At 43.1% G+C, this 113,183-nt stretch overlaps 10 protein-coding genes across 10 annotated transcripts; 5 read left to right on the plus strand and 5 right to left on the minus strand.

The window, feature by feature from the left end:
- The first annotated feature begins 318 nt into the window (after positions 1 to 318).
- LOC139660016 (importin-13-like) lies at positions 319 to 25,120 on the plus strand. The gene is made up of 22 exons (XM_071538052.1): positions 319 to 402; positions 7,141 to 7,266; positions 7,371 to 7,727; positions 8,186 to 8,439; positions 12,619 to 12,759; positions 13,115 to 13,256; positions 13,899 to 14,065; positions 14,462 to 14,582; positions 15,240 to 15,387; positions 15,578 to 15,759; positions 16,036 to 16,062; positions 16,387 to 16,521; positions 18,437 to 18,589; positions 18,761 to 18,841; positions 18,953 to 19,090; positions 19,616 to 19,712; positions 21,747 to 21,799; positions 23,637 to 23,703; positions 23,900 to 23,958; positions 24,065 to 24,154; positions 24,325 to 24,506; positions 24,730 to 25,120. Exons 1-22 carry the CDS (start codon positions 334 to 336, stop codon positions 24,824 to 24,826), a joined length of 2,886 nt encoding a protein of 961 aa, XP_071394153.1. The 5' UTR covers positions 319 to 333; the 3' UTR covers positions 24,827 to 25,120.
- A 2,181-nt stretch (positions 25,121 to 27,301) lies between these two features.
- Positions 27,302 to 39,776, plus strand: pfas (phosphoribosylformylglycinamidine synthase). Its single transcript, XM_071538057.1, has 28 exons — positions 27,302 to 27,385; positions 28,776 to 28,898; positions 29,103 to 29,238; positions 30,099 to 30,204; positions 30,328 to 30,526; positions 32,342 to 32,447; positions 32,595 to 32,735; positions 32,824 to 32,948; positions 33,051 to 33,179; positions 33,301 to 33,438; positions 33,568 to 33,696; positions 33,808 to 33,881; positions 33,967 to 34,123; positions 34,212 to 34,273; positions 34,515 to 34,676; positions 34,849 to 35,085; positions 35,221 to 35,451; positions 35,710 to 35,890; positions 35,984 to 36,067; positions 36,395 to 36,550; positions 37,028 to 37,147; positions 37,264 to 37,409; positions 37,514 to 37,721; positions 37,823 to 37,914; positions 38,010 to 38,124; positions 38,228 to 38,377; positions 38,552 to 38,692; positions 39,029 to 39,776. The coding sequence occupies exons 2-28, from the start codon at positions 28,778 to 28,780 to the stop codon at positions 39,337 to 39,339; spliced, it is 3,957 nt and encodes a 1,318-aa protein (XP_071394158.1). The 5' UTR covers positions 27,302 to 27,385; positions 28,776 to 28,777; the 3' UTR covers positions 39,340 to 39,776.
- Positions 39,777 to 40,502: 726 nt separating this feature from the next.
- On the minus strand, positions 40,503 to 45,040 carry LOC139660010 (E3 ubiquitin-protein ligase RNF170). The gene is made up of 6 exons (XM_071538047.1): positions 45,012 to 45,040; positions 43,866 to 43,974; positions 43,049 to 43,157; positions 42,067 to 42,140; positions 41,853 to 41,963; positions 40,503 to 40,844 (listed from the first exon to the last, which is right to left on the minus strand). The coding sequence occupies exons 1-6, from the start codon at positions 45,038 to 45,040 to the stop codon at positions 40,503 to 40,505; spliced, it is 774 nt and encodes a 257-aa protein (XP_071394148.1).
- Positions 45,041 to 47,574: 2,534 nt separating this feature from the next.
- Positions 47,575 to 60,943, plus strand: hook1 (hook microtubule-tethering protein 1). Its single transcript, XM_071538054.1, has 22 exons — positions 47,575 to 47,681; positions 49,248 to 49,333; positions 50,502 to 50,574; positions 51,003 to 51,053; positions 51,658 to 51,790; positions 52,249 to 52,316; positions 52,634 to 52,696; positions 53,210 to 53,293; positions 54,905 to 55,068; positions 55,154 to 55,294; positions 55,429 to 55,630; positions 56,152 to 56,262; positions 56,386 to 56,473; positions 56,579 to 56,645; positions 56,742 to 56,882; positions 57,063 to 57,150; positions 57,515 to 57,546; positions 57,654 to 57,736; positions 57,863 to 57,963; positions 58,275 to 58,376; positions 58,518 to 58,586; positions 58,888 to 60,943. The coding sequence occupies exons 1-22, from the start codon at positions 47,637 to 47,639 to the stop codon at positions 59,044 to 59,046; spliced, it is 2,151 nt and encodes a 716-aa protein (XP_071394155.1). The 5' UTR covers positions 47,575 to 47,636; the 3' UTR covers positions 59,047 to 60,943.
- A 716-nt stretch (positions 60,944 to 61,659) lies between these two features.
- On the minus strand, positions 61,660 to 67,415 carry LOC139660019 (cytochrome P450 2J2-like). The gene is made up of 9 exons (XM_071538056.1): positions 67,144 to 67,415; positions 66,367 to 66,532; positions 66,066 to 66,218; positions 65,793 to 65,953; positions 64,935 to 65,108; positions 63,892 to 64,033; positions 62,855 to 63,042; positions 62,052 to 62,193; positions 61,660 to 61,835 (listed from the first exon to the last, which is right to left on the minus strand). Exons 1-9 carry the CDS (start codon positions 67,333 to 67,335, stop codon positions 61,660 to 61,662), a joined length of 1,494 nt encoding a protein of 497 aa, XP_071394157.1. The 5' UTR covers positions 67,336 to 67,415.
- Positions 67,416 to 69,145: 1,730 nt separating this feature from the next.
- Positions 69,146 to 73,794, minus strand: LOC139660018 (cytochrome P450 2J4-like). Its single transcript, XM_071538055.1, has 9 exons — positions 73,424 to 73,794; positions 72,670 to 72,835; positions 72,374 to 72,526; positions 71,938 to 72,098; positions 71,504 to 71,680; positions 71,256 to 71,397; positions 69,913 to 70,100; positions 69,631 to 69,772; positions 69,146 to 69,525 (listed from the first exon to the last, which is right to left on the minus strand). Exons 1-9 carry the CDS (start codon positions 73,748 to 73,750, stop codon positions 69,350 to 69,352), a joined length of 1,632 nt encoding a protein of 543 aa, XP_071394156.1. The 5' UTR covers positions 73,751 to 73,794; the 3' UTR covers positions 69,146 to 69,349.
- Positions 73,795 to 75,734: 1,940 nt separating this feature from the next.
- Positions 75,735 to 80,906, minus strand: LOC139660014 (cytochrome P450 2J4-like). The gene is made up of 9 exons (XM_071538050.1): positions 80,777 to 80,906; positions 79,683 to 79,848; positions 79,427 to 79,591; positions 79,194 to 79,354; positions 78,790 to 78,966; positions 78,552 to 78,693; positions 77,077 to 77,264; positions 76,813 to 76,954; positions 75,735 to 76,707 (listed from the first exon to the last, which is right to left on the minus strand). The coding sequence occupies exons 2-9, from the start codon at positions 79,795 to 79,797 to the stop codon at positions 76,532 to 76,534; spliced, it is 1,266 nt and encodes a 421-aa protein (XP_071394151.1). The 5' UTR covers positions 79,798 to 79,848; positions 80,777 to 80,906; the 3' UTR covers positions 75,735 to 76,531.
- A 1,192-nt stretch (positions 80,907 to 82,098) lies between these two features.
- Positions 82,099 to 87,409, minus strand: LOC139660012 (cytochrome P450 2J2-like). The gene is made up of 9 exons (XM_071538049.1): positions 87,133 to 87,409; positions 86,692 to 86,854; positions 86,222 to 86,371; positions 85,685 to 85,845; positions 85,403 to 85,579; positions 84,186 to 84,327; positions 83,835 to 84,022; positions 83,603 to 83,744; positions 82,099 to 83,404 (listed from the first exon to the last, which is right to left on the minus strand). The coding sequence occupies exons 1-9, from the start codon at positions 87,313 to 87,315 to the stop codon at positions 83,229 to 83,231; spliced, it is 1,482 nt and encodes a 493-aa protein (XP_071394150.1). The 5' UTR covers positions 87,316 to 87,409; the 3' UTR covers positions 82,099 to 83,228.
- A 601-nt stretch (positions 87,410 to 88,010) lies between these two features.
- LOC139660011 (cytochrome P450 2J4-like) lies at positions 88,011 to 97,329 on the plus strand. Its single transcript, XM_071538048.1, has 9 exons — positions 88,011 to 88,286; positions 89,346 to 89,508; positions 89,773 to 89,922; positions 91,417 to 91,577; positions 94,905 to 95,081; positions 95,258 to 95,396; positions 95,571 to 95,758; positions 96,117 to 96,258; positions 96,713 to 97,329. Exons 1-9 carry the CDS (start codon positions 88,086 to 88,088, stop codon positions 96,886 to 96,888), a joined length of 1,497 nt encoding a protein of 498 aa, XP_071394149.1. The 5' UTR covers positions 88,011 to 88,085; the 3' UTR covers positions 96,889 to 97,329.
- Positions 97,330 to 98,309: 980 nt separating this feature from the next.
- LOC139660015 (cytochrome P450 2J1-like) lies at positions 98,310 to 109,648 on the plus strand (the record flags this gene model as incomplete). The annotated part of the gene is made up of 4 exons (XM_071538051.1): positions 98,310 to 98,474; positions 101,566 to 101,728; positions 101,979 to 102,128; positions 109,488 to 109,648. Coding segments are annotated over exons 1-4 (639 nt in total), but the record flags the coding sequence as incomplete, so codon positions are not given.
- Between the last annotated feature and the right edge of the window lie 3,535 nt (positions 109,649 to 113,183).

Here is a 113,183-nt window from a genome sequence, read left to right on the forward strand (position 1 = left end):
TATTTGGCGCTAGGATAGCGTTACATGCATTGCTAGCTAGTTGGTGCTAGCATATTAGCGCTAGCTATTGCTAAGGTATTTTCCAATAGAGTAAGTTAGCGTCAGCTAACGTTAGCTAGCCTGCTCCTTAAGTAAGCGAGCTAGCGTTAGCTTGCCGGTTAGCTTGTTGTGTTATCATTAAGCCTAATTTGGGATGCGATCAAGCTCATAGATTCCGATTGCTACTCTGGAAATATTCTGGAAATGGCATAAACAAGAAAGCGAATTTAACGTTGTCTAGCTCCTGAATTTGTTCCTCCTCTCTGATCATTTGACAGCTCCGTCAGCGGAGATATGGAGACACCGGGGAGGATAGCAACCACACCGGACGCCCTGGACTTCACAGTGGAAAACGTGGAGAAGGTTAGTCTTTCGACCAGTCAACGTATACATTATCAGGGTTTTGTGATACAAAGCAGTGGCCATGCAGGAGATGTGAGAGACGGCTTGAGATGCATTAATTTGCTAGGTAGCCACAACATGCAATCATTTTCAGTACTACTTTGGTCTGGGGAGATAATGTTTTTATGTTGGCATATAGGGATCCAGTTCATCTCTCCCCGTAGCATCTGTACTCATGTCTTCAAATTACCCTTGACTGTATAACTGATCATCAAGAAAGGAAAGATCAGATGAGAACAAGAGAATAAGACCAAAACTCAAATAGGACAGACTGGCAGACTATTTAGGTCCTGCAGGTTGTAGCCCACCAGTGAACTCACTCCATCTCTGTCACTGTGAAATGCGTGTCTAGGTCTTGTTCTTCTGTGTGTGTGTGTGTGTGCGCGCGTGCGCGCGCGCGCACACGCTTGACTGTGGCTGCTAGGTTGCTGTGATGAATCTCCCTGTTGCTGGGTGGCCACTGACTTGGGCCAGAGGGGAGGGGTGGGGAGACAATAGGGAGGAGAGAGAGAGGTAAGGTGTTTCTGTAGAAGAGCAGAGTTGATGTGATGAGATGGATTGGGGGATGGAGGGAGAGGGGTGGTGGTGGGAGGGGGGGGGGGGGGGGGTGATGTCTGTGACAGTGCCAGTAGAGAAGAGAGGGGAGAGGGGGTTGGGGCGGGGGCGGGGGCGGGGGTGAGATGGGAGGGTGGTGATGCGACAGTCATGATTAGAAGCAGGCTGGGTGGGAGAGAAAGCAAATTCCTGTATAGGGTAAAATGGTTTGGTGGCTCTGATAGTTTCTGGTGTAATAAAGGAAGAAGAAGAAGAATGGTAAACAGTGAGAGAGGACCTGTCTCCCTGTAGATAATCTGTTTCTCATTGCTTTGTGTCTCATTTCTACAGGTGGAGGGAGTGGTGGTGGTGTGTGTGTGTGTGTGTGTGTGTGTGTGTGTGTGTGTGTGTGTGTGTGTGTGTGTGTGTGTGTGTGTGTGTACTGTATATCCACTAGTAGCAAAGATAGAAAGAAAAGGCAAAACAGTTTCTCTTGTATTGTTCATTGTTGACTAATCTGAGAGAAAATACTAGTCATATACCTTTTAAGAAAATATCTAATTCATTTTACATGGGAGGCTCTTCAATAGAGGTTCTATTATGGTGTGAGTGTGTCATTTGTTTTTTTTAAATAAGTGACACTAAGTCCTCACAGATTAGCCTCACATGTAATTTTCATCAAATCTGGTGATTTTTCTTGGGTTTTGGGAGTATTTAAGGTAGATTTTTCTTATCTTATATTTCTATCTATATTTCTATCACAGCGATAACAACATTTGGTTAAACTGCTACATCTGAACTCATGTTAAACAAGTCTGATTGTTTTTCATTTAATGTTAAAATATTAGGCGTAATTTTTCATATTATAATAAGTATTAGTACCTGCGTAATCTTAGTCTCCTCATAATACTCGTTATATCTTTAAATATCTATCAGGAAGTTCTTGCGCATAACCATGTCATTAACCACATATTTGATGTGTTTTATGATTTGTTGAGAATAAAAATCCAATTAAGTCTGAACAAAGCGTTTTCACCTTGAGTCAGAGTTGCTTAAAATTTATGCAGTGTCATTGTCAAAATGCTAAAGGATAATTGCTAGGTGAGTATTACCTCTTACCCTTCTTTGAGATCATTCAAATTATTTTCATATTTGGATGGGGAAATTTAAGTGATTTTTTTGCATTTAAATCATAGATCAAATATTAGGGCAGTGTTGAGACTTGGTGCCTTTCACCTTTAATAAAACCTGCGCTAGAGCAAAAAGTGGGAACATAGCAGGGACTAGTGTGAAAAACACCCAAATTCCCTTGAACTGCTAAGAAAAAAAAATCACTGCAGAGGAAACACTGATGTTCTCACTGATCTTCCCGTCCTCTTCGTGCGACATTGGATTACAGTACAATGAAGCCTATTGAGAAAATGTCATGACATTTTCTTCTAATTTTATTAGTTTTTTTTAAGTGGTTAAAAGTTGAAGGTACCTTTTCAGATCCTCTGAAAGCCTGTGTCAGCATTCAGTCTGTGCCAAGAGGGCTATTTTATTAAAAGTTTTAAGAAGATTGGAGTTAAAATACCATGTCATTTTTTCCTTTCCATATTATTTTACTTGCAGCACCCTCTTCCTGGTTAATTTAGCTAAGATGGCATCTTTGTGCTTAATTAGTAACAGAATCAGCAAGATGTTGGTGTTCATCCACCCTAATGGGAAGGAGACGATAAGCTGCCTCAGAATCTCTTGAGTGCAACCAGAGCTTCACATTAGCATCCGCGTCAGACCACCAGCTTAATGCTTTTTGAAAAGTCTGAGACGCAGCTGGTAATTTTATTATCTTCACTACCTGACAGTCACAGCAGCAGGTAACTGGAAACACACACACAAGCACACACACACACACACACACACCACCATCAAACATCTCTGCAGTGTGGAACCGGAAATCAATAGAAAGCCAAATTGTGCTTCCCATAAGTGGATAGGAACGACAGCCATTGCTAAAGGAGTGAACTCACAAAAAGACCAGCGGTGCAGAATTGTCACTAGCGCAGTGGGATGTGAAAGAGTGTGTGTGTGTTTGTATACTTGGTGGTGGAGATGATGGTTCCTGGCCCTGTACTTGTGTGTGTGTGTGTGTGGCCGATAGACAGCCTTTTGTTCGGTCTCGGGGTCAGTCGAACACAGTGCTGCATTGTCAGTATCTGTGTGTGTTGAACGGTTACGTATACTGCCTTACATTTCCGCTTGACTATAATTAGCCTCGTCGAGAATCGAAATCTATCCACCAAGCAAGAGGAATTCTGGGTAATTCAGGGCACTAGTGAGGTTTTTTGTTGTTTTGCATATCCCTCTGAGGCACAGGAGTACTGTACCGCCAGAGGGCTGCGCAGCTCAGGGTCGGCCAGTGTCAGAGTCTTGCTCAAGGGCACTTTGACAGCGGTTGGCCTCCTGATAACGGGACGGTCTGCGTAACCGCCAGGTCACCCTGCCGCCCACAGAGGATTTTATCTCGAGCCCATTCAGCATTACACAACTCGCAGACTCTCTCTCTTGGCTTGTGAGCCACTTCTTTTATATACGGCAGGATTGGAAACTTAATTCCAGTCAAGTTAGAGTAAGATGTACGCGATAGCAAGCGTAGCCTTTTATATTGAATTATTTTATGGACCTTAAAAGCGGAGGAGACGGATCCAGCCTGCCAGCTAAAGTATAATGTAGAACAGAGCCGGGCAGTGGAATTTGACACTGAGAAATGCTGCGTGCTGTATTGAGTAGTTTTGCAGTGGATGGAGAGGCTATTTCAGTGAGAGACGGAGAAAGATGGGATCATGAGCATTACCATCCACTTACTGACAGATTTAAACATAAGCACGGGTCTTGTAGGTTACATGAGATACAGTTGGGCTAATCTGACCCCAACTGTTTGTTTCCTCTATCGATTCTGGTTTCTTTTTTAGGAGGCAGACACAAGGTATCGTATCATGCCTATTGATTAAGTGACTAGCTAATCAGTCTGCTGAATTATGTGGAAAGGGAAATTTTCTATATAGCTGACGTTTGCATGTTAAGATACTTGGTGGAAGAGTTTCTTCGCTCTGTGTGTGTGTGTGGACACTTGTATCTTTCATGCGGTGCTGGGATTTTGTCGCTATTGGCAACATGGTATTCTTTTAATTTCTTTCTTGGCCGACTGCAGTCAACAGCCACCCGCGCACACCCTCACACACACTCGCACACAAACACAAACTATTCTTTACTGTTCTGCTCATTAGTCTTCATTCCTCTGCATATTCTTTGATTCTGACAGTTATTATTATGGATTCGATGGGTCAGCGGTGTGATGATGCCTTCATCAATACTGCAGCGTTAATTAGAAGTAGCGGCTGCCTTCTCATTACTAGGATGACTTTGAGCGTTACACTCTAGCGGACAGATGGCTCAAGAACACAGTGAACCTAGGGCAGCGAGATGCCGCCGCCTGCTGCGTGTCAGGGCAGTGTCCAAAGACATGTGTAAATGTACATGTGTGAGTGTGTGTGTGTGTGTGTGTGCTGTTTTGTGTACCTATGACGCATGAGCATGCAGGTGAAGAAAGATTCCTGTGAAATATACTCAAAGCTTAAAAATCCTCCTCCAACTCATCTGCTTCTCTTTATCTACATCTCCTCCTTTTGTGATCGGTAATGGATTTAATAAGGGAAATCAATAAGGGACAATGGTTTTTACCTAGATTCACCTCATCATGAAAAGAGTTAGTGTCCCTGATATTCTGTACATTCAATGTAGCTTTACATGTAGGCCTTGATTCCTCTCCTTGCCTCACTTTTTTAAATGGTCTCTATTTCTATTTCTATTTTCTCTCTTTAAGAAGCAACTGTAGGCCATGATGTTTTTTTCTCCCCACCCTCACCACACCAAACACATAGCCCTTCTACCTTCAAATAGCATATGTTCACACAGCTCAGGCTCTAGACTAGTTATTCTCCAGGGCTTGGGACTGAGTGCACAAGTGTATACCAGCCACATCCATGGTGAGAGCAGATGGTGAATCTGCCTAACAGAGAGATGCTTTTTTACCTGCATCCCTCCTCCCCTCCTCCTCTTGTTGTGAAAGGAGTGTAGAGGAGGCTGATGACCTTTGACAGCGTCTGCCAAGAGCAAGCCATCCTTAGGTGAAGCCAGGTGGTCTAGGCAGGTTGCCGCCATCTGTAGATTCAGTGGTTGCTACAATTATCAACTCTACTGTATCTACGGGTGTGTATACTTTTTTGCAATTTTTTATGATTGTTGCTCTTCATCTACACCAGGAAACCAATTACTAGTGGCCAATTACAAGCATTTGGCCTCATGAACTGCTACATGTCTCGCAAGATGTCTAGCAGGAGACAGCCAGCAGTTCTTTGTGAGAAGATTAAAGCAGCAAAATGAACAGACACTTTTGTGTCTTTTGCTTTGATATGAGCCTAGGAAGGACGGACACACACGCGCACAGACACGGCGCTGTTTGGGATTTGATAAGAAGAGGTCTGCAATCACAGTGGACTGCAGTAATGATCCACTGCTGCTTTGATCTCCGATATCACAGCCTCGTTTATAGAGGGAAGAGCAGAGCTCTGAATAAAGAAACCAGTCTGTTGCTTTTTGGTATGAAGGCATGATAATGATCCATACAGAGACCTTACCAAAATCACAATACAATACCAAATTCATATTTGATCATTATCATGACATTATCTGTCATTCAACCTCCTCATTAATCTCTCCTGTTTTAATGAAAAAATGGTACATTATTGAATCAGTGCAATGGGGTTCCTTCCAACCGCCCTGAAATTGTGAAGATTCATACTTACAGACAGCTAAACATCACCAATGGGAGAGCTCGATGTTTGTGGAGGAGAGACCTAACTGATAAGAGCTAATGTGAGTCACGCACATACACACCTGCTGCTTTTTGTGTGTGCATATCTCTCTCACACACACACACACACATATGCACCGACGCCACCTGACTCTCTGTGAACAATAGGCTCATTAACACCCAGCCAGCCGTGTTCAGAGTCTCGTACAGTAAGTGGAGACAGATAATTGCGTTGCAGGATTGTAGACGGGGAGAGAAAGCCACCTGAGACTCTCTGCTTCCAGTAGGCATTGATGTTGTATTGATGTTCCTCTCTACAGCGGCAGTTGCATCACCTTACTCTGTAACACATCATCGTTTCTTTACAGTGTTATTCATCCTCCCTAGTTAGACAGCCTGAGCAACTCTAATGGAGCAATGGGGGGAAAAAATGAAAGTGGAAGGGTGGATGTTAGAGGAAGACTGAAATGAGGATAGAGAGCGGAGGGATGGAGAGAAACTGGACTGTCAGTTGAGGCTGGAGTGAGGTGAATGGAGAGAGAGAGAAGAGAGAGGGGGAAAAAAAAAGGAGAGACCGGCTGGTGGTGGAGGAATTGATGTGAGCAGGCCGCGGGGGGTAAAGACAAGGATCAGAAGCTGAATGAGTGAATAGATTTTTTTTTTTTGTGTTGTTTGTCAGACACTTAGTGCTGGCAGCTAGCGGTTTTGGTTCATTGAGCGTGTACATGTGTGTGAAAGAGAGGGAGACGGAGAGAGGAGAAAGCATGTTTTTTAGCAGAGCGGTGCCTAAACCTCTAGTACTGCCAGGATTAGAGGTGTCTGCTTAATTAATGTTTCCTCTTTCCCCTCTTTTTTATTTCACTCTCCCACACTCCCCCTTTATCTCCTTTTTCTTTGGCTCGCTCCTTCTCGTCCTCCCTGCGCTCAAGCACTCATATTACTCAGAGCTGTACTTCAGAGAGTGCTGTTTTCAGGTCATTGCTTTCTCCATTGTTCAGGTTTTAAAGGCAAAATATCTGTGCATGCGTGTGCGTTTGCCTGTTTGTGAGTGAGAAAAGATGCACATTCCTCAAGGTAGCAAGCTCTTTCCACCGTACAAAGACTTAACAGACTGTCTTCTTTCAGTTGGTCTGTTATCCCCGACACCCGCTATTGTCATTTGTGTGTGGAGTGGAGTTGTAAACATTGCTCACATGGACTTTGTTAATACAAAGTTGTTAAACCCCCTCAAGGTTCAGTAGCCATATATTTTATGGATTCTTTGCACCTCTCACTCAGGTTTTTCTTCTGTCTCTCTTCTTTACTCCTAGGCTCTCCACCAGTTGTACTATGATCCCAATATAGAGAACAAGAATCTGGCCCAGAAATGGCTGATGCAGGCCCAGGTCTCTCCTCAGGCCTGGCAGTTCTGCTGGGCCCTGCTCAGCCCAGATAAGGTATGACGTACACACATACACACTCACAGGTACACACACACACACACACAAAGAGGAGAAACAACATTTTGCAGCATTTGTGTCCAACATATCTTCTCCCATAGGTTCCAGAGATCCAGTACTTTGGCGCCAGCGCGCTCCACACGAAGATCTCTCGCTACTGGTCGGACATCCCCACAGACCAGTATGAGTCTCTGAAGACCCAGCTGTTCTCCCAGATTGCCTGCTTCTCCTCCGGCTCCAAGATGGTGCTCACTCGGCTGTGCGTGGCCCTGGCCTCTCTGGCGCTCAACACCATGCCCGAGGCCTGGCCCGGCGCGGTGGCGGAGATGGTGCGGGTGTTCCAGGAGGAAGGGGGAGGGGTGGATGGGCGGGCACGCTGCCTGGCACTGCTGGAGCTGCTCACCGTCCTGCCTGAGGAGTTCCAGACCAGCCGCCTGCCGCAGTACAGGAAGGGACAGGTATGGGACGCTCCAGAGGAGGTGGAAGCTAATCTGTGTGGAGCTACAGCTCTAGATCAGAAATGCTGAGCTGTAGTTAAGCACAATATTCATGGGTTTTCTTTAGTCTTCAGATTAATTTGTTGGTCGGGCAGAGGAAACATTAAAGACCCCATCGAATGGCGTCTTTACTTCCTTGATTTGATGCATCTGGTGTTGAAACAGAATGTTGGGGTGGGACATAATGCAGTGAGGGATCATTCAAAAGTCTAAACCAATGGAGTATGAGTCAGCGAGAGAAAGGCAATTATATTTGATGGTTTTATTAGTTAAAAATGTATATTTAAGCCTACTGGTGCAGCATGAGGTCACCATTAAAGATACTCTGTTTTCCAGGAAATAAAAATAACAGGAGTTCATTTCATAGGGACTTTAACAATAGACCATCTAACCCTGGTTATCTCCCTCTCTCCCGGTAGGTGCGGGGGGCCCTGGGCCGTGAGTGGGGGTCAGTGTGTCCCTTGCTGCAGCAGCTGCTGCGAAGGGCGGACAGCCCCGGGGCAGTGAAAGCTCGCGTGCTGCGCTGCCTGTCATCCTGGGTGCTGCTGGATGTGCCCCTAAGTGAGAGCGAAGGCCTGGTGCAGGACTGCTTCACTGCCCTGCCCGACCCAGAGCTCTTCGACACCGCGGTAGAGGCGATAGTCAACGCCATCTCACAGCCCGACTCCCAAAGGTGTGTGCATTTGTGTCCGTGTGTGTGTGCGTGTGTGTGTGTGTGTGTGTGTGTGTGCGTGCGTGCGTGTGGACCCAAACAGTTGAAGAAAGCAATAAGGATAAGATGGCATGAAAGAGCTGCTTGTGAGGATGAGAAGACAATGGGCAACAAAGAGATGATGATGATGATACATAGAAAAATAACAATGAGGGGGGAGAGGGGGCGGTATAATGGGAGGTAGAGGGGGGAGAGAGAGAGGGAGGGAGAGAGAGATGCATAAGCCAAGGGCAGGGAACAGACAGAGTGGGCATTGGAAGGGCATCAGGGGAGGGAGGAGGGGAGGAAGGGAGAGAGGGAGGAAGGGAGGGATTGATACAGGGCAAGTTGACAGCCAGGGGGAGGAGAGCGGCATTTCTCGGTTGGCTGGCGTTGCCATGGTTACAGAGCCATGGAGAGATGTCATCATGCCCCGGTTGATTCAGACATGGCAGGCACCCATTACCCCTCCCCTAGAGAGAGAGAGAGAGAGAGAGAGAGAGAGGGACGGAGGGCGGGGGTGACAGGGCGATGCTAAGAGAAGATAGGGTTACAGAGAGGTGGGAGAGATGGGGTGCAAAGACGAAGAGGGCAGGGGAAGGTGTGAAAGTGTGTGAGAATAAGAGACTTCATCCTACATACCCCCGCACTGCTTCACAGGCACGTAGGATCTATGAAGTTGCTGCTGACAAGTCAGCTTAAACACACACACACACACACACACAGCAGATGGTGGGGAGGAGAATTAATGGCGTTGGAGTTACAGGTAGAACATCCTCAGCCTCAGTAGCTGTTGCTGTTTTCCTAGAGGACAGAGTAGTTTAGTCATGGATGAGATTCTTCTTATTTCTTGATTTCAGTTCTTTGGACACTTAATGCCCATTCATTGTTAATAAATGTATTTTTTTTTCCTGTTTTTTTTGTGTTTGCCGATCACATATCCCTGAGTCATGTCTGTGTGCGTGCCTCTGTGTGTTTGTCAAGTCCTCCCAAATGTCTTGACCCTCTCATTAGTACGGTCACTGAGCCACATGGGGCCTGTGTTTTTGACAGCATAACAGTGTGTGATTTATGGGGTTACATTAGTGGGGCTATACTGTCTTTGCTGTGCGTGTGCGTTTGTGCGTGTGTGCATGAGTGAGAGAAAAAGGAAAAGAAATGAATCTATCAGAAGACACGGTAGAAGGGTTTTCTCTGTATTCTTCCTCCTTAGAAAGTCTTTGCCCGCCTCTTCTTCCTCCTGTAGATTCTGCTCTCTTTGTCTATTCTATCTATTTTATCTTCTCTCTCGCTCTCTCTCTACCTCTCTGTTTCTCTCTGTTCTTCCCCTTCTCTTTCCCCTCTCTCCCCATCCCTGCTAAGCCCTCCTCCCTGTCTCTTGTTCTCTCTCTCTGTTTAAACACATTACAGTCAACTCATTTGGGAGGATGCTATTGGTCCAGCTGCATCCTGTTGCCAGGCAACCCATTTCCCCTGTCTCGGAGTGTTGCAGTAATTGCAGAGGGGATCAGAGGTGGGGAGAGGGGGAGGGGGGCAGGGAGTAGGGGGTGAGAGAGCGAGAGAGAGAGAGCAAGAGAGAGGAAGAGAGAGAGAGAGGGGGGGGGTGTGGGGGGATAAAGGCGGAGTCAAGTGGGAGGCAGAAAGTGTAATATGTAATAGAGGGGTAAGAGAGGGGAGAAAGGAGGACCATGAGTTGGAGAAGGGGAGACTGCAGCAGACAGTCTCCAAGGAATGCTCAGAATGTCATCTCTTATGAGAGGGAAACACACATACAAATCCATTCTGCGCTTTTAATCTCACCCCCCACACACACACACACACACACAATATCCCCCTCCCCAAGCTAAGAGTGCACGACCTGCATCTCCAAAGCGCCTCGTTAAAAATGAATGATCTTCTGAGTGCATGAGTGCAGTCTGCCCTCCATATATATACACACACAGTCACTCGCACACAGGGCTAAGCTAAGTGCAATCGGCTCTCATAGAGTTAGTCAGACAGTCAAACCCAGAGGATGTAGGCCAACCACACACAAACACAGGTACAGGCCGATTAGATAAACCCAGACCAGAGTTTCCGTTAACTGGTCTATTACAGTTTTTGGCTGGTAAAATGTACAGCTGTCTGACAGATAAATACGTTGTCAGCCAAAATGTGCAGCGGAAAATGTGACAACTAAATAAATCAATCAAAAGCGTAATCAAATGATGATTAACTGACCATAAAATTACTCCAAACAGCTCGTGCAGCATAATCCAAGTGTTCTAAAGCCAAACAATTGCACTGTGGGTATAAAAAGTCCAATATTTACCTCGTTATCTCCTAGATTTTCTACACTAACCCTAACTGTCACTACAGTAGCAAGCTGATGCTACCTTCAAATGCCGTTGGAAATATTGTAATTACGGGTAGAGTGCGCTCTAATAAAGTGTTAAAAATAAATTGGAAAGTTGAATTTTACATGATAGCCACAGTGCAATGATAGCCAATAAACACATTCAACTAGAATGATTTCAATTACAAAACTGATGTGAATATTTTCGTTTTTATTCTGCCATTGCAGCACAAACTGGCTCTGTACCACTTGGTTTCCAAAATAGTCACAAAAAAAGATACTTTTGTTTCAGGGTCCGTATTGTTATTTCTGACTAAAAAGTACTTGAATACACAATGTAGAAGTACGAGCTGACGAGGAGCGTGATGGCCGTTACACTCTTCCACCATATCACTGACAGCCAAAAGACCTGCAAGAAAAAAAAGTTTCCTTTCCGTTGACTCGACTGTTAATAAAATGCATTTGTTGGATCATTGCATTTGGTTTGAATTATTTATTGCTGTTAATGCTAGCCTATTTAAAACAGAATCCTGACATCTTACCAGCCATGTTGGCCGGCAAAAAAAAATGTCTAACAGAAACCCTGAGCCAGACTTGTACTCACAGCAGGGTGGAGCTCTCCAGAGATGGCTGAATCAGCGTGGGCTGCTGAGTAGGGGACTTGGCCTCATAACACAGGATCGCAGACATGGCTTCTCGGCTCATAAGAGGGCCCATGGGAAATTTGTATAATAAAAATGCTGTCGAGGGCCGCGGCAAGAGATGCATTTAACCTGCAAAACACAGGGTCCATATCAGTGTCCCTTTTTTTTTTAAAGGTTTCATCCATTTATTTGTTTGTTTGAACAATACAGCATTAAAGCCGCCTCTGAAAGAGATTTAGAGTCGAACCACAACATACAAGCGTAGAATGCATAATGGTCTAAAGTTTGCTCACAAGAAAAAAAAATGAGTCTCTACACCAGTATTCAGGTTGTCTCCTTATTTTCTTTTTAATCCTGGTGAAGTCACACAACCTTGCTCTGTCATTGATGAATATTCATTGACTTGCACCCGCGTCCTTATCGACATTCTCATGAAGGATGGAACGACACCTGCATACCATGCAACCCCCCCCCAGGGCTCACACACACATCATATGGTTTGCATTTATAGCATTCACACGTACACATAATGTTCTCAGCGACATTCAAGACACACATGCACGCACGTACGCCCTTCATCTCAAAATGTCACCCCTTCACTTGCTGTCATAAAGGATGACGGGAAGACTGCTCTCGAGTCTGATGTCACATGAGCAGATGTGTGTGTGTGTGTGTGTGTGTGTGTGTGTATGCCTGTGCATCCATGTGCGTATGTAAGTGTGTGTGTGTGCGCGCATGCATGTGTTTTAGCTGGAGTGAGGGAATTGTAAATGGCTGAGACAGCAGGAAGAAGACGGCATAATAACTGACAGCAGTGGGGTGCAGCTTTTAGTAGGAGCCTTGAATAGATTTTCCGGTTCCCTGGTAGATGTGTGGGTTTTTTGGGGTGGGTGTGCAGGATCAAAGTTTCGAGTGACTCGGACTGAGATTTGATTTGAAATAAACACTTGTCATGAGGAGAGGCAGTAAATACACAAACCCAGCTGTGAGCTGTGTGAGTCAGTTATGTATTCACTATCAGAGGCCCCCGGCTGGGCTTTGTGTTGTTGTTCTCCTCCCATGTACAGCACTGTATGAGTTGCTAACTCATGTTTTGTAAATGAACTAGGCTCCTAACTGTCATTTCTGGTGTTTGTGTGCTTGTGTGTGCGCACGTGTGTGTGTGTGTGTATTTGAGTATAGATATGTGAACACCCTGCTGAAGCTGGTTCCCCAAGTGCTGGCCCTCCAGGAGCAGCTCAGAGAGGCTGTGCAGAGCGGAGACATGGAGACCTGCCATGGGATCTGCCGCATCGCCGTCACACTGGGAGAGAACCACTCCAGGTTTGTGTGTGTGTGTGTGTGTTATTGGTCACTCTCCATATAAACTGTTGTCCCACCCCCATTTTAGCATCTGACAGGCCTTGTGTACCCATGTACTTACTGTACTGTACGACTGTCAAATCAGTCAAGAGATTCTGCTCTTTCCCATCTGTTTCACTCTTTTTGTTTTGTTTCTTTTCTCTCCTCTGCTGGGTAGAATACAGATGTCAGTTCAGTTTGGATGAATCTCTCTCTCTCTCTTTCTCTTTCTCTTTCTCTTTCTCTTTCTCTTTCTCTTTCTCTTTCTCTTTCTTTTTCTCTTTCTCTTTCTCTCACTCTCTCTTTCACTCTAACCCTCTCCCCCTCATCTCTGCAGGACTCTGTTGGAGCAGGTGGAGCACTGGCAGGGCTTCCTGGCTTTAGTCAACATGATCATGTTTTGTACGGGGATCCCTGGCCACTACCCAGTCAACGAGACCACCAGCTCCCTCACACTCACATTCTGGTACACACTACAAGTACGTACCCCGCTGCACATGGGCCACTTACGGGTACTTGCGACATATTGCTAACTGGTGATTGTTGCTACCAGTCTGTCTCTCACTGTAATAGTCTAAGTGTGGATAAAGGCCAGCTAATGTAGATGATCAGTGTTGAGAGTGGGTGTGGCTCTGGGATGCAAGAACTTACTGTTTAGCCTTCTGTAGGCGTTCTGGGTCCAGTTCAATGAAGCATGGTGGGAGGTGACTGCTTGATATCCCCAATGACGCACCCGCTCTCACCCACCTGCTTTACCACTAACATCCAAGCTAGGTTCCTACGTCCATGCTCAGCCAGACAGCAAGGGATAGTTAAATCAGATCCTGTGTAGGGGGAAATGTAGTTGACAAAGTGAACATCATGATAGCTTAGCAAAAAAATATTTGATATGGTTCACTGCCAATCTAAAAGTATGAATGGGAATCTATGAGCAGGGGAGTATTATGTATCCCACTGGCATGTTTTTCCTCTGGGTCTGTCTTTTATGTGATAATGTTGCACCACAGCCATTGACTATTCACTATAAGCCCTCGCTCTTAGTCTATGAAGTGCATAAATAATCTTTTATGTTCTGGACCCAAAACTATTTTGCCTCTCCTTCTCTGTTCCTCCGTCTTCAGGATGAAATCATGTCGTTTGAGTCGGACAGGCAGGCGGTGTATCTGCAGGTCTACAGGCCGGTATATTTCCAGCTGGTGGACGTTCTGCTGCACAAAGCCCAGTTCCCATCTGACCAGGAGTATGCATCCTGGTCCTCAGACGAGAAAGAGCAGTTCAGGATCTACAGGTATGTGTGTGTCTGCGTGTGTGTGTGTGTGTGTGTGTGTGTGTGTGACTGAGCGTCTTTCTGTGCATATGCCTATGTCTGCGGCGCACTATTGTGTGCCAGCGTCTCAGTGATGATCTAAGTGTTTCAGAAATTACTTGCTGACAGGTTGATTGGTCAGCAAATGAGTGTGTTTTTCTCTAATACACTCTCACTGATCTGGCAGCTGAGAGGGCAGAAACTACTGTCTGGCTGCGGACCAGATGATAGACAGAAAAGCATTTGTTTACGTGCGTGTTAAACGGAAAGGATTTAAGTCTGTCAGGTAGATTAACCAGATAAGGTTTTAAGATTGCCAGGTAGATTATCAGATATTCTCGCCTCTAAAATGTGTGTGTTTGCATGTCTGTCCTTCAGGGTGGATATCTCAGACACACTCATGTACGTGTACGAGATGCTGGGAGCAGAGCTGCTTAGTAACCTGTATGATAAACTAGGAAGACTGTTGACTAACACAGAACAGCCCACGTCATGGCAGGTAGGTGAGACATACACAGACACAGACACACATACACATGCCCACTCAAATAAAGAACATTGGAGATAACAAGCAAAGAGACAAATGTGAAGTATTTTCACTGTCTAAGAGCTGCTTGGAGCACCAGGACTGAAAAAGTATTGTAGCAGATTTTAGAAACTGTACCGTACTATAGAGCTTTAAGTTATGTTTAAGGACCGGTGCTTAAATGTAAAGTGTTTCACATCGTTATACTCTTGTCAACTTGCATAAAATTCACACTGTATGAATATAAAGAATTGTAAAAACATAGTATGTATACACAGATAAAATCTACTATATGTTTTTTACCAAACAATCATGCTCCAGGTGGCTTTATATAATCATATGCGTCACTCTGTTGTGCATCAGCAAAATATGTCTTGGTGGAAACACTTTTTTGTAGTATTTAAACAATTTTAAGTATTTTTTTTAGGTTACATTTATCTTATTTTGGTGTTTGAGTTTCATACATTTTGTTTCTGCCACAGTAACATTTTAGAATCAAAACCTTGATACTTTGCCTTGGTACAAGTACCAAAGTAAAATTTTCGGTATTGTTACAACACTACTCTCTTACTCACTCAACTCTCTCACACACAGACACACACACACACTGACTGTGTTCTCTCCCTCCAGCACACAGAAGCATTGCTGTACGGCTTCCAGTCCATAGCAGAGACAATAGATGTGAATTACTCGGACGTCATCCCAGGCCTGATAGGACTCATCCCCAGAATCAACATCAACAATGTCCAACTGGCGGACACCGTCATGTTCACTATAGGTGAGACACTTACACACAAGTCTCAAGTTTATTGGAGTTTCAATTGGAGTTCAGCACATTTCACAAAGGTTAACACAAAAGAAGTGTAGTTAAAAGAAAAAGACAGCACAGGACTGAGAACTGTTTCAGCTCAGTAAAGCACACTAATGGCTTCCCATTCAGCTTATGAACTGTTTTAATCCCCCACTAGGTGCTCTAGCAGAGTGGCTGGCAGATCACCCAGTGATGCTGAGTAGTGTCCTGCCCTTGGTGCTACAGGCCTTAGGGAACCCGGACCTTTCTGTTTCCTCTGTCTCCACTCTCAAGAAAATCTGCAGGGAGTGTAAATACGACCTGCCGCCCTACGCAACCAACATAGTAGCCGTCTCTCAGGTATGTGTGTGTATCAACCTTTTTAGACATACTACCATCCAGCTAGTCTAACATCAGAACCAATGATAATCAGTTTTAAGACAGTGTTATATTTAAGTTTTAAAAGGCTAAGGAGTTGCAGTCTTTTTTAATGTTGCTGCTTCTTAGAAATATTTACTCTCTGAAATCACTTCAGATGTATTATTTTGGAGTAAACTTTCATGGCTAAATTGAGAAAGTTTTGATGTGTCCTCAAAATACTAACCATCTCTCTCTGTCTTTTTCTCCTCTCTCAAGGAGGTGCTCATAAAGCAGATCCACAAGGTCAGTGCTTTGTCTCTCTCTCTCTTTGTCGCTCTCTCTCACTCTCTCTCTCTCTCTCTCTCTCTCTCTCTCTCTCTCTCTCTCTCTCTCTCTCTCTCTCTCTCTCTCTCTCTCTCTGTCTGTCTGGCACTCGGCTCAAAAGTGACAGTGCTATATCCATTAGAGTCAACGTTATGAAAGAATTATGTAATAAGTTTGTAGTCTAAGGATGGCACAGTGTGTGATGTAAGAAGTGTTTGTGGTTACCTGGACAGAACTTTATCGATGACTAAATAAATTTTTTTTTAAAAAGCCTCTAAAACCTCTGATCCTCTCTTCTTGCAGACCAGTCAGTGCATGTGGCTGATGCAGGCTCTCGGTTTCCTGCTCTCTGCTCTCCCAGTGGAGGACATCCTTAGAAACCTCCACTCTCCTCATCACCCCTACATCCAGCAACTGGAGAAGCTAGCAGACGAGACGGTGCGTAAGCAGAACAACATGTACACACACACACACACACACACACACACACACACACACACACACACACACACACACACAGCAGGCACAGTTTGGACTCCGGCCATAGGAGCAGGCCTTGTGTCTGTGTGGAGCCTCTGTAATGGAACATTTCTCTGCGGGACCAGATTGGATTTGACCCTGCACCATGGGCTAGTGATTCACAGGGCAGTACCAAAAAGACACACACCCTCTCTCTCTCTCTCACATGCACACACACCCACACACACCCAAGCCACCACACACACACACACGCCCCCACCAGAGGAAGAGAGAGAACACCCATGCTGAACGTGTATTCAGAAAATGAAGAGGTGCCTAGACAAACATAGGCTTGCATTCACACACACACACACACACACACACACGCAGTGATATGAAGAAAATTACTTACCCTGTTTAAATGTCAAGGTCTAATGAAGCCTGGGTGCACAGACTTTCACACTGGATGCTACAAATATGGAGCTGACATTATCTAAAAATAAGCGCTTGATATTATCTGTGCGGAACGAAGGAGACTTTCTCTCCTGATCCATTGTTCCACCGTCAGCAAAGACCTCTGCTGGGTGAATAGAGATGTCAGTTTAGATGAAGCTTTTCATCTCTCTGTCTCTCTCTCTCTCTCTCTCTCTCTCTCTCTCTCTCTCTCTCTCTCTCTCTCTCTCTCTCTCTCTCTCTCTCTCTCTCTCTCTCTCTCTCTCTCTCTCTCTCTCTCTCTCTCTCTCTCTCTCTCTCTCTCTCTGTCTGTCTCCCCCCCCCCCCTCTCTCTCTCTGTCTCTCTGTCTCTCCCTTCCTCCCTGACTTTGTCGCTTTCTTATTGTTTTCTGTCTAGCTTTTTGATATATGGCCATTACATCAGACTAGGAAATCAGGTGCTGTTCTGGAGCCTGACAAATAGTGGCACCTAGTGGGGAGACCTTCAAGGTTAATTTATACTGGGGATGAATGACCATCATGTTGGTGGGGGGCCAAGAAAATGGTCTAGACACCGTGATGAGGCTTGCAGTCAGTATGAGCGCACACTGCTCATTTTGAGAACTTTACATATCATTACATCAGTACAAATCATTACAAGCATTACATCAGTGCAATAAGCCTGTAATGAACAGAATAAAAGACCTTGAATTATGTTCAGCAAGTCATTCAGTTTTCCAGGTTATATGATTTATGAAAATGAAATTTTTAAAGCACATTATAAATCATGTATGACAATTTCATCTTTAAAACACCTTTAAACAGTGATATAGTACTACTAGTAGTAGTTTAAGTAGTAACATGTGACTAAAAGGTGCCTATCTGTGTTACAAGGCTTGTCCAGTTTTATTCAGGAATGTGTACAGCAAAACTATATGAACAATGTTTGAGAGGGAGATGGATGGGTAAAGGGAGTTGCTGTAGCTATTAGAGAGTGCGGCGGACATGTTTCTTTTCTTCATTTTCTTTTGTCACTGTTCACCATGGAGACGGAGCAGTGATTAAACTCTACTAATGAAGCCTTAATTACCGATGTTACCTGTGGGAGAAGTGTATATGTGCGCGCGTGTGTGTGTATGAGAAGGAGCCATCGCTTTCTTTCAATCACATGATTGAACTACTTCCCCATCCTGTGATTGACTTTCTTTTATTCTTCTAAAACCTATTCATGAATTGTTGACATGGTTAGAATAAAACTGTGGGAGTATGTCTAGCTTGGAAGGTAATGTATGTTCTTAAATAGTTTAGCAATTATGGAGATTTCAAAGGCGGGCGTTTTTCAAAGCAGGCACTAATGCGCTCAATGAGTCAAATGGAGACTGGGTTGTACAGTAGCAAATTATGCTTTCAATTGGAGTCATTGGTAAATAACATTTCCTTTATCTCTTTATTCTCCCTGCAGCCCAATCCCTCCAATAAACTAGCAATCATCCACATCTTGGGGCTGCTGTCCAATCTGTTCACTACTCTGGACATCAGCAAGCAGGACGATGAGTCAGGGGAGGGATCAGCACCACCTGTCAAAACAACCCCACCCCCACCTGGACCAAACCCGGTCAGTCACCACACCAACACCATCACTTGCTGTCTGTTATTGCTCATAGACAACCCATGTATAAATGCAATAGTTAGAGATATTCCTTTCCATGTTCAGAATGGTTTCTTTCCATTCTGTTTATAATGAAGTATATGTGTGTGTGTGTGTGTGTCCGCCCCCATGTTTCAGGTGGTGGTGGTTTTGCAGCAAGTGTTTGCTCTCATACAGACTGTGCTCAGCAAGTGGCTCAACGACTCGCAGGTTGTAGAGGTGAGTCTTCAGCATGTCTCGGCACAGATGACACCTGTGCTTTTCATAAAATCGTCCACTTAATCAGATACGAAGACACTTCAGTGTTACTGATCTGACGTTGTCCCTCAGGCGGTGTGCGCTATCTTTGAGAAGTCGGTGAAGACTCTGCTGCATGACTTTGCTCCCATGGTGTCTCAGCTGAGCGAGATGCTCGGGCAGATGTACAGTACAATACCCCAGGCCTCAGCCCTGGACCTCACACGACAGGTACACACACACACACACACACACACACACACACACACACACACACACACGTGCATACATGCAAGGAGATTTTACAGCCATCTTAAAAGCCTTGTCAGAAAGTGCCGTCTACCAGCTAATACACGATACACTGACTAGGACAGGAGGTAAAAAATGATACAGTATAATATAACAATTTCGCCCACAGTAATGTATTCATGAGTTGACTCTTGAGCATTTTTTTTTTTTTTTTTACATTTCAATGCCACATACGACCAAATAATAAATCAATGAACCCCTTGAATTGCACTCAGTAATTTATTATTAACGTCTTTTTAGTCACACATAAAATTGATTCTGACATTTTTTGGCTTAAGTGATATTTTGCAAACTACTAATCAAATACTAATCAAAGTCAAGAACAATGAATAATAAATTGCAATGTTGCATCATCTAATCACAATACAGACCCCTCACTGTCTTGGGATATAGGCAGTCGATGGATAGTGTACTGATAGTGTCTGATTAGCAGTCTTGATGTTTCAGATGGTGCATATCTTTGCCAGTGAGACAGACCACTTCCCACCCATCAAGGCTCTGTTTGAGCTTGTTACCTCGGTAACGCTCTCCATCTTCCAGCAAGGTAGGGGGTCCAGCAGGGAGGGGCTGTCAGTACTGTTGAAATGTGTCTGTTTGAGTTATTGGTAGATCTCTGGTTGTTATTGATTTGTTTAGTTTTAGTTCATATTTATTTTCAGAGGGTCCAGAATCCTATTTCTGTGTAGCCGAGGGAAAGAAGGGAATGTGAACAAATTCTAAAGAATTTGTTTCATATTTTCTGTATGTTATGATGCCATATACTCCCATTTCCTTTTGAGATTGCTTGGGTAGACTGTGAAATACTATTGCGTTTCTGGATTGCAAAGCAGCGATACTAAAATAGCTTAGCCCGGGGGCCACATTTGGAAAATGACAAAGGGTCAGAGGCCATCTGACACTGATTTCACAGTCAACCTTTAAATGTTTGCAGTCATTACTCAATGTGGGTGAAACCGCAAATTAGGCTGTTGGCTCGATGTGTTGAAGTAAGGATGTTTCAAATGATCGTCTGATCAATGCAGACTCGACTTCCCGCTACCACTGCACTGGTCATTGATTAAATCATTTTCAGACCATAATGCTTTGCTTCAAACTTGTGCAGTAAACAAGTTACAAAGTTTTCTGTATTGATCACTCTAGAAAGCTTATTCACAAAGTTGTTTTTTATGAAGTTGTGGATGAAATCACTGTTTCAACATTTTGGCCACAGAAAATGCATTTCATATTGTTAAGTGTCCAAGAGCCAATCAGAAATTTCCTCATGGGTCGCAGGTGGCCCCCGGGCCAGAGGGTTTGACTGTCACTCAGCATTAGCTGGACATCAACCAGTTCATGTTACATTCACCATAAGGATGCTTGTACCAGTTCTGTCTGCCTCTCCTCCCCCCTTTTCGTTGTCCCCTTCTTCCCTTCCTCCTTTCCTGCTTTGACTGGTTAAGTAATGGCTGCCTGTCCTCCTGCCTCTTAACTCTTTCTTTTCTGAGCAGGTGCCCTTTAATATACAGTAGCTCTGTGGCCACTAGCTTATTCAGTTGGCTGCCGGATAACATAGCAGGGGAAACCAACTCAGGATGGCTTCAGCCGCTGCTGGGCCATGAGGAGAGTTGGTCACTCCATTACAGCCCTCTGAATAAGCCCCGTTTTCTCTTGAGGGGTTGTGCGTGGATGAGGGCTGGAGGGGGGTATTGAGCAGGAAACTTGTTTGGAGTCTGGGAACGGCTAAAGCTGGGCGCGCACTACAGGAGTTTGTTCAGTTCTATTCCAATATTGCTGTTGGAGTCCTTCCAACATCGATCTTAACGCATCAGAGAAAATCAGGCATGTTTGAACTACATGAATCTCAAAGCGGATTCTTCACTGGCTAGAAAGGCCCAGTGGTTTCTCTAGGAATTGTGTGTTTAATTTTGCATTCCTGGCAATCTGTCATATTTAGAAAAAAAAAGTCTTGTAGTCTGTGTCCAGCATAAGGGAGGGTGTGATCTCATAACCTATACTGATCTTTGAGCGGGATTTCATACTGATGGCTATGGGTTGGCCTTTTAAGGGAAGGGGATCTTATGGACCAGTTCTGAATGGACCCTAACGGTAACCTCTTCCCCTGAGGCACTTATCACATCTGAGAGGACATGTGTGGGCTATCAGCTGATGTGGTGCCTTGGGGTAATGGGTAAGGGGGTTCATTCGGGTTTGGTGCCCCCTTTTTCTCCAAACTGTCACAGTAACAGAGGTGCCTCCTGGGTTCCCACTCCAAACCCACTTTTGTTTTTTTAGGTTTGTTCTTTTTCTCTCGTTACTTCTTTCTTTCTTTTTTTTCCTCTCCAAACGGACCCATGTCTTCGTCTTCTGCCTGTTTTTTGTTTTTTGTTTGTTTGTTCTCTGTTTTTCCGAGACTCTGCCAAAGCTTCATATGCCTCCCCCCTTTCTCCCCTTTGTTCCTTACTCACGTGTGAATTATTTCGATGAAATATTTTTGAGTTCTCTTTTATTTCCACATGACTGTTGAATCTATTCAGTTGCTGTTTGTATATTATTCTTATTCTCTTATGATTTCTTAAGTTTCATCTTTATTATATTTTAGGACCCAGGGATCATCCTGATATTGTTGATTCATTTATGCAACTCCAAGCTCAGGTGTGTTTTTGGTTTCTTATTTCATTCACTTTGGGTTTCTCTCTCTCTTTCTCTCTAATTTCTCTCTGTTTCTCTCTCTTTTTCTCCCTCTCTACCTCTTTCTGTTCTTTGTTACTGGGTCCTAGTGTGACCCATCACATAGGCAAGGCAGTGGAATGAAACATTAGGGGAATGTTTGAACGAGAGACTTGGGTCTCTCCTCAAATGCTCTTGATTCTAACAAAGTCACCTTGCCACGCACAAGCTGGGTGTTACTAGTCCATGACGATCATATTGATTTCATGTAGGGTTTTCATTTTACCTACAGACACTCACTTTATCCACTAGCAATATGCTCAGCGAGGGCTGGACTACGATAAGCATGAGAAATGATTTCGCTATCAATATATAACGATATCTGCCACTGTCGGGTAAAAACCTTATATCTACAAAATGTCAAATTTTTAGGAACTAAGAAAAACAGCCTTGTTTTTAGTTTGATGACAATGCATTTTTGATGTTATTCAATAGGTTTTGACAGGGTTTCAGAAACCCAAGAGGTCAGAGAATTCTCTCAAGCCACAGAGGACCGTGTAATCCTTCAACCGAAAATGAAAATCACCAAGATTGGAGTTGTGAGGTCTCCGCAGACAACAAAGATATGCAAAATCACATCTCTGAATCAAATTTCACTACATTTAACTGCATGGTAATATAAAGTATAATTAAACTGTAATTTTCAAATAATCCCTAATCTCATTTTGTAAGAGATTTTAATTAGTGTTTGCAGTTTCATAATTAATTTAGATAACAAACTAGTATCGCGATAACTCAATATCATCATTTCATGATTCGATTGTATTGAAAGACGATAAACGATAATATTGAATTATTGTCCAGCTCTACATGCAATTTAGAAAACTGAAAAATGAGTACATATGGCAAGTTGAGAATTAAATTATGGATGGGACATTTGTCACAGGTCATGCTCCTAAATTCCTCTAAATCTCCTCTCTGTGCTCTAAACTCAATATGAATTCACATTTGCTTCTTGTAAAAACATCAGCATATGTAGAGCCCAAGATGAAATGTTCTGGTCGGTGGGCGTTCTGGTCGGCCGGTCAGTGGCCCCAGGTGACGGTTTAGTCTCTGAGCCCAGTCCTCTTCTGAAGTCATTCCAGCCCAGAGCCAATCAAAGCCCCAATGAATTAATATTCAACTAATATTAATCAGTCCAGACAATTGGCTGATGGCTCTTATGTTTTATATTTTTGTCTCCCTTCTTCATTCTTCTTCCTTTGTTTTCTATCTTTGGATAGATCTGACCTTCATCTCTCTCCCTTTCCCTCTCTCCCTCTCTCCTCTCCATCCTGAATGAGTTCATTATTATGAGATGAGTTGTATTTCTCTTTATCTGCACATGTTAATTACTTACAGACTTCTGTTGCATATTCAATCCAGTCAACCAAAAACAAGGAAAAGTAATGTTTCAAATAAAATTGATTTCAAAAGAAACAAAGCCAAAACCACCATTGCCTTTAGTTTGACTTAAGTTTCCAATGATTTTGAATGTTTGATTTTTTGCAGTTTGTTTGTTATACCTGCTGAGTTCTGCATTGGAGGATCTCTGTATGAGTTTGGATATAGTTTCTCCTAGACAGACGGAGAGAGTAGTATAGCCTGGTAGGCAGATCTGTTGTCGGTCTTCTGTTGCTGTCAGATCCGGCTACCAGGCTGAGCGGGTATTTTGGAGAACAGTATTTTGAAAGAGCATATGAATTGGAATGTGGGGAAGCAGCTCCAGCTGGGTTAGGCCCACAAAAATATACTCTACTTCATGCCTTTATCTGCCTCCTAGGCCCTCAAACGGAAGCCCGATTTGTTCTTGTCTGAGAGTCTTGACGTGAAAGCAGTTTTCCACTGTGGTAAGTTGGCACATCATTTACATGCACACACACACACACACACATACCTACACACTGTATTCGGGTGTTTTTGTTTCCCTGCCTGTAAAACACGCGCTTGTCAATATCCAAAGTACAAAGTGTGAGTGTTTGACATTATCCTTCAATTGTTTATGTTTCCTGATCGCTGCCTCCTCCCTCTCTCTCCTTTCTCTAGGAGTTCTGTCACTCAAATTTCCCGAGGCTCCAACAGTCAAGTCCACGTGCTTGTTCTTTGTGAGCGCACACACACACACACACACTTAAAAACGCTGCAAAAATATACAGATTAATTATACCAGCAGGTTCCTTTGTGCTGATTGTCCCTCTGTGTCTGCCTTAGACGGAGTTGTTGCCCCGCTGCTCAGATGTGCCGCCAGTGGCCAGAGTGGTGCAGGAGGACGGCAAACTACTGGTGCAGGCCGTGCTGGAGGTGAGAAGCATTAGCAGGATTGCATCATAGAAAGGCCTTAATATTTCACTGATACTGTAGTTGGATAAGTTGTCACACATCAAACGCCCTTATGTACTTGTCCCAGTTCTTCCTCTCTTGTAATTATTATTTTGTCCCTAAAGTAAAATGCCCTTCTGCTCTCTCTCCAGGGGATCGGGGGCGGAGCGTCCCGGAGTCTGATGGACCAGTTTGCAGAAGTGCTTTTCTGTCTGAACAAGCACTGCTTCGCTCTGCTGTCCGTGTGGCTGAAGGAGGCACTGCAGCCTCCGGGTTTCCCCTCGTCACGGGTCACGGCCGATCAGAAAGACACCTTCTCACAGCAGATACTCAGGTAACACACAGTAGTAGTAACACACACATCCACACAGTATCGTTATAGTATCTTGCCCACATTTACATGCTGTGTACTTGTACATTTGTTTAGAGGGTTGTCTGCTAATGAGATCATTTCAGTCGGCCAACCACATGATTTTTGCCATAAGCTTGTTCATTATATGTATTTGCTCTCTCTTTTTTGTCCCCCTCTCCACTGCTCCCCCTCCTCCACCCTGCAGAGAGCGAGTGAACAAGCGGAGGGTGAAGGACATAGTGAAGGAGTTCACCCTGGTGTGCAGAGGGCTCCATGGTACAGAGTATGCAGCTGAATACTGAAACTCTACCCTTGAACTTTGACCTAACCGTGACCTCTGCCCTCAATGCAAAACGGCTGGATGCCCCTACACAACAATACAGTTCTCACAAACCCCAACACTGAAGATTTCATTAAATGATTGTAATGATACCCGCCCCGCTACAGGACAAGACATGGAACCATTCCAGTGCAAACCTGCCATCGGATTAACGGACGAACAGCACTATTACATCCACAGTGGCTTTAGGGAGGCTGCCTTCTCTGCTCTGATCTTTATTTTCTCTCTCTCTCTCTCTCTCTCTCTCTCTCTATATCTCTCTTCTCTCTCTCTCTTCTCCTCTCTCTCTCTCTCTCTCTCTCTCTCTCTCTCTCTCTCTCTCTCTTCTCTCTCTCTCTCTCTCTCTCTCTCTCTTCCCTCCCCCTCTCTCTCTCTCTCCCCCTCTCTATTTTTTTCCCCTGTATCGAAGAGCTTTGAGCAGCACTCCCAGCATGCTCTCTGTTCATGCCTCTTTCTTTTTTCTTTTTCTATTTTCTTCTGCCTTTCTAGATCTTCCGTGGCTCCTAGGTTGTTTCCTGGTGATTAGCATCCATATGAAATGGTAGTGGTATCGTACGTAGCTAGTTGACGTTATTTTTCGAATGAAATCAAATTAATTATATAAATGTATATGTATACATGTATAGAAAGACGGGGTTGTCAGTCCTGCTGCTGCTAATGGGAAGAGAGAAGGACCAATGTCAGGAGGGGATTCTGCAGGCAAAAAGACATTTATACAATACTCTATACACACTCATGCCCTGTGCTCTCTGCATTTGCCAAATTATCGTGGAACGTTTTGTGAACTATTTTGTTTTTCCCTTATATCTGCCTTTGTGGGGCATGAGTGGTGAAAGAAAACTGAAGACCACATACTGGACTAAAATCAGTCTGCTCTCTTGCCCAGCCCTTTATCTATAGGGCTGTACCTCATGTACATACAGCTCCACCCAGTCATACTGTAGTCTCCCCTGGATGTAGAGTGTGGTTTTTATGTAGTGGTCCCTTAGGGAAAGCAGGACTGCTTAGGGAGATGCTGGAGTGAACAGGAGTGACAGTAGTTGGCAGGGAGAAAGGGGCACAACATGGAAACGGAGAAGGGAACCGATCGTTTGGAGGGATTAATAATCCTGAAGTTGGACTGCATAGTCACTGTAATCGTGCAAAATTATTAATCAAGTTGTGCATATTAACAGTTATTACTGAACACTTCTGTGTATTTGAGTGTATGCGTGTGTACATACCTGTATGTGTGAGAGGCTGTGTGTGCACAGATGTATCTTTTCCACTTGTTCAGTGCACTTATATTGGACCTACACGTGCATAACTTCCTCCTATCTTTAAACAGAGGCCCTATCCATTTCTCTACGCCACTCTCATTTAGACTGCTCTTTTCTTGAGGACTGACCAGGCATGCCTAGTACTTCACCTCCGCTGCTCACTGGCAATCACACCCATCTATTAACCTCCTGATCACCTGGAATGACCGACCAGTGACACTCATTGACTAGACTAATCTATCCATATATTACGATTCGTCAAACTGCACACCAGCTGCTCTTAACTGATGCTTGTGAACGAGCTACCTGAATCCTTTCGCCCATCTGGGTGACTGCCTTGGAAAGGACCAAGAAGGATTAGAGAGTCCTGCAACAAAACATGAGATCTCTGAGACAGTTAATCAGCATTTGGAACAAAAATTAACACGGGCATCCTACACCCATCCATTATATTATTGATAAAGTGATGTGACAGCTGCCGGTACACACCGAGGGCAGTAGCGGCATCTGAGATACGCTGTCTAGTGACTCAGCAGGACTAGTAGACATTCAGTAACACTCAGCATCAAAATGTACTTTGTGGTCTCGATAAACATTATCTCAGTCTAATCCTTCTGTCTTATCCGAGGTGCCTGCAGACATGTAGCATGTATGTGTTTTGTGGGGGTTTGGGGTTCAGGGGACAGATGAAATTCAGTGTGTCACTGTGAGACACTGTAGAAGGACTTGATTTAGAGTGAGACTCAAGGCAAGATACAGCGCTGGAATTGGCTGTCCTGTCCCCAAGTCTGGTTTTAACTGTGATGAATTGTACGTTTATAAAAATGATCCTAGGTCTGTACATGCTCTCATTCTGAGAGCACTGTGGGGAAAAAAAATGTTTGTCACTGTTGAGAAAAGAAAGAGGAGGAGGGGAGGGAGGTATGAAATGTACATTGTTTCTTTTTTGTACCTTGCTTTAATTTATTAAATATATCTAAGACTGCACCTCTTGTCTCTTCTGTGTGTGGGAAGTGTGTAATATTTATTCAACATCATCTATTCTGTTCATTCGACATAACTTCATCAGAGGATTTCTCGGTACAACACGTACAACAGGGCATGAACTACTAACACAAACGATGACACACAAAAGTCGCGCATGCGCACACATTTCGGCGGCTCACACGTGGGTCCCTGAAGTCCATCCTGTCAGTCTACAGACCACAGAGCCTAATCATTTCAGTCCATTCAAGAAAAGAGGGTTATCCTGGACGCGCAGGGTGAGTGGCATCTCAACTTCTGTTTTCATACGATACTTAGTGCCGAAATCCTCTGCTGACGTTGCAGGAAAGTTGCTAAATCGCTTCTTGCTAACTCTTCAGCTTGTAGCCGATTTAGCTTCCACACAGCAAACAGAGGAAGCAAAACAATGAGAGCAAGCCAACTTTGTAACTATTTACACAAAACTGCATCCTTTACCAGCTGCCATATTCTCCGCCTTACCTCCATATAAGAAACACATTTTGTTGCTGCAGACTGTAAAGGCAGATCGGTTAAAAACTGTGTAATCTGTCACATCAGCCTGTGGCCACTTAGTGTAATAAGATGGGGGGTCTGCACTAACAGAAAGCTGCTGACCGCTATAGACCCGTGCAGTGTGTGTGACTTGCAACATGCACACAATCAAGATAGATGACCCAAATTATGAGGCTCTGGCTGTGGGTTCAATGGGAGGAGTTACTTATATATATCACATATTTATGTATTTTTTTTTTTTTTGCAATGAATGAGCTACAGCATCAACAACGTTTAAATGTTAACCTATTGTATAGTGCTTTTCCAGTCCATGGACAGTTACTTGTGAGCACTGTTGAAATGATAAACGAAAAGCTGTATAAACAAATAATATCAAATCAAAATGTTTGATCATATGGTGAAGAACCACCAGTCCAGTGTTGGTATTAATTTGTTTTATGCTACTTTTATGTAACCTTTAACATCTATAATTTTTATCATAAAGGCCTTTATTAGCTTCAAGTATTTAACAAATTTCAAAAGTGGATAAACCGAGTTTAGGTTGGTTTACCCTTCACTACATCCCTTCTTGTGGTATGAAAATATCTCCTTAGGTGAACCATGCTCAGTTTAAACATCTATACATCAACACAACATGTTGCCTTGGTTGTTCATTGTGATCATTTTGGTCTGAAGGCCAGCTCAGACCATAGAGTGATCTCTTTGAATCAGGACCCCCCCCCACACACGCACACACACACACACACACACACACACACACGCACACGCACACACACACATACACTGTATGTTTCTGTGGTAACAGACTGAGCTTCGGCCCCAGGCTTTACACAGTATTGTCAGTGACTTGTTATCTGATTGGTCCCCTGTCTTGACCTGGATTGACCTGAAGACAAAGGTCAGCCTCAGTGAGTAATCGTGAGTTCGCTGCTCGGTCCTTACTGATTATCAATAATGTTCTGTGGCCATTGATTTACTGATTCATTACCTCATTATTTGCAGTTAGAAAGACGGGGTAAATCGATCCTATCAGCAGATTCCACCTATAATTTATCATGTTTGATATGCTATGATGGACTTTATAAATGGAGGTACTCTGACCGCAAACTAAATTATTTTTTCTGTGTCCATCAGTCATGGCTGTGGTGAGGTTCTACAGTAGCGAGGCTGTGAGGGGGCGGGCCTTACAGAGGGCCGCCCAGCTCTACCCCCAGCTGTCAATCACTAGTGAGCTGTGCTACAACGTGGAGCTGACAGGTGAGGACGAAACACTCTGACAGTTTCTAGTGAAGATGCTAATAATGTGGAGGATTTAGACAGATAAAACAATTGTCAAAAAATCCCGGGAAGATTAATTTTCCATGTGCAGCCTTGAGACTTTCTATCAGTCTTCCACACACTCCTCTCTTTCCTTTTCCCACCTCTGCTAATTCCTTGTCCCCCTCCTCCTCTCCCGTACAGGCTGTGAAAGTCTTAGTGCAGAGCAGAGGGAGGTTCTGCTGTGGCTGTTCCGTCCTCCTCTGCAGGCAGAGCCGCTGTCTGAGAAACCCAACCTGACAGAGGGCAAGGGGGAGAGACTGGTGGAGATCGGACCCAGGTACAGGTTCAGTTAAAATCCCCGTCTGGCATCAGAGTCATACATCCTGTGGCTCCACTTCTGCCCCACTCTGAAGACATTTTAAAACTGTCAAACTGATGAACTGATTAATAAAGGCCCGCCACATATTAACTTCAGTTTTCAATATAACTAGACACTTTTTGAAACTAGAAATTGGTTGTTTATTGTTATATATCGGTAAACACTGGAACAAACTGAAGATGAATTTTGGGTTAGAGTGGAATTGAACCAGCAGTACAATATGGTAAAGGCATAAGGCATATATGGTAAATAAAGATATGGTAAAGGTGCATAAGTATTGCTTTTGTACAGAGTAGATCAGTACTGATCCCACTTGCTATTGGTAATTGATCAAAAATGAGAATTTACAGATATATAAAATGCAGTAAACAAAATGTCATATTTCCATTTGGCAAAATGTGTACAACCATTTTTACAAAATGCAATTGTCCTGGCTCATTGTGCAGGACAGTAGCAATAAGCATTAAACAATATGACAGCAGCAACATTCAACCATAAACTGAACGGATAAATAATAGATGGAAAAAAACTCAGCAGATGTTCACTGTGTCTGTTGGAAAAAAATATGGAACTATTTAATGGTAATTTTAGTATGAAAGTGTGATTTGCATTCTTATGAATTCCATTACGAAAAAATAATTAATAACCACAGGGTATCATTTCAGATACTTTACAACTGTGGGAAATTTGTTGGGGTTTTTTTAATGGGTGGCTTATGAGAAACAAAACAGCAGTAATGCAGTTATCAGAGTCTAATAACAGAATACAGGCTTCATCTTAGATATGATTCATGATTCATTGGCTGTTTTGCCCTGCAGGTTGAACTTCTCCACTGCCTGGTCCACTAACGCTGTGTCCATCTGCCAGAGCGCCGGCCTCAGCAATGTCACACGAGTCGAGCTGTCTCGCAGGCTTCTAATCAAGGTTTCAACACACACACACACACACACACACAAATAATCAGCTTTTAGAGCGTTGATTCAGGATTGCTCTTGTCACTTTGTGTCCCTGCATCCCATGTGCTCCGTCCTTCTCTCCCCCCTCCAGCCCAAGAACGGACAGAGTGTGAACGAGCTCAGCGGAGATATACAGGAGCTGATTGAGTGTGTGTATGACAGTATGACAGAATGCATTTATCCGCATCCCATCACCTCGTTCACCGTGGAAACCAAGCCGCAGGAGGTCTTTGAGGTGGACATCCTGGGGAAGGGCCGAGCTGCCTTGGAGACGGCAAATGATGATCTGGGTAAGACGCTCTTTATACACGCTGAGATCTGATACAGCCTACTCTAAATTTCCAAATTTGTAGTATTTCTATCTTACCACTGTCCTGCCTCAGTCTTTCTCCATTTCTGCCTATACCTCTGCTACTCGGACTATGTTTCTTATCAGTCTGTGGACTGTTGCTGTCTCCTAACTTTTCCTCATTCTCTCTTTCTTTATGCCCCTTTTCAGTCCTGCTGCTATCTGTGAGTATTTTATGTCCAGGGGAGGGGGGGGGGGGGGAGGGGGAAGGGGTGGCGGCTGTCACATGATGCATGACATTAGTACTAAGATGGTTAAGGTCACAGGACAGGGATGATGTTGCTGATTTGTGTGTGTGTGTGTGTGTGTGTGTGTGTGTGTGTGTGTTAGTCTGATGGGATTCAAAGGCAAGAGAAACCCAAAAATTAAGTGTGTCTGTTTCATTGAATGTCATAGTCAAATGGTGAATAAATGAATCTGGTATCTGATACGTTTTGGGTTTTTTTGGGTTGTTGCCAAGTCAGTTTATCTGTATCACTCAAGACCTTCAAATCCCATGATTCACTTTTCCTTTTTTTTAATTACGATTCCTAGTTATCAAACTAAATAAATGTTGAATTTGCTGCCTATTGTAGGATTCCATTGACTTATATAATTATCAAAGTAGATTTTGATACCTGCTGCAGGATCACATTGGTGTAAACTTCCAACCTAAACATGCTATGTAACCATTATAATAAATTTACTTTTTTATGAATTTATATGAATTGTGCAGCCTTGCAATAGTCGCAATGTCTCAATGCACCAACAGTTCAAGCAGACTTTTGAGAAAAGCTATGTATAGACAGGCAGACCTTGGTGATTCATGGACTGTTCTTCTCTGGTTTAAACTAATACTGCCCACTGCGACATAGCATGGTGTGCATTTATATTTATGGTCTGCTTACTCAGTTCTGCCCAACTTCATTAATATTCATGAGCTGCTCAAATAGATATTAATGATTTCAGCACTTGCTATCCACTTAAATCCCCAATGGATTGATTTCACTTTAACTATTTTGCATGCCCAGTTGAAAGTGTTTAGTAGAAGGGACACAAAACAGCATCTGTAAAACTATTTTTTACAGCTTTTGACATCAATTTAAAGCAGTGCGTACTTGGTTGTTTCTAGGACAACGGTTGTAGCCCCCTTAAGTAATCTTTTTATGTTTATCTGATTGTTTTTAATGCCAGCGTCTGTGCTATTTTATTTCTTTTTAAATTTTCTGATTTAAAAACGTACGTAAACCAGAAATGCAAGTGTTAATTTCTGGGGGGGTTCTGTTCCCTTGAAGTATGCAGAGTGTATGATATTTTTATACTGTATTAAAAAGATCTCATTTTGTGTGTGTGTGTGTGTGTGTGTGTGTGTCTGTCTGTCTGTCTGTCTGTCTGTCTGTTTGTGCATGCATAGTGATTTTGCAGCTTGCCAGGATTTACATGATTACCAACTGCTGTGTGGGTTGCTGTTTGCACTGCTGTTTGAAAAAAACTGTATAATAAAAAAAATGCTTTCACAGTTAAATAAGCACCCACTCCTGTACCAAGGTTAGATATCATTTCAAAACAGGATGAGCACAAGAATTGCTGCAGATTACTTGAGCTAATTAAGAGCAAAGTTGCTGTGCTAGCCAAATTTTTCAAAATCAAGGTGCTGCTGAATTAGTGTAGTAAAATTTAATTGCCATTTAATTGCATAGTTTCTGTTTATCCTGAGTGGTGTTTTTTGTTTTTGTACCAAGATTTGATGGGTTTGTGCTTGCTGTGCTTAATGCAGGCCTGGCCTTTGACCCCTGGGACCTGGACTTCTACACATCCATGTTCCAGAGAGTTAAAAGGAATCCCACCAGTGTGGAGTGTTTCGACTTGGCCCAGTCCAACAGGTGGGTTTGTGTGCAACAGGGAGATGAGCAGGATAGTTTTGTATTGCATATGCTTCTTGGCTTTATTCTGCAGTTTTACTTTACTACTTACTTTACTACCTGGATGTCTTTATTCTCTAATGCTGTCTTTGTCCCCCTGTTCCCCAGTGAGCACAGTCGCCATTGGTTCTTCCGGGGGCGAATGGTGATTGACGGACAGGAGCAGAAGGAGACTCTCTTCAGCCTCATCATGGACACCCAGCGGCACAGCAACCAAAACAACGTCATCAAGTTCTGTGACAACAGCAGGTAGGAGTGGAAACACAGATGCTGTTTGTGTCCATGTCTCTCTCTTTGCATTTCACACTGACTAACTTGAATGTGTGTGTGTGTACAGTGGCATCAAAGGAATGGAGTTGGAGTGTGTTTTTCCTAAAGAGCCATCCCAAGCCAGCGCTTATGAGACACGGCGCTCACTAAGACACGTCATCTTCACTGCGGAGACGCACAACTTCCCTACTGGTCAGCACACACAAAACCACCGTACTCACACAACATATATACTGTAAGTGTATTTTGTTTCCCAGATAATTATTTTCCTTCCCATTCCGACCCTACCACTAGGCGTAGCCCCATTCAGTGGCGCCACCACAGGGACAGGAGGTCGTATCCGGGATGTCCAGAGTGCCGGACAGGGAGGCCATGTCATCGCTGGCACTGCAGGCTACTGCTTTGGAAACCTGCACATACCAGGTCAGTTTAATGTACCTGAAAGACAGTATCCTTCACTTTCTGTGAGGTTTGGAAGACTGTGTTTCATAGAAATGAGTCTTTGAGCCAACAATATATATTTTCTTACTGTCTCCTCCTCCAGGTTACAGTCTTCCATGGGAAAGTGAGGGAGAGGGCTGGGAGTATCCCTCCAGCTTCGCCCCTCCGCTGCAAGTGGCCATCGAGGCCAGTGATGGAGCATCAGACTACGGCAACAAGTTTGGAGAACCCGTCCTGTCAGGTAGGGAAACTAATACGCACTGAAGCATGTCTAGATTCAGCCGACTAGGGAAATTATTTACCTGAACCATAGTAGAAGACAGAACTGAACAATGTACAGTATAAACTTCACTAACTGTCTCTCCTCTAGGTTTTGCCCGTTCCTGTGGCATGCGGCTGGCTAATGGGGAGAGGCGAGAGTGGATTAAACCAATCATGTTCAGCGGTGGGCTCGGCTCTATTGAAGACGCTCACGTAAAGAAGGAAGAGGCAGAGACGGGTAGCGATTTAGCTATGAGCGTGTCAAATGGGTTTAATCAATGCAAGAGTTATATTTATACATATCGATCGATGATTCACCATGTTCTTTTCTGCTGTACTTGTCGATTAGGAATGGAAGTGGTGAAGATCGGAGGGCCGGTGTACAGGATCGGCGTGGGAGGAGGAGCAGCCTCTTCTGTACAAGTATGGCCGTTAACTCACACTAACAGTGTCCAGACCTCACATGGTGCTGAATTCTCAATGTATTTGAATATGTTTTGGCCTGCAGGTCCAGGGGGACAACTCCAGTGCCAGGGATCTGGGTGCGGTGCAGAGGGGTGATGCCGAGATGGAGCAGAAGATGAATAGGGCTCTAAGGGCCTGCCTGGAAAGGAGCAGTGGAAACCCCATCTGTAGTATACACGATCAGGGAGCAGGAGGAAACGGTATAAAGCATGTGGCTTTTTTTGTTTTTTTGTGATGTTTACAGGATGAGACAAAAGTTAATATACTGAACCATGTTGTCATGTTCAGGTAATGTCCTTAAGGAGCTGAGTGAGCCAGCAGGAGCTGTCATCTACTCAAGTAGATTCAAGGTAATCAACACATACACACACATACACACACTTACACATGCACTTGGATAGCATTTCCTGCATGTTTACCCATTTACTCATGCGTTTCATGCGGACAAGGAGAATTGTTTGTTTCCTCTTGATTCCTCCAGCAACATCTTGTAAGATCGTGTTTATTGATTCTGCTCTCTCCCATCTGTTTCACTCGTTGTTTTACTCTTATCTCTCCCTCTCCCTCTCCCTCTCCCTCCCCCCTCTGTAGAAAGGTGACCCCACATTGAGTGTGTTGGAGCTGTGGGGGGCCGAGTATCAGGAGAGCAACGCCCTGCTGCTCCGCCCGTCAGACCGCTCCTTCCTGGAGAGGGTGTGTCAGAGGGAGAAGTGTCCCGTCGACTTTGTTGGAAACATCACTGGAGACGGCAAGGCATGTCTCAACCAGATCCACTGTTCTAATCAATCTGCTGTATTGATCGGTGATTATTGGTTAGGTCATATGGCTGGACAACAAGTACTGTGCTTAAATAGATTCCAGATCAGCGCAAATATCCTTAAATACTTTATACCTTGTGCTTATTTCAAAGTCATCTCTCCCATAGATTGTGCTGGTGGATGATGAGGGAGGCAGTGGAGATCAGTCCAGCAAGGGGCGCTGTCCTGTGGACCTGCAGCTGGAGTGGGTTCTGGGGAAGATGCCCCAGAAGGAGTTTGTGATGGAGCGCCAGGCCTCGTCCCTCCAACCTCTGACTCTTCCTGTTGGGCTGACAGTTAGAGATGCACTGGACAGAGTTTTACGATTGCCTGCTGTGGCATCCAAACGCTACCTGACGAACAAGGTCCATGTCTGATTGTTTTTTGTGTGTGTGTGTTTCTGTATTACACTGTATGTCTCTTTGGGGGTACAGCTATGATAATAAATAATTTTGTGGAGGTTTCTGACTCTCCAAGCCTTCTTTCTGTTCTTCCCTCAGGTGGACCGGTCTGTGACCGGTTTGGTTGCCCAGCAACAGTGTGTCGGTCCTCTTCACACCCCATTGGCCGATGTAGCTGTGGTTGCTCTGTCACCGTTCAGCCTAGAGGGGGCAGCGACTGCTATCGGAGAGCAGCCAATCAAAGGCCTGGTCTCCCCGGGGGCGGGGGCTCGCATGGCTGTCGGAGAAGCTCTGACCAATCTGGTGTTTGCCAAAGTCACGGCCCTGAGGGTAAGAGGATAATGAGGGGTGTGAGGAAATTCACAGCATCACTTTCAGCCAAAATGCAGCCATGGAGCGTTTTGTTCCAAAATTAGATATCCACCATTTGAAAAAGTGAAACCTAGTCTTACAAAATCAAATCAAATTATGGTACTTTTTCAAAGGACACTAGGTACTTTCCTCCCTGGTTATATAGTGAATGACAACTTTCAGGTAATGATTTTTTTTTTTCCCCAAAAATGTATATATAGCAATTTTGTGTTTCAGGATGTGAAGTGTAGTGGGAACTGGATGTGGGCTGCCAAGCTGCCTGGCGAGGGAGCGTGTCTCTGGGAGGCGTGCAGGGCCATGTGTGAGGTCATGGGTCAGCTGGGAGTGGCCATTGATGGGGGCAAGGACTCTCTAAGTATGGCCGCTAGAGTCGGGAAAGAGACTGTCAAAGCCCCAGGTACTCTCACTTTATGTGTGTATCAGTGTCTGTATGAGTGTGTGTCCCCGTGTGTGTGTTTTATCTCCACTCGTCTTTCCCTCTGTGTTGCAGGTGCTCTGGTCATCTCTGTGTACGCTGTGTGTCCTGACATCACTGCCACTGTCACTCCTGATCTCGAGGATCCAGATGGCAAAGGTCTTTTTACATTCAGACACACACACACACACACACACACACACACACACACTCATATCTGAGTGCAGAAAATCTGTACAAAGTTTTTGCGTTATTCACTTAATTCATAGTTTTGCTTTTTAATTAGATTTATCGTGGCAGAAGCAGAACTTGGAGAACTTGAAATTCCCTCATTATGTTAGTCCTCTTTTCCTCCCCTGTCTTCCAGATTCTGACTTGTGTTTCCCTACACACACGTAATGTGTCTCTCCTTTGCCGTCTCACACACACTCACACAAGCTCGATATCAGACAGACCTGCCTCTGACCCTTTGTCTCCCCTCCCCAGGTGTGTTGCTGTGGGTCACGCTGAGTCCGGGCCGGCATCGCTTAGGCGGCTCTGCCCTGGCTCAGTGCTACAGCCAGCTGGGAGAAACCTCCGCTGACCTGGACCAGCCAGAACTATTGACTGCCTGCTTCAATACCACTCAGACACTCGTACACGGTCAGTTTGCTCTAGCACTCAAAGCTCTACCTACCACTAATTTAAAGGGGAACACTGGCTATTTTAAAACTTCAGATATTACACAGAAGGTTTGTTTCAGAAAGATATGGCATTGTTTTACTGTGTTGTAAGCGTTAAATGTTGACAGAAAAGAGATTCAGACTGTGACCGATTGTTTATTTAGATTGCTGCAGTTCTATACTCCATTAATTCTCCCATTTAACGGCTGTGGCTTTATACCGTGATGACGCGGCCACCTAGTGGTTTTGCTGTGGATTCGCGATGAATGTTCAAACATGAGCGGGAGGCAGTATCTCTTCTCTTATGTGTTATTACCTTCTGAATAATATTTTTTAAAAATTGTATTGTTCCTGTCATATTCTGAATCAGCGTGGAAGTAAATCAGTAAGTAGTGTGAAGAGTGAGTAGTGTAAAGCACTTATAATTGAAAATATAGTTTTTGTTTTTTTTCCCCAGATCGTCTGCTGAGCGCAGGACATGACATCAGTGATGGGGGCCTCATTTCATGTGTGCTGGAGATGGCGTTTGCAGGAAATCGTGGAATTGATGTTGAGTTGTCGTCACAAGGAGTTGGAGGTTAGTTTAGTGCTGGAGTAACAGTTGACTGTTTTCCTTTGTAGCCTGTATTTTAGAAATGGTTCTACATTTTATACACATAAACACACACAATACTTGTTTTGTTTTCTGTGTAGCCTTAGAGCTGTTATTCAGTGAAGAGCTGGGTTTGGTTCTGGAGGTATCGCAGCCTGATGTGGAAACAGTGTGTCAGAGATACACCGATGCAGGCCTGCAGTGCCATCGCATCGGCAGAACCTGCGGCTTTGGACCAGAAGCGATGGTGAGATTTCCAAACATCTACCTCAACATGTGCCTCAAGCCTTTTCACTTAAACTGTGACGACCACCATCTTCCATTTCCCATTTCCCTCCCCTTGTCTTCCAGGTCAATGTTCGTGTGGATGGACAGGAAGTACTGAGCGAGCGGCTGCCTAACCTCAGAGCATTATGGGAAGACACCAGTTTCCAGCTGGAACGCCTCCAGACCAATGAGCTCTGTGTGAGACAGGAGGAGGAGGGGCTAGCCAGGAGGACGCAGCCCTACTTCAAACTGACCTTTGACCCCTCAGAGATGCCCAGCATGAGCCAGCTCGGTAAGACTGGACCACGTTGTTATTATAACTGATATAGTATAATTATTTGACTTTGTGTGTGCTTCGTGAGATGAATTTGTGTTTTTGTTGCATTTCTTTAGCTGCAGGGAAGACGCGTGTCGCTGTGGTCAGAGAAGAGGGCAGCAATGGAGACAGAGAGATGGCTGTGTCTCTGCATATGGCTGGCTTTGAGGTAAACAAACCCACATTCACTTGCATATATTTGTTGCTATGCCTATGCTATACTTCTTATGTGCATCCCTCCTCCCTATATTTGTCTGTGTGTAGGTGTGGGATGTGACCATGCAGGACCTGTGTTCTGGCTCCCTGACCCTGGAGCCTTTTAAAGCAGTGGTGTTTGTAGGTGGATTCAGCTATGCAGATGTCCTGGGATCAGCCAAAGGCAAACAGACACACACACACACACACACACACACACACACACACACACAGACACTTTGAGACACAGATGTTTTTCCTATAACACTATTTGTCTTTCATCAAAGGTTGGGCTGCTACTGTAGCATACAACCCCCAGGCCAAGGCAGAGTTTGAGCGCTTTCGCCGGCGGGACGACACGCTGAGTCTGGGTGTGTGCAACGGCTGCCAGCTGCTGGCCCTGCTGGGCTGGGTGGGAGAGGGGGAGGATGGAGGAGGTAAGAGGAGGAGGCAGAGGAAACCATGGAAATGTTGCCTAAAATAGACAAAGCAATATTAAAGTGGTTGAGCAGAGTGAAATATTACAGCATTCTGCATAGAAACATTTGCAGCAGTTAACTGAGTTTTTGGGTGATTCTGAATTGTGCTATTTGTGCCATTTGTTTCCCCAGAGTCTGAAGTGGTGCTGACCCATAATAAGTCTGGCAGGTTTGAGTCTCGGTTCGTCAGCGTGGGGATCCAGGCTTCCCCGTCCATCTGGCTCAGAGGCATGGAGGGCTCAGCGCTGGGAGTGTGGGTTGCACATGGAGAAGGTACAGTAATAACCACAGCTGTGTTCTACAGTAGATCATGTGGTAGCTCTTAGTCTGTCACTAATGTTATACATGCTCACAGCTCCAGTAGCCTCCTGGCAGCCATTTTGCTTGTAACCATTAAGTTCTGACAAATACCTGAGTGGCTGCTGAGAGAAGGGCAAGGAGGGAATGCAGAGTTGAATCATAATAAAGGTCACTCAGTGGAAATCACTTGAACTTACACAACTTTGACTCATTTTGCTGACTCGTTTGTACATGTCACAGGTCAGCGTGTTCAGTAATCGTCAGCTGTATTTGATATTGATTTTCCCCTGACTTCTCTCCTTCCCGCAGGTCTGATGCAGTTCCGCTCCTCCCAGGCAGAGGAGCAGATCATTTCTGGCGGGCTGGCCGCTCTCCGCTACCTGGACGACGGGGGTCAGCCCACAGAGGAGTACCCTCTGAACCCCAACGGCTCCCCCCGGGGCCTAGCGGGGCTCTGCTCCAGGGACGGGAGGCACCTGGCTGTGATGCCCCACCCGGAGCGCTGTACCCTGGGGTGGCAGTGGCCCTGGGCCCCGCGGGACCTCCGGCCCTCTCTCACACCTTCGCCCTGGCTACGCATGTTCAAGAACGCAGCGGCCTGGTGCAGCAATACGGAGTGATACTCTACTTATGTGCTTCTGGTCAAAACTGTCATGTTGTCTTTGTTGGGTTGGGTGTGTGTTGCACAAGAGATCACATATCTACTGACAAGTCGGTTTACATTGACAGTCTGGAAGTCACTGACATGTCTACTCTTCTAATACACTACTTTTTTCATGCTGTGGTACTTTTACTTAGCCTTGTGTTTCATTATTACTGGTACTGACCTGCTGTTACTTGGAAGTCTTCCATGACTTTAAGAGGACTGAGGTTTCTTGTTGACTTCACTTACATTCCATGCGTTTCATTCCGGCAATCACTGTGTATTTTCCAGTCAGTGCTGCCTGTAAAATTTCCATGTAAGGTTCTCTGTATGTCACTTGATAAACTGGAAAATTATTTGTATTTCAACTGCTGAGCCCTGCTGAAACTTTGGAAACCGAACTTAAAAATAAAATAAAACCTTTCTTAAAAAAAGGGAGATGCGTAATGTGTCTTAGGATAAGGAAAGCCACATATTAAAGACAATAAATATTATTTATCTTATATATATACATACACACATTAATTCATAGCATATCAAGTATTTACAGGGAAGTCAATATTACAGTACTGACGCAGCATTTCTTGAGCTTCTCGATACTCTGGGCAGCAAAATTCATTTGGTGCAGAGGAATATAAATTACATCTTGACCAGTATTTGGTCGATATTTGTGAGTAAGGTACCAAAAGAAAAAAGATTTTTAAAAAAATGAATTATACAAATCCAGGATGAAATTACATCTTGTATAGGGAAAATGTCCAGCAGGTTCAGTGGGCATTGAAGAAAGGATTCTTCTATTACTAACAAGAATACATGGATTAAGTGGCTGCTGACCTAGATAGACCAGCCACCTCAGGATTCATAATGATTTGTAACCATGGTTGTCATTTTACCAATACACTGAATGACACATTGTATTGTACACACCACGTCTCTAACACAAGCCTCTGTAAACACCTCACAAGTTTGGTCTGGAGTCTGGAGTCCACAATCTGGGAGGCACAGACTCCATCTAATATCTCGACAGATGCATGCTGTGTCGCTGTCAATATGCCTGCATCCACTAATCAGCCAGAAGGGAGGAATCCAATACAAGTCGATGTCAAACAACTTGTAGTGAAGCTCTCCAGCAGCATCTATTTACAGTGAGTTCCCCAGTACTCCATGTGTGGCTGTAGCGCGTGCTGAGTGTCCTCTCTCCGGCGCCATCTGCTGGTTGATGTTGATGACACAGATGAGCAGCAGGATGACCACTACCAGGTCATCCAGGACCCCCAGCAGCCCACAGAGGGAAGGGTGCAGACTGTCCACAGGCTCCACAGGGTCCATAGGGTCCAGAGGAGGGGAGGAGAACGAGACCATGGTCCCCACACAGCACAGGGCCACCCTGAAGAAAAACAGCCACACCAGCCCCCCCATGGTGCCCAGGCCCCGGGCCAGTAGCTGCAGGAGGAGGGGCGCATCGCATAGGTAGTCTGTTACCTGGAGGATTCAGTATACAGGAGAAAGGGCAGATCAGGATGGACATCAACATGTCAAACTGTTATAGATACAACTTACTTTATTTATTTATTTAACAGGGACGTTGCCCCAGAATTAAACAGAAAGCAAAATTTCATCTGCAGTTTGTCAGGCGATACAAAGACAAGCATGTTTACAAGATACTGTTAGTAAAAAAAAACTATGTTAAAGATTACAATTTACAGTATATTACATCATACAAGTCATTTAATATATAGAATGCATATGGACACACACATACATTTATGCCAAACTCCACACTCCAAAATTTAAATAGGAAAACTGAAGAATATTGAGAGATTTTGTAGAGTATGCACAGTGCACACAGACTGTCAATTAAGATTTATGATCAATTAGCTGTATGTCAGTTAATGAGTGTGGTTTCTATTATAAGCCCCATATTCAAGGGCCATGTGAGAGCATCTGTGTATTTGAAGGCTAGGTTAAATCAAAAGCACACTCTCTAGCGAACAGCCCCACCTAGAGTTCAAACGAAGCATTTTGATGTGAGGGTATTTGAAGGATTTTCAGTCATTAACCATAAAAACTTGAAAAATCAGTGAGCCCTATACGTGCATCAAAGGACATTTTCAGCTCCAAGGAAGGGCAGCTAGGTGTGCCAGCTTTGGGAGTGTTTAGGAGAGACGTCTATTGTCTCTATTGTCTGGCACAATAAAGCCTCTGTGTTGCATAAGCTGTATTCCCGTTACCAAACCCATTATCAGAGGGGATGGTGGAGGAATTCCTGTCTATTATCATGGAAATCCTATCTGATGCCACATTCAAAGCTGTAAAAGGAAATTGCACCACCGGATACTTTTACACAACCAGACAGTGAGTTACATGAGCTTGTATAGGTAAAAGCAGGGAAAATAGGGAAAATGAACTGTGGAAGAAAAGCTTGTTTGTGGGATGTGAGTGCTGTTGGGCTGCATTATGGTTTGTCTGAGGGTTCGATGTAATACTGACCCTTCGTGGGGCTCCAGAATAACGTTTGTTGTAGTCTGTGATTTCCCCGAGAACCTCCTCCGACTGTCTGTCCGATCGACTCTCACTGAACAGACGGCACAACACACTGACCTGAAAAGTCACAAGCTTTTTTTACTCAACGTGTGTGCTTGTTTTTAAATGACTCTCATTGTGTTTACATTTGATGTAGTGTAGTGAAGTCCGTCATGCATACCTTCTGTCTACAGAGAGGGCAGCTGATGGCATCCAGCCAGGAGCCATGTCTCCAGTAGGCCATCAGACAGGGAGCTGCAGAATGAAACGCAGCAATGAACCTTTCTATCAAGCATTCAGCAGTTTACACCATGATGTGTTTAAAATGCTGCTAGGAAGTTGTTGAATATTAGAAATATTTCCTATGAAACTCTGATGGGTTAGGGAGTATTGAAGCGGCTTAATGAAGGGTATGAAAGGTAAGACAAAGAAAGTGGGGCAGGTGCAGTGGTACGTGTGTTAGGTGACTATGCCAAGGTAAAGCTGAAAGGTAAGTGGGTGCTGGAATACAAACAACATCATAATCAGTGACTGATAATATCTGGGTCAAACAATATTACGCTTCCGCCATAAACATATGGGTGGCAGTGACATGGCTCTAATGTTTGGGTGTAAAGTGCAACTGAAATGTGTCTCCAAAACTGCCTCATTTCTCAAAAGAAACTTTGGGAATGCAATGAGATGATGATGTTAAAACAAGAGCAAACGTACTTGCCTGTGCATCTGAACATACATGTTTGAAGTGCACCTGTGCATATCTGCTAATAGAGTGTGTTCATTGTGGGTAATTAGCTCGACAACATCTTACATTACAGTCAGCCTATGAGAAGTATACACTGTGTAAGATGTCAGGTGAGAGCCAGAGTTGAGAAACCATGGCAACAGTTAATAATTGAAAGCCTAACAGACAGTCCTCAAGGCTCGAGTCACATGTCACCAGCACACTGATGCTTCACTGATCAGTGAATGAATGAAATAAATGAATGAGCAAATGATGTAACAGGTGAGTAGGTGTGCGAATGAAGAATGAATGAAAACAAGCTCACACATAAAGGCGTGAACAAAGAGAATGCGTGAATGAATGAACGAACCTGGTCTGTTCTGATGCTTTTTACACAACCAGTGGTCAGTGTGTGTGTGTGTGTGTGTGCGTTCTCTCTTACCACAGAACAGATGGCCACAGTTTGTCTGGACGGGGAAGCTGGCGGTCTGCAGGCACACCGGACAGTGCCAGTCTCTGTGGCCCGTGGATGAACAGAACTGTGAGGATTCCTGAAGAGATGAGAAGAGGGTGAAGAGAAAGAATGAAAAAAAACAGGAGATAAATATGAAAAGCAGACGGAGACAAAAGGAGGAAGAAGACAGAAGCAGGGGATAGTGGGATGAGTTGTGAGATGTCTTGTGGTCAAATAATCTATTCCTCAAAGTCGGTAAATTACTCTGCTATTTCAAAGAAAGTGAGAAATGCATCTTAAATTTAAAGATATGATAATCCCTCAAACACTAGATATACTGTATATATTATATTAGACCAAGAAGTAGGCAAGGTCCATGATCATAGATGTAAATAAATGTGCGCAGTGAAATCATTATCTTTTATTTGTCACTTTGACCCTAATCAAAGCCTTGTATCTCTAAATGTCAAATTTTCAGGAGCTAAGAAGAACGGCCTTGTTTTCATACTGACCACCGTGCATTTTTTAGTTTATCCAGTGAGGTTGTGAAAGGGTTTCATGAGCCCAAGGGGTTGTAAACTTCTCTCAATTCATAAAGGAAATGTAATCTTTCAGTTGAAGTTAAAACATGAAATCCACCAAAACTGGATTTACTGAGGTGTCCCGTGGTTTGACCCCACTGATATCAGGTAATAGATGATTATAGTTAAGGACTGCAGAACCTGCTTAACATTAGATCTGATCTCTAACCCTAAGCAGCCCTCCAGTAGTCAGCTGGGTGACTGTGTGTGAGTGACTTCCTCACCTTGTGGCAGCTCAGGTGCGTCGGCGCCGACTGTTCTGGTGTGCAGACCGAGGGTCTTGGTGACCCCAGGTGTCCCTGACCCACTGGACCTTCAGGGAGACGGTCCTGTCTGCAGCGTGACATGACACAGGTTACAACTGATGGAGCCCCCACAGCACGATAAACACAGCTTCAATAACACTTATCTGGTAGTTAGGAGATAGTGACACAAAACTAATAACCTGTGAGATAGGATGGATGGGAGTTAGACTTTTTCTGTCCTGCTGTATTTGTGGATTACAGATGTTGGTGTTTTGAGTACAGCAGCTTGACAGATTGACAGGATGACAGCTGACTGACATACTGCATCTACCAGGAATATTCAATTTAGCAAAGTGATTTCAAAGTTTCATTTAATTAATTCATTTGGACTGATTCGAGTGATCTTATGGATGGAAAGTAAGGTATATAATTAAAATAATAATAATAATAATAATTCTCATCAGGCAGCAATATTACAGTAAATTGCAGAGCAGATATCTAATAGGACATTAATATCACAATTTGGCTTTTATCATCAAATTACATATAGAGATTACAGTAATCATATTATGAAAATTGGAAATTCATTGCAGTTACTGAAACAGATAAACAGATTATAAATACTTGAGAAAAATTGGTTATGACTATATACAGTATATAGATATATGAAAATATATGACATATATTATACACATATTGAAATAATGGTTTATAATGGTTTGCACTGGAATAAATTACCTGTTAAATTTCATATTCTGTGGATGTCTGAGGCTAATTAAATTAGCAAATCTAATTAAACATGGTCAGATCACATTACTGAATTTGAATAATGTGATGGATTAGTTGACATTTTTAGGCAATAATTTAGTTTGTAACAGATAATCCAATCATGGGAGTCATGCCTTCTTGCTCAGTTTTGATATTTTTCTCATAACATAGTTTTGCCATTGCAACACACATAATGATACATTTTCACTATGTTCTCTCTCCAAAATATCCCCTAACTCAAATTCCTTCTAAACCCCACACCTAAATTACTTTTAGACCATCCACCTTGTCCACATCCCCCCTACTGCTTTAAAGAAACAGCCTTTATGTTGCCAGACTCAGGACAGTTAGACTCACCTGGGCTGAGAGCGGCGGTCGGGGTGCATAGTTGGGCTAGAAACTGGAGCTGACAGGTAGACACTGAACGTGCGTCTCCTAGAAGGAAGTGAAGTGCTGCCTGACAGCATCACTGTACAAAATAAATTGGACTGGCCAGTTAATGATCAACTAGACCTCCCAGTATCAGCCTGTCTCTGAGTCTTCCTGCCTGAAGGGAGCAGCAATGCAGTGAGATCAATATGCTTTGTACACAGAAGCAACATTCCAGATGAACGTGTAACATTCAACACAACATGACATACACAGTGATAACCTTTGTGTATAAATGTATCCATACTTTTACATCTCAAAAGCAGCAAATTTCCCCCCCTCTTTGGTCTGGTCTGAGGAGACTATTTTGGTCACATGACTTTCCACTCAAGATCAAAGCCGGGGAGAAGACCCCGCCCACGCTGCTTCTAAGTAGGTTAGAGCTGACCTTGCCAATCATTCACCCAGAGTTTACTCTGCTGACTGCCCTGCCCCACATACTCCACCTTCACCATAAAATATTGGTTGTGAAATGCATGTGGATGACACTGACTTAAACTCTGTAGCACACTATGGGGCTGTTGTGGGATGCCTCGGTTGTAGATTATCAACCCAGCAATAACAAGAGGCCTCTCACTGAGCCGTTATTTCAGACAGCAGCTTGCTTGTGATATTGGGGAAGACTCCTGTAATTAACTTTTGTCTTATTTCTCAACGATTATTCCCAAACTCGTCCATTCTTCGTCCAAAGTTTGTTGATTTAAAAACCCCTGTCTGGTTGTACAGCTATGAGTCAGGATGAATTGTCTGGCAGCAGGTGAAGATGTGGTGATCTTCACGTAGCTGCTTTTAGTGTCGGCCTCCTCCTCGCCAGCCAGAGCAACATGACAGTCGCTGCAGAAATATCCTGCCAAATATTTGCACAGCCCCTTCACCTCACAGATACAAGGCAAGCTACAGAAAGGGAGTCAGGGTGATTATAGGGGCATCTAAAAATAGCAGCCGTCGTTCAGTGAGGGTTGGGGCCTCGGAGTGGCAGAGATCAGGAGAGAAAACAGAGGTTTGATGGCCTACTGACAGTAAGAGAGGTCATTCCTACAGGCCATATGGGCAAAGTCCACTCTCAGGTTATGAACCCCCCATTCATACATTTACACACCTGAACCAAGTATGCTTATTGATTACTTTGTTGTATGCCCCACATTCCTACAAAGGCATTGTGGCTGAGCAGCAAGTCCAGGTTAGATATACAATAAGATTAGGCCACATATTTACATTATCTCAGCTTTGTCTGTTATAGAGCTCTGTCAATGCTTCTGTAGGGTTTGGTGGCTAATTTCTATATTGTGGCTCAAGAGTGAAGCAATGTGTGATTGATTCCTGCTCATGGGGCCGCACATGTGAGATTCCTTATCTTATCAGGGTGCACAAGTAATTTAAAAGAGTATTTGGACTCTGAATTACAATTACACACACCTTCACGTGAGTTATATTTATGGATAACGAGAGGAAGTTTACTGCCATGAGAGGAGAAAATTACCTTTAGAGAGTGGTTGGGATACTGTTAAAACAGGAAAAACATATGTATTTATTATCAATATAAGATTGGGCTAAAAAGGATGAATAATATTGCACTTCAATATATTCCATAGAAATACCTGTAAAACTGGCAATAACAATGCAGTTCAAACTGATTAGATTAGCCTAATTCTGTAATTTGGCTGTAATTTGGGGTTATGACGCCTTATATTGTATGTGGTCAAACATGTGAAATAGTTGTCCCACAAAGTTACTGCAGGTGGGGAGACAACAGTGGAGAGAAAGAAACTTACTAATCACAACACTCATCCTTACCCATTCTCTCATTGACCTACCTTCTACAAAATTAAATTATATTGAAATTATATCCTACTAGTCATCATTTTGCTGGGGACCCTGGAACTTCATCAGGGACCCTCTGGTAGCCCTCGGACCCCACTTTGGAAACCACTGCTCAGCAGATGGGGCACTGTTACCTACCAGGAAACAGTTTCCTTTTTCGTCTCCTTGGCATATTGGCAATCAAATACGATCAAATAAATGTCATATTTAACTGTTGATATGGCAAAAAAATCTGTTTCCTATTATTAAATCAACGTCCACCCTATTTATCCGTCAAATATGAGCGGCAGCCAAGGTTTAATTGTACAGGTCGGAAATGTTTTGATTTTTAACGGACTTGTGACCAGATCACGGGGGCGTGTACAAATCCCACATCGCGCTCTCTGATTGGCTCCTCAGAAGCTTAAGCGCCATCAATCTCCACAGATCTCCAAAGTGATTGGTCTCGCTGATTCATTGGCGTTTCTATCCCTTTATCCCGTTGCTACAGCTACAGCGCTACACTGCCCCCAACCAGAGTCAGCCAGCCGCAAACGTCAAACACCGAAGAAGCCGTCATTCGCGTAGATCTTACGTTGTTTTTACTGCGGAATGAGCGTCGTGCGTCCCTACGCTGCGTAACCGTCGTTAGAGATCTACCTCTCTTGCAGGTGAGGTCAAATGCAGAGGGAAGGAGCGGAAGAGCGCTGTTGACAGGTAGAGGAAACATTTGAGGATCCATAAGGGGAAGAAATGGGCGAGAACAAAACGGCTTTGGCTGACAGCCTTACAATATGGGTGAGTTTTGGTGTGTGTGTGTGTGTGTGTGTTGAGTCGTCCGATGTATGGTAGCCATGTACCTGTTTGTAGGTGTATATGTCAGCGAAAACACTCTTCCACAAGCAGTGAGCACTGATGAGGAAATATGAGAACTGTTGGGTATCGTAAATCAGTAGCAAACCATTTCCCCGTCGTTGTATCTCCTGTTTGTAGTTATATATGATTAATTCATCCCGGGCTGAGTCGCCTACACTATTAATCCACCAGTAAGAGCAAAAAAAAAAAAAACACACAACACCTCCTATAGCTCATTTTAACACATACAAAGTTGCCAGTTAGGAGACACAAAGACAATAATATCCCCCAATTTAGTTGATCCTCGTCGGATTTAGAGAGCTAATCCAATTAACCGGGAGATATTTGTGGAATGTCGCTCTTTCGATCTTTGTTTATGCAATCACATATTACCCTTGAGTAATGATTTCCATGCAGGCTTCAGTCTGCGCCTGTTTGTGCACAGTCCTTCATTTATACCGCAGCTCATATTGCACCTCTGCCTGTTCACTGAATGATTACACTATGCATCTTGGCTTGGAACCCAATTAAGTTATTTCTTAATTAGACCCAATGCCAAGTTTACAGTGTAGCCTACTGTATACCTCTTAGATGATTTTGCAAACCATTTATTTTCACGACTCTACGAAAGCCACATTAGTATTTTTATTTTTATTTTTTCACCTACTATACCCTGTCACTAAGAGAGTAAGGGTTTCATTCCAAAACACTGGCATACATCCTTCTTGGAAAAAAAAATGCTTCCTAAATTCAGGAGTCAATCAAGTCAATATTTCAAAATCACAGATGATTCTACCCTGAAGAACAACTGTTTTGTAAGTAAATGTTTCAAGATGACTCCTGACTCATAGTTACCCACAACAGATTTAACTTTAATACCAGTCATGATTTTGTCAGAGGATGTGTCACTGTTTTCAAATGTTGTATATACGGTATCTCATTTTGGAATGAAACTCTTCATACGGAGCCTGCTGTTGGTGGGACCGAACCTCAGACCGGGCAGAGCAAGTCGGCACCCTGAAATAGAATTGGTAATCACAGCGCTGCGGGATGTGCACATACCACAGCCAGACAGCTCTTGATTTATTATTTGGTAGAAGCCAGCCACGTTTGAGGAAAAAGATGTTGGCCCAGGAGTATTCTCCTACCACCGTGACGGCTGGTTGAATTATTTAGAGCTTCACTTTAGCAGACAAGCCTTTGTGTTTGTCTGTAGTTTTTATACCACTATGATCTGCACGTCCATCCATCCAATCATCCATCCATCCATCCATCCATCCACCAGTCCAGCTCTGTCCTCCATTCTCTCCTCTTTACTTCTCCTTCCCTCCTGAGTGTGTGTACTATCTAGGCACATCTGCAGTGATGTGGAGAAACCCCTCAGCGGAAACTCAGTTTATGAGGTGTGCTGCTGTATGCCGCCATCTATCTGAGACTGTGATATTCCCTCCCTGCGCTCTCCTTTTGCACCCAAATCTCACCCCTGTGTGCTCTCTGTCTGCCCCTCAGCTGCAGACCTTCAACACCCCCGCACCCTGCAGGACGGTGGAGGAGCTGACCACTGGAGCGGCAATGTCACAGGCATTGCATCAGATGTGAGAGAGCACGCACGCACACACACACGTACACACACACGCACATATTGCCTGTCCTGCCGCATTAATCATGATATGTGTGTACTCTGCAGGTACATTGTTCATTTACAGTCAGTCTTGCTTGGCTTCAGTATTTCACATCCCACACCGCAGCAGCCTGACACTTTAGTCCAGTCAGGGACACACAGGGGAAACTGATGGGACAGTTTGATGAGGTGTGACTTTTCTCAAGCACAAACTGACCCCTAGTATGTATGTATGTATGTACTTCTTTGCACAAAATTAGGGAGGTAAAATAGCATATTATGTATTTAACTCAGCTATCATAAAATACATACTTTTGTATTTGTACCAATCCACTTTTCAAGCGCCTTAAAGGAAATATCCACCCTAAAACACCTAAACACTGTTAAAACAGCCACTGGCAATGTACCTTGCATTTCTGGGACCATTTTGTTGTTTGGTGGTGTATTTTTCTTATCCCCGTGGATAACTGCCAAACGTTGATGATGTGACATCACTTCCAAATATTTTCAGTGCAGCTACAATGGAGCTTGAGGTCAAGATTTTTTTCAACTATCTAAAACATTAACGGTAAACGTCAGGTTTTGGTGTCAGTTTCTCCACCAACAGTAGCCTCAATAGACCAGAATGCAGTGCCAGCTACATGAGATGTTGTGTTTTGTGTGGGGCATGACTCCCACTCTATTGCTCTTACTATATTATTGCTATTGCTATTGGTCTCTCCCCCTATATGTATAACCCGCAGCTGAAAGCAACAAGTTCAAGCCCCTTCTCTGGGGGTTCTTGAAAGGCATTCTGGGAAATCACTAACTGAAGTAGAAGTAGAAGTAGACAAGGCAGGTTGAGGGAAAGTGGATACAACAAAAAAGTAAATTACAACACTTCATCACAAAATAACTCCTGGAATACTGAGCATCACAGATTGATGATGTGTAACAGTGTGGATTTTTCCTTTAATGGCGTGTTATTAATAAAGAATTTAGTCAGTGAGTTGATTTACTGTTGTTGACTCTCTCTCTCTCTCTCTCTCTCTCTCTCTCTCTCTCTCTCTCTCTCTCTCTCTCTCTCTCTCTCTCTCTCTCTCTCTCTCTCTCTCTCTCTCTCTCTCTCTCTCTCTCTCTCTCTCTCTCTCTCTCTGGTGCAGAGACCCAGCATGGTTCAGTGACGGATGGCTCAGTCGTATCAAACCAGATGTGGGGGACAACTGGAGACTGAAGGTACGGAGCGGTGCTGTGTCGCCCCGTCCTCCATCTGTCCTCTCTTCCTTTTCTCTTCCCACCCATACCTTGCTGACTCCCATGTTTGCTAAATCCCCCGTATGCTTCATCCCTGTCCAAGTGTCCTTGAGAATGACACTTCCCTCCTCCAAGTCTGTCATGTATATGTGATACTTGAAGTTACTACTTGCAGTGTGTATGCCATTTCATCTCTTCTTCTTTCTTTCCCTGACTGGTTGGCTGTTGCCTCTGCTGCTTCTGCTGCTCCCCTACTAAATGTTCACTTGTGTATCTGAGAAGTCTTTATTTTGTCATTGCATGAACTTAAATAGTCTTGGAAGGGACCGCTTTGTAATTCTGTGCTCTTAGTCCTTATTCTCACTTTAAAGGTGTATAACATTCCTTAAACCTGTGTGTGATCTCCTCAGATGAACAACCTGAAGAAGATCCTTCAGATGATGGTGGATTATTATAATGAGGTAAGTAGTGAGTTTGTACATAACGCCCTCTCTGTGTTTTCCATACTTATTAGACGGTTGGGAGCAGCACTTCTACAAGAGCCGGTCTCTGTGTGGTCATTCAGTTGCATGTTAGTGTGTAATGCTTTTTGCAATGCGCAGAGCTTATGGGAATTGCAGTTTGCACTGTTTTAGCGGCACAGAGCCCCAAGAGCCTTGTTTAAGGGAAATCCAGTGTACGAAATCCAGTGTACCAGTGCCTGTATGAGTGGACACTCGTACACCAGGCAGTACAGTAGAAGTCAATCAAGCAGCAACCATCTCGAGGTTGGTGTGTAATACATCCACATACCAGGAAGCAGCTCGCTGATTTTCTAACTGTAGTGGCTGAGTCAGCGCATTAAGTGAATTAAAGTGAATTAAATATTTTGTTCAGCGATCCTGTTAGTTAAAACAACACTGTGCTACCACAGCACTTTGGTGTGAACAGGTGGAGGTTTTAAAGTCAACATGGTTTCACTCACTCCAAGTTACGCATACCCTTACCCCACCCCTCCACCCGAGCACCTACAAAGCACTAGCGCACTTGTTACTGAGTGTGTTTGTTTTCTCTCTGGCCCATCAGGTCCTCTCCCACCAGATCTCAGACTTCCCCCTGCCTGATCTGGCCCTGGTGGCAGAGCATTCAGACCCCGTGCAGCTGGGCAGGCTGCTGCAGCTCATACTGGGCTGTGCTGTCAAATGTGAACGCAAACAAGGTACATGGCTGTTGACGAACGCACACACCCCCACACCCACACACTTAAATCCATATGTGTGCACTAATAAAACTAATTAAACACACAACCTAATTAAACACAGATATTCAACATCTATACATGCATTGCACAGTGTATAGCTAAGAAAGAGAAGTTTGGTAAACCCAGTTAGGCTACTTGAGTTTCTGAGTCCAACAATGTATTATTATTGTCCTGCCAAGCCACTGACAAAGGCAGAGCCAAGCGGGCACCCGGCTGGGAACTCAATGAGGGCAGTGTTACATATTTAGTCATTTGGAAGTGGGACACAGACACGCTGAAAAATACTGAAAATATCATTAGTGGCGACTCTTTCCTCTCATATATATTCAGTTGGTGTGTGTGTGTGTGTGTGTGTGTGTGTGTGTGTGTGTGTTTTAACACATGTGCATGATGAACCTGTCTCACTTCCTTGCCAGAATACATTCAGATCATCATGACCTTGGAGGAGTCGGTGCAGCATGTTGTCATGACAGCCATCCAGGAGGTCAGTCAGCTTTGGATCAAGTTTCTCTCTCACTCATAGTGGAGATATAAAAAAAAACAACTTTTATTTATCCAGGGAAGGTTTGCTGTTGTGCTTTTTTGAGTAAAGCCCTGCAGTCTTTGAACTTTGGCCACAGAGCAGCTTCACTGTAGCTGTGTGGAGGTGAAGTGCCTGTCTCAAAGGCACTTCAGTAGTAGTAGTAGTTGTTGTTAAGGGAGGGGAAAGCGTAACCTTGTATCAGTGTATAATAGCTCGAGGACTTTGCAGCTCTTTTATGTGTCTGTGTAATCAAATCCAGTGTCATTTTTTCTCTTCAGCTCATGAGTAAAGAGACCATGGCCCAGTTTGGAGCCGAGCCGTCAGGGGACTTGGAGCATCAGGTCAGTGTTAATAATACAGACATCCATCTGAATGGGAGAGCTTTACAGGTTCAGCTCAGTATTAGGGGTATATTGCCCCACCTAATTATTTCTGCCAACTTCTGTTTCAAAAGACTAATGCAAAAATATTATCCTGGTGAGGGGAAAAAAAAACACAATTTCTACATTTGTAAGCTGTCATGTTATTGTGTCAGTAATATTGGTACCACCTGATTAAAATCCACTAACCAGGTAAATTCAGAGGTACGTTCCTAATGGCCACTAGTCACCTAAGTAGGTGACTTTGAAAACAATCAACACCATATTTGTTGTGGGGTCCAGGGGTCGACTTTAACCACTGCAAATGTAACAAAATGGGCTATTTTTCTACCTTACATCTGTGGAAGCTGATGAAAGCCAACAACTCTCGTCCCAAAATTTCTGGCACAGCCATATGCATGGGACTCATGTGAATGCTGTATTTCTGTTTGTTTGTGTATGTTAGTTAATGCTGCTCTTCCTTCATGTGTCCAGCTGAAAAAGACACTGGAGGACCTTGCTGAGCTTTTAGCAGAGAAGGAGGAGTTGGCCCAACGGTGTCAAGAGCTGGATGTACAGGTGAATATACAGTTCATACATACACACACCCTCTCTGCAAACAGAGATGATCACCTCTGCTCCACGTTTTTATTTACTGCTTGAGGAAAAGAATATATATTGAACTCCCCTGTCTAACCCTGTGTAGCCTAAACGGTCTTGAGTGAGATTAGAGATTCAGCCCACCATATCTGTTAGACACACACATAAAAACACTCATGCATGCCTCTGGTACAGTATAAACCAGAGTTGTGTAATTCGCTGTAATGCTTGAGTCCATTGTCTGGAGCTGCTGTGGCAGAAGGACAGTGGGCTGACAGACTGGGCGAAACTCTGAGCCCGTCGCTTTGCTCGCTCCCACGCTGCTGGGATGACCAGCCCCAGTCTGCTGCTGCTGGGCTGCCTCAGCTCTGTTCAGACAAACTAAACACACAGGCACTGATGTTCTGTTCAACTGGACTCTCGACAGATTGAGTTGTTCTGTCCCCAGTCTCACTCATCTGTGGTCACAGTGAGGTAAGTCCAACATGGCTGACCGTTCGGCCAAACTAAACCCGTCTAAACCAGCTGCCCGCTCGCTTCCTAACCCGGCTAACGGATAGCTCAGTCAGGATTCTGCTCTACATTAGCTATGCTGTGTGTATTTAATATTCTGCTTAGTCGTTATTTGTATTGTTTCAGTTCACACAGGCACCTGTGTCGGCATGATAAAACCGTTTTGTGGTCATGTTTTGGTCAAAGCAGTATGATGTGGCCTCACATATTTTGAAATACACCTTGATTTATGGAAATAATGATTATGCTCCATAGGAGAGGAGCATGGAGAGGAAAGGCATTTATATGGTGTAAGTGTAGTTTGTAATGTTGTTTTTTAAGGCACTGTTCCGAGAGCTTGTTTACTCGACTGTTTTTGCCGAGTTGCTATACACACACTATACAAGACTATTTCTCAAAACAATGGCAAGTTCATCTCTGACAAACACTCCAGTAGCCAGTATTAAAAAATTACAAATCAGGGAAATGATGGACGAGAGGTGGAACTAACCAGCCATGTATTAACATTTGTTTGCTTAAACAGCAAATCAACACTAAGTCACACAGGGCAGAAAAATTGCACTGCTCTCTATGGGTGAAACCTTCCAGCATGTTGCACTTCTGGCCACACCTCAATCAGTGATGTTAAAAGAGGTGTTTTGCCTTTGACAGCTGATGCAAAACACCTGCTTGACATCACTGATTGAGGTGTGGCCAGAAGTGCAACAAGCTGGAAGGTTTCACCCATAGAGAGCAGTGCAACACCGATTTTCTGCCCTGTGTGATTTAGTGTTGTTTGCTCTGTAAGGTGCAGTTTTTCTGCATTCTGCTTCCAACATGGATTAACTGCATTGTTTGTTTTAACTGCTGGGGAGACGAAGAGAGTTATCTTTAATGAATGGGGTCTGTTTTTTCATGCTGAGATGAGATGTGCTGCTTTGCATGAAATAATTGGCCAAGGAAGGGATTTTAAATTCACAAAACGTTCTTGCTGACTTGACGCAAAGATTGTTGTTTGTGTAGGCATTAATTCACCATAACTTTAAATGTATGTATCACTGAAGAAAGTCTGTCTAATACCTTTCTGTACCTGGCCAGGTGACTGTCCTTCAAGAGGAACGGAACAGCCTATTGGCTGAGAATGACGTCCTAACAGACCGTGCCAATCAGCTGGACTCGTTTGACGACCCGAGCACGCCTTCAGGAAGGAAACACAGCCAGTTACAGCAGCAGCTAGAGGCACTGCAGGAGGAGAACTTCAGGTGTGTGTTTGTGTATGTATTTACATGTGTTTGAACAGCCAATCATTCTGCCTGCAGGAGAATCATGTGCATGTGCATCTTTTAGGTTGGAGGCTGCGAAGGATGACTACCGTATCCACTGTGAAGAGTTGGAGAAGCAGCTGATTGAGGTTCAGCACCGCAACGACGAGCTCACCAGCCTGGCAGAAGAATCTCGAGCGCTCAAAGACGAACTGGACATTTTGAGGTGTGTGTGTTTGCATTTGTATGTGTCCATCATTTCCTTTTCTCTTTTATTCACACTGTATATGTATGTTTTGAGCAGTCTGGAACATGTGACTTGCTGCTGAATGCTGTATTTCTGTTTGTGCACGCGTATAGGAGCTGCTCAGATCGTGCGGTGAAGCTGGAGGCTTCGGTGGAAACGTACAAGCGTAAGCTGGAGGACCTGGGCGACCTGAGGAGGCAGGTGAAGCTGCTGGAAGAGAAGAACATGACCTACATGCACAACACTGTCAGCCTGGAGGAGGAGCTGCGCAAGGCCAACGCTGCCCGTGCGCAGCTGGAGACGTACAAGAGACAGGTAAATTACATGCAAACACAGGGATGGAAATGAAGCACACCCACTCAGGTGATTTTGGGAATAAGCGAGTCCAGAAATAGAACTCGCCAGGTTTGCAAGTGAGATTGTCAGACCATAAACCACGTAGAAGTTCCATAAATCAACATTTATTTATGGTGTTTATAGAAATGTCACAGTCATCTGCATGCTATTTGAGGAGTTCCACCTTAAAAATCAAGATAATGCCACTATTTCTGTCAGCCAATTGGATGTTCTGTAGCTTCAGCTGAGGTAAATTAAAGTGAGCAAAACTTCTGCGAGTAAATGCTCTTTGACAGAACTGCAAAGCAAATGCATCCATTTTGGTCCAATATTTATGTTCCACCCCTACACACACACATACAGAAACACGTCACATATTTTGTATGCCAAGAAAAGACCCAAATTGCATATTAAATGCCACATACTAGTAGAGAGTGGGTTTAGTTTGAGCTCTGTTTTTTTGTTAGTTTGTGTATGTGTTCATGCATGCTTGCTGTCAGGTCCAGGAGCTGCACAGGAAGCTGTCTGAGGAGACGAGGCGGGCGGACAACCTGGCCTTTGAGATGAAGAAGTTTGAGGAGAAGCACGAAGCCATGATGAAGGAGAGAGAGGTACAACAGCTTTTAAATGTGACAAGAAGAAATGAACAGGGATTTTATCCCTGGCTGTGGAATCGCCCTTTTCTAACCTCAGCACTGTTTAACATCTCTCTCCCTCCCTGATGCCACCACTAGAGGATCATCATTGAAAGAGACTCTCTGAAGGAGACCAATGAGGAGCTGCGATGCACACAGGCTCAGCAGAGCCAGCTCTTCCAAGCAGGTATCTCACTGGATAGTCAGATCTGACACTGTAATGGTGCTGCTTAGAGGCTCGTTTGAAGCAGTCACTTTGCTATTCTAAAGTGCATGTACTCTTCTCTCCTAGGGATGATTCCTGCTGGCAGCCCCAGCCATGAGAACCTGGCAGCTGAGATACTACCCATTGAGTACAGGTAATGGAAACTGCTTCTGACAACATGCGTTTGTTTTCTGTATCTACAACAAAGTTTCTGTGAATACTGACCTTATACGATTCTGATTGTTCACAGAGAAAAGTTCATCAGGCTACAGCATGAGAATAAGATGCTGCGAGTGCAGCAGGAGGATTGTGAGAGAGAGAAGATCGCTGACCTACAGGTCCAGCTTGAGGAGGCACACAGGACACACAGTGAACTGGACACTGAGAACAGGTGGCTAGTTAAGGGCTTTTGTGGGTCAGCCAGTCATGCAAAAGATAGCTCTTAGGTTCTTTCATCAAATAGTGCTGGTGCTTTGCAGGTCCTACTGTTTCTGTTATATATATTGTGCGTGCTGATACATACTGTGTACTTTTTTTTAAAAATTCTGTTTTTCCTGTTTTTTATCTGCAGATTGAGCCGAGAGCGGATTAGTGAGCTGCAGCAGCAGGTGGAAGACCTCCAGAAGGCTCTGCAGAGTCAGGCAGCCAAGCCTGATGATGTGAGTGTGCCAACATGCACTGGCACAAATACAGAGAGAATGTCCTGCAGAGTTCATCTTATCAGGCCATGTGGTCTTTGAGCTGGCATGGCATTACTGCAGACCACAAACATGCAAATAACTTTACATTTATGTTGTCAATCAAATGGATTTAGGTTCTGGTAAAAAAAAAAACACCCACAAAGCATTGTTGTTGATTTTTTTATTTTACAGTGTAAGCTGTGCTATTTATTGCTTTGAGCAAATGGTAACCTCTGTGTGTGTGTGTGTGTGTGTGTGTGTGTGTGTGTGTATATATATATATATATATATATATATATATATATATATAAATGTTTTGACATTCATGCGTTTTTATTTTCAGTCGAATTTGAAGCGGAAACTTGATGCCCACATGTAAGTATAACTCTCATTGTCAGTGCTTTGTGGTTGAGAGATGTAAAATGCATTTCCATGTTTTCCAGTAGAGGGAGGTAAAGGAACAGCCCTCTGTGTTTTCCCAGGGTGCAGCTGAACGAGGCTCAGGATGAAATCATGAAGAAGAAAGAGCTGCTGGAGGACCTGCAGCCGGACAACACACAGACCTGTAAGTCTGATGTCACCATCATCACAACACCACTGCAACACTTAGAATGGGAAACACACAATCTGGTCTCCAATCTTACAATATTATTGAAATGACGCCTCTCATAATTTCTTGTATATCCCTAAGCACTGAGGCTGGACGAGCTGATGGCTGCTCTGAAGAAGAAGGATGATGACATGAGGGCCATGGAGGAAAGGTACAAAATGTACCTGGAGAAGGCTCGCAACGTGAGTGAACACAACAACCGGATTTAACATCACTTGTCCTTTTGTGTTTTATTCTTATGTCCCTGTTTTCAATTCACCTGTAGCATTTTTGGTTATTATTGGTTCTTATTGTATTGTTGTTTGTAAAGCACTTTGTGACAGTGGTTTGAGAGTTGTTATACAAAGATTTTCATTATTTTATCATTGATTGATATTTTTACCTGCTCCCTTTCCATGGGCTGGAATACATCAGAGAGAGAAATACTGGAGATTTGATTCCAGTAGTTTGATCTGACTGATCTACAGTATTGTCCTTTCTTTCCTGCTTTCAGGTGATCCGAGCCTTGGACCCTAAACTGAATCCAGCCACCGCTGAGATCCAGGCCCTGAAGAACCAGCTGTCGGACCGGGACAAGCGGATTCTCAGCCTGGAAGTAAATCCACATACATTTGACCTTTTCATGCCCACAGTCTTTGCTGTCTGAGTGTTTGTTAAACCAACATACAGGATATTGATTTAGAGGACCTGTTTTCAAACGTAACTGATGCTGGTGGTTTCATTTTGTGTCATTTAGCGTGAATGTGAGCAGGCCAAGCTAAGAGAGTATGAGGAGAAGCTGATTGTCACAGCGTGGTACAACAAGGTAAGATGGGATCAGAACAAAGATGAACTGATTTTTATTCTGTTTCATAAAATAGTTCAAGAAACTGCATCTTTACTTCCTTGATTTGATGTATTTCCTGTTGAAACAGGATGTTGGGGTGGGACATAATGCAGTGAGGGATCATTCAAAAGTGTAAACCAATGGAATATCAGTTTATATCACTTTAACATTTACTGCATACAAGATTAAAACAAAGTATGAAATGGGCAAACGGGAGTAACAGTAAATGGACGATTTCTTGTCTAATGAAGTGGAAAACGCTGCCTTTCTCCCTCCTCAGAGTCTGAGCTTTCAGAAGTTGGCCATCGAGTCGCGTCTTGGGGGCCGCGCCTCCTCCCTGGTGCCCCCCGGCCAGTCCTTCTTGTCCCAGCAACGGCAAGTCACAAACGCCACACGCCGGGCGCTTTCCATCAGCGTGCCTGCCACCACCTCCAAGTAGACCCCCACCCCCCCCACACACCCGACTCCACAGATCACAGAGCCGAATGTCTCACATTATTCAATAGGGGAAAATTGTGAGATCGAGCCCGAGTTGAGCCTCTAAGACTCCGCCCTTGACCCCCTTGTTCCCTCCCACAAGTGAGCACTCAAGTGACCTTAAATGCATCAGCTCTCTGCCCTTGGGGAGGGATCAAGGATGAGCTGACTCGGATCAATGAGCACTTACTTATCAGACACAAACCCATAGGTCATCCTCTGGAGTTTGTAGCGTACTATCCCACTGTACACTGGCTGTAACCTTACATAGAACATTAACCCACAACCTTTGTTCACCTCACTAGCGACAGCAGTGCACACTGTCCTGACAATCAACATACAGCGTATTTTCCTCAACCCCCCTGTTAGCTTAGTCAACAGCAGACTCAGTTGAATACTTACTTTTTATAATCAATTAGCCTTGGTTCTCTTGTTTCCTGTCATGCTGTATATTTGATCAGGAATGAGGGAAATGTACATGAATGCTTAACAATGTTCAAAATTGGAGCCTAAAATATGAATGTGGTCTTTGAAAAGTGTGACTTGAACGCTAATGCCAGCTAAATGTAACTTCAGATGATTTTTAATGTAAGTACAATCGCACCGCCATACTATGCAGCGAAGGGGGTACTAACATTGTCATCCAGCAGACTAATGAAAGACAAATGAGCTTTACACATTTTTGAGAAAACGCTATGGGATAGCTATATTTGGTGCTGGCCACCAACAGCTCTTTAACAGCAAATATGAGTGCATTACATTTTTCTTTTACTAAAATGGAGCAAGCCCATCCTACTAAGCTGTGAATATGCTGAAAAAGTCATATTAACTGACGAACCTCTGAGGTGCTGCAACAACAGATCTTTAATCAAATAAGAAATCCAGGACCAGTGTGTGTATCATTTATTTTCTACACTTCAAACTGTGATTTGACTTGTCTACTGGCAGCACGCTCAAAATAAAACTGTTAGGCCTTTGTGTTCTCTGAACATCTTGAACCTAACTTGGTAGTGAGTAATCAACAGGATAATCTAAGAAGTTGTACAGCTCTACTGTAAACATGATTTTAACACCAGCTGATCTAAATTTTAGAACCAGGTTAAGCGTATATACAGTACCTGCAAATTGTAACTTCATCATTTAAATTACTTGATATTAGATACCATCATGGACATGTTTGTGTATTTTTTGGGCTATGGTAGGTCTTTATGGTAGATCTTTGCTTTTAAAGTCGCAGTTTGACATGCATATCCATGGTGCTGAATATAATCAATATAGTTTCTCAACCCATATTGTCTTTTGGGGCATGAACCAGTTAAGGGTCCCATCTTGTGGTCCCGTGGAAGAGCGCTGTAGAAAAGCAGTTGTTCTCTTTGATATTGTAGGTGAATGGCTATCCAACCTAATGGTGAGTTTTAAGTTAAAGTACTGTAGTTGTAAAACATGAAATGGCTGCTGATTGCCTTGTCATTTTGTATGTTTGCAAGAACACTGGAAAGGCATTCTGTTGTGACAGTTTTGCCGTTTTGTGATCTACAGATCTATGTTAAAGCTTTTATTTTCCTTTGAAGTGGATGATTCTTGTAGATTTGCTGATTTATAAGCAACGGCATTTATATAAAAGTAAGAACTACGATCAAACATAGCACTGCTCAGAAACTACATGTTTGTGTTTGTGTATAAATGAAGAAAAGTGAGTAATGAATTATGAAATTTTATGAATTTAAGGAGTTGGAATTTTAAAGCCTTTGGTTTTCTTGTGGAAAAAAAATAAATAAATGCATTTCTTTTTCAAAGGTGTGTTTTGCAGTCATTAGCATCGCCCTCAGTTTGGGTCCAAAGAGGATTGAGAGAAAGCTGATGTTGTGAAGTAATTTGTTGACAGAAGAAAAGCATGGCACTGGCAGGGAAGATCACAAATTCCCGGCCTTGTGTCACCTGTACAAACACTGATGTATTGCATCATGTCTGGCCTTGGCATAACTGAGCCAGCTGGCCTTTATGTAATTATATTTGTTTTGATTTACAGTGGGCAATAGTCCAACTGATGCCTTCATATACAATGACAAACAGGTATGGATACACATGATCGACAAGCTGTTCATTGAACTCTTGTTATGATAACATTTGAACTCTGAAAGGAGGGAGAGCTTTTGCTGCCCCTCCTGTCTGTCCTGGTTACATATAGTAGTAACTCAGCTGTGTTCAATGTCAGCGTTGGAAAAAGTATTCATCACTCAGTTATAATACATTAAACACTCTGGGAATACAACATGCTGTAGTTACACTTAAATTGCTATTGTAATTATCTCAACTTGCCATCTCTTCCATCATTACACACATACTGTAAACATTGTGCTTAATAGTGAACGCAGTCTCTACTGGAGTGGGTCAGATGAAGCTGAATGGGGCTTGATGGAAATTCTAGGCTCTATTAAGTTTTGGTTTTGACTGTTTGAGGAAAGCTAGCCACACTTGCACCTTCGTACATTAGATGCCATCTAATGTGTTTAACTTGATCTAACTCGTTAGCATTACTGTAGCGTACAGTCCATAGGGAATATGCTGCAGGGGTTCAGCGGGCCTTGGCGTAGATCTTGAAGGGGTGCGGTGAGCGTGTGGCTCCGATGATCCCTTCTGTCCTCAGCTCTGCTCCCTCCAGAGTGGAGAAAGAGAACTTCTGGAATAAACTGACGAAAAACAAGAACAGCTCCATTCTTGCCAAGCCCTCTCCCAGACATGCACGCTTTCCTGGGGAAAACAAACAAAATGCAAAAGCAGGCTAGGGTCATGAAAATGTGTCTTACCCTCTCAGCATACTCTCACTATGCATCCACAGACACACATCTACTACATCTTTTCTATAACCTGCATCACTTTATTCCTCATGGTCAGTTTCTACAGAGTGGTTGGGGTTAGTTCAGTATCAAATCAAGGTCTAAGTATTCAGTTTAATGTCAAAGTTACCTGCAGAGAAAGGCAAGAAAGCGTCCCTCCTCACAAACTTGCCATCGGCATCCAGGAAGTGTCCAGGGTTGAAAGTGTCTGGAGTCTCCCATTCATGCTTGTCAAACAGCACAGAGGTCAGGTTGGGCATCAAAGAGGTTCCCTACACACCACACAAGAAAACACTCAACCTCGTGTACTGACTCAAGTGTGCAAATGGCTGGTTTGTATTTACAGCAAGGAAGCACAGATTTGATGGTAATCCTCTATGGGAGCAACTTTTATGTAGAATGTTTTTTTTTCTTACAAAATTCTACAGGGAGAGGAAACCAGTTCAGCTGTTTGAGTGCAGTCATACATTGGTGACTGGGTCAAGTCAACAAGCTGGTGTTAACACAGTAAAGAGATGGCTTATAGTCACAGGGTCACTGCTGAAAGGATGACACAGGCAGTATTGTGTTTGTCAGGTTATGTGACGCTGCCCATATAGTTTTGTAACCTCAGTGAATCAACAATTATGTGTCGTGAAATATTCTTATTGTCTCGACTATTTCAGGAGAATTTTAAGTGTCAGAATACTCTTCAACCAACAGCAATAAAACAACTATTGACTTATGCATGCACATAAATACTTTTGGTATAAAGCAACCTCCCAGTGTTGTGTTCACCCTGAGTATGTTGACAGGTACAATATTTGCAGCAGCAACACTGGCTGACATTCCCCACGTACAAGATGCCATGTTGTTTTCCAAGAAACATGGAACATGGACACAACCAAGCTAGTTTAGACTACTTCAGTGACTGAGGTCTATGAATAGATGCACCTTGGGTATGAAGTAACCCCCCAGCGTTGTGTCCTTGGCGGCCATCCTGAGTCCGTTGAGAGGAACAATGTTTCCCATCCTCTGGATCTCATGGATGACAGCATCAGTGTAGGGCATGTTGGGTCTGTCGGCCATAGTGGGCTGGCGGGTCTGTCCAATCACTCTGTCTATCTCAGCCTGGACTTTCTCTAGGTAGTGAAATAGAAGGATTTAAGGTAATTGCAATTGCGAAAAAAAGGTTCAGGATGGCAATTTGATCACTTCACCTGCTCTATCCCCTTTATAGGCCAAAGCATGTCTATCTCTGCCTGGACTTTGTCTAGGTAGTGAAATGGAAGTTAGTTTTTAATTGGATCAATTAAACTGACTTCTTTCTAAACACAAATTTAAGTTGGGTGGTGTATGACAACTCAGGTATGATGATAGTCTTGTATGGCTATACATACACATACACGTCTATATACATAGACATAAGCACAGGTTGTTTGGACAATCCCAGACTTTAAAAAAAAGTGGAAATAAGATCTTTGTCAGAAAATGCTTTTGTCAGGCTCGTTCTCAGTTATAACAATGTCATCCATGTGGACTAAACCGGCCAAATGGTGATAATGTGATGGTTTATTAATCCCCATAGGTAAATTCTCTTTTCACTTTAACACCAGCTTTTGATCAGCTACTGAGCTCCTCTGAGTTAGCAGCGATTCAATGTCTTGCTTAAAGACACTCAGCAAGGCAGATGGCTGCTCACACAGGAACTTGAACATGAGTCCTCCAGTTGAAGGACAGTCTCCCTACTCAGTGTGTCACCCCCCGGCCCAAATGAATGGACATACATCTGTTAACCTGTGAATCTGTCAGTAGTCAACATAGTGAGAATCCTTTCAAGCCCACAGGAGCTCTGTATTAACATGAGGACAACGTACAGTAGTATCTTTAACCTTCAACATGTCTTCTTATCTATATTCTACTCTGTGCTGCTGCAATGACCCAATTTCCCCACTGGGATCATTCAAGTTTCTTCTTATCTGAACACTCACCCTGGACACGGGGGTGCTTGATGAGATAGATGAGGCCCCACTGTAGCGTCTTGGATGTGGTTTCAGTGCCAGCCAGGAACAGATCCAGACAACACAGAACCAGGTTGCCTTCGTAAAAGCCCAGTTCACGGTTTCCTTTGTGCTGTCAGGCAGATTGGAGGGATAGATGAGTGGGCAAACATACTGTCAGTTTATAGAAGGGATCATTTTGGTTCTTAGCACTGATTGAATGAGACACATTCAGAGCCATAAAATGCCCGGTAATCACACACCTGTGACCCTGTAACAGTTAATTTAAATTGTAATGCACTAACCTAAATTCACCACTCATACTGCTACTTATGTGTCCCTTAGTTTAGCTAATGAAGAAGAATTACTGTATTTTGCTTGGCAGAAGAATAACGTTTAATTACTATTTTTTTAAATGATCAATTAAAAAAAAAGATTGATTGAACATTTGCATTCTTTCTTTTAAATACAATGATGTTAGTGCAGTTTTATAAAAGCAATGAGATCCAGCTTTGTGTCATGCCTGACAAGACAGAAGCTGTTCTAAAATACCCAAGGAAACACCTGTGACCACATTTTCCGCAGCCTGTGGTTAATGTACAAACTGAAAATCATACCAACACTACAACTGTATCGCTTGGCATTAAGTTATGAGTGTTTAAAGGGCAAATCGACACTAAATCAGTCATCAATGATGTCAAAGCCGGTGTTTTGCCTTTGGCAGCCGATGCAAAACATCTACTTTGAAAACATTGACTAAGGTGTGGCCAGAAATGCAACATGCTTCAGTTTCAACCCATAGAGAGCAGTGCAACGCTTTTCTGCCTCATGTGATTTAGTGTTGATTTGTTCTTCGATTAAAAATATTTTAAAGTTTAAAGTTAGCTTAGTTATGTGACTTTAAGTAAGCCACTTAAGGCTGTGCATTACAGTGATTTTAGAACAAATACTGTAAGCTGTTGTTGGGCACAACAAGAAGTGGAGTCAAGACAGACAGGTGAACAGATGGACATGGTGGTCATGGTCTTCCATACTTTCTCCTCTATGAGGAAGGTGTCGATGTAATCTCGTGGTTTGCTGGGGTCCAAGTCCAACTTGTGTCTCTCTATCTCTCCACTGATAAAGGCCTCCAAGGATTTACTGTGGCTGAAGATGTCATTGTGAGGCCCTGGCAGGTGCTTCATCAGTCTGGGGAACGCATCGTAAAGCTGTTTGGAGAGAAAACAGAGGAATTATTCAATGGGGTTGTTTTTATCCATGAGCTACTTAAGCGATATTGAAGAGATATTACTATAGCTCATGACTTTTAGTTAACACAAGACAAATGAGTCCTTGCAGTGACAAATCTGCATAAAAAAGAATCAAAAATAATCTCAAATTACTTTTAAAAAAATTGCTATTATTACTTGATGAATAGCTTTGTTTATACAACTGTTGTTATATAATGTATATTTAATTTATATTTGCCAATTTCTTCTTTACTCTGATTATTCTTAGGCTAGTGTAAGTTTGCAGTGAGTCTGCTAAAAATCAACTGGATGGAGGCAGATTACTGAAAACACAACTCACTACAAGAGCAAAAAATAGGAATGAGTGTTGAAAATTTTAGTTGAAATCATCTAACAACAAAAAGACACAGGCACCAATCAAAACACAGGAAATAAGTAACTAACTCTAACCCTCAGTAAGTACAAAGAAAGCTTAAGACACTATTGGTAACTAATTGTTTTATGAAATAATTCCATGTAATAATTAAACAACAGAAATATATTGTAGAAAAATAACAATAATCATGCAATCTTCACAATAAATGTAAAATAAAATATTTCTTCTTTTGAGTAGATGCATCCATGCTAGTTTAGCTGTGTGTCTGAGCTGCTTCTGCATCCTACCTGAGCCCATATGGAGCCTTCTAGATAGACCATCTCCGTCAGGTTCGTCAGCATGGTCTGGAAGTTGTGGTCACTGTAGTCGAACCGTCTCCCAAACACTATCTGGCAGATGATGTTGGACACAGCGTTGTTGAACAGGTGCACAGGGTTAAATGGTTCACCTGAACAGAAGAAAGGTCTTTTCAAACAGCACCATCAGAAATAGTACACTGTGATTATTTTAGTTTCATTGTCTTTTTTTGCTCTCTCTTCCATTTTGTTCTTTTTGCCAACCTTTCTCCTTCTCCATCCCCTCCTGTAGATGACGACTCTCCTCACAGATGCTCTGCTCCATGGAGCTCTTACCCAGACCAAAGGTTCGTAATGTAGTCATGGCAAAACGCCGCTGTCTCCGCCATACCTGCCCATTACTGAAGAAAAGACCCGCTGAGACAGAAAGGAACAAAACAATTGTGTTCAGGCAATAGGAGGGAGGTTGATCACCTGAGTTCTGATGTACTGTGTGTGTGTGTGTGTGTGTGTGTGTGTGTGTGTGTGTGTGTGTGTGAGAGACCAGTCAGGCTGCTTGATTCACCTGAGTTCCCTGAATAAAGTCTGGTTACCATCGGGCTGTAAGGCCGATCCATGAAGTTATCGGCCTGTGTCACTATGGCTTCCTTCACCATCTTGTACCCAGACACAAACACTGTTTTGTCTCTTCCCAGACGCATGCAGAACACATTCCCATAAACATCAGCGAGCTGTGGATGCAGGAGCAGATAATAAGTCCCCTGTTGTCCAGCATGTGACTGATAAAATGCATGTCTCAGGACAATATTTTCAAAACAATGTGACTTGCAATCAACAGGTTTTTAACATTGTTTTCTTTGTTATATATATGCTTTTTATTGTCATTAGTTATCTATTTCATTTGCAACAAGGTTTCAATAAATTGTAAATATGACACTTTTTTTTTTTCTTTTTAGTGAATGAGTGTCCACCCATTTTTTTTATTACTTTCCTACGCCATCTCTGTATTTTCTGTTGGAGAAAAGTCATACAAATTTAGACATTTAGGTAAGTTATGCAAACTCTGCTGCTGTATAGTCAATGGTGTTATGTTTGAGGGAACTATTTCATATGAGCCAGTGACAGTAGCCTAGTAATGCAGGGCAGTTATTACTGATTAGCTGATTATTTTTTTCTATTGGACATTCTCAGGGTGTTCAAATGCCCTACTTCAGGATCTTAAAATGTTTGCCATAAGTAATCCAGAAGCACAGAATGATTTACAGTGCTTTCAGGCTTTTTTTTACTCTCCTCATGTAGGCTACTCTACATGTGCATATGGAAATTCCTTGATGCTGCTTACCTTGGTTAGGTAAATGTGAGGCTGTTGAGTATCAATGCTGAACACATTTCCTAAAAGAGGGAGAGCTGGTGGTCCCGGAGGAAAGTTGGGTGGATTCCTTTTCATAAGAAAATAAGCAATCAGGAGAAGGGCAAAACTAAAAAGCAGTATTCCGTTGAGGTCAAGCCCCAGAAACAGATCACAGAGCCACATTGTGAAGCAGAGTGAGTGAAAAGGAGGGCGAGAGACTGGTAAGTATCAATGTTTGGCCCCTCACTTGCTCCACCATTCATTCCTAGTTAGAGATGGGGCGGTACTGCGCTGACTCCCAACTTATGTAGATGTGATGATCTATGTGCATAACAGAGAGAGTGGAGACATCCCTTTATTCACCAAATAAAGAAGACTATAGAGTACAGCAAGAGAGAAAAAGCTGAAAACAGACTAAAACATACACACCATAATAAAAAAAAAGAGGAAAAAACAAAAAGCTTTCAACATGGTGCTGCCTTGTAAGCCCGGATCTTCTCAAAGATGAATAAATCTTGAATTGCTGTGGAAAAGTAGCTTGATACTGTTATGTCCAACTGACCAAGGTTTTTAGTTTTATTTTTTCCCTTAAGCAGACCTTCAAAAGAAAAAGACATCATTGGTCATGAGTATCTACAAAATCGTTGACTCTTATGGTGTGTGAAGTTTTACTTTTAACCTCTTTGTTCTGAGAGAAATTTCAATTATCATGAACCATATTTGATAAAATAAAGGTTTCACAAATCTGAAATTGTGTTTTAATGAGTCTCTGGAGTCTCCTTGGTAATCTAGTCCAGATTTGACAGGTCTAAGTATAGTGGTTTCTGATCTGGACCTGGTCTAATGTGGTCTGGATGGGAAAAAGCAGTGAAATCGCCATTTTTTCAGTTTTCACAAATAGAATAAAGGTTTCACAAATCTGAAACTGTGTTTTAATGAGTCTCTGGAGTGTCCTTTGTAATCTAGTCCAGATTTGACAGATCTAAATATAGTGTTTTTTAATCTGGACCTGGTCCAATGTGGTCTAGATGTGAAAAAAGTAGTGAAATCTCCTTTTTTTGCATTTTCACAAATAAAATAAAGGTTTTGAGGTCAATAAGAAAAAAATGCTACAGTAAAAATGAATAAAACTCAGGATTATGATACCCTGTGATGTCCCCTGTCATATTGGAATATTGGTTTCTTGAGACTTTAATACTGAGCAGGTACCACAGCAAAAGAAATAGCAATAAGACTGAAAATCAGTTTACCATGAGTAAGGGCAATAAAAAAGAAATGCTACAGTTAAAATGATCAAAATCCAGGATTGCAAATCAATTAAAGACCATTTCATTCTATGATTCATTCTCATTTCATCTTCCCCGTATTTGTTACGTTTTCCAGTTCATGAATTAACTTGAAAATGACTGAACAACGCCATCAACAGGCGTTATGCCACTTTTAAGGTGGACCGGAAAATTCCAATCAGAAGCTGCGAATCTGATGCCAACTTCAGCGTTGTGTGAAGCTGCCAGTCAAGCCAGCAGGGCCAGTCAGACTTAGCTTAGCCTAAGCAGATATAATGCAGACTGCTGAGTTGGCTGCTGCTGGAATACACTGTTGAGAACATCTTGAGGTGTCTTGGGCGCAATTGAGAGAAACATTGGTGAAGGAAGGTGCCCACTTGATAATCTCAATGACTCACTCACCCTGAAAGTTAAGAGTAGGTAGCTGGTGAATGCTGCTGCCTGTCTTTATGGTCCTGTAGATTTATGACGGTATAGCCTGATGTTTGGCCTCTATATGAATGTTCACCAACTGGCCAAAGATGTGATAACAGATGAGATAGTAAAGAAATATTTTTGTATTTTCAGCAAGAGTTGAACCTCTTTCCTGGATCATGTTGCAAAAATGTTTGCCTGCACCTTCAGTTATGTTGCAAGATGTGCTGCCCTTCCCACACTACAGAATATTGATCTATCCAATAATCAGAGAGACTGTATGAATTCTCTTTTTAACAGTTCCTTGAATACAAGAACAATTTATTTAATCACACAGAATTAAATATACAAGCACAGAAGATACATATGGAACCCCATAACATTAGGCAACCATACAGCAGACAAAATGGGAGATTACAAAATAGTTTCGTTTTCTGTTACAGACCATTGGTTAGATTATTAATTAGATGAAAAGGGTTCAGTGCGATCAGCGAGGTTCAGCGAGCCTTGGCATAGACCTTGAAGGGATACGGTATGTGTGTAGTTCCAACGATCCCTTCTGTACTCAACTCTACTCCATCCAGAGTGGAGAAAGAGAACCTCTGGAATAAGCTGACGAAAAACAGGAACAGCTCCATCTTGGCTAGGCCTTCTCCTAGACACACACGTTTCCCTGAAGAATACACACACAGATACACATGTAGGGATAAAAGCTCAGGATCACATAATATTCCAGATTTATCAGATCATGTTGAAAATTAGGGATAAGTTAGTTTACCTGCAGAAAAAGGCAAGAACGCTTCTCTCCTCACAAACTTGCCCTCAGCATCCAGGAAGTGTCCAGGGTTGAAGGTGTCTGGAGTCTCCCATTCATTCTTGTCAAACAGCACAGAGGTCAGGTTGGGCATCAAGGACGTACCCTAAACACGACCCAGAGGTTAACACCAAGCAATGCTGCAACAACAACATTGGCTGACTTAATCCACATTTTTTCCAAGAAACATGAACAAAACCAAGCCAGTTTAAACTACTTGAATGACTGAAGTCTGAGTAGATGCACCTTGGGTATGAAGTAACCCCCCAGCGTTGTGTCCTTGGCGGCCATCCTGAGTCCGTTGAGAGGAACAATGTTTCCCATCCTCTGGATCTCATGGATGACAGCATCAGTGTAGGGCATGTTGGGTCTGTCGGCCATAGTGGGCTGGCGGGTCTGTCCAATCACTCTCTCAATCTCAGCCTGGACTTTCTCTAGGTAGTGAAATAGACAGATTTAACCTAATAGCAATTAGGGAAAAAAGGTTCAGGACAGCAACTTGATCCCATCAATCATCTTTATAGGCCAAAGCGTTTCAGAGCAAGCTCTTTTGTCAGGGCACAATACATAAATGAAAGACCATGCACATTAAAACATTACAGCAGGCAGACTCGAGTCACATGACTTGGACTCGAGTCAGACTCAAGTCACAAATTTGATGACTTTAGACTCGACTTGACAAAATCAAGAAAGACTTGCAACTCGACTTGGACTTTAACACCAATGACTTCACTTGGACTTGAGCCTTTTGACTTAAGACTTGATGCCTTCCCCCAAATCCAAAGATTAAAAAGTGTGACACAAATCAATTAATTTCCCTTCATTTCCTGAATCAACTAACATTAACGCTATTCATTCCCAGCAAGTCGACACTTAATTTCCCAGATCCACTTTGTTTGAACCAATCTGACAGCATCCAATCAAGTTGCAGGAGAGAACCATGAAGAACTAACGTTACGTTACTGAGCGCCAGTTGGAAAAAATGATACCAAAGATAATTTCGTTCGCGTACAAAAACTACGTGGTGGTCAACCAAAAACGAATTGCAGTATGCAAAACGTGCGGGTCGAAAATTACAGACGGAGATGCAATAACTTCCAACTTCATTCGACTTTTGAAGCTGCACAAAGAACAGATAAGTTGAGGCTAATATATTAACGTAATTAGCGAGCCAATGCTTAGCTAACGTTACAGCTATCCGTTGCGTCCACCGCAGTAAATTTAATATATTATTACTCTGTTGTTAAAATGGCATTACATTTGGTGAAGAGCGCATTATGACTTGTTTAGGACTCGAAACTCGAAAAGTTTAAGACTTGGGACTTGACTTGGGACTTGTCAGTCTTGACTTGGACTTGACTCAGGACTTGCTGGGACTTTCCTGTCCTGAACATTTTTTCCCCCCGTTATTAGCTTTAGTTCCCTGGAGGACCAAAGGACCCCTTTGGTCCTCTGGGTCCTTTGGGAAAAACTATTCTGTATGGTTAAAGCGCCTCACTACTACAAGGATTCAAGCTTTATCAAAGCAAATAAGCAAAGCATATCAATTTTTTTTTCAATTTCACAGTGAGCTCAGGGTTTAGGATTACCCTGGATATCGGGGTACTTGATGAGGTAAACAAAGGCCCACTGCAAAGTGGTGGAGGTGGTCTCAGTTCCAGCCAGGAACATATCAAGAGAGCACAGAGCCAGGTTGGCCTCATTGAAGCCTAGATCAGACTCTCCTTTGTGCTATTGAGAAATGGAGAAAAGATATACAGTATTGAATGAATGGTAGCTTGACTGACAGAAAGGGCAACGATTGTACAGCATCTGTGCAGTGTAGTTGCTCACATACATTTTCCATTTCCATGAGGAAAGCATCAATGTAGTCCCGGGGATTGCTGGGGTCCAGGTCCTGCTTGTGCCTCTTTATCTCTTGACTGACGAAGCCTTCCAAGTACTTGTAGTGGCTAAACATTTTGTTGTGAGGGCCTGGCAAATGCTTCATCACTTGAGGGAATGCCTCATACAGCTACAGGAAGAAAAGTGATGTTGGTTTCATTTATGACATTTGCCTTTACCTTCTTCAATAAATCTGTGTCCAGGGACAGTGAAGCAACTCATACTCTGCCTCTGAGACCACATGGGCCCCCCTGGGGATAGACCAACAGAGCTGCCCCTCTTTTTTTACCCTCCTACCCTTCCTACTAAGAAAAAAAATCTGAGAAGAGATGTCTCTATCTACTTTAAAAACACAATGACATAATTGAAAGGATATTGTTCTCTTACTAGACCCCATACGGAGCCCTCCAGCAGAATGGCTTCAGACAGATACTGTAGCATGATATGGAAGTTGTGGTCGTTGTAGTCAAACCGTCTCCCCATCACCAACTGGCAAATTATGTTGGACACAGCATTGTTGAAGAGGCCTGCTGGGTTGAAAGGTTCACCTGGAGGAAAGGAGTCCAGAGTTCAGAAAATTCTATTGCTTAGGAACATTTGTTGCTGTTGCTTGTAATGTTGGTGTGGGAATCTGAGCCCATACTCATTGTAAATTTCTCCAGATAAGAGCGTCAGCTAAACAGCTAAAATGTAAATGTGCCATTTTGTTTAAGGATCCACTGTACTTTCTTGATGTGCTCATATCTGTTGAATTATACAGTAATTGTTTTCTGTGTTGCTTCTTTTCCACTGCGCCCCCTTCTGAACAACTACTACCTCTTACCTTTCTCCTTCTCCATCTCTTCTTGTAGGTAGCGACTCTCCACACAGATACACTGTTCCATGAGGCTTTTGCCCAGGCCGAAGCTACGTAAGGTAGACAAGGCAAAACGCCGCTGTCTCTTCCATGTTTCACCATTGCTTAAGAACAGACCAGCTATGGACAAGCATAAGTAATACAAAGTATAAGGCACACAGTATAATTTAGAAGCAATACGCAGTAGCCTATAAGGAACTCATTCCTGTACACCAAGAGAGAGGTAGAGGTAGGGAGGGAGACAGAGGGAGAGAGATTTTCACCTGACGTTCCTGAATAAATCCGGTCAGCTATTGAACTGTTTGGTCGATCCACAAAGTTCTCAGCCTGTGTCACTATGGCTTCCTTCACCATCTTGTACCCAGACACAAACACCATCTCATCCTTGCCAAGACGGACTCTGAACACATTCCCATAGACATCGGCGAGCTGTGGACATTAAACCAGAGAAGAGCCAACATTGGTGAATCAGCAAGAATTACTGCATCACATGGTGGGGCAACTTTTGAAAGAAAACTACATTTCCTAAAAATAATGTATGGGCTAGCAGCTAGAAAAGTGCTTGCTTCAGCATGACAAATTATTTTTTCCTGTGTTTGCAATTTGACCACCAGATGTCTAGGTGAAGGTATGAAGAACTAGCTAGATGCCAAGGTTTTGGAGAGATAATGTAATACATAGTAGAAATGGCATGTGTTTTGTTTGTTAGACAACTAAATACCCTTTAGTTGTTGTAAATGGTCTTTACTTCATGCTAAATGCTAGTTATCATTTAGCCTCGGTCTTCTTGGAATAATATCACAATAAAATGTAAATGTGAAAATTTAATTCTGAATAGCAAAACTGAAATTCAAGAAAACTGGGAAAGATGAAAGAGTAATTTTTACAATGAGAAGTTAAATATAAAAATTAAAATTAAAGCATTAGCAATTCCATTATGATTTTGAGTCTTTTATCCTTAATCGTTCTCATAGTTTAAGGGCCCTAAGGTAAAACCTCTCTAGTTAAAAAGCTTACCTTTGTAAAGTAAATGTGAGGCTGTTTTGTGTCAACACTGAAGAAATTCCCCACAAAGGGGAGAGCCAGCGGACCCGGAGGATAGTTTGGAGGTTTCCTGTTTCTGAGGAAATCGGCTATCAGGAGGAAGAAAAAAATAAACAGCAGTATCGCCTTGAGGTCAAGCCCCAACAAAACGTTATAAAACCACATGGTTAAGCAGAGCCAGACCAGCAGCTGAGTGTGGAAAATGTCGCTCTTCCTGTTGCTTTGCTGCTGTCCAACCACCTGCGGGTGCTTCTTCACACTCGATAGTATGATTCTTCCATTTACACACAGTGACTGCATACAATAAAATTACATAACAAAAAAAAAAGAAAAATAATAAAATAACTTACGTCAATGTCTGTACAAAGGTGCTCAGAATCAACAGCCTTACATAACCAACTACAGACCACACCTACTTACCTCGTTGATAAACAGGACTGGACATCCATCTCCTTCACAGAGTTAGGACTGAATGATGATATTTAAAAACCTAAATAATTATTATCATGCCGAAACATAAACAACATGCTGAGCATCATGAGCAGCGACATTCTCATTAAAGCAATATGATAAAATGTGATCTGAACTGTTGTTTAGAGCAGGTGCAAAAGATGTGCAAAAAAAAGTGCAAAAGATAAAACATTAACTATGTGATCTGAGCTTGGATGTTGATGTCGTTGTGAACAAGAGAGCAGAGTGCAGATTGAGAAAGTGGGAATGAAAGGAGCTTAATGATTCAATATCATGACTGGCAAACGCAATATTTCACTAGATTTTATGCTTGCCAAAAGGTTAAGTATCTAGCCTACATGTGCTGGTCTCGTTAAATATTATTTCTCGTTAAATATTATTTGTTTCTTCGCCCAGCAACATCAATATTACCAACAAAAATAAAGCTCGTAGTGGCAATTAACCACAGTGTGAAGAAGACTCTCCGGACTGCCCCGCAAGGCATTGTGGGTATTAGAGTCTTTGTGATTATAACAACACAACAGTTCAAATGGCTGTATTTTCTTCAAATGTCAACATATCAACATGTGGCTTAGTAGAATGATGTTTCGAACCTACAATTTCAAGTGGACTGATTAGTATGTCATGATTTTACAGTCAGTTTAACCGTTTTGTCTCGTCCTAGACGCATGCAGAAAGCTTCCCATAAACATCAGCTAGATGTGGGTGCAGGAGCAGAAAATAGGCTCGTTTGAAATGAGCAAGTCCTGCGCAGTTTTGACCAGCGACTGCTTGGTCCGTTGCATGATAGTTAAGTTGTCCGACTTGCTCCGCCGACTCGACTGCGCGAGCCACGGGAATCTCGCGGGACCGAGGCGGCTATGGCCATAGGCGGCTGCAGTTTTTGGAGCGAGGCGCTGCAGTTGCTCTCCACCGACTGCACAGCTCCAAGGATGATGGGAAACGCCTCAAGCTGAGCGCTCATTGGTTCATCACAGTTGTCTCACACACCCACAGTGAAATGAAGAAACTTCAGTTTTTATATATGTTCCAAGATGTCACCCCATGAGCAGTCCGTGTATTATTTTATTAGAACGCTATGTAGCCTAATATTTTCCATAAATGTCACCTGTAATGCTTACATTAAAATACAAATAAGTAACGTGAAGGTCTGGGTCGTTAGAGCCGTGAGTGTGGGTGGCGGTAATGCACGTTTTAAATTATTTATCAACCGCCGTTAAACAAAACTGAAGAAGAAGAAAAAGAGCAGTGAGTGTGCAGTCGGGAGTGTTCGGCTTGTTGACTCCTCGCCTGACTGCACTCGGCTACTCTCGTCTATTTTCCAGGCGTGCAGGTAGTCATCTCAAACGAGCCTATTAACTCCCCTGTTGTCCATCACGTGTCTCTGTTAAGACGTCTGTCTCAGGACAATATTTTTAAAACAATATTACTTGCAATTAACAAGTTTTTAAAATTGTTTTCTTTTACTTTTCTACTTCAACTATATATATTTTTTTCTGTTGGAGCAAAGTTCCCTGTAAATTCCAACATTTATGTGTACTCTACTTCTGTAAAGTCAGTGGTGTTTGTTATGTTAGAAAATGAGGGTTGAGGGAACTATCTCATACATATAAAGCAAGGATTTCATTCCCTCACAAGGGACTAAGTATCAGTGTTTGGTCCCTCACTTGCTCCACCATTGAGTCCTAGTTAGACATGGGTGGTATTGCGCTGACTCACAACTTATGTAGATGTGATGATCTATCTATGTACATAACAGAAGGAGAGAGGGAGTTGAAACATCCCTTTATTAACCAAGTAAGAGCACAGAGTACAGAAAATACAAATACAGCAAGAAGGAATAAGCTGAAAACAGAAAACATACACATAACAAAAAAAGAGGAAAAAACAAAAGCTTTCAGCCACCTCCCATCTCCTGTGCCTAACACCCCTCAATGCAGCTCCTCTTCCCTTACAAAACATGAAGCTGCCTTGTAAGCCCAAATCTTCTCAAAGATGAAGAGATGCTTCTGTCAGTGAAGTAGCTTGATCCTGCGGTTATGTCCATGTAGCATTTAACTGACCACTAGTATGCACATTTTCTGTTCACCTCTCCTTTTTTATTTCTTCCCTTATAGCTACCAAAAAATTATGCAAATTTTTGAAAGAAAAGCCATCACTGTTCATAAATATCTCCAAAATCTCTGATGATTCTTATGATGTGTAAAGTGCAGGTCAGTTGACTTTATAAGTGACATAGATCTCTGTCCTAACATTAGTTTTAACCTCTTTGTTCTGAGAGAACTCAGTAGACATATTTCTATTACCCATAATATTTGGCATTGTAATTGGGAAATGCATTTGTAAAATGTTGTTTTATTTTGTTGATCATGGGAACATTGCCACAGCTTGTGTGGATAAGAAAACGTCAGTATAGTATAATATAGATGTTTGGTGGTTGATGAGCTAGTAAAGAAATATTTTTGTAATTTCAGGGAGAGTTGAGCCTCTTTCCTGTATCATAATTACAAACTAGTTATGTGGTGGTTTTGCCACGTAAGTTGTTTTCTGTTACAGATCATTGGTTAGATTATTGATTAGATGAAAAGGGTTCAGTGAGATTTTGCATGGTCAGCGAGCCTTGGCATAGACCTTGAAGGGATACGGTGTGCGTGTAATTCCAACGATCCCTTCTGTACTCAACTCTACTCCATCCAGAGTGGAGAAAGAGAAGCTCTGGAATAAGCTGACGAAAAACAGGAACAGCTCCATCTTGGCTAGGCCTTCTCCTAGACACACACGTTTCCCTGAAGAATACACACACAGATACACATGTAGGGATAAAAGCTCAAGATCACAACATATTCCAGATTTATCAGATCATGTTGAAAATTAGGGATAAGTTAGTTTACCTGCAGAAAAAGGCAAGAACGCTTCTCTCCTCACAAACTTGCCCTCAGCATCCAGGAAGTGTCCAGGGTTGAAGGTGTCTGGAGTCTCCCATTCATTCTTGTCAAACAGCACAGAGGTCAGGTTGGGCATCAAGGACGTACCCTAAACACGACCCAGAGGTTAACACCAAGCAATGCTGCTACAACAACATTGGCTGACTTAATCCACATTTTTTCCAAGAAACATGAACAAAACCAAGCCAGTTTAGACTAGTTTAGATGCACCTTGGGTATCAAGTAACCCCCCAGCGTTGTGTCCTTGGCGGCCATCCTGAGTCCGTTGAGAGGAATAATGTTTCCCATCCTCTGGATCTCATGGATGACAGCATCAGTGTAGGGCATGTTGGGTCTGTCGGCCATAGTGGGCTGGCGGGTCTGTCCAATCACTCTGTCTATCTCAGCCTGGACTTTCTCTAGGTAGTGAAATAGACAGATTTAACCTAATTGCAATTGCGAAAAAAAAGGTTCAGGTTGGCAATTTGATCCCTTCACCTGCTCTATCCCCTTTATAGGCCAAAGCATTTCAGAGCAAGCCTCTTTGTCAGGGCACAATACATAAATGAAAGGCCGTGCACATTAAGGAGTTGCTGATAAATCTACAACCAGATAGACCAGTGGTGAGCACAGCTGACAATCCTCTGCCTAGGAGGAGTCTGTTTGAGGCAGAACAGGAGCAGGCACAGTCCGCTTCCCACACATCTGAGCCTACTCCCGTGGAACTGAGCACGGTTCCGGGGATGATATCCGATGTGATATCAGCCTCTACAAGCGCTTTTCTCAGGCGAGCCCCATAAGCTGCCGCTTTCATGGTGCCTACTTCTCTATATTGAGGAGCTCCATTGGTGCTGGCCAGACCCCTAGTCCCTCTCCCACCATAACTCTGATGGTAGGCCCTTACCTCCATGCAGAAGGCAGGCATCTATTGGCTGGACCATATGCTGGCTGTGGAGCCACCAGTTGCCTCTTTTATTGTCACTCCAGAGGAGGTCCTAAGGCCATGGCTCATTGAAGCCCAGATCAGACTCTTCTTTGTGCTTTTCCCTGGCCCCAGTGCCCAAGTACAGATGATGTCTTCACGAGATGGTATAATATTGCAGCTTGTATGGGCCACATTGGCAACTCGATGTCTCACTTTATGTTGGTCTTTTATCTCGGAACTTAGAATCTTGGTGAGAAGATTCTGTAGGGACATGCCTCAGGATGATGGGGGCTTATATACTGTAGGGGGAGGGCATTGCTGGCCCACGTCATTAGGGGTCACACATGACCTTGTTGGTAATAACACTTGATCTGCACATGCGCGAGAGGGATAGCATCCAGTGTGAAGCACTGCCTCTGGCTCTAATCCAGAATTTATAGAACCAAAGTTACATCCGTAAATCTCGTTTGAATGTGCATGGTCTTTTATTCATGTATTATGAGCTGACGAAGTAGATTACTCTGAAACATGTGGTCCAATAAGGATGATTAAAGGGTTCAAGTTGCTGTCCTGAACCTTTTTCCCCTTCATTAGCTTTGGCTATTGCTAGTTTCCTGGGTGGAGCACCCCTTCAGAGGTCCTTTGGGGAAAAAAATGTTGTAGGTTAAAACGCCTCACTACTTCAAGGATTCAAGTTTTAGAAAACCAAACAAGCAAAGCCTACGGACCCTCATCCTATAAAATATTTCACAGTGAGCTCAGGGTTTAGGATTTCACCTACTCTGGATATCGGGGTGCTTGATGAGGAAAACCAAGGCCCACTGCAAAGTGGTGGAGGTGGTATCAGTTCCAGCCAGGAATAGATCTACACAGCACAGAGCCAGGTTGGCTTCATTGAAGCCCAGATCAGACTCTTCTTTGTGCTTTTCAGAAATGGAGAAAAGGTATACAGTAGAGAACTGAAGAGACAGAAAGGGCAACGATTGTACAGCATCTGTGCAGTGTAGTTGGTCACATACATTCTCCATTTCCATGAGGAAAGCATCAATGTAGTCCCGGGGATTGCTGGGGTCCAGGTCCTGCTTGTGTCTCTTTATCTCCTGACTAAGAAAGTTTTCCAAGTGCTTTAAGTCGGTAAAGAGTTTGTTGTGAGGACCTGGCAAGTGCTTCATCACTGCAGGGAATGCCTCATACATCTATTGGAAGAAAACAGTCAGTGAGGTTGGTTTCATTTACGACATTTGCTTTTACCTTCGGCAATAAATCTGTGTCCAGGGACAGTGTAGCGACTCATACTCTGCCTCTGAGACCACATGGGCCCCCCTGAGGATTTGCTTCCACCAGAGCTGCACCTCTTTTATTACCCTCCTAACCTTCCTACTAAAGAAAAAAATTCTGAATTGAAAGGATATTGTTTTCTTACTAGACCCCATACGGAGCCCTGCAGCAGCATGGCTTCAGACAGATACTGTAGCATGATATGGAAGTTGTGGTCGTTGTAGTCAAACCGTCTCCCCATCACCAACTGGCAAATTATGTTGGACACAGCATTGTTGAAGAGGCCTGCTGGGTTGAAAGGTTCACCTGGAGGAAAGGAGTCCATTATTTGTTGCGATCATATTGAATTATAACTTCTGAACAACTACTACCTCTTACCTTTCTCCTTCTCCATCTCTTCTTGTAGGTAGCGACTCTCCACACAGATACACTGTTCCATGAGGCTTTTGCCCAGGCCGAAGCTACGTAAGGTAGACAAGGCAAAACGCCGCTGTCTCTTCCATGTTTCACCATTGCTTACGAATAGACCAGCTGTGGGCATGCCTGGAGAAGTAATACACAGTATAACGTTTAGGGGAACTCAATCCTGTACTGCATGAGAGAGGGAGAGGTAGGGAGGGAGAGAGATTTTCACCTGTGGATTCTAAGCAAATCCTATCAGCTATTGAACTGTATGGTCGATCCACAAAGTTCTCAGCCTGTGTCACTATGGCTTCCTTCACCATCTTGTACCCAGACAGAAACACCATCTTATCCCTGCCGAGACAGACGCTGAACACATTTCCATAGACATCGGCGAGCTGTGGACATAAAACCAGAGAAGAGCCAACATTGGTGAACCAGCATTGTAACCTGAATCCTGAATAAAATGTATGGGCTAGCAGCTGGAAGTGTGCTTGCTTCAGCATGAAAAGTTTTAGTTTAGCTCAGAAGTTATTTTTTTTCCCTTTGTGTTACAATTTGACCACCCAATGTCAGTATTCGCCATTCGTTTCTATGGGACAAAAATTAAGAATAAATGTGAAATACCTTTAAAAATGCATAAAGAATATCAAAAGGTTGAATACATCCTCATATCTCCTCAAGCACCTGAACAATTTAATAATATTTAAATGAAGCTTAGCATCAAGCTTAGCAGATCAGGCAGGAAGACTATACTTCACTCAAATCCATTCCCTCTACCCCTTCTTCACTTCTTCCCACCTAATCAGTTAAGGCTACATCTCTTTGGTTCTACTTCATTCAAATTTTCCTGTCATTTGCTGCTTATTATCCAATCAGTTTAAATGAATGAATGAATGAACGAATGAATGAATGAACTTTATTTATATAGCACCTTTCATGCACAGAATGCAGCTCAAAGAGCTTTACAATTCAGCAGCAAGTTTAAAAACACACACACATGCACAAGGAAGGGGAAGAAAATAAAATAGCAATTATTATTAATAATTCCAAAACTCTTCAGAGGTGTTCCAGTTGTTGTTGCTGTTAATGGTCTTGATTTTAAGCTAAATGATAGTTATTATTTACTGGCCTTCTTGGAATAATGTCACAATAAAATGTAAATGTAAAAATTAAAGTCTGAATAGCAAGAGAACCAGAAAAGATGAGACAGCAATTTGAAAAGTTAAATCTAAACTATAAAATTAAAGCATTTAGAAATTACTTAGTAATTTAGAAAGTTTACAAGTGTCCTAAGGTAAAACCTCTCTGAGTTAAAAAGCTTACCTTTGTAAAATAAATGTGAGGCTGTTTTGCGTCAATACTGAAGAAATTCCCCACAAAGGGGAGAGCCAGTGGACCCGGAGGATAGTTTGGAGGATTCCTGTTTCTGAGGAAATCGGCTATCAGGAGGAAGAAAAATATAAACAGCAGTATCGCCTTGAGGTCAAGCCCCAACAAAACGTTATAAAACCACATGGTTAAGCGGAGCCAGACCAGCAGCTGACCAGTATCGAAAATGTCGCTCTTCCTGTTTTTCTGCTGTCGTTGTCGATTCACCTGTGGGTGGAAATGCTTGTTCACAGCTGATAATATAATACAGAATTGAATAGAAAAAAATAGAAGTTCAAAGTCTGTGCAAAGGTGCTCAGAATCAATGCCACAGCCTTACATAAACAACTACAGACCACACCTACTTATCCCGTTGATAAACAGGACTGGACATCCATCTCCTTCATATGACAGGTTAGGACTGAGTAATGATATTTAAATACCTAAATAATTATTATCATGCTGAAACATAAACAACATGCTGAGCATCACTCATGAGCAGTGACATTTTAAGCACAGCAATATGAAAAAATGTGATTGGAAACGTATAAATGCAAAAGATAAAACATTAACTATGTGATGTGAGACAGAGTTTGGATGTTGATGTCAAAGTAAACAGTGTAAAATAAACATTGCAGAGTGCAGGTTGAGAGGAACGTGGGAATGAAAGGAGCTTAACTGGTCCATCGTATGGAGTTGTATGTAGGGCTGCAACTAACGATTATTTTCATTGTCGATTAATCTGTCGATTATTTTCTCGATTAATCGATTAGTTGTTTGGTCTATAAAATGTCAGAAAATGGTGAAAAATGTTGATCAGTGTTTCCCAAAGCCCAAGATGACGTCCTCAAATGTCTTGTTTTGTCCACAACCCAAAGATATTCAGTTTACTGTCATAGAGGAGTAAAGAAACCAGAAAATATTCACATTTAAGAAGCTGGAATCAGAATTTTGATGTATTTTTCTTAAAAAATTACTCAAACAGATTAATTGATTATCAAAATAGTTGCCGATTAATTTAATAGTTGACAACTAATTGATTAATCGATTAATCGTTGCAGCTCTAGTTGTATGGAAACATTTTGGTTTCCAAGACAAACAAAAAATGAACTATCTCTAAGAAAACAGAAAAAAACTCTCAGGGTAATAGTATGTAGTCTGTCACAAATCTATTTTTGTTCAAATGGTGAAAGTCATTCATGTGTTATGAGGAATATTTTTTCAAGATTATTTTCAAGTTGTTGTTTTTTTTTATTATAAACTATTAAATGGAGAGTGACAAAAGAGATGGGGGACAAAGAGAGGTGGGGTAACGTAACAAACATCAAGACATGGCTTCAAACACACAACATTGGAGGTAGTCTTCTTAGCCTGCAGAGCTATCTAGTTACCCATCATTAAGCATCATTAAAGGTTGCAAATTTACAGGAGTGCCTACATATTTTGGTGCAAAGTATCATAGTATCATGTAAATGCAAAGACATTTAGCAGTTTTATCCACAAAAAGCATCTGGAATTATTGCATAAAAACAGAAGATATGCTTTATTAGAGCACTTTAGTTTCATTGCAGATGTCATTAATTTAATGGAGGCTAATCTATGTTTACACAATCAATATAATGACTGGCAAATTCAACATTTTTTACTAGTTTTTATACTTGTCAAAAGGTTAAGCATTTACACGTGCTGGTGTCATTAAAAGGCTATAGTATTTTCATTAGGTCCTTGTTGAACTGAACATGCCTGACATACCTGATATGGCTAGTTTTCAGTGCAGTTGCATTGGAAGATTGCTTTTCTAATTCACATTTCTCTGCAGCTCAAGCTAGTAGAAAATTAATTTACACTTCCCTGATTTCTTGATGAGGTAGTGGTTTCATTTTACAACATTAGTAAAATTAAGTTTTACATAGTGTTTGTTGGACTTCTGTAGCATAGTTCTATTTCAGAGAAGTTTTCATGCTTAATGATAATTTGCTTCCTTGCCTAGCAAACATACAACTAAACAAACAAACAAACAACTAACCCTACAAACAAAAATACAGATGGTAGCAGCAATGAACAGGTTATCACAATGTGACAAAGAAAGCATTGAGTTCACTGACTATCCCGCAAGGCATTGTGGGTATTAGATTCAGAATTGAATTGGATGATTTCAGGATGTCGTGATTTTACAGTCTTACAGGTTTAACTTTTTGTGCATTTTTTTGGACCAATTCCTTAGTGCTTTGCAAACAAAGAAAAGGCATATCAATTTAATGTACTTGCCACATTTCGTGTCATTCTAACCTACGGATTCATGATGAAGATTTTTCATGTTTTTTCAAAAACTTCAAAAATGTGTGGCAGACATTTCATGTCAAGATACACATCTGTACCACGAGAAGAGCTGGATAGGGCAAGAAGGTCACCGAGGCAGGGTTAGCATCTTGAACTCCTCAGGTGAATAGGTAAAGCCCATCACACCCTCCATGCTGGGCATTTCTCCAGGAACAGGGGAGATGGTGAAACGTTGGAGTAGAGTGGCAAAGAAAAGGAACAGCTCCATTCTGGCCAGGTGCTCCCCTATACACACACGCTTACCTGTGGAGAAAGAGTCAACAGTAGCTAAAGTTTAGCACTTTCTTAACCTAAATATGTGTTGCTATCAGTAACTATATGATTATTAATCTTACTGTGTCTTAGGGAACAAGAAATTCTAATTTCTAAATGTGAACCCAAATCATTCTTGTAAATTGAATAGTATGAGAACTGTTAAAAATGAACTAGAATGGGACGGACCTGCTGAAAATGGTAAGAAGGCTTCTCTTCTGCGGAACTGGCCCTCTGAATTCAAGAAGTGTTCAGGGTTAAAAGTATCTGGAGTCTCCCACTCATTCTTATCAAACAGCACAGATGAAAGGTTTGTCATAATAGCTGTACCCTGGAAAAAAAGACATGAGATCAGATGCTTGTGATACCAGTTGTATATTAATAATTTAGCCAGCAGTGAGTCTTGCTAAAAGTCCTTTACCTTGGGTATGAAGTATGGCCCCAGCATAGTGTCTTTACTGGCCATTTTGGGGAATCCCAGAGGGACAATATTTCCCATTCTTTGAGTCTCATGGATGACAGCGTCAGTGTAGGGCATTCTGGGTCTGTCAGCCATAGTGGGCTGACGGGACTGTCCAATCACTCTGTCTATCTCTGCCTGGACCTTCTCTGTGTGATGAAACCAAGTCAGAACAGTGATGTGATTTCATAAACTGCAGCTCATCGGGCGTTATACAGTTGAAATGCCACAAAATGAGTATGCCAAAACACCCATAACCTATATGGGAATGTTCAATTACTTAATACGGTTAATGAGGAGGATTTCACTCACCCTGTATCTCTGGGTAGTTCATCATGAACACCAGGGCCCAGCGTAAAGTGGTAGCAGCGGACTCTGTCCCAGCCTCAATCAGGTCGAGAGTGCATATCATCAGAGTCTCTGTGTTGAAGCCAGCCTGAGGATCCCCCTTCCTCTGGTAATGAGACAGCAGAAAATAGTTATTTTATGTTATTATGCATTGTGCTGTGCTATTATCGGCTACTTTATGCATTAATCATGGATGGAATTTGCCATTCCGATAGTAGCATTGTGAGCTGGATAGTGGACTTTCTTTCTAACAGATTTAATTTTATTACTGTAACTTCCCCCAGGGTTTTGTTCTTTCCCTACTCTTGTACATTGTATACACTAATGGTGGCAACAACCAATATGTAGATAGACATTTTGTCAAGTTGGCGGATAATTCTGTAATTTTTAGCCTCTTGAAGGAGGGGGAAAGTGGACATGGCCATGTTGTTGATGACTATGCCATGGCGTGATGAATTCTTCCATGAGTTAAATGTTCTGCAAAATAAGGACAAAAAAAAGAAATGAGCTCTTTGCTCTTAGAATAATAAAATAACAACCTTGTTTATCTGAGGTTTATGGAGCCTGTTTTAACCTTTGGTATTATAGCCTGATTGGGCAGCTGAAGCATTAGCCAAAGGTCAGACGGGGAACCTGATGAAAATATCCGGCAGGGTTTCTGAGCCAGGCAGAACTGATTGAAATCTTTCGAAAGGCATGTGGTGAGGAAGGCCAAAGCTATTTTCGACTGCCCTAATCGCCCTGTAGAGTACAATTTAAGTGGATACCCTCTGGGTGCCACTTTAGTGTCTAAACTCAACACTAAAAGAACCTCACTTCAATTAGTTTTCTTATTTTGCACATGAAGTGATGTAGAGCTTTGTTTTATATATTGTTACATGTACAAGAAGTTTGTATTTTGCACTGACGAGTGGGCTTTTATTATTGCTTTCTATCAAGCTATTGACTCCTTGCCTGGTTTTATCAACTGATGTAGGTCCATATAGTATACTGTATGTTGCGGCATTTTGTTGTGTTTCAATTTCCTTTTATATTGTGCATTTTTATTGCATGTGTTTATGTGTTTTTACTATATGCAAACCAAATTTCCCTTACAGGGCAATAAAATTTGCATTGCATTGAATTGAATTGAGCTGAGTTCCAGGGAGCTTTATATAAAAGCTAGAAATACTGTATATTACCTTCTCCATCTCTGCCAGGTATGTGTCTACATAATCACGGGGATCCTCTGGGTTCCACTCCTCCTGGTGCTTCTTTATTTGCTCCTGCAGGAAATCTGTGATCTTCTTGTAGTTGGAGTGGATGGTCTGGTGAGGTCCTGGCAGGTACTTCAGCAGGCCCGGAAAGGCATCGTAGAGCTGGTTAAGGGACGACTCTCAGATCAGTGACAGGCCAATGGTGCAGTGCGTTTTGTGATCGTAAAATAACGGCTGAGCTACGTTAATGGATGTTGAATTACCCACCTGAGCTCTAGCTGTTCCAGCGAGCAGAACAGCCTCATTGTCCAACCGCAGAAGGTTTTGAAAGTTTTCATCGCTGTAGTCAAAGCGATGTCCGAAGACCACAGAGCAGATGACATTACCCACAGCGCTGTTGATGGTGTAGTGGGGGTTGAATGGTCGTCCTGTTAATATAGTTAAATTCTATGAACTGATGATAGAAAATGTTTAGATATGATGGCAGTACACTGTTGACACCCTTGTGCATGCACGTGCATGGTGAATGGTGAAATTTAACAAGGCCAGTGGTGTGGGGAGAGATCAAATCACTGTTTTCCCACAGATTTTCCTTAAAATCTCCAGATAACAAGAGGGATGTATTCAACAATTTGTACTAACAAGGGTGATGCTAACCCGATTCATCCCCTGCAAATCACCCCATGGTTATAACAAGTCTGTGCAGTATTTTTATATGAGCCACTGAACCCCGCCAGGATTGGTGTTGCTGGTGTTCTGCATTTATTCACAGAACTAGCAGACTAGTCCATATAATCTACTTGCCTTGCTCCTCTTTGAAGGCATCACAAAGGAAGGTGCTTTCCAGTTCACTATGTTTCTCCAGCGACTTCTTGCCTTCTCCAAAGTAGTGCAAGTGGGTGTGGGCAAACTTCCTCTGCATCTTCCATAGGTAACCATTGCTTAAAGCTATGCCTGTGAGTACATTATTCAAACTATTATTAACAAAGAAAATGGGGTCTCTGCAAAGATGGGATTGTTGCATATAGTCTGAATATAAATATGTGTTGTGCCTATTTATTCATTACAGCTATTATAGATTTTCTACAACCTGCAATTACCTGTCTCGATCAGGAAAAAAGAAAAAGTGATGCCTCATGATGTATATCATCTATGACCAGATAGTCTCTTATGCTTGAACACAGCAAAAAAAGAAAATCTTGTTTTAACAGCTTTACCCTGGAGAAAGGAGCATGGTTCAAGAAAGATAGTTGTGATCTCACTCACTCACTCACCAAGGCCTTTGAAGACAACATCAAAGAGAGGGACGATGGGTCGGTCAGCAAAGCTATCCAGCTGCTTGACGAGGGCCTCTTTGACCATCTTGAATCCCGAAATAAACACCATCCTATTACCGCCTCTCCTCAAGCTGAACACTGGGCCATACTCCTCAGTGAGCTGGATGGGGAGCCATGATATCAATAAGATTGTATTACAAAACAGGAAATGTTTAACAATTGTGATGACCTGAGTGTTTTTTAATCTTCAGATATCAGCATAATAGATGGCATAGAAATAAAGGCTATTTTTGTAAATTGTAACACTTGAAATTTAATGTTGAATTGAGTAAAATACATGAATACTGATTGATATCCAATTAGCATGTAGTGAGAAACCAGTCCTTTTAACTGCAATTTGTTGTGTGAACGAATTAATTGTGTTATTGTTCATCTGACCTTGTCCATGGTTTTGAAGTCTACTCCAGTGAAGACATTCCCTAGAAAAGGCACAGCCCAGGGTCCAGGTGGAAAGTTGTTTGGTACCCAGTTTCTGACCACATCAGTCACCAGTAACGCCACAAAGATGAACACCAGCCAACCTGTAAGGTCCATACACTCAAACAATCTCTGTAAAATCATGATGATAATCTTGCAAAAGCCCTCTGGCACAGTCTGAATGTTGTGGTGGTCATGCAGACGTGCTACCCCACTTGGTGGTGTTGTTGTTCAAAAGCTTTGTGAGAGGAGTGAAGGAGCCTGAATAGCAGGCTTCAAAAAACAAGTGTTATGTAACACTGGTGGCCTCTCAGGTCTTGCCCTGGTCCAGACCTTTGAATCCGCCCACTCCACCGAGTTGAGTAATGGAGTGTAGCGAGTTGACATTTCTGTCTGATATCAGGCAATGTCAGGTCTGTACGGGAAAGTGGAAAACAAGGCTGGAACTTGAACTCTTCCAGTTAGCAAATCTTTAACCATGTACATACATTTTAGGCATATTTAATTTTTGAAGATTTTGACTTGTAGATGGAAAATACTGAGCTAGTATATTACTTCAGTGTTTACAAACGTTACAAATGTAAGCAAACTTTTTACAACCTCAAAATACATCAATTTAGTTGTCACATCAGTGCCAGTATTAAAAGCTCAGGCAATATATATTTCATTAGGTAGTCGGGTGACTACATATATACATACATACAGCACACACACACGCACGCACGCACGCACACACACACACACACACACACACACACACACCTGCAGGATCTGCGAGGATAGGACACACCCACACACACACACACACCAACCCCATTTCCGCCTTCTTAACAAATTCACCAGTTGAGTCGAGCAGCGCTCGTACTAGAATCGCTTAACAAACATTTTACGTGTCCTGCTGCTGAAAAATACCAATGGAAATATTATATGACGTAATAGCCCTGGAATGGATGGACGGGAGGAGTGTTTTGATATTTGTGTGTGTTTTCTTGTTGTTTGCTGATGTTTTTAAGAACAGAGCCCCGATAAACTTTCCTCCTGGTCCATGGTCTCTTCCTCTGATTGGTGACCTTCATCGCATCAAACCCAGCGAAATACACCTGGAGTTAACCAAGGTACGAGTGGGCATGCGTTATAAAAGATAGTTTCAGCAGGGCCGTGTACCGGTATGCCAATGGTCAGTGACATCCGCTGTCCGTGTAGTAAGATATGTTGCTCAGTGCGACAGGCTACCACATGCCCACTATAAACTCACTGTAGAGTAGCTGCCATAGATAGCCTACGCTAAGTCCCTGTAGTAATACAAGCCCATAGAAATATTACTTGATTTTGCGTTGTTTTAGGCTGTATCTTTGGGTTCTGTTCTTTAGTTTATTATCTGCCTTGTCAGCTGTGCCTAGAAATGAATAACCTAAATAGACATGCCTGTATTAACTCCTTTTTTTTTTTTTTTTTTAATCTCACCCACGAAAATGTGTCATTTGTGTTAAAATCTACCATATTTGAACCACCCCTATCTATGTCTACTGCCACCACTGATTTGACATGACCTCATTGCACCTACATTCAGGCTTACAACCTATTTCCAACCTCACAGTTAATTTTAACAGCAACGAGCTAAAGGGACAGCTAACCCATTAGTAAAATCTGCCAACCATCCCGGGATTATAGGACAATTCTCCCCCACTCAGGGGTCCAGAAAGTGCATTGTATGAACAGCAACAGGCGTACCCATGAAACAAGTATACCAAGAATTGAGGATATTGTGTGACTACCCAATTCTGCTGCCATCATATGGTAAAAGAAAACTTGTGTCATTATGATTTCCTTAAATTGGGCCCTACCTGGTGTTTTTTCTCTTCAACCAGAGCCACATGGCTGTTTATTTTGGCTGCTTCAGAAGTGGTCTTAATAGTGTCACCTCAAAGACCTGACCATAAATCCCAAAGACTAAACCAGTGGTGGATTTGGCAATAAATGCATGGCACCCAACATTCATGGAGTATAACCTGAATTTCCAGCATCACTAGTTAACCTTGACGTCATACTATCTAACATTATTCCTTTCATATTCCTCATCGATCACATTTTCCCAGTGAGCTCTACAAAGCTCTAGAATGTGAACAGGCCGCTCAATGTTGGACCACAATACCAATCTGCTGTTTCTCTCTCAGTTTGCAGAGAAATATGGAAACATTTTCAGCCTTCGACTCTTTGGTGGAAGGATTGTGATAATCAACGGGTACAAGCTTGTGAGAGAAGCCTTGGTCGAAAAAGGGGAGGATTACACAGACCGCCCTGTCATCCCGCTGTTTCATGACATGGTTGGGAATAAAGGTAGTGTGTGTTGCATTTTGTTTGAAAAAGTTGCCAGTGATTGTACCTAAGTCTACTCAGGACAGTAGTATCAGATAGGACCCACAAATAAGTTATGTGTCTAGTATTGATTTTAAATACAATTTAAAATATATTGGAAAACAGTTGCCTTTGAGACCATCTCAAGAGTACTGTTTTATATTAACACCTCTTTTGTGCAATGAAAAGGGATGAAAAACCTAAACACTGTTGCTTTCAGTCTACGCTGTTTTATGTTCCCAACAGGTTTGTTGCTATCAAATGGCTATCAGTGGAAGCAGCAGCGGAGATTTGCTCTCCATACACTCAGGAACTTTGGTGTGGGCAAGAAGAACCTCGAACCATCCATCCAGCAGGAGTGCCACTATCTGAATGAGGCCTTTGCCCATCAGCAAGGTACTACACAAATCTTAATTGCTTTTTTTTTTTTTTTGCATAGTGAAAGCGAGGCTTATAGGGAACCAATCTAAACGCTGATGGTGTCATTATTCTATAGCCATTACACTGTGCAATCAACATTTACTTCATAATGATAAGTTAAAGCAAAAAAGTTGTCTATAGGGTCTTTAACAAGCAACAACTCATTAGTTCATCTTAACCAGCTACAGGGCAATATGTGTGTATTACCTGGATATGTGACTGACCCCAAGCCACCCATAGAAAGCATATTAACAAGCACCATGACGATAAATTACCTACCAAGCTACAGGTAGGTGCCAGAGTAAAGGAATCACCAGCATAAAGAGTCTTAACATGGCGCTGGGCCAACATGGGCTACCAGAACAACTTCAGTGCACTAGATTTTAAAACTACTAAAAACTAACTAAATTGGACAGATAAAAAAACATTCCTCCTCAAGAAATTATATGATTTGGTGATGAATATGGATGATTTGGTTTTAATAATGTGGTGGAATACACTGCCTCAGGTAATGCTTTAGAATCTGTGCTAAGGCGTGTACCATGTAACCATCCTGGGTTTGAATCGGGTCTGGGACCTTTGTCACTTGTCATCCCCTTCTCTATCTCCTAATCTTTCCTGTCTATCTACTGTCAACTATCCAAAAAAAAGGCAAAATGCCCCCCCCTACAGTTCTTGGCATTTACCCTGCTGCGGGTTCAATGGACCTGAACCGTGTCAGGAAAAAGCAGCACCTGAATCTTTCACCCTGGTAAAGAAGCGCTTTGGGTTGTAGACTTAATTTGGCGTGTGATGACCCATCTGACCATATGACTTTTTCAACTGCTCACCAGACCACTGCTTGTGTATTTTGTACCACTTCACTTGCAAATGTGTAATTTTTATGTGTAATAAGGGGTTTATGCACTGTAACCCAAGTATAGCATCCCTCTCTATAAAGTTTTCAAGGGACTGTTCTTGATGAAGTGGCTCATCTGTGTTTCCTTGCATCCTGCACCAATTCAGGGCAATCGTGGCATGGGAGTATGTAATTCTCTCCACAGTTGCGTCTAGTTGATGATCTCTTTCCCTCTAATTTGCCAACATCACTTGAACCTGGTCCTTGTCAAACATCAGCAAGTTGAGCATTCTCTAACAGTCTCCCCTCTCTCAAATTCACTGAAATCTTTGAGTTGTGATAGTCAAAATATTGGACAACTGGGTCTGCCCAGCATTTTTTCACATGACTCTAAGCAATGGCATGTTAATTGTTGATTATCTGAGGGACCACATCTGTGTGTATGCTTCATTTGGGCAGTTAACTGTATTATGTATTTGCTATAACTCTATCAACTAATTACCCATAATCAATATCCAATATCCAATTTCCTTGCTTTCTGCCCATCATACATTTTACGTTTTGACGATTGGCTTGGCCCTATGTTTCACAATGTTTGGGTCTCTTATCTGCATTATCTCTTAATTTTTCAGGTGAGCCCTTCAATGCCCAGCTGCTGGTAAACAATGCTGTATCCAACGTAATCTGCTGCTTGGTGTTTGGGGATCGCTTTGAGTACAGTGACAAGCAGTACCAGTCTATCCTTCAGGACGTCAATGAGTTGGTGTACTTAGAAGGAGGGACATGGGCACAGGTGAAGCTCTAAGTTACATTGAAGGACAGGCATTATGAGGATTTTTAAAGTAAATTTAATGCAATAAAGTATAATAAGATCATTAAAGGCTACACCAGGCTATATCCAGCCTGACCACAGAAACTGGCAATGAGCACTGAATGTTGAAGACCTCGTGTGTGTGTTTGTGTGTATGTATGTGTCTGTGTTGTGTGTGTGTGTGTGTGCGCATGTGTGTGTGTGTGTGTGTGTACGCTTCCACCCATAGTCCAGGTTCAATTCAACGTATTTATTGACATAAACTGCAAATGTTTTGAATGAAACCAGGTGAAATTGTAGTTCAAATATATGAGTCACTGGATCTGTAATAAATCTCAAAATAAATCTAAAAGTTCATTAATTTTCTTATTGCCACCATTAGAGAAGGTCAAAAATATATCTAAATGTATCTTGTTACAGATTACAAATACTCCAAAATGAATTACAAAATACTGTCAGGAAAGAAAATTTAATTAAAATACTTGTGTGACTGGCCCGCTGCAGGGTGTCTGGTAAGAGAAAGCAGTTGAATATGAATTTGCATCTTAAATGTTCTTGATCTTAATCTTCTGAAATGTAAGCAAGTTAACAAGAAATGTACATTAAACCTCATTATAATTACACAATTACAGGCCATAGTATTTCTATATCCATAATATTTATATTACTCTACATGCAGAAGACATGCATTTGGACATTAATGGAGCAAGCATCGTTAACGTAAACTGTATGTAATAGCTGATACCATATGCATAACATAACATGAATGGGATATTGAGGGTTAAATATTAGTTTTAGGTAATAGAATGGTAAAATAATGCACATTTCCCGTATAACTACAAAATGTACCACTATTAACTAGGGCTGGACCCGAATATTCGACTATTCGGATATTCGTTCGTTGGGTAGGTATTCGGTTTTCAATTTTGGGATTCGGATATTCGTTTTTTTTTTTTTTTTTTTTTACTTGCATTCAAACGTCAGTCACATTTGCTGATCGCCATGGCGGCACAGAGAAAAAACTACGACCTGAACCTGACCAAAACTCAGGAGAAGCAGCAGCAAGACATTTCTCCGTTGATCTCTTTTCGGCTTTCATCCATTCTACGGTAGGCTACCGGTATTTTGATACGGGGCTCTCTCTCTCTTTCTCTCGCTCTCTGTGCTTTAGAACGTAACCGCTGTGAAACATGCAGAAAATAACGTTTAATTTCTCTGATTCACCGGCGTTCTCGCTACCACCGCTCCCTCTCTTCATTCACTTTCTAGCTCGCTCGACCACCGCTTGCTCGCTCTCTCGCTCGACCACCGCTCGCTCACTCTCTCGCTCTCTCTCCCTCTCTCTCTCTTGTGCGAAAGGAATTAAAGGCCTGTCCCAAATATAGGCCAGCTGAGTTCTGTGTTTGAAGCAAATAAAAGCCTGTGCTATTAATTTAAGTTTTATATATGTTAAGTATGTTTTCAGCGCTGTGTTTTTGTGAGGAGGAACTGTGACTATGTGTGAACTTTGTCGGGTGAACTGTTGCCCGTGTATGGAAGCCAAGCAGTTTGAAGGTGCGGGACTCTTAACACGACCCCCCCCCCCCGCGCGTGCGCGCGGCCGAAGCGTCGCATATTACACGCTAACTGCACATCAATATCACACTTAACACCACAACAGCAACATTATAACCAAGCAAGAGGAAAATGCTTGTCACAGATGATGATCTGGGCGATCTTCCCAACAGTCCACAGTGTGCGAGGTAACTGTGGATCCACTGTCATTGCAGTGTGACCGACTTATAGGTCTGGTGTTTCTGAAGTCCACTTCTGGCGCGTCTGCAGGCCAGGAGGTAGTACTTGATAAAATGTTTCCAGAAGTGGTCTGCCAGTAACTGGCTGTCTCCACGTGCGTTGGCTGAGTATCTTCGATTCGGGATACACCACTTGTGGTGATGATGCATCTGACCGCCTCATCAGCAGGCAGTTGGGGGTGACTGGGTCAGGATCTGCAATGCTGGATGAAACATAGCCAAGAGGCTTGGAGTTGAGGATCCCCTCAATCTCCGTCAGAACAGTCTTGAGCACTTCTTCGCTGACTGGGCACCTAGGGTCACCTGGAGTGCTGTTTCAGAGAACGAATCTCTCGTTCCCAACATTCACTGAAATGGGGGGTGTTTGGTGGATTGGAATTAAATCTGATTTGCTGCTTGGCTAGTTGGGCTTGTAGGTCAGGGTGCAAGGTGGTGAACAAGGTGAGTGAGCTTTTCATCTAGGTCTCTAATGATTAGGTGTCAATGGTCGAGCACAGTTGGGTGGATTGTTTCAGGGTCGAGATGGGTGCTGTGACGTAACCGTCCTCCCACACAGATCAGCTGAGTTGTGCTGTCTAGCAGCAGCCGGCTACTGCTGGGTAGTAGTTTACCTTGTTCTGAGATGAGTGAGCTCTGATGGGAAGCAGTCTTGCTTTGCCTGCTGGAGGATAAGGTTCTCAGCTTCCCGGTAGTCACTGGCAGAGGGCGTGGAGTCAGCTGCCTAGTGTAGGTCTGGGCGGTGGCGTAGAGGAGATCTACTAGGGAAGTGAATGATCTGATATCAGGTACCATATCAGGTATCTTGGAACTAGGACTGAGGGTTGTGAAGTTGCAGATTGTTGCTTTTTTGAACTCTTCACTGCCTAGATAATTAGCTGGTGGAATTTCTGGCCACTGATCTGGCGCCTTGTGAAGGAGGGTAGGTCCCTGGTACCAACGACTCTGTGCCCCTAGCTCAGCCAGTGTCATTCCCTTAGTTATGTTGTCTGCTGGGTTGTTGGCCGAGTCCACGTACCGCCAGGTTTTACCATCAGTCAAATCCTGTATTTCAGCCACCCGGTGCCTACAAAGACTTTAAATCGTCAGGAATCTGTTTTAAGCCGGTACTGTAATTGAATTGGTCCACAGGATGACTTGGATGGGCAGAGTGAGCTCTGTGGTGGGAACTGAGGCCAACTGTACCCCTGTTAGAGCCGCACATAGGTCCAAGCGAGGGATGGTCCTGTTTCTTAGGAGCCACATCATGATCTTGCAGTGAGGAAGGCTACCTCAACTTTACCACTCTTCGGGTCTAAGGTAGGCTACTGAGCCGCAGGCTTCTCTGAGGCATCACAAAACACATGAATGTCCCTCTGACTGCTTGGAGTGTCCAGTTCTGGACTGCTGTAGCATCTGGGAGGAGTGGGACAATTCACTTTCCCACTCCTTCCATGTCTGAAGCAGGTTCAGTGCAACTTTTCCCAGGCTGTTAAGGTGGCAGACTATCTGTCTGGGTAACTGTGTGTTTGCTCTGTAGATTTACAACATGCTGCCCTGGCTGATGAAGTGGCTCCCTGGACCTCACCAGAGGATATTCGTTCTGTTGGAGAAGCTGATTGCCTTTGTAAAAATTAGGATCAAAGAACACAGAGAAGACTATGACCCCCCATCGCCAAGAGACTACATTGACTGCTTCCTCTCAGAAATGGGAGAGGTGTGTGTGTGTGTGCATTTGTAAGCATGTCTGTTTGCATGTGTGTAAGAAAACTTTGTTTAGTTGTATTGGGCTTAAAATTGTGTTTATTTGTCCTCTGTGCATTTTCTAATGAAATGGCTATGAATGTTGACAAGCCACTGATTCTGGCAGTTGCTTTGTTGTGTTGTCAGTAGAAGGAGGATCCAGATTCTGGGTTTGATCTGGAGAATTTGTCTTTTTGCACCCTGGACCTGTTCGCCGCTGGAACTGAGACCACAACCACTACTCTACACTGGGGACTGCTATACATGATCTACTACCCACACATACAAGGTATGCTTGTGTGTGTGTGTGTGTGTGAGGGAGAGAGTGGGTGTAGGGTGGGTGGCAGATTCTGGGTTGCTTGCATTCTTCAAGGGTGTGTGGCTGTCATAGACATAATTTTCTCAGCAGCCATGTACGAGGGACACCAAATCAGACATTGTTTCCTGTTCTTTCTATGTGCAGAGAGGGTCCAGGCTGAGATCGATACTGTAGTTGGTTCATCCAGGCAACCCTCTGTGACCGACAGAGAAAACATGCCCTATACTGACGCAGTCATCCATGAGATCCAGAGAATGGGAAACATCCTGCCCTTGAATTTGGCCCATATGGCAAACAAGAACACCACGCTGAGCAAGTACACTATCCCAAAGGTACATGATGCACATGTGAGAAAGAATTGCTGTATGTGACAAGGATTGTCATCTAGGACACTGGAGAGTTAGTTCTCTTTTTTGCCCATATTTCATTCAGCACCAAATGACAACCCAACACAACATAGATTAGGCACCATTAGTGGGTAAGTCTCTCTTCAACCCCTCCAGTGTTGAATCAACAGTATCTGAATAAATGCTCCCTTCGTGGGTATAATCCATCAGTCTGCAGCCTTTTCAGTACAGCCATACAGACACGCTCCCCTGGTTCAGTCCATGGGCTCCTCGCTCTTGTAGACCAGTGATGTCAGCAAAAGGTTGATTTGATTTGCTTTCTTGATTAATGCTCTAAACTCAGGGCACCATGATCCTGCCCATGCTGCACTCAGTTCTACATGATGAGTCTGTGTGGGAGACTCCACACTCTTTCAACCCTCAACACTTCCTGGACCAGGATGGAAAATTTCGGAAGAGAGAGGCCTTCCTTCCTTTTTCAGCCGGTCAGTAGTTACAGCTAAAAATCAATTACATGCTGTTTTAGCCAGGTGCTAATATTTACTCATTTCACTTCTATGGTGGATCCTTACTCTTAAAACCCCTTGCACCCTGAGTTTCCCCTAAATTTCTCCTTAAGTAGCTTCAAAATTAGTTTTGTTTTTTTCATACTGTATGACAATGTCACATATTCTGCATCTGCTCATTCCAACGCTTCATTGAAGCTGTAGCACGCTCATTCTGAGTGAAATATTAAAACCCAAGATTTTTCTATGGCTGCACCATTACATCAAATGGAAAAAGTCATATTTGGTATCTTTGGAAACCTTGGGATCTTGACTAGAATTTAAAATAAAGTTCTGTGGGTTTGAACAAAGCTTGGCCACAAAATCGTGCATTTATAATGATGGTCCCGCCGGTTGTGAATCATACTGAACTAGGCGTATTATGTCTTCCCAGGTAAGCGTGCATGTCCTGGGGAACCACTGGCCAGGATGGAGTTATTCCTCTTCTTCACCTCCCTCCTTCAGAGGTTCTCATTCTCTGCACCCACTGGAGAGGAGCCCAGTCTGGACTTCAAATTGGGTGCCACTCACTGTCCCAAACCTTATCGCCTCTGTGCCATACCAAGATAAACCACTCACTGTCTCTGACCTGTTCTACCCCCTAAATCCCATGCTTAACAAAGAAATAAGACAAACGGCGCAGTACCTCGAGCAGCATAAACTTAAAAAAAAATATTTTCATTGCTCAAGGTCGAGTGGCACTGTGCTTTGTCATGATAAACCATCAATGTTCAAATCTTTACGAAAATTTTGATCAACATTCTAAATTTTATGTCTGTCAATTTACTCAAATACAGAAGTTGTTTTCCACAGCAGTTGCCCTATGTTATACCTTGGAAAGGTCTTCTGTAATCTGTATCACCATGTTGTTTTTATGTCCTATAGTGTAAGCAAAACATAATTTGGAAACATTTTATTCTCAATAAACCTGTCCAATAATCCTGTATATAACATTTTTAAAGATGTAATAAAATCCTTGAAACAAAAGATTATGTCAAGCTTTGTTAAAGAATTATCACTGAACTAAATTCAGAATACACTTAACATCGTATAATAGATCTGTTAGACTCGTTCAGGCCAAAATCCAACTTGTACTTGAATGTAAATAAATTACCCTGAGATTCAGTTCCTTGTGCTCATTCTTTATCATAATCTGATAATGAAGAATTTTACAACTTCACTGCATTAGATTCAATAGCAGGCCTAAAAAAACCTCACTGTTTGAATGGCAGTCTCTTGTAATGATAATCTTGCAAAAGACCTCTAAAATCACAGTCTGAATGCTGTGGTGGTCATGCACACACGTGATGTCCCACTTGGTGCTGTTCTTGTTCAAAAGCTTTGTGAGAGAGGAGTGGAGGAGCCTGAATAGCAGGCTTCAAAAAACAAATGTTATGTTACACTGGTGGCCTCTCTGTAGGGGAAAGTGGAAAACAAAGGTGGACCTTTAACTCTTCCAGTCGGGTTGTTTGTTCTACTTGGTGCATGAGTGTATGTGTGTGTGTGTGTGTGTGTTGTGTGTTAGGGAACTCTTCCGGACAGATTAGAATAAATAAATTAACAATTCTAAGACAAATTCTTACTTAGTAGACACCCTCAATGCAATCGGCAAATCTTTTACCATATAAATTTTAGGCATATTTGCATATGTTTTTGAAGATTTTGACTTGTAGAGGGAATATCATTTTTAGAATTTTCTCCACCTATATAACTCATGTAAAGGTTAAAAATGGTACAAAATGTTTAGTTGTCACAGCCTACTATCAGTGCAGTATCAGAAGCTCCGGCAATAATGTAATAAGCAATCAAAGGTCACTCTCTCTCTCACACACACACACACACACACACATTATAACATTTCCCGGCAGCGTCGACTGGCCCAGTCGAGCACTCATGTTACGGCAGTCAAAACAGAATAACAAACACTTAACATCTGCTGCTCCTAAAAATAACAAATGGAAACACTATATGACGTAATAGCCCTGGAATGGATGGACGGGAGGAGTGTTTTGATATTTGTGTGTGTTTTCTTGTTGTGTGCTGATGTTTTGAAGAACAGAGTCCCGAGAAACTTTCCTCCTGGACCATGGTCTCTTCCTCTGATTGGTGACCTTCATCGCATCAAACCCAGCGAAATACACCTGGATTTCACCAAGGTAGGTAATGTTACTTAGTTCTGGCCTTCAGTTCTGATTCTGTCACATTTGAAGCCGTTATAAAATACCCGATAAACACTGCGACCATGTAGCGGAAACAGAATCAATAGCCTGCAATAGACACTTCCTGATGGATCAAGGTCATCCATCAATCCAAGAATGCCAAGTCGATATGGGTCTACAGAACTTGAATGGATATAAACGGTCTTTCACATTCAAATCAACGTTCCTGGATGGTCGGATTGGCGGCCATTTTTATGTGAGGCTAGCTTCCGTATGAACCGACTTCAAGTCACTGCAGGTGAGAGGTTCTACAGCAAGAACCAAAGCAGTGGAAAACTGGCATTGCAGCTGAATTAAGTTGTCACCCTGCTTCCACTGAGCTCTTTTACCAGCTGCTGCAGTCTTTGTAAGTAACGTAGGTCAAAGGTTTTGACATCTGTGCAGTTAGTGGAAGTGGTTAAAGCTGAATTCATCAGTTTCAGCCGATGTCCATTAGCTGGTTGAAGTTAGCGAATGCTAACTTTTCATCTCCACTAAAGCTAGGCTAAGCTATGTTAGTTTATATCATTTAAGGGGTTTAAGTTGATGATGCTTACCAGCTAGGTTTGCTAATATGCTGGTTTTGACGAGAAGAGCTAGCGAGAAAAGCACAATCTTTGATAGTGCTACGTTAACCTTGTCGCTAACGCCAGCTTTCCAGAGTTCTGGCTGTGAGACGAGTGCGCAGGGACCGTCTAAAAAGTGCAACACCGAAAAGAGGTACTACAAAAATATTCAATAACTTCACTCCTATACAGTGTAGTGTCACTTCACACGTCAATGGTCTCCTGTTGGTTATAATACAACACTTAGTTTGGAAAAATGTGCTTTTGCATAATTTTGGGGATTTTTTTAATATATATATATATCAGAGAGATATATATATATATTTATATATATATATATATATATATATATATGTGTGTGTGTGTGTATATATACATAAGTTTGTCAAAACAAGCATGAAGTGAAGCCAAAAAAAGAAACAAAAATGCTGTGCTGCAAAACTTGTGCAACTGAAATAAACATTTGTCCATATTTTTTTCATTTTTTGATTTTTGATACAGATCTCAAATATTTTTTTCCTTACAGATAAAAGTAGTCACCAATTTTCTTTTTCATGTGAAAATAAGGATTGTGGATTTATTCATTAATAATGTACAGTAAGATGTGTGGTATAGCTATTCAAGGAGTGTTTGTTTGCCATATTTATTTTTCAATTTTCATATAATTTTAACTCATCAATATGTTGTTTCAGAGTCTCAATTCATGTCTTAAGGCCACTGCTTTGAGTGACTGAATTGTTTGTGCTGAATGTTTTTTTTTGCCGTGAATTTGTTATGTATATAAGGATGTATAACAATATATATATATATATATATATATACAGTATACACACACACACACACACACACACACACACACACACACACATATATATATATATATATATATATATACTGTATATATATATATATAATGTGTGTGTGTGTGTGTAGTTTCTTGAAGGTTAAATGAGTGAACTAGTTTTGATGGCTCTTCTCTTGATGTATGTGAAACTATATTTTTATTCAAGACAAATACACCATACAAAAGTTTCACCAAATCACATGATACTTTATACCAATGTAACTTGGAATCCTCACCACACAGAAAATTGGACAACACCTGTCAAAAGTGATTGTATATCTTTTCACTTATTGGTCATAAAAACAAATGGAGGTTCACAAATAATTTCCTAAAAAATATTTTTATTTTGGGACTGTAATGCACCAATAAACTGTTCAGAGTGAACCCCACTTTTCAACTACTGACCACTGGGAAGGGCTCCTAAACCAAACTTTCATCCTTCTCAGAAGAAGCAGTTTAGTAAATATAAGATGGATTGTGCGTTTGAGTCTGTATGTCAATTCATGAAAGTAGCCTAAACCAATGTTGTGGTTTGTGGAAAGCAAATAGGACACCGTCTTACATGGTTTCAATGCTAAAGAGATTCTGCTTAAAATTAATCAAAATTAAGCAAAAAATCTTTAAAAACTAGGTGGTTTCGTATAACCATCAGGGGTCTCCTGGTGTATGACGTGAATTTGGGACCACTACACTTTATCTTAAAAAACATTAAGACCATTAAAAACAAAGACATTTTCCAAACTAAGTGTTGTAGTATAACCAACTGGAGACCATTGATGTTTGAAGTGATTTTGGTGACACTACACTGTATAAGAGTGAAGTTATTGAATATTTTTCTCGATAAAAATTCCCCCAAATTATGCAAAAGCACATTTTTCCAAACGTGTTGTAGTTAAGTGTTGTAGTATAGTCCTATGGATGTGGGGATGCATGTTTTATTTGTTCTAGTTGTCTTGTGAAGTGGGGTCCGAAACCTGCGTCCTGATGGGGATAGTTCATATTGGCTGTTGAGTGGATGAGTAGTGTCTTCTATGATCCGGTTTGCCTTGTGTATCACACGTGATTTGAACAGTGATGTAATGTCCTGGCATTTGATTCTGCAGATTTTGCTTGAGATATTAATGATTTTTCTTATCTTGTTTTTATTGACTTGTTTTAGTGTTAAGGAACTAAACTATAAACTATAATTTATAGTATAAATAAGTATACAAATTTGTATAAAAGTTATACTATAAAATAAACTTAAACTTAACTAGGCGAGGAATCCAAAGTGTGACTACCCAATTTAGCTACCAGCGTTTGATAAATGAAAACTTGCATCTTTAGGATTTCCTTAATTTGTGGCCTACCTGGTGTTTTTATCTTCAACCAGAGCCACATGGCTGTTTAGTTTGGCTGCTTAGGAAGCTGTTTTAATTGTGTCACCTCAAAGACCTGACCACAAATCCCAAAGACTAAACTAGCAGTGGATATGGGGACAAATGCATGAAACTAATGGAGAATACAGTGGCTGCTAGCTTAGTGTATCTAACATATTCCTTTCATATTCCTCATCCATTGTATCTTCCCACTGAGCTCTACAATGTGAAGAGGCCACTCAATGTTGGACCACAATACCAATCTGCTGTTTCTCTCTCAGTTTGCAGAGAAATATGGAAACATTTTCAGCCTTCGACTCTTTGGTGGAAGGATTGTGATAATCAACGGGTACAAGCTTGTGAGAGAAGCCTTGGTCGAAAAAGGGGAGGATTACACAGATCGCCCTGTCATACCGCTGTTTCAGGAAACGTTTGGGAATAAAGGTAGTGTGTGTTGCATTTTGTCTGAAAATGTTGCCAGTGATTGTACCTAAGTCTACTCAGGACAGTAGTATCAGATAGGACCCAGAAATACGTAATGTGTCTATTATTGATTTTAAATAAAATTAAAAAGTTATTGGAAAAAATTGCCTTTGAGACCATCTCAAGAGTACTGTTTTATATTAACACCTCTTTTGTGCTTGCACCTCTTTTGTGCTTGCTTTCAGTCTACGCTGTTTTATGTTCCCAACAGGTTTAGTGGCATCAAATGGCTATCCGTGGAAGCAGCAGCGGAGATTTGCTCTCCATACACTCAGGAACTTTGGTGTGGGCAAGAAGACCCTCGAACCATCCATCCAGCAGGAGTGCCATTATCTGAATGAGTCCTTTGCTCATCAACAAGGTATTACACAAATGGTGGAAAACGCTGTCTCAGGAAATGCTCCAGAATCTCCTGTAAGTGCTTAATTGGTTAAGACGTGGGAACAGGGCTGACCAAGGGAGATACATTTACATCCTTTTCATGGTCAACAAACCGTTCTGTGACCGTGCGTGTCCTGTGGATGGGAGTATTGTCATGTTGGAAAATTGGACCATTTGACATTTTCTACTGCTTAGTACACCAATGCTTGTGTTCTTTGTACCACTTCACTTGCAAAGGTGTATTTTTATGTGTAATAAGGGGTTTATGCACTGTAACCCAAGTATCCCTCTCTATGAACTTTTATTTCATGTCAGTGAACCTGTAACCATTGATTATCTACCCTTGGGTCAGGAGCATTATACCAAATTAACCACACCTGTGTGGGGGCTGCGTCACCAGCAGCACACTATATCTCTGCTGCGCACCCACACAATCACTCTCTTTTTATCCTCCTGGTCGGTAAGAGCATGTACTGAGAAGTCGTCACAAAACTTGTTACTTTCACGGTTGTTTAGCTTTCTTGCGGGCTGCTTTGGGCACCCCGGTGGCGTCCCGTGATTGCGCTGAGAGCGCAGATATTGAGTGTTTGTTTGTTATTACCTGTTTTGCTGCTGTGATTTCTTTCTTAGAGGGAAAGAGACGCGCTTGGATTCGCGCTGGTGAGTGAGAGAGAGGGGGTTCTTTTCTCTTTTCTTCTCTCTTCAACCATGTGTGTGTGTGGGGTACATATCGGGCTGTGGGTGTTTCCCCAGTTGCATTGATTTAAAGGGGGATTGCCTCACTTTATTTTTGCCCTGCAAAAAAAAAAAAAAAGACCCATACATATACGCATTTTTGCTGGTAATTTTGTTTTGCTAATTAACAGCTGGAGATGGCATCCCAGGAGGGTGATGCAAGAGATAGTGGTCCGGACGAGGTGATGCCGCCGGGCCAGGTTGAGGTTCCTCCTGATGCAGGTGTACTGGCAAAGGGGAGGAAGTGCTCCAGGAAGAGGAAGTGGACAGAACCCGTCCCAGTCTGTGATCCACGGGTGGACCTCATGCAGAGGCAGTTGGAGGAAATGCGTAAGACCATAGAAAATATGGCTGCAAGTCAGCATCAATTGCTTGCGCTGCAGAGTGGGAGGGGTCAGGGTCCCCCCCAGCGCACCCATCCTGACACCCTGTCCCTTACGGCCTCAGATAATCTGGATAAGACCGATGGCTCTGGCCACGGCTCCTCTGAGGGTGAGGATGATTTTGATGGAATGGATAATGCCGATGCCAATTCCCGGGTAGGTAAGACCTCCTCCTCGGGGGCTGATGAGTTGTCAGTCGAGTCTTTGGTCTCGCGTGCTGCAGTGGCGGCTGGTGTCCCCCCTCCACCATCCCCTCCTAGGGCTTCGGCGCTGGACCGAGACCCACGGGGGCTGAGACAGCCTCCATTGCCAGTGTTTCCGGATTTTGTCAAGCATCTGCGGATGTCTTGGGCAAAACCTAGGGAGGTGGCAGCTCCCCGCTCGGCGCTCGCCATTCTCGGTGGGGCTGCAGAGCATGGTTTGGACGGAACCACGAAGGTTGGTTCGACCTTTGCAATGTTGGCTGGGGCCACAGCCTCTGGCAGTAGGGATGCTCATCACCCTAATAAGAGGTGCCGTGCCACCGACGGGTTGGTGGTGAAGGCTTTTCAGTCAACAGCCATGGCCTCTAGGCTGGCTAATACTAATGCTCTCCTCTTGGTGTACTTGGAGGGTCTGATAAGAGACTTGGAGTCCAAAGACCCAGTGGACCTTATGTCAGAGATGGCAAAGGTCATTGATGTGGTGATACAGGGTGCGAGTGCTCAGGCTAGGGTCTTGGGTAACACTCTAGCCCGGTTGACCCTAGCTTGGAGACACGTTTGGATGAGCCAGTCTGCTCTGGTGGAGGCGGACCGGGCTGCTGTGTTGGAGGCTGGTATAACCCCCGGTGAGGTGTTTGGGCCTGCAGCGGAGGCTGCGTTGGATGAAGCCCAGAAGGTTAGGGTGAGGGCACAGTCTATCCATCAACCGGCACAGTCAAGACCCCCATCTCGGGGATCCCAGGGGAGGCGTGCTGGCCTCCAGCGGTCTAGCTTTGCAGAGCGGGGCCCTTCCCGGGGGTCTGGCAATTTCAGGCAGAGTTTTGCCCCACAGCAGGTGCAAGGCCGCCAGCGCCCCCGCCCACGCTCTAGGGAGCAAACCTCTCGTTCATCCTTCAAGCCGCAGCAGCGTACCTGACGGTGCGCAGCCTCTGGCGCCGGCTTTTTCCGCTTCTCACCTCTCTGCCTGGCGTCAGTGCACTTCATGCGTGATCAGCACCCTGGAGCGCAGATACCGCTTGCAGTTTGCAACCAGGCCCCCTTGTTTTCGAGGCGTTCTGGAGACCAAGGTGAGGGACAAATCTCGTTCTGCTGTTTTGGCCAACGAGATTTCTGCCTTACTGAAAAAAGGTGCAATAAGGCCCCTGTCCCAAGGGGAGATGGGACAGGGTTTTTATTTGGGTTATTTTCTGGTGCCGAAACGGGACGGGGGGGTTCCGCCCCATCCTCAATTTAAAGCGGCTGAACAAGTACCTCAAGGTTCTTCCCTTTCGGATGCTCAGGTTGAGAGCACTCTTTCAGTCTATCAGGACAGGCGACTGGTTCACAGCAGTGGACCTTTGCGACGCATATTTCCACATCCCCATTTTTCCAGATCACAGGCGGTTCCTCAGGTTCGCCTTTCAAGGAAGAGCCTTCGAGTACACGGTCCTTCCATTTGGCCTGTCTCTGTCTCCACGCACCTTCACAAAGTGTATGGATGCGGCACTGGTCCTCCTGCATCAGGTAGGCATACGGATCTGCAACTACCTGGACGATTGGCTGGTTTGTGCTCAGTCAGAGAGCCAGGCTCGAGCTCACACAGAGGCTGTGCTGGCTCATCTCCTCTCCCTTGGGTTGCATCTGAACCCGGAGAAGAGCCACCTCAACCCGACAAGAAAAATCAGGTATCTGGGGCTTATGCTGGACTCTGTGTCAATGAGGGCGTGTCTGACACAGGAGAGGAGGGGAGCAATTATGGAGTGCATTGCCAGCTGTGTTCCCGGCAGGTCAGTGTCAGTGGCAAGGTGCCAGAGGTTGTTGGGCCTCTTTGCGGCGGCCGCCCAGGTCGTGCCGTTGGGCCTATTGCACACTCGCCCCCTTCAGCGGTGGTTCATAAGTCAAAGGGTGTGTCCAAGGAAGGACAAATCGAAGTTGCTTGTTCTGCCTCAGAAGAGCCGAGGGGTCCTCAAGTGGTGGAGCCGGTCCTTGGCTGTCAGAGAAGGGATTCCCCTGGGCCAAGGCTCCTCCAGGGTGACCATAACCACCGACGCCTCCCTCTTAGGCTGGGGTGCAGTCTGGGAAGGGAGGTCCGTTTGGGGGCACTGGGGTCCTGCGCAGCAGGGGTTGCATGTGAACCTCCTCGAAATGGAGGCAGTCAGCCTGGCTTTGAAGCACTTCCTCCCAGCTGTGTTGGGACGGCAGGTGTTGGTGAGGACCGACAGCACTGCAGTGGTGTCTTACATAAATCGGCAGGGTGGGGTGAGGTCCCTGTCCCTGCATGCAAGAGCACTGCAGCTCCTTTTGTGGGCGCAGGCCCACGGTGCCTCCCTGAGGGCTTTTCATCTCCCGGGGTCTCAGAATGTGGCAGCAGACCTCTTGTCACGGGGTGGTCCCCATCCGGGTGAGTGGGGCTTGCACCCACAGATTGTGGGGAGAATTTGGGGCCGCTTCGGGAGGGCAGGGGTGGACCTTTTTGCTGCAGAAGGCAACACTCATTGCCCCTTGTGGTTTTCGATTCAGGGTCCACCAGGGCCACTAGGGACGGATGCCCTGAGTCTTCCATGGCCGCAAGGCAGGCTATATGCTTTCCCCCCGCTTCCTCTCCTTCCAGCCTTGCTGGCAAGGATCAGATTGCTGGGAGCTCGGGTGCTCTTAGTGGCCCCGAACTGGCCACAGAGACCATGGATGGCAGGGATCGTGGAACTGCTGGAGGGCAGCCCATGGCCTCTCCCAGTCAGGCCGGACATGTTGTCACAGGTGCGAGGGCAGATTTGGCACCCGAAACCCCAGGTTCTGAGCCTTCATGTGTGGCCCTTGAACGGCAGCGTTTGCAGGGCCTCGGCTTAGGCAGGGATGTAATAGACACTCTGCAAGCCTCCCGGGCTCTCTCCACCAGACTGCAGTATAGCAGCAAGTGGAGAGGGATTGGTGTGCTTCTACTGGGGAAAACCCCACGACTTGTGGCATCTCTGTGATCCTGTCTTTTCTTCAGCGCCTTTTCACCATGGGGCGGGCAGAATCCACACTTAGGGGCTACCTGGCCGCTATCTCTACAGGTCATGATAGGTGTGATGGGGTGTCCCCTGGGGCTCACCCTTTGGCATCACGGTTTTTGAAGGGGGTGAGGAGAAGCAGACCGTCTCGGCGGCATCTTCTCCCCACCTGGGACCTTCAGGTGGTGCTCAGGGCTCTTTGTCTGCCTCCTTTCGAGCCTTTATTAGGCCTTGATCTTCGGCTTCTTTCTTTGAAAACAGCCTTCCTTCTGGCTATTGTTTCGGCCAAGCGGGTGAGTGAGTTGAGTGCTCTGTCTGTGGATGGGGCTTGTCTCAGGTTTGGGGAAGGAGATGGGTCGGTCTATCTCCTTCCAAACCCAGCTTTTCTGCCTAAGGTTCTGACACGGGGATTTGTTTCTAAACCCCTGGTGCTGAATGCATTTCATCCTCCCCCACACCCCTATGCGGAGGCGGAGAGGCTTCACAAGTTGTGCCCGGTGAGGGCCCTTAGGTGCTATGTGAACCGCACCAGGTCCCTTCGGTCCTCTGATAGCCTTTTTGTCTCTCACGGGGGACAGCTCGTGGGCCCTGTTAAGGGGGGCGTCGTTGGAGGACATCTGCAGTGCAGCAGGTTGGGTATACGGTAGTCAATGGTTACAGGTTCACTGACATGAAATAAAACGAACGTTTATGTATGTAAACACGGTTTTATGAATGAAGTGAACCTGGAACCATTCATTGTCACTCGGCAGTGGAAGGTGGGCTCTGGGCTCTCCCTTCTGAGTCGGCTAAAAAGAGAGTGATTGTGTGGGTGTGCAGCAGAGATATAGTGTGCTGCTGGTGACGCCGCCCCCACACAGGTGTGGTTAATTTGGTATAATGCTCCTGACCCAAGGGTAGATAAGCAATGGTTCCAGGTTCACTTCATTCATAAAACCGTGTTTACATACGTAAACGTTCGTTTTCAAGGAACTGTTCTTGATGAAACTACCTGCTCGCACTTAGATTGACATGCATTTGACTGATTCAGAGTGGCAGACTTGCATCTCGCACCAATTCATGGGCATTGTGGCTTGGGAGTATGTAATTCTCTCCAAAATTGCGCCTAGTTGATGATGTATTTCCCTCTAATTTGCCAACATCAATTGAGCCTGATCCTTGTCAAACAAGTTGAGCATTCTCTAACAGTCTCCCCTCCATAGAGATATAACACTAGAGGAGACATGTCATAGAGAATTCCTATCCTGGAATGGGACCATATGGCAGCCATCTTACCTGGGTCAACTCAGTTGGCTGTAATTGTAATCAATGGTGATAGTGCCTTATGCTGCCATTATAATGCTAATATTTTTTTATTGAGACATCACCACTATTTTTAATTTAGCTCACTGTATGCAAGACAACTGTGACTGTCTAAAATGGTACCAAACATGAGCATTTTTTGTAGTTTGTAGATAAAAATAGCTAAACTATGTTAAGTAATTCTGTTTTCAATCATCTTCTGGAAGTATTTTAATGGTGCATTTACTTTACAGAAACTATGAATCCTATTTTCAAGAAGACTTTATAATTCTCAGATTTCTTTGGTACTCTTTGGTGCTGAGTAGTTGTATTAAGAGTATATATGAAAATCTGCTTATTTGTAATGTAAAACCCCCAAATGATCTGTTGTTGTAGCAATAGACAGATGTTGGCAGCAATTAAATATCACCATCACTGAAACACACCTAACAATACACCCAGATAAAATATACAATAAAAGGCAAATGTAATGCCATTAAGTGGTTAGTGTGACAGCTTTAAGCCAATTTAAGCAGGTAATAATAGACATAGCCCCTCACTTTTTTTTTTAAACTTTATTAGCAGGACATCTTAGCCTACAATTATGATTACAATCCATAAAGAAATAATTTATATAGATGCCATCATGTAAACAAGTAGGCTACTACAGTAAAAACAAACATCTCGACACTTGAATCAACTAAAAATCCACAGTAACCTATACAGATATGCAAATAAATGACCGCTCTGTCTGCCACCACACGCCACTATGTGTCACTTCCATCATTAAGGTGCGTCTTGGCAGAAATAGCCTGCAATTAATTTTTAAAAAAATCGGTGCATTTTCAGCAGCAGTGCCGCTACTGAGTACTATACAAATACTATAGAAAACACTATAGAACGTATTTTTAGCATGGCGGGTCATGACTTTACGGTGGCGACCTGCCACAGTAGAAGGGGAAACACTGGTTGGACACAATGCTGTATGATGTGTGCTGACTGTTCTCAGAAACAACGTGTTTGTATGGCAGCAGAGAGCTAGCCAACTAACATACAGCTGAAATGTAAGGATTGCATCCAAAAGCCAACTAACGTTAGCTAACGTTAACACATACCATTACAAACTATTTCAAATAGAACTTCAGTCTGTTAGCTACTACTAGCCGGAAATGTTGTGTTTTAAGTTGTGTCAGTTAAATCTAGCATATAAGACATATCTTCTACTCTACTGACGTGTGGAAGGTGATGCCAGCTTCTCTGGTCTCTTTGGTACTTTTAGTGCAGCAGTTTGGTCCAGATCAGGACCACAGTTGTTGCTTCCCATAGACAGCTGTTGTAGTTCCAGGTAAACTGGACCCAGGTAAGATGGCAGACGATTATCCCACGATTATCCCACGCTTAATGACGTCATGTCTAGTGTTATATCTCTATGCTCCCCTCTCTCAAATTCACTGAAATCTCTTCTTTGAGCTGTGGTAGTCAAAATATTGGATACTTGGGTCTGCCCAGCATTTTTACACATGACTCTAAGCATGATGGGATGTTAATTGCTTGATTATCTGAGGAACCACAACTGTGTTCAAACTCAAATGTATACTTAATTTTGGCAGTTAGCCGTGGTATGTATTTGTTATATCTACTTGTTATGATCATGCATAATCAATATAAAATAGTGCTTTTCCTTGCTTGCGGCCCATCATATGTTGTACGTTTTGACCATTGGCCGTATGTTTCACAATGTTTGGGTCTCTTTCGCATTTTTCAGGTGAGCCCTTCAATGCCCAGCTGCTGGTGAACAAGGCTGTATCCAACGTAGTCTGTTGCTTGGTGTTTGGGGATCGCTTTGAGTACAGTGACAAGCAGTACCAGTCTATCCTTCAGGATTTCCATGAGTTGTTGTACTTAGAAGGAGGGACATGGGCACAGGTGAGCCTCTAAGTTACACGGAAGGACAGGCATTATGAGGATTTTTTATGTAAATTTAATGCAATAAAGTATAATAAGATCATTAAAGGCTACACCAGGCTATATCCAACCTGACCACAGAAACTGGCAATGAGCACTGAATGTTGAAGATCCCTGTGTGTGTGTGTGTGTGTGTGTGTGTGTGTGTGTGTGTGTGTGTGTGTGTGTGTGTGTGTGTGTGTGTGTGTGTGTGTGTGTGTGTGTGTGTGTGTGTGTGTGTGTGTGTGTGTGTGTGTGTGTGTGTGTGTATGCTTCCACCCATAGTCCAGGTTCAATTCAACGTATTTATTGACATAAACTGCAAATGTTTTGAATGAAACCAGGTGAAATTGTAGTACAGATATATGAGTCACTGGATCTGTAATAAATCTCAAGTTCATTAATTTTCTTATTGGCCACCATTAGAGAAGGTCAAAAATATATCTAAATGTATCTTGTTACAGATTACAAATACTCCAAAATGAATTACAAAATACTGTCAGGAAAGAAAAAAATTATTTAATTAAAATACTTGTGTGACTGGCCCGCTGCAGGGTGTCCGGTAAGAATTTGAACCAGATGTCTCTGTACGATCCAAGAATATTTATTGAGAAAGCAGTTGAATATGAATTTGCATCTTAAATGTTCTTGATCTTAATCTTCTGAAATGTAAGCAAGTTAACTAGAAATGTACATTAAACCTCATTATAATTACACAATTACAGGCCATAGTATTTCTATATCCATAATATTTACATTACTCTACATGCAGAAGACATGCATTTGGACATTAATGGAGCAAGCATCGTTAACTTAAACTGTATGTAATAGCTGATACCATATGCATAACATAACATGAATGGGATATTGAGGGTTAAATATTAGTTTTAGGTAATAGAATGGTAAAATAATGCACATTTCCCGTATAACTACAAAATGTACCACTATTAACTGTAGTGGGGAAATTGGTGAACTGTACCTTTTAAAGCTAGCCACATGCTTCAACATTGCAACTGACGCCAGGCTGTCACGTATGCATAGGTTCTATCACCCAAATATACAACCCAATTATCAACCAACTGAATAACTACACGCTAACTGCACATCAATATCACACTTAACACCACAACAGCAACATTATAACCAAGCAAGAGGAAAATGCTTGTCACAGATGATGATCTGGGCGATCTTCCCAACAGGCCACATTGCGCAAAGTAACTGTGGATCCACTGTCATTGCAGTGTGACCGACTTATAGGTCTGGTGTTTCCGAGGTCCACTTCTGGTGCGTTTGCAGGCCAGGAGGTAGTACTTGATAAAATGTTTCCAGAAGTGGTCTGCCAGTAACCGATTCGGGATACACCACTTGGGGTAATGATGCATTTGACCGCCTCATCAGCAGGCAGTTGGGGGTGACTGGGTCAGGATCTGCAATGCTGGATGAAACATAGCCAAGGGGCTTGGAGTTGAGGATGCCCTCAATCTCCGTCAGAACAGTCTTGAGCACTTCTTCGCTGACTGGGCACCTAGGGTCACCTGGAGTGCTGTTTCAGGGAACGAATCTCTCGTTCCCAACAGCCACTGAAATGGGGGGCGTTTGGTAATTTGGAATTAAATCTGATTTGCTGCTTGGCTAGTTGGGCTTGTAGGTCAGGGTGCAAGGTGGTGAACAAGGTGAGTGAGCTTTTCATCTAGGTCTCTAATGATTAGGTGTCAATGGTCGAGCACAGTTGGGTGGATTGTTTCAGGGTCGAGATGGGTGCTGTGACGTAACCGTCCTCCCACACAGATCAGCTGAGTTGTGCTGTCTAGCAGCAGCCGGCTACTGCTGGGTAGTAGTTTACCTTGTTCTGAGATGAGTGAGCTCTGATGGGAAGCAGTCTTGCTTTGCCTGCTGGAGGATAAGGTTCTCAGCTTCCCGGTAGTCACTGGCAGAGGGTGTGGAGTCAGCTGCCTAGTGTAGGTCTGGGCGGTGGCTTAGAGGAGATCTACTAGGGAAGTGAATGATCTGATATCAGGTACCATATCAGGTATCTTGGAACTAGGACTGAGGGTTGTGAAGTTGCAGATTGTTGCTTTTTTGAACTCTTCACTGCCTAGATAATTAGCTGGTGGAATTTCTGGCCACTGATCTGGCGCCTTGTGAAGGAGGGTAGGTCCCTGGTACCAACGACTCTGTGCCCCTAGCTCAGCCAGTGTCATTCCCTTAGTTATGTTGTCTGCTGGGTTGTTGGCCACGTACCGCCAGGTTTTACCATCAGTCCAATCCTGTATTTCAGCCACCCGGTGCCTACAAAGACTTTAAATCGTCAGGAATCTGTTTTAAGCCAGGTCAGCACTGTAGTCGAATTGGTCCATAGGATGACTTGGATGGGCAGAGTGAGCTCTGTGGTGGGAACTGAGGCCAACTGTACCCCTGTTAGAGCTGTACATAGGTCCAAGCGAGGGATGGTCCTGTTTTTAGGAGCCACATCATGATCTTGCAGTGAGGAAGGCTACCTCAACTTTACCACTCTTCGGGTCTAAGGTAGGCTACTGAGCCGCAGGCTTCTCTGAGGCATCACAAAACACATGAATGTCCCTCTGACTGCTTGGAGTGTCCAGTTCTGGACTGCTGTAGCATCTGGGAGGAGTGGGACAATTCACTTTCCCACTCCTTCCAGGTCTGAAGCAGGTCTTACGGTAGGTCAGGATCATTCCACTCTCTGTGCTTTGCCCACAGCTGTTGCACCACCACCTTAGCTGTTGTCGTGAAGGCAAGGCAAGGCAAGGGAAGTTTATTTATATAGCACATTTTGTACACAAAGGCAATACAAAGTGCTTTCCATAAGGTATATAAGACATTGAAGGGCACCAGATAGCCAAGGGAATCGTATTGACTGGCTAATATTTTGGTGTGCAGAGTGGTCTGTGGGAAGGTAATGGTTCTGAGATTGTATGATAGTGTCAGATGGGCAGTGCCGAAGAAGGACTAGTGCTGACTCCTGAACATCTGGCTGGGCCTGCGCTATCCAGACCTCAGCACTGTCAGACCTGGCGGTTGAGGGAAGATGGATGATAACTGCTGGGTGGCGGCTTGCCCGCTGGCGCAGCTCAAAATCCCCTCCTGCCAGGAGTGCTTGCAGCTTGTCTACCAGGGTCCTTGCTTCCTCTTCTGATGACTCTGTAGTAGGTTGTCCACATACGAGTTGAGAACTGATTCTCGCAGAGAGAGAGAGAGAGAGAGGCAGCGACTTAAACGGCACAACAGAATCAACCTGAAATACTTAACATGTTTGTGTAATTTGAACAAACGTAAATTCCTCAACACACAACATCTAACCAGAAATACTTCACTTAGAGATGGGCTGGGTGGACTGACAGACATTATCCAAGAGTTTGACTTTACGAACTTTACGAACATGGTCCATTTTCCATTCAGTGTGACAGTATAGGAATTAGGCTACTGAATATAGGCAACTATTTTGTCTGCCACCAGATAGTGATGTTAAAGTTCTTCATCACAAATCTGTCACAAG

This window comes from Centroberyx affinis, unplaced genomic scaffold, assembly GCF_046629955.1.
Source record: "Centroberyx affinis isolate AG114_WGS23_722 - 3 ecotype Tasmania unplaced genomic scaffold, CSIRO-AGI_Caff_v1 ptg003191l_1, whole genome shotgun sequence".
Classification (NCBI taxonomy): Eukaryota; Metazoa; Chordata; class Actinopteri; order Beryciformes; family Berycidae; genus Centroberyx; species Centroberyx affinis.

Coding starts and splice junctions, on each gene's coding strand:
- LOC139660011 (XM_071538048.1), top strand. CDS start 88,086: ATGGAAATATTATATGACGTAATAGCCCTGGAATGGATGGACGGGAGG. Junction 89,509..89,772: donor TGACATGGTTGGGAATAAAG/GTAGTGTGTGTT, acceptor TGTTCCCAACAG/GTTTGTTGCTATCAAATGGC. Junction 91,578..94,904: donor AAGGAGGGACATGGGCACAG/GTGAAGCTCTAA, acceptor TTTGCTCTGTAG/ATTTACAACATGCTGCCCTG.
- LOC139660018 (XM_071538055.1), bottom strand. CDS start 73,750: ATGCAGTCACTGTGTGTAAATGGAAGAATCATACTATCGAGTGTGAAG. Junction 71,398..71,503: donor TCCTCATGGAAATGGAAAAT/GTATGTGAGCAA, acceptor ATTTCTCAATAG/CACAAAGGAGAGTCTGATCT. Junction 70,101..71,255: donor CAAGTACCCCGATATCCAGG/GTAATCCTAAAC, acceptor TTCACTACCTAG/AGAAAGTCCAGGCTGAGATT.
- LOC139660014 (XM_071538050.1), bottom strand. CDS start 79,797: ATGGTGTTTCTGTCTGGGTACAAGATGGTGAAGGAAGCCATAGTGACA. Junction 79,592..79,682: donor GATTTGCTTAGAATCCACAG/GTGAAAATCTCT, acceptor TTACTTCTCCAG/GCATGCCCACAGCTGGTCTA. Junction 79,355..79,426: donor AGAGATGGAGAAGGAGAAAG/GTAAGAGGTAGT, acceptor CCTTTCCTCCAG/GTGAACCTTTCAACCCAGCA.
- LOC139660012 (XM_071538049.1), bottom strand. CDS start 87,315: ATGATTTTACAGAGATTGTTTGAGTGTATGGACCTTACAGGTTGGCTG. Junction 84,328..85,402: donor ACCTGGCAGAGATGGAGAAG/GTAATATACAGT, acceptor TCTCATTACCAG/AGGAAGGGGGATCCTCAGGC. Junction 83,745..83,834: donor GGCCATACTTCATACCCAAG/GTAAAGGACTTT, acceptor CTTTTTTTCCAG/GGTACAGCTATTATGACAAA.
- LOC139660016 (XM_071538052.1), top strand. CDS start 334: ATGGAGACACCGGGGAGGATAGCAACCACACCGGACGCCCTGGACTTC. Junction 14,066..14,461: donor GAGCAGTTCAGGATCTACAG/GTATGTGTGTGT, acceptor TCTGTCCTTCAG/GGTGGATATCTCAGACACAC. Junction 21,800..23,636: donor TTATGCAACTCCAAGCTCAG/GTGTGTTTTTGG, acceptor TCTGCCTCCTAG/GCCCTCAAACGGAAGCCCGA.
- hook1 (XM_071538054.1), top strand. CDS start 47,637: ATGGGCGAGAACAAAACGGCTTTGGCTGACAGCCTTACAATATGG. Junction 53,294..54,904: donor GTCAAGAGCTGGATGTACAG/GTGAATATACAG, acceptor GTACCTGGCCAG/GTGACTGTCCTTCAAGAGGA. Junction 55,069..55,153: donor CTGCAGGAGGAGAACTTCAG/GTGTGTGTTTGT, acceptor TGCATCTTTTAG/GTTGGAGGCTGCGAAGGATG.
- LOC139660010 (XM_071538047.1), bottom strand. CDS start 45,040: ATGCACCCCGACCGCCGCTCTCAGCCCAG. Junction 43,158..43,865: donor CGCACCTGAGCTGCCACAAG/GTGAGGAAGTCA, acceptor TCATCTCTTCAG/GAATCCTCACAGTTCTGTTC. Junction 40,845..41,852: donor ATTCTGGAGCCCCACGAAGG/GTCAGTATTACA, acceptor TGAATCCTCCAG/GTAACAGACTACCTATGCGA.
- pfas (XM_071538057.1), top strand. CDS start 28,778: ATGGCTGTGGTGAGGTTCTACAGTAGCGAGGCTGTGAGGGGGCGGGCC. Junction 28,899..29,102: donor CTACAACGTGGAGCTGACAG/GTGAGGACGAAA, acceptor TCTCCCGTACAG/GCTGTGAAAGTCTTAGTGCA. Junction 32,448..32,594: donor GACTTGGCCCAGTCCAACAG/GTGGGTTTGTGT, acceptor CCTGTTCCCCAG/TGAGCACAGTCGCCATTGGT.
- LOC139660019 (XM_071538056.1), bottom strand. CDS start 67,335: ATGTGGCTCTGTGATCTGTTTCTGGGGCTTGACCTCAACGGAATACTG. Junction 66,533..67,143: donor CTCACATTTACCTAACCAAG/GTAAGCAGCATC, acceptor CTGCATCCACAG/CTCGCTGATGTTTATGGGAA. Junction 64,034..64,934: donor CCTTCCTCATAGAGGAGAAA/GTATGGAAGACC, acceptor TCTGCCTGACAG/CACAAAGGAAACCGTGAACT.